We start from the raw sequence: 144,179 nt of genomic DNA, 5'->3' as shown, positions 1-144,179 counted from the left end.
GGAAAAAAGAAAGCTTTTTGCTTATGATCACTGTTATCTCTTTGGTTTTATTTATTTGTGTTTTATTTTTCAAAGTTAAGTGTGGTTGTGATAACTTGAGTGAGTTTTTTGGTATTTTTAGTTAACAGTGACTACAAAATCTCTGTGACTCTTTAGTCATTTATTTTCAAGTTGACAGGGAGCAAGAGACTTAAAGTGTACGCTGGTGAGATTGGAGGATAATGCAGCTTTGAAGTGCTATATGTTTGTTTCACAGTGATCAATCAGTCAATAAGCATTTATTATGTACTTACTATGTGTCAGGCATAATAGTGAGGATACAAAGAAAAGTAAAAGAAATCTCTCCTCTCAAGGAAAGCAGATAATGGAGAATTAATGGGGTAGATAACATGCAAACAACTATGAACAAGCTATCTCTATTTATCTATATACATGTGACCTATAGAAATAATCAAATTAGGAAAGGCACTAGCATTAAGGAGGACCAGGAAAAGCTTCTTATAGAAGGTGGAATTTTTTTCTGAGACTTCAAGGAAGACAGGAGGCAGAGATAATAGAGACTATTTCAGACATAAGAAATAGTCAATGAAAATTCATAGATTGGGAGATGGAGTATCTTACATAAAAAAGAGTATGGGGGCCAGTGTCATTAGATTAAAGAGCACATGGAGGGGAAACTGTAATAAGTATAGAAAAAGTGTTTGGAAGACAGGGTGTGAAGGGCTTGAAATGTCAGAGGAATTTACATTTGATCCTGGAGGTAATAAGGAGTCAATAGAGTTTATTGAGTGGGACTGTGTATGTGGGGGGGTGAGGGGAGGAGGAGGGGAGAGAGGAAAGGGAGGACCTGGTCCATCTGTGCTTTAGGAAGATTAATTTGACAATTGAGTGGGGAGAGATGAGGTAGAAAGATTAACCAGCAGACCACTGCTGAGATGAGGTGAAAAGGGCATGAATTAGGGAAGTAGCAGTGTCAAAGGAGAAAAGGGTACATGAGAGATTTTGCAAAGATAAAATTGAAAGGACTTGACAACATTGTATTGGGATGAGAGAGTGTGAAGTTGAGGATGATAGGGAAATGGTGAGACAATGACTGGGAGTATGGTAGTATTTTTGACAGTAACAGAAGTATGAAAGATTTTTTGAAAGGGTTGGGAGAAAGATAATAAATTTAGTTTTGGACATGTTGAGTTTAACATGTCTATGGGGTATCTAGTTTGGCATGTCTGATTGGTTTAAGTAGATGTCTGGCAAATTAGGGTTAGATGTGCCACTCTAACATTAGCCTTATTATTGACAATTCACTGTACAATTTGTACATATAATGTACTTTTTTACTTGGCTAAATTGTTTATTGCTAAAGATTAAGAAATCTTGAGCAAGAAATAAAAATCAGTAGTTACAAAGGTATTTTTATCATTGCTACTGACCAAAGTTGAAGGATTCATAAAAGAAACAGATTTGAAAAATAAATATCCAGATACAAAAATGATTTCTAAGCAATGGATTTGTAATTTTGAACTGCAGAAGAAAGTAAAAGAATTATGGGTTGTCAGCCAGTAATTGCATATATCCAACTAGGACCTAGAAAATCTATGCAAGAATTCTTTAATCCACAAAGAAGGTGGGGGGAGAAGCATATCAGTTACATATACTTAGCAAGTTACATTCTATAGAATGGTGTTATAGTGTAGGAAAAAGAACAGTGATATATATTCATAGGAGGCAATTTTGTAGGGAAGGAGACAGTAATAAAACCCAAAGTTTGAAATGTCTATCCCCAGATGAAAGAAGAATGGCTAGCAAGTAAGTTGAACTAGAAATCCTAATGTAGGATAAAGCCAAGATGGCAGAGAAAGCAGATTTACCTGAGTTTCCCCAAATTCCCCTCCAAAACTCTTTAAAAGAATATCTCAGTAATATTACCCATGCATGTAACTTGTAAATAAAAAGCTATTAAAAAGTACCTCAAAATTATGGATTCAGGACGTAGACAAAACCTACAAAAAAATGAGATGAAACAATTTTCCATCCCAAGAGAACTTAGAAAGTCAGCAGGAAAGGGCTATTTCATTGGGTTGAAAACAGTTCAAAGTAGCACAGGCAGCATCTGAACAAACCAGCAGGAGGCCTAGGTAGTAACTGATCTAGTGGCAGCAGCGTCTGGAATTCTCAGCACACAGATAGTAAGGAGGCCAGACAAATGACTAGAAGGAGATTACAGAAATCCCTTTGTTAACACCAGGTGTAGGATTCACACATAGATCCAGGTTGCAATTTTGGATCTCAGTTGTAGGGTGAGGAGGAAAATTAGCACATCAGAGTTTGTGGCTGCAGAAGAACATAGGCCCCTGGTCACAATTCCAAGGCAGAAAAGAGTGCTTTGTGGTCACTAACAAAGGAGAAGAGAAAGGTAAACACACTTCTCTTAAAATCACACACCTTGGGAAAACTGAAAACTTATGAATCCCCAGAACTACCTTTGAAAATAGCTTCATAAAAAACAAACAAAAAAACCCTGTACCTCAGGAGAAGGTCCCCTTCACCATGAGAGCCAAGCCCAACTTTAAACATAAAAGCCAAGAAAATTGAGTAAACAACCAGTAAGAGAATCTTACCATAAAGTTACTATAGTTGGACTTAACATTGTATACCAAGATAAGATCAAAATGGGGTTCATGATTTAGGCATAAAGAACGAGATTATAAATAAATTAAAGAACATAGGATAGTTTACCTCTCAGACTTGTGGAGGAGGAAGGAATTTGTGACCAAAGATGAACTAGAGATTATTATTGATCACAAAATAGAAAATTTTGATTATATCAAATTAAAAAGATTTTGTACAAATAAAACTAATGCAAACAAGATTAGAAGCAATGACCTGGGAAAACATTTTTACAGTTAAAAGTTCTGATAAAGGCCTCATTTCCAAAATATATAGAGAATTGATTCTAATTTATAAGAGATCAAGCCATTCTCCAATTGATAAATGGTGAAAGGATATGAACATACAATTTTCAGGTGATGAAATTGAAACTCTTTCTACTCATATGAAAGGGTGTTCCAAATCACTATTGATCAGAGAAATGCAAATTAAGACAACTCTGAGATACCACTACACACCTGTCAGATTGGCTAAGATGACAGGAAAAAATAATGATGAATGTTGGAGGGGATGCGGGAAAACTGGGACACGATACATTGTTGGTGGAGTTGTGAATGGATCCAACCATTCTGGAGAGCAGTTTGGAACTATGCTCAAAAAGTTATCAAACTGTGCATACCCTTTGATTCAGTTATGTTACTACTGGGCTTATACCCCAAAGAGATACTAAAGAAGGGAAAGGGACCTGTATGTGCCAAAATGTTTGTGGCAGCCCTATTTGTAATGGCCAGAAACTGGAAAATGAATGGATGCCCATCGATTGGAGAATGGCTGTGCAAATTGTGGTAAATGAATGTTATGGAATATTATTGTTCTATAAAAAATGACCAGCAGGATGAATACAGAGAGGCTTGGAGAGACTTACATGAACTGATGCTAAGTGAAATGAGCAGAACCAGGAGATCATTATATATGTCAACAATACTGTATGAGGATGTATTCTGATGGAAGTGGATATCTTCGACAAAGAGAAGATCCAATTCAGTTCCATTTGATCAATGATGGGCAGAATCAGCTACACTCAGAGAAGGAACACTGGGAAATGAGTGTAATCTGTTTGCATTTTTTGTTTTTCTTCCCATGTTATTTTTACCTTTTGAATCCAATTTTTCTTGTGCAACTTTCTGAATCCAATTTTTCTTGTGCAACAAGAGAACTGTATGGATTTGCATACATATATTGTATCTAAGATATACTTTAACAAGTTTAACATGTATGAGACTGACTGCCTCTAGGGGAGGGGATGGAGGGAGGAAAGGGAGAAGTTGGAACAGAAGTGAGTGCAAGGGACAATGTTGCAAAAATTACCTATGTATATGTTCTATCAATAAAAAGCTATAATTAAAAAAAAAAAGAAAAGTATACAATAAAGTGCTACCTGAGGGGGGGAAAAAGAAAGTTATTATAGTGACAGGGAAGACCAAAACAAACTTAAAAGAAAAAAAAAGCCAAAACACCTAAACTTAAAGTCTCAAAGAAAAATCTGTGAATCTCAGGCCCAAAAATAATTCCTGGAAGAGTTCAAAAAGGATTTTTTAAAAATCAAGAGAGACAAAAGAAAAAGTGGGGAAAAAAATGCAGTGATGGAAGAAAATCATGAAAAAAAAGTTAATGCCTTAAAAAACAGAATAGGGCATCTAGGTGGTACAGTGAATAACACACTGACCCTGAAATCAAGAGGACCTGAATTCAAATCTGGCTTTGGACACTTAACACTTCCTAGCTGTGTGACTGGGCAAGTCATTTAACCCTGGTTGCCTTGCAAAAACAAAAATTCAAAATAGGTTAAATGATTTAAAAAAAAAAAAAAGGGCACAAAAATCCACTAACGAGAACTTTTTTAAAAAAATCAGAATAGGCTAAATAGAAAAAGATGTACAAAAATTCACTAAAGAGAACAATTCTTTAAAAAGTACAAAAGTACAGTTGGATAGATACATGGAGAAGTTGGTATAAAACCTCACTGAAGAAAAGTGTTTAAAAATTAGAATTGGGCAAGTAGAAACTAATGAGTCCATGAGACTTCAAAAAACAATAAAGCAAAATCAAAAGAAAAAACAATAAAATGTAAAAGATCTCACTGTAAAAAAAAAAAACACCCCAAAACAACAACCAAAAAAAACTGACCTGAAAAACACTGAAAAGAGATAATTTTAAAATTATTGTACTACTTGAAAGCCATGTTAAAAAAAAATTTAGACATCATAGTATTAATGAAATTGCCTCGATAGTCTAGAAACAGGTAGTAAAAAAATAGAAATGGAAAAAATCTATCTTACCTCCAGAAAGAAATCCCACAATAAAAGTTCTCAAGTATATTATAACCAAATTCTAGATTTCTAAAATGAAGGAGAAAATATTGCAAGCTACCAGAAAGAAATATTTAATATATTGTGAAGCTACATTCAAGATGTATAGCTTCTATATTAAAGTGCTGGAGAGTTTGGAATATGATATTGCGGAGGGCAAAGGAGTTAGGATTACAATTAAGAATCACCTACCCAGCAAAACTAAGTATAATCTTTCAGAAGAAAAAAATAGATGGATAATGAATCCTGACTATAGCTCCACAGTATTTAAATTGTTTCTTTTTAGTTGCTTATAATATATTCTCCTTAACCTGGGTGTTTGGTATTAACTATAATGTTCCTGTGAGTTTTCATCTTGGAATCTCAAAAGGTGATTGGTAGATTTTTTTTCAATTTCTTTTTTACCCTCTAGTTCTAAAATTTTGAGGCAATTTTCTTTAATCATTTTTAATTTTTTTTTTTTTTTTTTTGCAAGGCAGTTGGGATTAAGTGGCTTGCTCAGGTTCACACATCTAGGAATTGTTAAGTGTCTGAGGCTAGATTTGAACTCAGGTCCTCCTAATTCCAGGGCCAGTGTTCCATCCATGGTTCTATCTAGGTACTCTCCTTAATCATTTCTTGAACAGTGTATAGACTTTTTTTTTTTTAAATCACAACTTTCAGGTAGTCAAACAAGTCTTATATTACCTATTCTTGTTTTTCAGGTTAGTTATTTTTCTAATGAGATGTTTCACATTATCTTCTATTTTTTTCATTCTTTTGATTTTGTTTTATTATTTCTTGGTGTCTCATGAAGTTATTTCTTTTGCCCAGTTCTAATTTTCTTCCATCAGCTTTTGGATACTTTCCCAATTGGTTGAGTTTCTTTTCATAATTTTCTTAATTTCTTTTGCATTGCTCTTTTTTTTCCTAATTTTTCTTCAATCTCTTATTTAATTATAAAAACCTTTAAAAACTTTTTCAAGAATCTTTTGAGGTTTGTAAACATTTTCCTAAGAAATAGAAGTAGCTTTTTTGACTTCACTATTTTCTTCTGAGTTTGAACCCAGTTCTTCTCTATCATCTTAGTAGCTTGTTTAAAACAAAACAAAACAAGAACCAGATTATTTCTTAGCTGTTAACTTTTCTGTTAGAGTTGGGCTCCAGTCCAGAGAATGGGGGATAATGTCTCAAGCTACAAGTTTCCCATGCTATTATTTTCTGAACTCTATCTGGGGGCTTGATCTCAAGTACTCTTCTCTGCCTAGAAGCCTCAACCAGGATCTCCAGGAATGCTCTCACTGCAAATGCTCTTGATCCTTGCTGTCCTTCCCCTAACTGCAGGTTTCGGCTTGGTCCTCTGTTCTATAACCAAAACCAGGGACTCCCACTCTCTTGCGCATGACCACCAGCAGGTATTATGGCCTTTTGCCCCCAAACTCACCAGTGTACTTGCTCTTCCTCACTTATAGCAACAGTCTGAGACTGAATCTGGTCAGTTCACTTGGGGCCCCAGTTCCAGTAACAGAAGAGGGCCTGTACATGGGGTGAAGGTTCCTGCAGCTGAGATTGCTACTATGATTGTTGTTTATTAATTAAACAGTAATATCTGCACTCTTAATCTTTTCAGGCCAGACAGCCACCCCCAGAGGTCAGATCTGTGCTAAGGTTTTCCCAAGTTGCCTTCAGCTGGACCAATGCTTAATTCTGACTTCTAATTACTTCTGTTGTGCTAATGTTAATTTTGAGTAATTATTTTAAATTGTTTTTTGGGGGGGATTTTGGAAAGCCAGATGATTTTCTGCCTTATTCTGTTATCTTCCCAGAATTCTCTCATTTACAAAAAAAAAAACCTTTAACCATAATTTGGAAGTTTAAAGTAAAGATAGTACATTTCAGTTACAGTTTTTGTCTCTGGTTTATAATGCCATAAATTTCAACAAATCAGAAAAAAAGATTTCAATAGGTAGAGATGAAATAAGGGAATGTTCTAGGCATGAGGAGTGACCTGTGTGTAATAGAGTCATTATTGGAGTTTCGCCTCTACTAACCATATAGACTGGGCTAATTTCTTCCCTGAAAGGTGACAAAGTTGTCACCAGGGCTGTGTTAGTTAAAGTTTAAACTGGGGCAACCTTGACTGTAACATGTTATTTTTGTCATTGATTGTTACTCATGTATGCATATATGAGTTCCACATGATATATATGAATTCTTGAAGAAAATTTTTATTCATATACATATATGGGTATATATACAAATATATATATATGCAACTGCATATATACATATGTGTAGCTGTATCTAAAATACCTAAAAATATCTATCTAAAGTATCTTAAAATAAATCTTGCTCTGGATTTTTTGACAGCAGAAAGACGTATAAAGAGAAAATAAGCTGGATATAGATGTATGTGTGTGTATGTGTAACGTTTTTTATTCAGTTGTCTTTATAGTCATTGGCATACTTAACAAATTGGACCAAAAGAATTTTTCTCCTAAAATGCTATATTGGACTTAATTTCCAGTCTCTTTTGTATGCCCATTTTTTGTTTCCAAGAAAACTAATTACAAAATAAATAATGTAAAAATTAGATAAGGACCTTGGAAATGCATAAATTATAAACAAATACAATTTTGATTACTGCTCATGTCAAATTTTAACTTTGCATTTTTTAAAATATGAAGTCTCAGGAAGAATTATTAATAGACCAAATTCTACAATCAATATAAATATTCAGTATTTCATTATTTCCTGTATTCACTCACAGTTCATAGCACTGGGGATATTCTAGTCAAGAAGTTTGGCGTTAAAATTCACCTCAGACAATAGTTGTAGAATCCAGAATAAGTCACAATCTCTAGCTGCCTCAGTTTCATTATCTATAAAATAAAAATAATAATAGCATCTATCTCTTATCGTTGTTATGAAGATCAGATGAGATACTATATGTAAAACAATTTACAGACCTTAAAGGGCTATATTAATGGCAATTTTATTATCAGTGGCATCAATGAATTGATAGATTGCTAACTTTTGCCAAATTGCTTTCTAGAATAGCTGGACCAATTCAACAAACTAAGGGACAAACCAGTCCAGCTTAGAAAAATGGAGCACATTAAAGTTTCAAATTAATTCTTAATTGAGTGAGCGTTGTTCCTACATCCTGGGTAAGATAGAAATACTGAATCACCAAAAAGAGACAGAGACAGAGATAGGAGAGGGGGAGAAAGAGAGAGACAGAGACAGAGAGAAGAGAAGAAAAAGAAAAGAAAAAGACAAAAAATAAAGTGTATGTAGAAGCACTTTGCAGACCATAAAGTGCTCTGTAAATGTGAGAGGTATCTTATTTTCATTTTTTCCGTCATCATAATTATAGTTATAGCCATTTTACCAGAATTAGATTTTCTTATTAAAACTTTTTATTTTTCAAAACATAATGTGTGGACAACATTAGCCCTTGCAAAACCTTGTGTTTCAATGCCCCCTCCCTTCCTCCACACCCTCCCCTAGATGGCAAGTAGTCCAATATAGATTAAACATGGTAGAAATATACTTTAAATCCAATATATGCATACATATTTATACAATTATCATGCTGTACAAGAAAAATCAAGTCAAACTAGTAAAAAAAAAAAAAAGAAAAAGAAGCAAAATAAAATGCAAGCAAACAACAACAAAAAGAGTGAGAATGTTATGTTGTGAATCACACTCAGTTCCCCTGTCCTCTCTCATTTTTTTCATTAATCCCCTTGAAATTCTTGACCTTTTGTTCTTTCACATGAATTTTGTTATTTTTTCTAGGTTGGTAAAATAGTTTCTTGAGAGTTTGATTGGTATAGCACCAAATAAATAGATTAGTTTAGGAAGTATTGTCGTCTTTTTATTATATTCACTCTGACTTTGTGTGGAAAGTGTTTTGTAGTTTTGCAGAGCTAGACTTTCATACTGATAGGGCTAAAAGTGAAGTCTTGGTGAGATAGTAACCACTTAGACTTTTTCCAAAGTTCACTAAAAAATTACTTTTCCATGAAGTTTTTGAGACCAGCTTAATTTATTTGTTATGGCTGTTTAAAAAAAAATGATCTTAGAAATATATAATGCAGCTGGCATGGTATAACTTACAATTAACTTTTTGATAATTTTTGTCCTTTGGGGGCAGAATAAATAGAAAGCTGAGATTATTGCCAAGAAGACTTGGGTTCATTGATAGGTCCCAAAGAGATCATAAAAAAAGGGAAAAGGACCCACATGTACAAAAATATTTATAGCAGCTCTTTCTGTAGTAGGAAAAAATTGGAAATTGAAGGGATGTCCATCACTTGGGAAAAGGCCCCAAACAAACTGTGGTATATGAATGGAATCGTATACTATTGTGCTATAAGAAATGATGGGCATGATGAAAAAGGGTGATACTATGTGCAAATTAGGAGAATAAAGGATAGTTTACCTCCCAGATCTGTTGCGAAGGAAAGAATTTATGGCCAAAGAAGAACTAGAGAACATTATAAAATGTAAAATGGAGACTTTAGATTATATTAAATTAAAAATATTTTGCACAAACAAAACCAATGCAGTCAACATTAGAAGGGAAGTATAAAGTTGGGGAAAAAAATTTACTGAATTTACAGAAAAAAAATTTACATCCAGTGTTTCTAATAAAGGCCTCATTTCTAAAATATACAGAATTGATTGAAGTTTATAAGAATACAAGTTATTTCCCAATTGATAGGTGGTCAAAGAATATGAACAGATAATCTTCAGATCAAGAAATTAAAGTTATTTCTAGTCATATTAAAAAATGCTCTAAATCACTATTGATTAGAGAAATGCAAGTTAAGACAATTCTGAGGTGCCATTTCACACCTCTCAAATTGACTAATGTAACAGGAAATGATAATGATAAATGTTGGAGGGGATATGGGAAAACTGGAACACTAATAAAGTTGGTGGAGTTGTGAATTGATCCAACCATTCTGCATAGCAATTTGGAACTATATTTAAAGGGCTGCTGTGGTATGGCCTGTGAACTCAGTGATTAATAGATGAGGGGGGTATAATAAGCAGAGCCAGTTTATTGTTAGATATACAGACTTTTATAACCCTAAACCACATAATTAGCATATGAGAAAAATAGACTTGGTTAATGTCCTGACATCCTCATGCTTATGGCAAGTTTTGTGTTCTCATGAAATAAAACTCTGTAGTCAGACATTTGTGCAATAAATTTCAGGAACTTATGAAGGGTCATTGAAAAGCTATATTCCAGGAAATACTTGAACTCAGCAAAATTCTTTTGAGAGCTCTCAACAAAGGGCTATGAAACTGTGCATATCCTTTGATCCAGCAATGTCTACTGGGTTTGTATCCCAAATAGATCATTAAAAAAGGGGAAATGACCCACATGTGTAAAAATGGTTGGACCAGCCCTTTCTGTAAAGGCAAGAAACGGGAAATTGAGTGGATGTCCTTCAGTTAGGGAATGAATGAATAAGTTATAGTATATTAATGGAATGGAATATTATTGTTCTATGAGAAATGACAAACAGGCTGATTTCAGAAAAAGCCTGGAAATACTTGCATGAACTGATGTTAACTGAAGTGAGCAGAACACAGAGAACATTGTACACAGCAACAAGAAGATTATGGGATAATCAGCTGTGATGTATTTGGCTGTTTTTCAACATTGAGGTGATTCAAGGTAATTTCAATAGTTTTGTGATAGAAAGAGCCATCCACATCCAGAAAAAGAGCTATGGAGACCGAATATGCATCAAAGCATAGTATTTTCATTTAGTGGTGGTTGTTTGTTTGCTTGTGTTTTTTTTCTCTTGTTTATTTTTTCTTTCACCTTTTGATCTGATTTTTTTCTTATGCAGTAAATGTGAAAATATGTTTAGAAGAATTGCACATGTTTAATCTGTATTGGATTGCTTGCTGTCTGTAAGAGAGGGTAGCGAGGAAGGAAAAAAAATTTGGAACGTTAGATTTTATAAAGACATTTGTTGAAAACTATCTTTGTAGATATTTGATAAAACAAAAAGCTATTAAAAAAAGAAATTGTCAGGCAGATTTCAAAAAACCTTGAAATGATTAATTGTTTTATTAATAAAACATTATTTGCTGTTGAGTGAAGTGAAAATCAGGATGTACCCAGTAGCAGTAACATCATGTGATAATCAATTATGATAGACTTAGCTTTTCTCAGCAATACAATGATAAAAAATAATTTCAAGAGACTTATTATAACAAATGCTATCCACATCTATTCAAAAAACTATGGAGACTGAAAGTAGTTTTTTTTTCCTTTCTCATGGTTTTTCCCTTTTGTTCTGATTTTTCTTTCACAACACGACTAATGTGGAAATATGTTTAACTTAACTATACATGTATAACTATACATGATATACATGTATATCAGATTGCTTGCTATCTTGGAGAGGGGATAAGTAAGGGGGAAGAGAGAGAGAGACAGAAAGACAGAGAGAGACACAGAGAGAGAGAGAGAGAGAGAGAGAGAGAGAGAGAGAGAGAGAGAGAGAGAGAGAGAGAGAGAGAAAGAGAGAGAGAGAGAGAAAGAGAGAGAAAGAGAGAAAGAAAGAGAAAGAGAGAGAAAGAGAAAGAGAGAGAAATTTGGAATTCAAAATCTTATAAAAATGAATGTTGAAAACTATCTTTACATGTAATTGGAAAAAATAAAATACTATTACTTAGGGGAAATTTGAAGAAAAAAGTTAAAGTCCAATTTCTAATAATTATTAGCTATGTGATTCTGAGCAAGATATTGAACTTTTAAGTGACTCAGGAAACTTCCTAAGATTTATCTAAATCATAAACTGCTTGAAATCTGTTTTGGTAGAAGAAATTCCCAGAATAGAAGTTCATGACAGGGACAGAATCATAGATCCTTTATATATTCAAATATTCTCAGTGGCAGTTGTGCCTCCACTAGTATAATAGAATATATATGACCAGATTTTGCAAGATTTTAACTTGTAAATACCAGCATTAGCTATTCTAGCATTCACATATACATATATATACATACCAAACTGCACCAGGTCTGTGGAGGCTAGAGCCCAATAGAGTAGCCAAGACTAGTTGGTTAATGAGCAACAGCAAGCAGGGGAAGGATATTTAAGCATGAAAACTAAAAACTGAGAAATCACAGATGTTCTTGGAATTATTCAATCTTGTGGTTTTTCAGTGAAGCTCGGAACCAGTTAGCATGGCCAGGACTTTCCATTCTTGCACAACATTGCAGCACCTGATTTAGATCACTTTTTTAGTGATTATTGTTATTATTATTAGAAGGGAGGGGAATTTTAGTATGTTAAACAGATGAAGGACCCTAATTTATTACTTCAGTTTCAGCCTCAGCTTCCAAGTTAAGGTCTCCTGAAAAATAAGGAAGCTCCAATAAATCTGAATGATTAGTATAGTCATTATAATAAAATGAATGAAACAAGGTGAATGACTGTCTTATAGGACAAAGACAAAAAATTCAAGTCAGAAATAAATGAAATCTGGATTCAATTAAATAACCAAAACCAGTGAATGAGTCCCTACCATGAGCTAGACCTTTGTAGAAGAAACATAAATAAATAAGAAAAAGCTGAGGCTTTGAGGAACTTAAAATCATAAAGAAAAATAATACATATAAACAAAAAACTAATACAAATATAATACAAATTTTTCTGACTAGGAGAGCTCATGCAAAATGTGATTATGTGTGTAGCTGTGATTGAAAAGACCAACTACACTGAAGAGCAGTTGTTATCGGACCACACATATGGAATGATTGTTCTTTGATTTGTAGAAACACATCAACTATTTTCATTTCTACTTTTTTTACACACAATATTGCTTCTCTTCTACTGAATATTAAAGATGCTGAATATTAAAGATAATTCTTTTGGGTACTGATAGTTCACAGCAGTGATATCACTGAATTTGGGATTCAGGCAAAAAACATTTCTTCTAGTTAATCACATTTACAAGTAAATATCAAAACAATGTTGTCAAAAATTAGATTTTGGCATTCTACTAGTAAAACTGGGCTTCTGGATAACACTGGCTGAACTGGATGTATAAGGGAAATATTTGACAGTGTTACACCCAAGCAGTTATATGATGGACTGAATTTGAACTGAAAAAAATACTTAAAACAAAATGCCACAATAAAGTTATGAAATCACTTTGAAGTCATAATACTCTAATTTATTTTCTTCTGGCTGTGAATTTCCTTGTGTCCTCTCATACACACTTCAAAATCTGTTTTTTCACCCATTCTTTTCTCCTCTGTAATCCTAAAGGGTGAGGTGGTTCTTTCCCAAGGTAATCTCTCCTAATTTTTCTAGGACCTTACTCCCTTAATCTCTTTCATCTTTAATATCTCCTTATCAACTCTTCATCTCTGATTACAAACATGTTCAACTTTCTCTCATCTCTGCCAAACTGCTCTTACCAACGTCACCAATGATCTCTTACAAAACAAATTAAAAGCTTTTTCTCAATCTTATTTTCCTTGACCTTTCTGCAGCAATTGTTACTATTGATCCTGCTCTATTCTTTTTGATAATACTCTCTTTTCCATTGGTTTCTATGACATTGCTTCTTCTTTCAACTCATATATATCTTACTTCTCAATTTAACTTTTAAATACAGAGGGGTTTGCTTCTCTCTCCACATTTTAGCCTCTCTGGGACTTTATCCAGTTCTATAGCTTCAATGATCATGTCTGTGCAGATGATTTCCTCATCTATGACTTTCCCCATGTTTCCAATTGTCCCCTATACAGTAAAGATGTTTCCAAAACTATGTCTTTCCTCTTAGAAGCCTCATCATCCAATATATCCTGCCCCTTGTCCCATATTCCTTATTTCCATTGTTATTATCACCTCCTTTTCAGTCACTTAAGCTCAAAATTCAAGTTCTCTCTCCCTTAACCTTCCACATCCAAGCAATTGCCACATCATTATTTCTATCTCCATAGTTATCTTTTATATCTACTTACATTGCCACAACCCCACTTACATTGTTGTCACCCTGCTTCCATAGCTCATCAAAAGGACAACTGAAATAGCCTTCTTTTAAGTTGTGATAAATATAATGAAATATTATTATGCTATAAGAAATCATGAGCAGGACAATTTTGGAAAAACTGATACATGAACTGATACAAAGTGAAATGAGCAGAACTAAAAGGACATTGTATGAGTAAGGACAATATTGTATGATGACTGATTTAATAATATATTGATCTAAGACAATCCCAAAGGACTTATGATGCAAAAATACATTCTGTCTTCAGAGAAAGAACTGATGTCTGAATACATACCAAAAACATATTTTTCACCTTTTCTTTTTTAAAAATTCATTTTCGTGCACAAAAATGACTAATATGTAAATATTTTATATGATTGCATATAACCTACATATGATTGCTTAACATTTCAGGGAGAGAGGAAATGAGGGAAGAAGGGACAAAATTTGGAAATCTAAACTTAAAAAAAAAAGAATGTTAAAAATATTTTTACTTGGAATTAGGTACCATAAAATATTTTTTTTTAAAGTCCTCTTTTTAACTGTTTTCGTTGTTTTCATTCTTCCCTTGATAAATCCATTCTTCTTATAGTTATTATTCCCTTGCTTGAAAACTTTTGATGATTTTCCATTGCCTATCACATAAAATACTAACTCCTTATATTCCTTAGGAGGCATTTAAGGCTCTCAATGATTTCACTCCAAACTACTATTCCAGTTTTTTTTTTCCTACTTTATACTCACTATATATTTCAATTTGTTCTGGATAAAGAAAACTACTAATCATTCTCCAATCTTGCTTTCTTCTACCCCTGTATTTATATGGATTTTGCCTCATTCTTGGAATGCATATAGATAGCATTTAACAAATGCTTGTTACCTGATTCTATTCTCTTCTAAAGCCTCTTTATTCTGGTTTCCAATATCATAATTCAACCAAAACTGCTAAATTACCACGGAACTATTAATTGCCACATCTAATGGCCTTTTTTTGGTCCTCATCCTTTTTGATTTCTTTGAAAAATTTGACATTGCTCATTACCTTCTTCCCCTGGATAGTTTTTCTTTTAAGTTTTCTACACACTGCTCTCTCCTTTCAGCCTATTTCTTAGTCTCCTTTGCTGAATCTTCTCTAGATCATGCCCACTAATTTTGAGTGTCTCACAAGGTTATATCCTCTTTTTCCTTAACACTAATTTGGTGATTTCATCTGCTTTCATAGATTCAGTTATTTCCATGTAGATGATATATATTCAGCCTTAACCTCTCCTAAGCTTCACAATTTCTTCTTCTCAAACTGGATAATCCATAGGCATCTCAAAATCAACATTTCCAAAACGGAACTCATTATCTTTCTGCTAAAACCTTCTCTTCTTCAGAACTGCTTTTACTGTTGAGGGTACCATCATCCTTCTGGAATTCCAGACTTATAATACTGGTATCATACTCAATTCCTCACTTTTATCCACTCCACATATTCAATCCGTTTCCAGGTCTTAACATTTGTTTCTTCACAACATATAGTTGTGAAGTAGCATAACTCTTTTTGGCTCCAGTCACATGGTTGCCACCCTAGTACAAGCCCTTATAATATTCTATGATTGTACTTTATATTCTTCTGATCTCCTCTCTTCCAGGCTTTACTCACTCCAGTCTATTTTCCACTCAACCAAGTTATCTTCCTAAAACTCAGGTCTCACTGGGCCATACCCTTCCCTTACTCAATAAATTCTAATGGCTTCCTTTTCTAGATCCCTTTTTACGCTTTACTCCCCCTTCTTATGCAATACAATAAAGTAATACTGGCCTTTTTGCTGTTTCTTCAAATATGACACCCACAAGTTCCAGAATGCCTTTTCACTATTTCTTATCCTTGGAACACTCCCCTTTCTCCTTGTCATCTGGTTTCTTTTGCCTCTTCAATAGAGACTCAACTGAAATAACATGTTGAGGAAGATGAATTTTCCTTCTCCCTTCTTCCTTCTCCCTCTTTACAATGCCTTCCCTGAGATTATCTTCCATTCATCCAGAATATTCTTGTGGGTAAATATAATTTTTCCATATTGTCTTTCCTATTAGAATAGGAACTCAAAGATAGAGATAGAAATTTTACCTTTCTTTTTATTCCCAGCACTTAGTGTCTGGCACTATTTGTAGACCAATGGCCTGAAGCCTTTTTTGGTTCTGACTACCTTCCTCTATGCCTTCTCCCTCTACTACTCCCCCCAAATCAACATGATCTGCTGTTCTTGATTTTTAAAAAAATTATTTGCATCTTTCCTTTGTTTTCATTTTATTTTACTTTTTATGATACTTAATTTCTGTTTTTATCTACTTTATTAATTTGTAAGCTACTGGAAAGCAGTAACTGTGATATTTTACATCTTTTTACACCTAGTGCCTGTTAGCATGTGGATGACTTTTAATAAATATTTCCTGAATTAAATTATATAATATTTTCAGTCATTCCATTATGCTTCCATTAAAAAAACCTGCCATCTACATATGCCACCATAAATAACATAAAATAGTCTTTTGACAAGATTTTTTCACATTCTTTTTTATTAACTTTCCTTTGCTTTTTTTTTTAACAAATAACATTTACAACACATTGAAGAGGTTTAATACCATATATTTTCTTAGCAATTTTCTTTAGTCACTATCATTTTCCAAAAATGCTAAAATTTAGTTATAGCAAAACATCTTTTATTACAGTATATCTGCAATTAAAAACTGAATCTGTGGAAAATAAATTTAATAGTGTTGATTCAAAGTCCTTATATAATCAAACATTAACTCAGTGTCTATGCATGTAAGACACTATCCTAGGCACTATTTAAGAGAAGACATGGATTCTCCTTATAATCTAACAGAGATCAAACAAACAAGAATAGCAATATTTTTAAAAATTATTCTGTATTCGAGTTCTTTTTCTTTACTTTCATATGAATAATTTATTCTTTTCTTTTCTGTTCATTATCAGTATGATTGTCATAGCTGAATCCATCATGTTGATCTGTAGAAATTATTAAGCTTGTTGAAATAAAAATGATTCGGTTTATTCTTTTAGGCTCAGAGGTGTGGTTTGTTGTTATTTTAGGGTCCAATGGACAATTGTAGCTCATTTCAACTTGCTAAATGAAAGTTTCTTAGTTGAACTAAATTTTGAGGACATTTTTGAAGGAAAGGATACAGCTTGCATATGTGAAGTCATTGGACTTACATTTGGTATTGTATTTCATTATTTTAAAATAGTAGGGCCTAACTCTATAGTGGTAAAATACTTTTCCTTCTCCCCTTCCCCCAAAGTTTCATATATCCTCCGTATGACTAAACAACTAAAGGCACAGTTCTTTATTAATAAAAAGCCAGGATATGTACTGGTGTATGACTATTACAAGCCTATAATATCTTAGTTCACACACTCAGAGTATCAGCTCAATACAGTGCATACTTAGAAATAAATGGGAAGTTGAATGTGTTTCAAAAGCACTAGAATAAAAAACAAACTAAAACAAAAAACCCAAACCGCTTGTTAAAATGTTACTGTTATAAATTCAAACCTTTGATTTAATAATTATTCAAAGGTTTGTTAGGTGAAATTTTTGTTTTAAGAAACTAAATAGAAAAGAAATGGAAAAGAACCAAATAGAAAAGTACTTACTTCCTGCCTCCTAAAATGAAGTCCATTCAGGGCACACTTGAGATAAAGGGTTTTTTGAACCCATACAATAAAGGGGAAATTTTGAAGTGTTAAGATTTTTTTTTAGATGTTTAAGAAAAATTTTTTTTGCTAAGTATGCATATAGATTTTTTAAGGACTATATTTACAAATCTATATAGTAATGTGTAACCATTTTGGCTCAAGTATTCCATTTAATGAATTGTTACATCATTAAATGCTACCTTAGTGGTCTGAATTAATACACCCCTCCCCCCCATATAAGCAGGTATCTCTCAAGGAGTGTATTATTACTACAGAGGTAATACCAGGATATCTATCTTTTTCTTTTTTCCTTCGGTTTCTTTCCTTCCTGGTTGATCTATAACATTTAATAATCAGGACATCATCATTTAAAAAAAATTTTTTTTTTTTAACTAAATGGCTGATTGACTTCCAGGAAACCATTGGCCTGAATAGAACCAGAAAGATTTATTGGCATGACCCTACTGACCACATCCATACTAATGCTATTTAAGAAAAGAGAATTTTCCACACAACTAAGTTTATCTCATATAGAAGTGAATTGAAATGGAATTCTCAGTACTTTAGATTTTATTGCATATGTATTCCCCTATTTTATCATCACATAATTTAACCCCATTCTAACCTGTTTCTCATTGCATAGTTGCAAGTTATATCATGTGCCAAGTCCAACTCCCACGAGAAGCAGTATGATAGAGTCAAAAATGTACTTTTGACTCCTGAATTTTTGTCCAGGCTTTGCTACTAACAACCATGTGTGAACTTGGACAAGGCACTTGTTTTGTCAAGGCTTCAGTTTCTTTATTTGTTGGATTAGATGATCTCAAAGATTGGAGCTTGGAATTCTGTTCTAAATGTAATCCTACATCATCACCATTAATCCAGTTCTAAGTCAACATTATATATATTTTCTACTATATAACAAAAGCACTTTGGAATTTTGGCTGCTCATCTAAGGAGATTTATACCTCTGTGGTATACATTGAGATGACATCATTAATTTAAAATGTTGATAGAGATTCAATATATGAACTCATACCAAATAAATTACTTGGATATATAATTAAAATCACATAATATTCAAAAATAGATTGAACTATATTTACTTCCCATTTTTCTGGTCTGGTATTTTTCATAAATGGTCAATTTTATTTGAAATGTATCTTCAATCATAATTAATTTATGGGTCAGTGGAATATAGACAGACATTTTCAAAACATTTTGTTCTATGTTAATTCATGTTCATTTCTCTCTATAAGCTCTTATAAAAAGAGTACTTAAATAGGCCTAGAAAATGTACAAATACATAAATACAAATCTTGAAGGAAAAAACAAAACTTTCAACTTCTAAAGAAAAATGAATTAGTATTAATACATTTCTATACTACATCTGTACTAGCAAAGAAGAATAGATAATTGAGGCAATTATCCAGATAATTTGACCTACTATAAGTTATCTTTTGCTTGATAATTCAGCATGATAAAGGGTCTGCCAATGTGTGTCTGGCCTTCTTAATTGATATACTGATAAGATGGAAATTAGTTGGGGAAATCCCCAGTGGAGTTGTTCAGAAACAGATCTTATCAGAAAAAACCCTGTTGTAGTCTTAAGAAAACTTTTAAAGATGAAGACTCCCAATAATTTAGCCAAGGGTTTCAATGATTTAAATACCCTGTCCCAGCCATGGCTTCTTATTAACTTGAAATTTTCTGCCAATCATTTCTATTACTAAGTAGTTTTTCAGTATGGAAAAAGTGAGTAAGAGGGGAAGCCTCAGCAAAAAGGAATTCCCTAATTATTTGAAACCCAATAAGGGTTGCCAATAAGGAATTTCTAGAGGAAAGGGAAAGCAGAGGACAAAGGGACTGGAGAAAACATGATTCTCCACCTTTTTTGATGATACATTCATAAGTACTTATTACACAAAATAATTAGTGATTTAACAATAATGTAATTAGGATTGATAGAAGAAATCATTTTTATTTGTCACTGCTTTCTACTTAATTATAGAAATGGTGTAAAAATGCAGTAAAGTAAAAACATTTCTAAGATTAAAATGTACTTCTTGGAAATGAGCTACAAAAAGACAACTAAATTACTGTGGTGTGTGTGTGTGTGTGTGTGTGTGTGTGTGTGTGTGTGTGTGTGTGTTCCCTCATAAAAATTCCTCTTTCATTAATGATATTGGAAAGTTTAAATGTTTTAAACACCTTCCTTTTCTATAAACTAGTTTGCAATGTTGATATAATACAATTTTATTAGAATTCCCCCTTCTACATCCTCATTGAAGAAATGAGGCTTCCTGGATCTAATAATAAAAATTTTTCAAGCTTAAAAATACACTCAACTAGAACTGCTGACCAAAATATTTTATATTTTATTTCTTTTTGTTTTTAATTGTACTTCACCAGCACAAGTAATTACCTCCTGGTAAAGAACTTCCTCTCTCAATGCGGATTGGTACATTCTCTATTAGGTTTGGAAACTAAACTTTTTGGTTATTTAGTACACTAAGAAATGACTTGCTCAGGATCACACAGCCAATATATGTCAGAGGCAAGACTTGATTCATAAGTGCCACTCAGTCCCAGGCTAACTCTCGAACCATTCTGCCACATACTGTCTCTCACATTTGCGTACACCTAAAGTCAGGCCACAAACTGGATCTGGATTAACTGAATTTCCCCTCTTTGAAATTATCAGGTAGATCTATGATTTTATGAGTGTAAGGAATTTTAAAATATATTATTATAATTATATCAAATGTATGTTTATGAACAATTCTTTAATTTCCTTTAAAGTTATTGGGAATATAATATTTTGACTTATCTCAGCTGTCTCTATAAAACATAAAAACTATATTTCAGAAGCAGTGAGCCATTAAAGGAAAATAATATTAATATAATATATAATTTCTTCACATTCAATACTTATTAAAACATAGGAATGCATGAAAAATCTGGTCCCTTGAAAATGGACTTTTGTTTTAATCCTAGGCAAAATCTTTGATATGTTAACTTGCTAAGTAAATATTGCACTTTTGTTTATAAATATTGAAATCTTCAAAATGATATTTTTGCCTTAACTATTAATATATTAATTACTGTCTTAATATTTTAAATTAAATATCTTATAAATGAACGCAAAAACAATGCTTAGTTACCCGGGTAAATCAATGATTTTTATGCTTCCATAACTATCAATTTGCTCTTAATGTTGGTTTTTGTTTTAAAAAAAAAACCTGATCTACTCATACCCATTTTGGAGCTGCTTATGAATTCAGCAAAAACATTGTTTCATAGGCTTTACTGCTTCTTCTGAAGAATGCACAATATTTGGAACAAAGCCACTTTTAACCCCTTCCCAACCATCTTGAATGCAAATTTCTCCTTTTTTAATAAGTTCATATATATCTCTTGTCAGGATTGTGAAAGATTCTTCAACATTTGTAGCATCTTTTGCTGAGGTTTCTATATACTTCATGCCACAGGCTGCTGACATTTTTTCAGCTTCTTCCCTTGAAACTTGACGCTGTGACACAAGATCACATTTATGTCCCACTAATAGAAATACAATCCGAAATGGCTGCACGTACATTTTGGCTTCTTCTAACCAATCTCGCACATGTTCAAAAGATCTCCGGTTTGTGATGTCAAATACTAGAAATCCACCAACTGAGTTGCGGTAATAAGATCGAGTTATTGATCTGAAAAATGAATAGAAACTTGTAAATAAAACTTTTTTTTCCTTTGCATTCTCCAAAAGGATAATGTGTTTGTGTGAAGAAACATAGCATTGATATCAAAGCTGGAAAAAGGTACAATCAGGGTGGGTGGGACTTTAGTCATCAAAGATGTATCAATTCAAATAAAGAACATTCTATGAAGTAAAGAAACAGGTGAGTTAGTTGCAAACAGTGACAGATTTTTGAATGATTAATAACTGGCAAGACAAATTCTTATTAATAAGTACTTGCATAGTAATTTCACTTCAGATTACCTCTTAACCATTTTTCTTAACCTGAATTAAAAAGATCAAAATGAATAATCCAAATTCACTTGTCCTTTGACGGAGTGCCACCACTCTAGTGCAGGTCCTTATTCCTCACTTCTGAAGTAATGATAGCCTGCAAATGGCTCTCTCTGCCTCAAATCTTTCCTGACTTCATTCTATTCACTCAGCTGTCAAAGAGATCTTAAAACTCAGGTCTGAACATGTTTTCCTAATTTCAATAAACTCCAGTGGCTCCTATAACTTCCAGAATCAAATATAAAGTTTTCTGTTTGACATTCAAAGCTCTTCATATGCTGCACTCTCCCCCTTATCTTTCTAGTCTTCTTCCATTTTTCACCCTCCTATTACCCTGCAATTCAGTAACACTGACCTTTGCTGCTACTCAAACAAGATATTCCATCTCTGAGCTTTAGATAATTTATTTTGCTATCTCCAATGACTGGAATGCTCTCTCCCCTCATCACCATCTTTTGGCTTCCCTGACTCCTTCAAGTCTCAGGTGAAAATCCCACCATCTCTGGGAATGTGTGTGTGTGTGTGTGTGTGTGTGTGTGTGTGTGTGTGTGTTGTTTTCATGTTCTCTCTCTCTCTCTCTCTCTCTCTCTCTCTTTTAAGATTCTTAGATTGTGAGCTCCTTGAATCAGGGACTATCTTTTAGCTACCTTTGCATCTACTGCATTTAGCACAATGCCTGGCATATAATAGGCATTTAATAAATGTTAACTAACTGAATGATGGCCTTCAAAATCACCAAGTCTTTTTTTTTTTTCTTTTTAATTCCCTGAACACTTCTCCATTAGTGTAAAATTAAACACAGGTATCAGAGGCTGACATATAGAGAAACTAGAACACAATTTGATTCCAATCCCTTATATATTCCTTCAATCAGAACAAGACAATAACAGGAAATGACCAAGAAGGGTTCTATTTTCTTAGGAAGGGATGAGTCAAAATGAATAAAGGGACTCTAGGCTAGTGGTCTCAGTTTCTCATTACCCTCAATTGCTGAGATAAAAGTTAAAATTAATTTGTCACTACAATGATAGAGGTTGATTGCATCCTCAAACTGCCAAAATCTTGATATTAGGCATGTAGAACTCTTTGAAAAAAAAAAAAACAAATTTTAATGTATTCCCTGAGATTTCTTTGTCAAAGATCTTGGATCCTTTTTTCTGCAATGTAGGGAAGAAAATATTCTAGCTTCTCACCATTACTCCTGCTTCCTTCTAATCCACATTTGTATTTCAAAATGTCTGTAGAAAGGCAAAACCAAAGTTAAAGGGTTAGCTTTTTTTAGGGGGAGGGAGAGATCAAGAATTGCTAAACCATTTTACCCATTCACAATTAAAATCTTTTCATCCTTTTGAACAGACAGTGAATAAGGCAGTGGTGTTTTAATTTTGTATTAAAATATAATGATATTTTGAATTGTAACATATTTCTATATAAACCTAGGCAGATTTGTAGTTTTCTAGAAAAACCAGTTACTGATTCAGAAATACCACTACCAGGTCTGTATTCCAAACAGAATATAAAAAGGGTGCAAAAATATTTTTAGCAGTGCTTTTGTGAGAGAATGCCCATCAATTATGGAATGGTTAAACATATTGTGGTATATGAATGTAATGGAATACTATTATGCTATAAGAAATGATGAGCTTGTGGATTTCATAAAAACTATGAAAGACTTATATGAACTGATACTGAGTGAAGTCAGCAGAACTAGAAGAACATTATACATGATAACAGCAACATTATGAAATGATCAACTATGATAGACTTAGCTCTTCTCAATAAATCAATGATCCAAAACATCCATACAAAGAACTATGGAGTTGAATGAAGATCAAAACATCACTTTTTTGTGTATATGGCTTTTCTATTTCTGTTTTTTCTTTTACAACATGAATAATGTGGAAATATGTTTACATGATTGCACATATATAACCTATATTAGATTGCTTGCCATCTTGGGGAGAGGAAATGGGAAGGAGGGAGAAAAAGTTTGAAATTCAAAATCTTATAAAAAAATGAATATTGAAATTTAGAATATACATGTAAATGTAATTAGATTTACATGTAACTGGAAAAAAATATCATTTACCAAAAAACAATTTTCCTACTCTGGATGCTAACTCCACGTATTGGGACTGGGATAGGATATAGCAACAGCAGAGAAGCAGAAACAGGGTGAGAAGGAACCCTCTGAGCCCCTAAACAATATGTCTTTACATTGTTGGAAACTTTTAACGTTAATTGAGTAATCAATTCTGTGTGTAATGGAGTTGGAGGTGGGGGAAGTCATTGTGGCTAAATGCCTAGATGCTATAATCAGGACACTGGGTTCTCTCCTTGGTTTCTATTTGTTAGGATAGCTTCAGAAACAAAATGGAATGATAATTCTTAGCATAATAATACAAACAATTCAGAAAAAAAAAAACATAGATAAAGCACCCAATCAAAGTGGAGCTGATATCTACATAAATATTCTGATGGATTTGGGGAATAGAAATATTCAATTCATAGCACAGGCCATATATTTCACTTTCATCTGTATTACTTAAGTAGCCCAAATTTACTAGATAATTAAGCAACTTCTTCTGTGTTTAGCTCAGAGCTGTCATCTGCCAATCCTGTTTGAATAAAAAGTATATATATATATAAGCAACATTATCATAGGGACTGTTGGAAACCTCTTCCCAATCTTATATAACATTCTCCTTTTCTCTCAACAGACATTCTAATTTTCAATTTAGCTCAGAAAATACAGGCACTCTTGCTGTAAGCAATGCCTCTCTTCCATACCTTAAAAACCCTCTACCTCTTCATCCACCTCTTTCTCTTTGTTAAAGTCCTTTTACTTTTTTCCTTTATTTCAAACTCCTTCCATCTTTTCCTGGAGTTTACCTCTTAAACTATTCCCTCATCTTTAATTTCTCTGTTCTCTTTAGGTAAGGTCTTTATGTGCTCCCTATGAACATGTCCTGTTTTTACCTGTTTAAAAAAAAAACAAAAAGTTTCACTGAACTGTCATCCTTATCAGGCATCACCCTATATTTCTTTTCTCTTTCCCTGAAAAATTACTCAAAAGATTGGTCTATGTTTTGCTGCCTCTACTTCCTCATTTCTTGCTAATTTTTTACAATCTAACTTATCTGAAATTGTTTTCTCCGAGATATTTATGGAGGTATTTGGTTACCCTGCCACTTACTTTATGTAATCACAGAAAGAAAGAGAAAGATGACAAAAACAAAGTCTTGTTAATATGTTAATCTAAGTGAAAAGATCAGTCTATAGACCCTGTTATCTTTTGTGAAGTAAACTTCAAATTTAGAGGATGGTTGTGGTGGTGGAATATTCTATTTTTCTATGCCATTTTAATAAACGCCTTTGTTTCGAGCTAATTGTACCCATTTAGTAGTTTATTAATGGTGGGAACTCTTGAATTGCAGTTTTGGGAATATGTACCCATAAGATATTCTTTCAATTCCAAATAAACAGTAGTTGTCCCTTGGGGAACCAACCTGTAAACAAGTGAGTGATAAGTTAGGGAAACAGCCCAGAAAGGGTATTATTGAATCTCCACTCCTATAGTAACTTAACCCACTACATGACTAATCTTCATGACCCCAATTTGGGAGTGGTTTTCCAGTTTATTTTACAGATGAAGAAACTGAGGCAAACAGTTAAGTGACTTGCTCAGGATTACAGCTAGTAAGTGTATGAAGCTGGATTTGAACTCAGATCCTCTCTGATTCCAGGCCTGGAGCACTATCTACAATGCCATCTAACTACCGCTAGCCTAGTTAATCAATTGATTGTTTCTCAGTTTACCTTAATTTTCAAAGGCAACATACTCATTCTCTATAAAGCTGCCAAAATAATTTCCCTAAGGTCCAGGCTTGATTTATTACCCCATTAATCAAAAATCTTTAATGGCTCCCTATTACTTCCAGGATAAAATATAAACTCCTCAGATTGGCCTTTAAAATTTCCCACAACCTGGCTCCCATTTACCTTTCTAGACCTATTTTGTTTTACTCCCCTTCGTGCCTTCTACAATCCAGCAAAGCTGTTTTACTTGACATTTCCTGAATACTGACATTTCATCTCCAAATTTGATATTTTTGCTCATGCTGTCCTTGATGGAAGGAATGCACTCACTTCTTTCTCATCATTGTTGGAATCAAAGTGCAGTGTATTTGACTGTGGCTGATCAGACCAAATATGAGCTCTACCACAGATCAGGCACAAATAATCCACATGAACATTTGGGGTGGAGATGTTTCTAAAATTGAGCACCTCATGTTTCTATTAAACTACTGCAATTCTATTTTACTCATAGAACACAGAGCCTTCTTTGAGTGGGCTGTCCTGTGCCAGTGTCTACCATGTTTACCCTTGTTATTCAGAAAAATCTTGAGAGTATCCTTATATTACTTCCTCTGACCTCCCAGGGAACATTTGGTTTGGTTGAGATCTTGGTAAAATGATCTTTTATGTAAATATACATTTGACCTTCAAACAAACCGATCAGAACTTAACTCCCTGCAGTAGACTTTAAATGTTTGGCAGTTCAACTTGAAAAAGAACCTTGTTGTCTGGTGCCAGATCTTGCCAGGTGATCTTCAGAATATTCTGAAGTCAATTTAAATGGTAATGATTCAGTTTCCTGGCATGGTACTGATAGACTGTCCAGGTTTCACAGGTATATAGCAATGAGATCAGCACAACAGCTCTGTAGAATAATTTTTGCTACACTGCCTAAAACTTTACCTCTCTTACACTTTCCTCCATAGTCTCCCAAACACTAAGCTAGATTTGGCAATTTTTGCATCAATCTCATCATCTTTGTCTACATCTCCAGAAAGTACACTTCCAAAGTAACTTAAAACATTGAACTTAAATCCATTTATTATAAATGATGGTTCCATGTATGGGTGGTGTGGTGTTGGGCTGGTGAAGAATCTGTTTATTTGGTATTAATTGTCAGGCCAAAATTAGCACAAGCAGCAGAGAATCAACCTATATTTTTTTGCATCTCATCCTCAGAGGCTGCAGTGAATGCACAATTATCTATAAACAAAAAGTCACACACCACCTCTCTTTCCACTTTAGTGGTCGCTTGTTGCCCTTTCAAGTTAAGTAATTTATCATCAGTGTGGGTAGCTGAGCTTGATACTGTTTTTATCTTCTTTGAAGACATCCTACATCACTGAAAACATTATAACTATGGGAGCAAGCATAGAGCCCTGCTTCACTCCATTGTTGACTGGGAAAGTGTAATGGGCTGAAGCTGAGCAGATGCACTAAGTTCGAGCATTTAAGGCTAATTAGCAATTGGACAATACTCTATTAATATATGCTTGGAGAAAGAATGGCCCTGCCCACTCTCTGTGCAAGTTTGATGTGTTGTATAGGAGATTGCCTAGAAGATTTGGTGGGTGGAGTGTGACAGCCAGAGGCACTGCTGGCCAGATTCATGTCGCGATTGCTCTCTCTTCGTATGGCCATTCCCCTTCACCTCCGCAAAGAATAAAGATCAAGGATTTTCCCTTATCCTGACTCCAGCTAATTTTAAAATACTCTGGGTGCTAAACGTGGTCATCACAGGAAAGCACAAAAACATTGCCCATTATCCAGAACCTGTGCAAACATTCCTTCATGAAAATGACATACAGCCATAGGGGCAATCATATTTTGCCATGATCTTCCAATATTGCCATGATCCTGCATATAGTAAATGTATACCAAAATAATGATAAATAATTTCATAATTAGAGCCCAATCAAAAACTATTAGAATACCTTATAAAATTCATTTTTTGACTTTTTCCCTCTTTAGCAAGTGATCTTTGGGTTAGCTAGATGGTACAATTGATAGAGCATCCTGAAATCAAGAGGACCTGAGTTCAAATCCAGCCTCTACGCAAGTCACTTAACCTCAATTGCCTCTCAAAAAAAAAAAAAAAAAAAGCCAAAAGATCCTGGTACTCTGAATTCCAGAAGCAGAACAGCCTTTCAATTCCCTAAATCTTAAAAGTCAAACAAACTAATTTAGCCTTATATTTAAGTGGACTGCCAAGTTCTGAGGGAATTTGACCACCAGCAGATACTAGACCAGCATCATAAAGACCATACCAGTATCAATTCAGTTATTATCAACAGTCATATTTCCATTGTCAAAAAAGTCTTTGATCAAATTTTAAAAATCATCTTCATCTAAAAGGATAAAGTTGCTATTATCTTCTTTGCTAGTTAGATTTATTTGCTAGTTAGATTTATTATTGTACCTAAAAAAGTGAGTAAGGCAATCTTATACTATGCTTAGGGAAACAAACTACAAAACTACAAAATTTAATATGCTTAAATATATTTTTCCCCAAGCAGTTTTGTCTGTGTGGCTTATAATGAAATGGAGTGAGAGAACAAACACATGGTTTATGTGGACTTGTCTTATTTCTCAAAAGAATCACTAAGAAAGAGGGAAGTTTTTAGTCAGAAGCTTTAATGTTCTGAATTTCAAAGAGAAAGACTTTTGAGATGGAAGATGAAATAGAATGATGTCAGAATAGATAGGTCTCGGATTGAGAGATATGATTTAGCAAAGGAACTATTACAAATCTAGCATATCTGATGATTTGGGTATTTTAGATTTAATACTGACTCAAAATACCTTTTCCTGAATTCTTGCTTTCTTCTCTCAGAATTAGCACAGAATAAAAGCTAGCTGAAGAGTTAAATATGTCTTATAACCAAAGTCAGGATTTGGTTGTAACTAATTAAATACAGTACTTCTTTCCAGTTACCTCTCTCTGGCCTTTTTTCTGTTCTTTTCTGTGTATTTCAAAAGCATATTTCAATGACCCTGCTTTTGGGGGTATAACTCAAACCTAACCTATTCCTCCTCACTATCCACTATTCTTCATGCATTCTCAATATGGAAAAAAAAGAAGAGAAAAAAAAATCTCTGTAAAAATATTCATAGCCAAGAAAAACATGTTTCCTTATCAGTCATGTCCAAAAATGGGGTATCACATTCTACAACTCAAGCCATTTCCTTTTTGATTTGAAATAAATTTCATTATCAGTCTTTTAATATCATGACTGGTAATTCTATTGGCTGATATTCTTTCTTTTGGACTGTTATTGGGAGAATATTAAAATTGGATATAAAGAAAAAATCCTCTTTTCTCCCATCTGAGGACTAATTTTTGTTATTTTACTTCCCAGCCTCTTCCCCTCATCAAAAAACAAAATAAAATAAAGCTCCTGATGCTTGCCCAGAGAAAGAATAGTTTATTTATGGGAAGGAGAGAAATAATTAAATGGACTCTGAATTGAGCTGTCATCTGAATCTGAGGCTGTTAATAACAAAAATTAGTCCTCAGATGGGAGAAAAGAGGACTTTTTTCTTTATATCCAATTTGAATATTCTCCCAATAACAGTCCAAAAGAAAGAATATCAGCCAATAAAATTACCAGTCATGATATTAAAAGACTGATAATGAAATTTATTTCAAATCAAATTTTGTTATTAACAGCTTCAGATTCAGATGACAGCTCAATTTAGAGCCCATTTAATTATTTCTCTCCTTCCCATAAATAAATATTCTTTCTCTGGGCAAGACTGTTTGTTATTTTTCAGCCTATGTGATAAGAAGTCTTATAAGTTAAAATAGTTATTGGACTAGGTAGATAAGGGGATGCCATATATGCAGAGTATGCCTAAATTTCAAAGTGATACTTAAATATAGCATTCAAACTGTTCTTATGGATTAAATAGAAAGATTAGTTAATAGTATAGACAGGGAAATTTGGAATTAGTTGCTGGAGCCAAATAGTAATCATTGATGATTTGACGTCAGTTTTTAAGGAGTAGCTAGTGGAGTAGCTCAAGTATCTGTGCTCGGTCTTGTACTTTAATAGATTTGGACAAAGGTCTAGATGACAAACTTCTCAAATTTGCAGATTATACAATGCCAGGAAGTATAACTAACAAACCTGACAAGAAAATCAGGATCCAAAAGTAACTTGATAGAATACTGGCTTGAATTGAGTAAGAGAACATTACATAGGGATAAATATAGAATCTTATATTTGGGTTAAAAAAATCCAGATGGGAAGAGATGAAACTCATAAACCCTTTGAAGTTAAAATTATAAGAGGGTTGCACAAATGAGCTACTTAGTAAATATTGATTAGACTGAGTTATTATTATAACTAGTAGTAATATAATAAAATTATTTTAGATCAAGGAATAGAACATTGCTTCTAATTACATTAGCCTTAAAACACTTCCAAATCTAGGCTATATTTTTGTATTTAATCTGGTACTTGGAAAACTTGAGTGTAGCCTATAATAAAGCTTTTAGAATTGAAGATACAACTTAATCCTTTTTGGTTTCCCAGCAGCAGTGGAAACCATAGCAACTACTTCCTCAGCAGCAGCTCCCATTAGCTTGGGAAGCCTGTGTCAAATACTCTGGGTGCTCATGCTGAAAGGTAAGGGACATCTATCTCTTTTGTCTTTATTTGATTTGGGGGAACTAATGGAATCTCTACCCTTGGTAGTTCAGAAACAAAGATCTTGTGAACTCTTCCAGGTTGGAATGGAAGATAGGAAGTGATCCTTGGGACACTTCTCCAAAGTGAAAATAGAATCATTTCTCCAAAGAATTTGCAATTTTAATCTCTGATTTGGGATCTCAATTTCTTGTAAAATGCTGATGTGGTGGACAAATAGGCAGGGAAATGAAAAAGAACAGATAGATAGACAAAGTTTTGCAAATGAGCAAAATGCTATCTATCCTAAGAGAAGAGAAAGAGGGGGAAACTGTAAGAGAAAAAAAACAAGCTACTGGTATTAGTTTTCTCCTAAGTGACAACATTCTCTTGGAGTTCTGAGTATCGTATATGTAAACTAGGATATTGTAACAAAATTTTTTCAATATATATATAATCTATCTTCTATTAGAACAATGACTCATTAAGAATTTTCAAAAGCTGCACAAGAAGTGCAAGTTCTAGAAAGTTCTAGTTAGTTAGAAGGGCTTTCACTATAATAGAATATAAATTCTTAATTGGAGGATAAGCCTAAATTTGGAGGTTCTTCATCAAAGAGTTGGGAGTGGCATGAAAATTTTTATAAGCACAGCTTATTAAAAAAAAAAAGAGCAGAAACAGTTAAAATCTACATGGGCTAATCTACACCAATGAAATCACATATTGTAGATTTAGACTGGGAAGAAACTTTAGAGGCCATCTAGTTCATCTTAGTTTTTTTTAAGTTTGTTTTTTTACATATGAGAAACTAGGGCCCTAAAAAGCTGAATGACTTGTTTAAGGTCACTACAGTAGAAAGTAGCAGATCCTTGTACAGATTGAATATATACATTTATTTTTCCCTTTTAAAAAGAGCTCATTTCATTAAAAAAGATTCATTGAGTGATATGGCTTATAATCAGAAACACTTTATATCTGAACTATACTTGAATATCTGTATTTGCACAATGCACAAAGTAGATACTTAATAAATCATCAAATAGAGATAAATTAATAAATTAATAAGCATTTATTAAGTATCTACTATGGGCCAGGCTTTGTGGTAATCAACGGGGGTACAAATACAAAAGTTTGACAGTGCTTGTCCTTAAGGAGCTTATATTCCATTCTCTGGTGGGTAAAATACAACAAATGAGGCAGATAGAGGTATATTTTATATAGAATATGAAAGAATTGAAGAAACCGGTAGACGAGATAGATTAAAATAATGGGAATAAAAAAATGAAGAATAGAAAGTGAAAAGAAGATAGGAGACATAACAAGAAAAACACTGGCCAGGACACGAGACACAATGAGAAAAACGGTAGCAAAGACACAGAAGGAGAGAGATCCATAAAGAGATAAAGAAAAAAAAAACAGAGGGAAAGAAAAAGGAGAAAAGTGATTGCAGGGAGAAAAAAAAATCAGGTTTTAAGATGAGTATTTCAGGTCATATTTTGTTCAATTAGGTTAAGACATCAGTCTGTTATCATTTATTACTTATTACTCTTTAGAAAGTTGATTAACCAGAATTTATACATCTTTAACTGCTCTAATGTTTAGTAATTTGGAGGTCTACTCAGAAGTTAACCAAAGTAGTTTAGTAAGATAAATTTATTCTTTGTAGTGCCTGGTATAGTTCTGTGCAAATTCTCCCTTTGACATTGTGTGATCATAATCAAGCCATTTAATTTCTTTAAATTTCAAACAACTTTCTAATAGTATGCACTAAGACCATTGAAATCTCTAGTCTTTGAGGCATAGGTATTCTTCATTCATAGGGTTAAAGGAGGAACTAGCAGACTAGAGCATTATCATCTCAGGGCTCCACATGGCTCCCAAATTCTTCAATCAAGTTCTAGTCCCTGGTAACAATTTTTTTTTTTGGTCTCACTTTATCTTTAGTATTTTCTTAATATTTACATTTTCCACTAGCCTTATATATGAAAAATCTAAGTACTATATTATTACCTTTGATAATCATACTTTGGGGCCTTACTACATGACTGCTTACACTATATTATTCGATATTAATTGGTTTCTTTCCTTGTTTTTTTTTTTTTTTAGCTTTTTTCACATTTGAATTTTTTCTTATGAAAATTTTGTTTTCAATAATATTAATTTAAACTTAAATTAGGTAACTACAAAGTTTATTTTAATTAAAAATCATCAAAATAATTATTTGGTTTATTTATTCATCCTTCTGTGAAAGATACAGTATAGTGTAGTGGGAAAAGATCTGAGTCTGAAGTACTGTCACTCTGGGGATGAATACTAGCTCTAACTCTTCTTAGCTGTATGACCTTGAATATGTCATAATTTCTTGTACTAGAGGCAAGACAGTATGTGTCTTAGAGAAAGCTAAGTAGTGTAGTAGATAGAATGCTGGACCTGTAGTTGGAAAAACTTAAGAAATTTCACCTAAGATACTTACTAGCTGTGAAGGCAAGTTCCTTAATCTCTACTGCTTCAGTTTCCTCATCTGTAAAATGCACCTATTTTCTAGGGTTATAAGGATGAAATGAGATACTATTTGCAAAGTGCACAACATAGTATCTGGCACGAAGTGGGCACTTAATAAATTTTTGTTCCCTGATCCCTCCACTCCAGGTGAGTAACTGTTGTCAACCTCAGGTTCTGATGTGTAGATGATATAAGTATAAAAACATACCCCTATTAGGAGGTTTCAACTAAAGAGAGAAATATTTTTAATAATGACCAGATATGCATAAATATATACATTGTGTAGAGACAATTTTACTTGCTTCTTTTTTTCAATGAATTTTGTAAGATGGTCTCACTATACAACCATGTCTTCTTTTTCCTTTCTCCTTGTACCCATTCCAGGCTACATGTATATATATAATAATGCCATATGCAAGGCCATGCAAGTGATTCTTCAACATATGTACTGATTGTTAATCATATGCTACATTATCTCTCATCAATTAAGACTTTCAATTCAAAAATCTAAAAGTGACATAGAGGCAAACGAGGATGCTTTGTCTTCTCATCAATTAAAATGTTGGAAAGTTCTAAGTAGAGATTAAGAAGCAGAGAAAGTACCCTTGAAATAGTATCCCTGAGGTATAAAAACACAAAGATTAAACCACTGTGTGCAACCTTTCCCTATGGAAGACTCATATTTTATGTTGGCCCAGGACACAGAAGACCTTGCTGAGAGAATCGTAAAATCATGTATGAGGAGCCAAAGACATCAGTAACTCATTCTAATTAAGGATCAACCAGCTGAGGAACATTATATGTTTTTTAATTAGAATAAACCAAGGATACATAAATGAGTTCATTGTTTTATTTCCATGGTGTAAGGTGGATAGAATTTTTCACCGCATCTAAACTCTGGAAGTGTGAAGGCCTGATGACCCTGTTCCCAGGGGTGAACATTAAACTTAATATCTACTTGGTCCAGTGAAATTAAATAATCTCTTGCCACCCTAAAACTCTTTTCTGAGCCTTGGGCAAAATGTGAATAATAAAAGACTTCAATCACTACTTTATAGGGTTGTTTTAAATGCTTTTTAGCCTATATAAAAGTAAGTTATTTTCACATCATGAACTTTCTTTTCTTTTTCAAAGGCCTTTCATGTTAGATTGACTTTAAAATTGATTGCAACTGCTAATAAACCTTCAAACCTCCAAGAGTCTATTTATGGATAATGGCAGGAATCCATTTCTCATGAACACCTTCCCTTAGAATAAAATTTACACACCTATCTATAATTTAAGAACAAATGCCTCTCATTTGACAAAACAGAAAATGCTTTCACAGTAATTGTTTTCATTTTGATTTTAATTCCTTCATAGTATTAAAACAACTAAAGCATTCTAGTTGATGAAATATTTGAAAGTAGTTCTTCAAATAGGTATGCATTACATTTCTAAGAAGACACAGAATATCTATAATAAATATCAAAATAATAAAATATGTTAATAAACTCATCTTCTCAACCAGTTATCCTCTTAGGAAAAGGTAGCCATGGTCACTGAGAAATCAAAGAAATCAAATCAAAGCATTTAACAACTCTTTTGTCTTCATGTCAAGCAGCTGACATGAAGTGAGCTTTTAAAAATTTTAGTCTTCCTCACACAGCTGCACACAATGCAAAAAGTGTAGAAGAAAAATTTTTTTTAATTACCATGTTAACTACTGAGAAGTTGATGCAAGAACAGCTAAATAAATACATAGTCATCTTCCAATATCTTGATTTAAATTTGGTTTAGAATACAAATGAAGAAATCTAGTAAACAAGATAAGAAGCATAGAATTTTAGAATCAGACTACCTAAACTAATTCTAAAATGAAGATCCTCAGAGTCAGAGAAGTTAGTTTAATCAAATTTGAGTTCCTGAAAAGAATGATGCATTTCTTCCAATGAATGATGAGGGCTGCATAAGTAACTTATGACAAATCACAGCATGTTAGAAGTAGAAGAAAGATTAAATATTCTATATTGAGGCACAGAATGCTAAAGCCACTTACTTGCTTCAGATCTAGAACTAGACTTTAGCTCTTCTGCTACCTAGATTAGTATTCTTTACTTACTGTATATCAAAGGCTTGGCATTCATAAAGGGGAAAGGCTGTTATTCAGTGGATAGAGAAGTGGACATGGAGTCAGAGACTCATCTTTCTGAGTTCAAATCCAGCCTCAGATATTTACCAACTGTGTGAGCTTGGGTAAGTCATTTAACCCTGTTTAGCTTAGTTTCTTACCTGTCAGATGAGCTGGAGAAGAAAATGATAAACTACTCTAGTATCTTTGCCAAAAAAACCCCAAATGGGAATACAAAAAGTTGGACAGGACTGAAATGAGTGAACAACAGACAATGAGACTTAAGCAGCTCACATACATTCATTTCAGTTCAACAGCACTTCGCAAGTACAAGACATTGTGGATATAAAAATAAAAACATTCTCTTCCTTTAAGGAGTTTGCAATGGACTGATGGATTCAACATGTGAAATATAAAATATAAGAAGTGTGAAAAAGGGGAGTAGGGTTAGGAGGCTGGGAATCAGGAAAGGCATCCTGTAGGTTACCTGAGTTAAACTTTGAAGAAACTAAGTATTCAAAGAGACAACAATGAGGAGAAAGTGCATCCTAGGCATGTGACAGCCTATGCAAAGGCATGGAGGTGAGAGATGAAATGCAAACTTTGGGAAACAGCAAATAGCCAATTTGGCTACTGTATGGAGTATGAAAAGGGAGAAATGTATATATTCTACATTTCAGCCTCAAAAGTAAGAATATAAACTAAGAACCTTGAACCATTGCCTCACGTGCTTATGTGGAAGCTGATCTCATCCATAGAGGATGATGGTCTAGAGAGAAGTTTAAAAAAAAAAAGACATCATTTAAAACTCCATAGAGGATGATGGTCTAGTGGGAGATTAAAAAAAAGACATCATTGGAAAATTCCACTCCAACAACTCTATCATGTTGTCGAATATGTGATATACATGACAAAGCATCTACTTGTATGAATTCAATCACTGATGCTCTCCCAAACTTTCCAGTCATTTCTCCTAATTTACTTCTCTCCCAAAATATATCTTACCCTAATCATGTTAAAAATGTTGGTCCATTTACTTAAAATGGTAGAATGGAATAATGCAAGGAAGGAGCAATGGGTTAGGACTCAATAAGCAGGGTTAGAAGAAAGCCGTAGGCAGGTTTTAAAAATCACATTTTTAGTTTGTTGATTTCTGCCAGAGGCTTTGAATCTTCAATGTAATAAAGAATATCTGAGATGCAAGCAACTTTATAAATTATTTAGTCCAAACCCTGCATTATATAGATGAGGAAACTAAGACCACATAGGCTGAAATAACTTGCCTAAGGTCATACAGGTATTAAAAAGCAGAACTAGGATTCAAATCCAGGATGTCTTAACTCCATATATACTCTTTTCACTATGCCATGCTGCACTTCTGCCACAATGAATGGAATTTCTGACATTAAAAAAGTAAATTTAATGGCAAAGTGGATAGAGCACTAGGCCTGAAGTCAGGAGGACCTTAGTTAAATACTACCCCTCAGAGACTTAACTCATACTAGGTGGCAAGTCACTTAACTCCAATTGTCTCAAAAAAAACCAAACAAGAAAGTAAATTTATAAAGAGCCACTTTAAGGTATCTCTCCCTAATAAGAATCCCCCACGCCCTGTTGTCTTTCAGTGAATCCTAGAGCTAGTGGCTTGTTTAGGTATCTGAAGAGACTTGGTTTATAATTCTGCCAAACTAGTTGTTATTCAGCATCATTTGACTCTTTGTGACCCATTTGAGATTTTCTTCACAAAGATACTGGAGAGAGCAGTTTGACATTTACTTCTCCAACTCATTTTGTAGATGAGTTGACTAAAGCAGATAGGGTTAAGTGTGTTACCCAGAATTACACAGCTAATAAGTATCTGAGGGCAGAGTTGAAGTCAGGTTTTCCTGACTCCCGGATCCTTCCTAGTTGCAATCCTGGACAATATACTTAATCTTTTTGAACAATGTGCATCAATTCTAAAGTCTCTTCTAGTTCTAAAATTTTATTATTTAAAAAAGCAAAAAATCTTTTATTTAAAAAAGAAATAACATTTTATTTCTTCCTATAATTTTAGTTGTATGGCTCTGGACAAATTACACAATCTTTATTTGCCTCAGTTTCCTTATCTGTAAAATGAGAATAATAATAATAGCACCTATCTCTTAGGGTTGTTGTGAAGTTCAAATGAGATAATTGTAAAGTACTTAGCACAGTGTCTAGCACTTAATAGGTGCTATATGTAAGCTATTTTAAAAAAAAATTCATTTTAAGTTTGAAAAATCATTTTTCTTCCCCTTCATCCTTTCTTTTATATATTAAATGAGGATAAACTGCCATTTACCCCCAAAATTTAAATATACAACATTCAATAAAGGTAAAACAAAACTCCTGAGACATCTCTGGATGTCTCCTTTTCCTAAAAAGCAAACACCTCATCTCAGTGCTTGAAAACTTTTGAAGGGAATTTGCTCCTTTAAAAAAAAACAAAAAACAAAAAACTCTCAGCTATGCTGCTCGGTCTCTCATGTTTTGTCCAATTTTGTGGAAGAAGGCACACAATTCTATACCTGTTCTTCCAACAGAATTAGAGATCCAGAGCTGGTAGAGACCTCAAGAGGTCATTTGATTCAAAACCCTCCTCTCAGAGATGACAAAACTAAGACCCAAGGAAGTTAAGTGAATTGGCCAAATCACATTGTGATTTTTAAGTGACCTGTATGTATCCCGTAGAAAGATTTGAATCCACTTTTGTCCTCTGACATCATAGCACGCTGCCTTGTGAAGTACTGAGTGGCTCTAGTAAGCACCATCCCATTCATCTCCCTCCTGACGGTGCTCAATGATCTCATACAATCAAATTGGGCTGGAACAGCTTTTGCTGTAAATCCAACAAACGATAATTAAGAGTCTGCCATACTCAAGAGACTGGGCTCCACGAAACCTAACCATGATGTCTATGAAGGGAACAGGCAAATGACTCAGGGGGTACGGCAATATGGGAGAAAGAAAAAAGGGGACAGGGGATGAAGGGTCACAAAGGTCAAGTGAGAGCCGGGGTTCGTGGGTAGGAGTGCTTCGGGATGAAGGAAGAGACGAAAGAGATAGAAAGGTGAGCAAAGTAAAAAAGTAAGCTTGGGGGTAGGTGGGAGAGTGGAGGGAAGGTTGTGTCTGGGAGAAAGAAGTGAATCTGGGGGCGGGACGTATTTGCAAAGACAAGGACACGGGGGAGGGAAGTGAGAACGGGGCAAAGGGGAAGAAGCCTTCGGATGGCCGGGCCACGGCCACGGCAGGGGCAGGGCCGGGCAGCTAGGCAGGGGGAAGATTGGGGAAACGAAAGAGGGGCAAGAGGGGCCAGGGGCAGCCCGGGAGGTTGGCATAGGCAACCGTACCTGAACCTCTCCTGCCCGGCAGTGTCCCAGAGTTGCAGCTTGATCCTTTTGCCGGGTTCGATCTCCAGCAGGCGGGAGAAGAAGTCCACGCCAACCGTGGGGTCGCAGTCTGGGGACAGCATCCCCGGGAAGCGGCCCTGCGTGAAACGGTGAAGGAGACAGGACTTGCCCACCGTGGAGTCGCCGATCACGATCAGCCGGAACTGGTAGATCCAGATGGCCTCCATGGCTCACATCCCGCTCGCGCCCGCTAGTCTCTTGAGCTCGGGGTTGTAGGTTGCTGCCTAGTGGCTTGTGCACCTGGGTAGGGGGCGGAAGGTTCGCGGAGGGAACTGTCCCTTCAGCACCGCCTCACTGCTCCGCGGTCGCCTCCTTCCAGCACATTCCTCCCGCCTGGCTGCCTGGGTCTCCACCCTGGAGACTAGGGATCGGGGCCCTGGGCGAGGCGAGGGTGGGGCGAGGGCGGGGCGAGGGCGGGGCGGGCACCCGGGGCTTGAGCTACCTCGGTCAGAGGCTCGAGGACACCCTCTCGGGGCGGGGCGCAACGCGGAGAGGGTGAGCTAGAACGGGAAATGCCTCAGGCGAGACAGACTGCTCACCTCGCGCCATCCAAGAGACCTGGCATTCCCTTTCGGGAAGAGAGAAGCGGGAGGAGCCCGAGGCGGGGAATTGGATAGCGGGAGGAGATTGACAGCAGAGATAACCAAAGAAGAAAAAGGCAACGGAGGCCGCTCCAGGAAGATCCCAGCCAATGGAAAGTAAGGCTTCTGGGAGTCCTTGGCTATGGGTAGCTGCTCAACCCAGTTGAATTTGACTAAGGTTTGTTCCGGGACCTCATTTGCTGAGCCTGAGGAGGGGAAGTTTACTAAGTTTCGTACCCACAAAACGCAGTAGCTAGAACCCTTGACATGAAGACCTCAATTCGAATTCTACCACAGATACTAACTAGGCACTAGGCTCCTGTGCCAGTCATTTGTCCTCCCTCAGCCTGGATTTCCTCAGTACACACTTTGCCCTCATGGATCTTTGGGGAATTTGGACCAAGGTACATCAAACATAGCACAAAGATGCTGCATAAATCACTCAGCAAGCATATCCAACAAATGTTTTAACTCGGATTTCATTTCGTTCCCCTTTTTTTCATATTTTCTTGACCCAATTTCCTTCCTTTTTTCTCACTTGAGATCTTTCTCACCAGAGGTTCACTGAGGTTTCTGGTAAAAGAGAGAAAGAGGTGGGGTCAAAAAGAATAAATCTACATTCTCTTCCAGAAAGAGGTTTTGCGATCAAATATCGAGTCCTCTTTAAACTATGTTTACTCCAGATCTTTCAACTGATCCTAATATGGAAAGGTTTCTGATCTCCTGACTACCCTATTCACTGTTCTCTGAGTGTGCTCCAGGTATTAGAGATTCTTTGTAAAATGCAGTGCCCAGAATTCGATAGAGCTAGCTAGAAAAGGAGAGTACAATGGAGTAGTTACTTCCCTTATTCTGTACATGATAATTCTACTAAATGCTTCCTATTATTTCATTAGCTTTTTTTATCTGCTACATAGCTGTGCTTACTTATATTGAGTTTGCTAAACAATTAAGATCCTTGGTCTTTTTTCATATGAGCTGATTTCTAGCCATGCCGTCCTTAAGTCAACTAATCAACCAAATTGAAAAGCATTTATTCAATATCTTCTATGTGCCAGGCATCGTGTTAGGTATTGGGTATATAAATACAAAATTAAAGTGCTTGTTCTCAAGAAACTCCATATTCTGTTGAGGGAGAAAACATGTACAGAGAGAGACATATACATATGTACATATGTATGTATATTGTGCACAGACATATGCACACATATACAAAGACATAGATATAGGTATGGGATTGTTGTGTACAGGACTGAACTGATGTAGAACCAGAATTATAATCAGCCCATCTGGCCTCTATTATCAGTAAGCCTAATCCATCTGATGTGGTCCTGGGCAACTGGATTGCTTTTAGCAGAGAAAGACTGAAGCTCTGATAAGATTATAATACTATCTTATAATTATATACTTTATGTATAAGTATATATAATACATATTCAAATATTATATTTAAATATAAAATTATACATAATTTATAAAAATATATAATAATTATAATACTCTCTGAAGCAAGCAGGGAAAGACATGGATGGGGCTCAGCTTTACAGTCCTACCCTGGTAAAGATCTTTGGAAATCCCACCTTACTGTATCCAATCAGAAAGCCAAGTTATGATGTCAACTCTCCCTCCCCATTAAATTTCCCCTCTAAATGTGCCCATGGACTACTCCTCTTTGTTAAAATCCCTTTTAGCCCACTATGCATCCTGCCTCATTGTGTTTTTCTTCTAACCCTCACCCACTTTGCTTCATGGTGTTTTTCTCTTTATTATAGCTACCTATTTTAGGGTGCTAAATCTCTTTTAGGATTAACCCAAGTTAGTCTGCTAAACTATATGGATTTTGCCTACCAGCTAACAGCATATTCCCTTTCTCCTGCTTAATTGTGAGTTATATTCCCTTTCTCCTGCTTAATTGTGAGTTCCATTAGAGAACTTGTTTTTTTCCATTATAAATTGTTAAAAATCCCTTTCCTTGCAAACTATGATATTCGTTCTAATGCTTTCCCAGAATATTTATGATTCCTGGTGTCTCTTTTACTTCTTCATTTTGTCTGTAACTTCTTGTAAATATATTGGCAGAGGGAATACCATTGTGAATTGTAGACAGCCACAGATAGTGGGGGAACTCTGGGTGAGATATAAGATTCTTTAGTCCTGAGAGAACCTGCTAACAATGTATGGTTCAGCTCCCTGTTTCCCCTAAGGGGTCTGGGCCTTCCTGAGAAGTCAGGGGGTGATGATAACCTGTGTTGTGATTGAAGCTGAATGAGACCAGGTGGCAAAGAATGATACCAAGTGGCAATCTACATACAATAGCAAGTTGTTTATGTGGTTCCAGGTGTACAATATATATTTAGCCCATTCACAGTGTTGCTTTGATTATATAAGGGTATGAGGGTATATAATGGTGAAAGAACTGGGAACAAATGGACTCCATATTTCCACCATCCTCAGGAGTCTGGCCTCACCACTCCTCCACTAAGACAGTATATTTTTAACCACCGTGGCATGGGGCTCCAGAAAGCATAGTACATTTTGTTGCCCCAATTTGTGTTGCTACAGAGCAGGACACAACAGCGAATTCTTCACATGTACCTTATGCCTTGTACTTCATATTTCAAACTACGAATTGCCATCCCAAACTCCATAACGTCCTGTCTCCATTGTTACATAGAGATGAGCCTAATTTTAAGACTGTCTTGATTAGCATATCTTAAGACAAGTATGAGACCTGGTCAGTCAGGTAGACTCTACCTGACTCCTCCTTGTTCCCTCCCTGGCCTCTTCCTATCTCCTCCCCGGGTCCTTCCTCATTTTTCTTCTTACTCCATGGACCCTGCCCTTGCTCCTCCTCCTCCCACATAATATTAATAGTAAATAGCTAAAGCAGAATATGTCTTCTGATTACATATCCAGGGCTTATTGCATTATGCTTTTCTACATGTGAGTTCTTTAGGATAACATCTTCCTTTTCTAAATTTTCACAAATTGTCCTTTAATAACATCTTAAAATTATACCAAGGCAATAGCCTGTTGTGTACTACCTTCTTTCTTTTAGAAACTCATCCTACTCTCTTGACACCTCTTCTATTTTTTATGATTCTTTTTTGTTGGCGATGATGCCTTTTGTTTTTATGCAATAATTTTTTTATATACACCTACCACTAGGCTGAACTCTGTTTTGTAAAGAAAACAAAAATAAGTAAGTAAAGCCATCTCAAAATATGAACGTGGCTGAGAAATATATTTCATTATACAAATGATCATTACAAAAATTAATCAGAATTTGATTTTCTTTTTTTAATCAATAAATAACCAATTAAGTTCCTACTTTGTTCATTGTGTACTGTTGTAAATTACACATCGCCTAAGTAAGCTTGTGCATGGGTTCCAGGCTGCTTTTTCCACTTTGTATTTCCTTTTCTGAGTAGATGATCAAACATTGGCAGCCTTATGAATTTGAGAGGTCTGGTGGTTCTAGGTACAAAGAGTGAACAGGATTATGAATAAAAGAAGTTTCTGCATCAGAGAAGACAATTATAGGCCAAAGAAGGAGCCCAAACCCCTGGCTTGGCTTGTCAGAAGTCTCAAACATTGAAAGAGAAAGAAAAGAAAATGTAAAAAAACAGGCAATCTTGAATTCAATTTTAAATCATTCTGTCCACATGGCCTAAGATTTTGCCTTCTACTATTTGGTATATGGGAAGCAATCAATATTTGATTAGACAGAGAACTGTATGGATTATCAAAAGATCATGGAACCACAATAAGATGTTTGTGAATGACTTAAAAAGAGAAATAAGCATTTTGAAAGCAGTATTTATAATTTGCACAGCTAAAATAATTGGCAAAATAGAAAAACTTGAATCCACTGTGGTAAGTTGCATCAAAGAAACAAAAGAGAAGACAATTGATTGGGAATGCAAATGCATGGAAGTGAAGGATAATCTGAAAGAAGAAAAGCAAAAAAGCAAGATTTCTATAGAAACAAAACACTAAGGATTACAGGTCTCTCCAAAGATTGCCAAAAACAAAAAACAAAAAACCTTGAACACCACAATGCAAGATATAATATAAGAAAACTTCCCAGGACATTTTAACACTGAAAAAAAAGTACCACCTGAAAGAATCCATAGGTCTATTCTAGTGAAAAAAACAAAAAACAAAACAAAACTTGAGCCTGAAAACTCCAAGACATATAATAGTTAAATTTAATAAATTCCATTGACAAGAAACAAATTTTACCATGTATCAAGAGAAAGACTTTCAGATATAAAGGAGATGTTTACATGCTTTGCTATCTATATTCATCATATACAATTTCTTATAGTATAAGATTCCTATTATAATCTATTATATGAATGTATCACATTTTGTTTGGCTATATCCCAATCAATAGGTATCTACTTTGTTTCTATTTCTTTGCTCTCACAAAAAAGTGCTGGTGTTGTGTGTGTTGTTAAATGGCTTCCTTAGAAAATAAGCTCAGTAATAGAGTTTAAAATATGTAGTCATTTTAGTCACTTTTTTTTTGTTTTCTCAAATGGTTATATCATTTTATAGCTCCATCAACAATATAATGCAGTTGTGGTTTCCTTATTTCTTTTTAGTTTCTGAATATTTGTTTTTGCCTTGTTTTAGTTTCATGTATCTATCTTATTTCTTATAATTACTTCTGTTTATTTTTTAATTAGGACATTTCAATGTCCCTTTCTTTGTTTTGGATGAGCCTAACTTATAAATAAAAGAGAAAATATAGAAGTGAAAAAATTGCTGGAGAAACTAGAAGTATAAGACTTATGCTGTCTTCTAAATGGGACTGTGAAAAAAATACATATATTTTAGGATTACATGGAATTAAACAAACATTGACTTTTAGGGCCCAAAGATATTGGGAAGAAATGTGGTGTTTTTCTTCTTTAAAATATAATATAAGATGATGGTTCTCTCTGGGAGAAGGTAGGTTTCTTGGGGGAGGTTTTCTGGAGGCAGCTTTAGTTTCAGTTCAGATCAATAATTACCCCAAATGCAGCCAGCTGGTAAAAATACAAATGTTTATTTCTCCTTCCAAGTCTTGTCTCTTTCCTTGGGCCCGGATAGCTAGATTCTTAGAGGCCTATCTCTCTGCTTGGTTCCAAGAGCTCTTGCAGATTGTCCTTTGCTTCTGCCTCTGCTTTCTTCAGCCTCCAATCCAGCTCCACTCTTCATGTAATTCCACTGAAATCTCGATCTGTAGCTTCTTCCTCTGAAAACTCCTCTGAATGGCCCCTTTGAAGCTCTATTTATTCTAGAGAGAGAGAGGAATTGTGGGATGCGAGAGAGAGGAATTATGGGTTTCTCCCATAGTGCTCTCTGGCCCTAAGAGCTTCAAGGGAGGTGTGAATTCACAAAGTTATACAGTTAACTTTGTGAATCTCCCATACTTGTGAATTCCAATGAGTAAAGGTGTAAACACAAGCATTGTATTAATTAGTTCTACTTAGTACCTTGTTTCAGGTTCGGGCCCAAAACACCTTGTAAGATCAGATCAATTATCTATCAACTCTAATGAGTTAGCAGTTTGTAAAGATTCCAAGAAAGAAATGTAAAAAGGCAAAAAATAGTAAATGCATACTTATCATAACACAATAAAATTATTAATTAGTACAAAGTCCAAAAATAGAGATTACCAAATGGAGACATAATACTGGAATCCTAAATAATTAATGGGTCAAAGAACAAATTATAGAAACAATTGATAATTTCCTGAAAGTAAATGATATTGATGAAACAACCAAAATTTCTGTGATACAGCTAAAGCAGCCCTCAGGAAGGAAATGGTCTCTATGATTATACATTAACAAAAGGAAAAAAGGGACAATACACAAACTGAATATGCACTTAAAAGAACTAGAGAATAAATGAACAAACCTAAAATAAATGCAATAAGTTTTAAAAAGCATTTAATAAATATCTGCTATAAGAGACTGATTTCAGAAAAGCCTGGAAACACTTACATGAACTGATGCTAAGTGAAGTGAGCAGAACTAAAAGAAAACTGTACACAGAAACAAGATTATGTGATGATCAACCATAATGGACTTGGCTCTTCTCAACAATGTGTGATTCAAAGCAATTCCAAAAGACTTGTGATGGAAAGGGCCATGTGAATTCTGAGAAAGAACTATGGAGACAATGTGGATCAAAATATAGTATTTTCATCTTTTTTGTTGTTGTTTGCTTGGTTTTTTTCTTTCTCACATTTTTTTCCCCTTTTGATATGATTTTTCTTGTGCAGCATGACAAATATGGAAATATGTTTAGAAGAATTGCACAGGTTTAACCTATAATGATTGAGGTTGTGAGGCAGTCAGAGGTTATGACCAGCTACGTAAGTTAGTAAATGTTTGAGGACAAATTTAAACACAAATCTTCTTGACTTTAGATCTAAAACTCTATTCACTATACCTCCTAGCAACTCTTTGTGAGGAGATAGAGAAGAAATTGATAAACTGGAGGAAAAAACCCTATAGAAATGAAAAGTAAAATTAAAAACTAGTGCTTTGAAAACACTAGTAAAATTGATAAAACTTTATAAAACAGTTTGATAGAATTATAGCTAGTTCTATTTTTTTATAAAAAACTTTTTATAAAACAATTTTTTAAATTTAATTTTTATAAAACAATTATATCCATACTATACAAATTTTTCTTAAAAATTGAGAAACAAAGCACTCTTCCAAATCCTCTTATAAGAAAATTATAGTCCTCATATCTAAACCAAGGAAGGATAAAAGATGAAAGGAAAACTGTCAACCAATATTATTAATGAATATCAACTCAAAAAATGTTAAATTAAAAAAAATCCTGTCAGTACATAGCAATTTATCCAATAAATCATTCATTATGAGCAGGTAAGATTTATTTGAGATATGCAAGAAAGATTTAGCATTAGAAAAATAATCAACATCATTAAACTTATTCAAAACAAAAACATCCCAAAACACATGATTATCTTAGTAGATGAAGAAAAAGCCTTTGACAGTACGACTCTCATTTGTACTAAAAGTCTTTACAATGAATAGGCATAGAGAGATGTTTTTGATATCATAAGAAAAATATATGTGCTCCAATGGTCATAATATCATAAACAATTATCACATGCAATGGGGATACAATAGAACCTTTTCCAATAATATAGGAGTAAAGCAATGATAGACATTCTCTTTACAGTTATTAGTTCTGAAAATACTAGTGAAGGAAATAATATAAGAAAAAATTATGGGCATAAAGAATAGATTAAAAACAAGATAAAGCCATCCCCATTTGCTTTTGGTTTACTTTGAAAATTCAAGGAAATCAACAAAGTTATTAATTGAGATAATTAATAGTTTCAGCAAAGTTTCAGGCTACAAAATGAACCCTCAAAAATAGACTGCATTTCTATATAATAATATCAAAAGGTATTACCAAGAGATAATAATAGAAAGAAATATCCTATTCCAAACAAGTGAAAAATGCATGAAGTATTTGGGACTCAATTGGTATGTGTCACATAGTAAATATTATGTAAATGTTAGCTTTTATTATTATTATTATCACCATCTATCTATGAAAAAAATATAGATTCAATTACCAAAAGCTTTATTTCTTTGAGAAATAAAGAATAGCATAAATAACAAGGAATATTAAGACATTGTTGGCTGGGCTCTGCCAATATAACAAAAAAATTACAATATTTCTGTGTAAAAGTTCTATCTTTTTCTGGTCTCACTAAATACACCTTTCTCCCTCTAGTCAGAGTAATAACTTTTAAAAAAAATAAAAGTAAGAATAAACTTACAATAAGTTACAATAACAAAGTAAAACTGCAAAGGGGAACTTAGGAGTCATTTCTAAGCTATTCAAAATAATGAGGGAACATAATTATAAACTGTATCATATATTACCCAAAAATCACATCCTGAGACTATTACCTAAATCAGGGCCTTTTGTTCCTATGATATATAAATCTCAAATAAGCTTCAGACATCTGAAATAAGACTAAAAGAAACACCAAATGTAATTGATAATTTTGAGATGATGTAAATATATTAATGAACTGACCTCAAGGTGACATGGATGAGAATTAATGTATACCCCACCAAAATCCTATGAAACCCCCAAATCCTGACCCCCATCTTGAACCCTCTTCCATCTCCGTCTGATTTCATGGTGCTCAGTGCTTCATGCCTTCAATTCTTTAAAAATTCCATGACATCCGTTTGCTATTGTTGAAGGCTTACAAGGTGACTTGATCCATTTCTACAATATATACTGTTCATCCTTGCATGTCCTTGTACAATAAAGAAGAGTCTAATCATCCTTTTAGGAGCCAAGGAGTCTGTTATCCCTAGTCTATAATCAAAAGTCTCAGAATATATATGGATCCCCTAAATTAAGCAATCATTCCCCTGAGACAGAGAAGGATGGTTGCTAGTTCCATGTGTTAGCTTATTCTTCTTAATACCACCAATCATGTTGTCCTCACCCTCATGATACTGCTAACCTTATAACGAATTTTATTTTTTTCCTCTCTTACTCAGTTCTGTTCCTTGTTCAATGTTTATAAAAAGGAGCTGATCTTTCTAGGTTGGTTATTAACATAACTGAGATACACATTTGATCCTACTAATAAACTGATAAAGTTCAGAATGTTTCAGTTTAACTTTATTAAATTCTATCAAGACAAAACATTACCTCCAGCTGTTATTATGATCTTTCTTAGTGAATACCCAAAGAACTGGTTGTACCTGCTCAAATTTCACAGTTCCATAAATTAATTAGAAATTCAACTGCCAAAATTAATTTATACTTTTAATCTATGTCTATGTTTTTTTTTTAAAGCCTATTTTGAAGAACTTGTTAAAAATAGTAACAAAATTCACCTGCAAAAGCAAAAGATATAGAATAACAAGGGAAACAATGAATAAAATTATGGAAGAAGGGGGAATAGCACTTCTAGATGTTAAATTATAACATAAAGCAGAAGTTATTAGAACCAGCTGGCTTGATTTGGGTTAAAAATAGAAAAGAAAATAGATGGAATAGATTAGACATGAGTGAAGTAAAAACAACGAAAGCTAATAATTCAGTTCTCAGTTCTCCATAAAGGAAAATATAAATTACTCAGGAAAGATCTCCATATGTGATTAAAAAAAACTTCTGCAAAAACTGGAAAGTAGTTGGCAGAAATTAGGCTTCAACCAACACCTTACACCATATTCTATAATTCAATCTAAATTAACATGTGATTTCAATTTGAAATATCATTATTATAAAAATTAAAAAAAACAAGTTTTCTCTCAGGGTCCCTATTACTGGAGTGAGTTTCTGTACTAAACATAGTTAATTTGTCTCCATTCGTCCAGTTAGAAGCCATTTGTCATGATCTTCAAGAAAGAAAATGTTAACATCACAGATTCAAGCTGTCATGGTTATGCTGTTACCTTGCTGTTCGCCTTGCTTTTCTTTTGAGTTGCTTCAAAGTTATAATTAATAGAAAACTTGTTATTCTTCATATATCCAACTTCTGGAAAATTCCAGGATATCTGTTTATCTATCTTTGAAGACCTACACAAACTGACCTGGTATATTTCCACGAAATATAGTTTCTGTCTCTTCTTATCCTTATAAAATTAGGGGAATTTTTATCTTTTCCAAGAATATAGCAAGTCTGATGATTTTGATCCTATAGCAAAGATTACAAGATGCATATAGGTCCCCTGTAACAATGTACAGTCCTTTACTGTCAAAGACTAGCCCCATGTGGGTGCTAGCCAGATTTCTTTGATGTAACTAATCATATTATCCTCATCTCCATAATAATTTAAATCAATATAACCAAAGAAATCTTAATAACTAAACATATTATCTTTCCCACTTACCCAAATTTTTACTTCCCAAAAGTTTATGAAGGCTAGTGAGTCCTGTCTTGGGGTTATTGGTTAGTTTGAGGCTGTAAACCCAATTTATTGGTTACTACTACTGTGTTTCCCCGATAATAAGACCTATCCCGAAAATAAGCCCTCCCCTTACTGTGTAAGATTCCTCTAAAATAAGCCCTCCCCCGAAAATAAGCCCTATTGAGATTGCTACTGTAGTGAAGGTGATCCCCTGCGCTACACGCTACATTATGGTACCCTCTGTATGCACCGTTCCCCTCCCCCCCTCCTGGTGAAACGCACGCTGCACTCTGAGCTGCATCCAATCAGAGCTGCAGCATTGAGCACCTCACCCTGTTCTTCCTCAGTGATTTGCTTGCTGGCACCATTGAGAGCATTAAAATAAGCCCTCCCCTGAAAATAAGCCCTCTGATGGTTTTTTCTGTCCAAAAAAATAATAAGACAGTGTCTTATTATCGGGGAAACACGGTAGCCTAACTAATAAATCAATCATTCTCAGACCAATGTCTCTCGGTTTATTTTGATTTTCAAACATAACAATTATGTGGAGAAAGATTGATCAAAGTAGTTTGGAAAGGGTGAGAGAATGAGTGAGGAGAAGATTCAGTGAGTATATATGGAGGAGAAGGAGTAATATGGAGAAGAAGAGCACATCAGGAGCTAGTACAACTCATCTGTGTCTGAATTGAGTAAGGAAGGGCTCTGGGCATTAGTGTGGGTCCTAGTTTCCTTATACTTAGTGCAGTTATCATCAGGGAAGAGCAGTTCAATGAGTTTCTCCAAAATTAATTAGTTTGGCCCTTATATAACAAGTATATTAAGTCTTTCACTCTCTCATACCTGAAACTTTTCCATTTTGGACCTATGGGGATTTATATCAAGTATATATTTTTAAATTGTATCAAGTATATTCAATTCAATATTTTAAAATAATTTGATATTTCAATATTAGTTCATGTTTTAAAAACCACAATCAGACAAAACATTGCAAGGAATTAGCAAATAAGGGCTTAGTCCTTTGGGCATGTACAGCCTTCCCTTTCTGATGTCAAACCAAATAGATTTTTGGTGAACCTATTTCTGGAAGTACATGATGACAATGATGTATAATATAAAAACTCAGTCTCAAGTCAGAACATATATAGGTATCCTGTGACCATTTCCTATCTGCTTACTCTTGTGAATAAAAGTCTTTTAACTGGTTGAATGTGTCTGCAAAAGGCACAAAGTGACCCAATCATTGTCTTCCCAGTGGATATGCAAGACAGGAACTTTAAATTTCCAGGAGAGAGATAGTATCTACTTTCTTCTGGGCCTACATGAGGCAATAAATATAGGGTACCTCTATTTCTTTGTCTTTTTTCAACTTCATTCTAGATAAATATCAGAAATAGAATAGACTAAACTGTGACCTTATTTGTAGCAACTACTTTAACACTGAGCCTACTCAGAGAGACTGAAATGATAAAAAGGAGACTGTCTAGAAATGTTTGTACTGATGTTCTTGTTATATCTTTTCAATAAATATTCCTTTGTAAAATAAATATTATGTTATATTTATATATAAAATATATATAATATATTAATTGGTGAGGTGACGTATTTGTGCTAGTTATTGGAGATTGACATTAGGTGGAACACACACTGAAACAGGACCTCATGCCAATAACAGTAGATAAAACTCCATGACTCTTTAGGATTACTCCTAGAACAATTAAGGGATGGTGTAGCTAGTTGTACTCTGGGGGCCCAATCTGCTAGTGTATTCTTGAGTTGAGAGAGTAAGTTCAGAGTCTTGCTACATGTTTACAGGAATTTTTTTTAATGGCTAGATCTAACTATAGAATGCACTTCCTTTGCTATATTATCTTGGGCCTCAATATTCTCATGTATAAAAATAAGGCTGGCCAATGTCTCTTTCAGTTCTAGATCTATGATCCTATAAGAACATGTTTGGTACTTTTGATCAAATCTCATATGAATTTATGATTAAAACACTAAAAGGTGTTACACGTGTTAATCTTAATCATTCCCAATATATTATAAATATTCTGGAGGCAGGAATCATGTCAGTTATCTCCATGCGCCCCATGATACTTAATATATAGTCTTGTATATATGTGTTCCATAAATATATATTAATTAAATGAAATACTTATCAACTTCCTCTTGGATTTAGTTTGACATTTCCAATTATATGATGAAGATTTTCACTTAGAATACCTACTTTTACTTTAAAAACCACATGCCCAAAACTAACTAGTATAAAATTGACTTTTTCTCTTGAAGGTACTTTTGTCAATCATGCTCCAAGTTACTCTGACTCAAACATTTTTTTTAAATAATAGCTTTTTATTTTTTCAAAATACATGCAAAGATAATTTTCAGCTTTAACCTTTTCAAAACCTTGTGTTCATATTTTTCTCCCTTTCTTCCCACTTCCCTTAGATAGCAAGTAATCCAATACAGTTAAATACATGCAATTCTTCTAAATGTATTTCCACATTTATCATGCTGCACAATAAAAATCAGATCAAAAAATGAGAGAAAAATAAAACAAGCACACAAATAACAACAACAAAAACAATAATAGCAACAAAAAGTGAAAATATTATGTCGTGGTCCATATTCAGGCCCCATAGTCCTCTCTCTGGAAGCCGATGGCTCTTTCCATCACAAATCTATTGGAATTGGACTGACTCAAAATTTTGAAGCCACCTTTGAATCATTTTTTCTGCTTTGTCCCTCATATCTAATTAATATCTTGATTCTTCTTTAATAATGTCTTGTGGGAAATATTTTTAAAACTATATTAATAACCAGTTATTAAATTAGAATCCCGGCTTTTTCTCTTTTTATTTTTCCCTTTAGTGTCCAGCCCCTAGAGAAGATCTGTCAGTTTCTGAATAGCTGTAACCTGGGAGTACATGCCTCTTAATCTTGGACCAGACTCCAATCAACCAGTAGGTTTTATTTCTGTTTAGAGTGTAAACAGATACTAGTTTAAGCAGTTCTTACCCTGAGGAAATGGGCCCCAGTCCTTGTACCCTTCCATTGAAATTTATGGTGACCCAGCTAATGAAAGAGAAAACCAACCAGAATAGTCTAGATTTATATATTATTAACTAGCCTAATTAATAAATTAATAAATGAATTGATTATTAATTATGCAGAAACTCTGTCTTTTAGGGTTTTTCATTCATCACATTTGTTTTTATCTTTTTCTATCCATTTCCAATCCAACAACTCTTATTTAGGTCCTTATTTCCTTATACCTGGATTATACAATAGATTCCTATTTGTCCTTCCTTCTTCCAGCACTGCAACTCCTTCAGGTCATCCTGATGATGGGTCACCACTGGTAGATGATTTAGATGCTTCTAGGATTCAAATACAATCTCAGATACTTACTAGCTGTTTGACCTTGGACAGGTATATAACCCTATTTGCCTCAGTTTCCTCATCTATAAAATAAACTGGAAAAGGAAATGGCAAAGTACTCTAGTATTTTTGCCAAGAAAACTCTAGATAGAGTCATGAAGAGTTGGATACAACTGAAGCAATTAAACAACAATAAGAGAACAGGAATAACATTAGCAGCTATTTTGTAGGTTTATTGTGAAAATTAAATGAAATAATGCATCTAGTACGCTGTATAAATGTGAGCTGATATTATTGTGTTCTCAGGAAGCAGGCAGTATGGTATAGAATAATGGGTTCTAAATCTTTTATTAACATAAAAATCGAGCAATTGTAACCCATTAAGAGCCAGAAGAAAAGATGAATTGTAGTGATTGGTGACTCCATGCTAAGGAGTATTAAATACTCCCTATTTTCTGATGACTTGTGTCCAATATAGAGAATTTTCGAAGATTTGTTAAACTCGGTGACAACTGCCCAATTATGGTAATTCAAATAAAGTTGTTTCCTCCATGCCCTTCTAAATATCTTGTAAAAATTTTAAAAAATAAAACCCCCAATTGAATTTATCATCTTCCCTCCTAACATACCCCTTCCCTCTAATCTCTTTCCCTTAAAGACACAACTCTTAGAATTATCTTTGAGACACTAGAGGATTCACAGGAGCCATTCATGATTTCTGGCTCCAGATGAGGTGTTAGAAGTGGTGGGTTTGGTGAGTTTTTGTTGTTATTTTAAAAATATTTGTATGTGTGTTTGTGTATGTATACATATATGCATATATGTATATTCATGTATATGTATATAAAATTCAATATGCTTCATTTTAGGTGGAGGTGGATAGCATGTTTTGTCATTAGTCCTTTGGAACTGTGTTTAGTCATTGTATGGATCAGAATTCCTAAGTCTTTCAAAGTTGATTATATTTATAATACTGTCGTCATATAAATTGTTCTCTTAGTTCTGATCATTTCACTTCACATCAGTTCATACAAGTCTTCCCAGGTTTTTCTGAAGCCATCCCCATCATCATTTCTTATAACACACTAGTTTTCCATTTTATAAATATAGTATAATTTGTTCAGCTATTTCCCAATTTCTCTCGGTTTTTAAATCTTTGCTACTACAAAAAGAATGGCTATGAATATTTTTCTCTTGATTTGATCTCTTTGGAGTATAGATTTAGTAGCAGTATCACTGGGTCAAAGGCAAAGCTTAATAGCTTTTTTGGCATAGGTCCAGCTTATATAAATGGTGAATTTGAATGAGGCTTTTTAATATAATAAATACCATGACATAGTGCAAATATACTGACATTCTAATTTATTTAGCATTTATTAAATGTTTCTATATGCTAAGTGCTATAAGAGCAAAAATAGGTTTGACACTGACTGTTCCCAAGAAGCTGAAATTTAAAGGTAAGGCAGGACAAATATACAAATGAATGATAATTCAAGGAAAAGGGAAATGTGTGCAAGTACAAGAAATTTGAGGAAAACATCATTTTTACTTGGGAGTTTGTCCAAGAAAGCTTCATAAAAGAAGCAGCATTTTAGTAGCTTTGTAAGTGATGAGAAAAAGGAATATCATAAAGAGAACAAAAGATGAAGTTCATTCCAGACATAGGGAATGTTGTGAGCAAATATACAGAGAAGAGAGCTCAGGAAAACAACATAGGAGATGGAGAGGAGTTTAGTTTGGTTAGAACACAGCACACATGAAAGTATAGTAGTCCAGAGGGTCTAGCATAGACTGCAAAGGCCTAAGAAATTTATTTGTAACTCTTTTTCTTTTGTGACATTGAGTTATTTGTATGACCAGTCATTTTTTGTAATTTTCTATGTTTAATATTTTGTAGCTACCTCACTCAGGAGTTATAGTATCTGGTTTTCTTGTCATAGATGGTCAAATCCACAATGTAGCTCTTGGACTCCATCATAGAATTCTCTGGTGGTATGAACTGATTGCTACATTTGTAACCCTTAGTGCTAGAATAATCCACAATGGTAGGTCTGTACTAGCACAGAAGTTCAAAAAATATTTAAGTGATTGATAAAGGATCAGTTATATTTGCACAAACAGCCTCCAAACTTCATGTCTAATTTGGAACTTTTTCATAGAAGCAATTCAGTTTTTCTTTCTCTTACATGATATTACTTTAGAAACAAGTTATTTGGAACTAATGATTTGAAGGACTAACTGCTTTTTATTAGACCTGATTTAATGAGAAAACAAGTAACATAAAAATCAAAGATATTCAAGCTCAGCGAGTACTTAGCTGATTTATTTTGATGAGTGTTTCAATTATTTAGTTATTCTGAATTTATATCATTTTAATTATTTATGACAATATCATGTAGTGCATTAGTAAATGTCTTGGAGCATATTTTGTAAATGTAGAAGCATCTGAGTAATAAGATCACCATAACCATACCATTTAATTTTTGCTGACAAGTGGGATGAGATGGGAGGGATGGAGGGAAGAGGGTATTTGTGAAAATCATTAGGAACCGTTTTCATGCAATAGGCTTAAATTGATACAAGCCAGTTCTTATTTGCATTTTCAATGCTTTGTTCCACTATAGTTTTTCAATACTTTTCAAAGCTGTCAGCAGTTTAATAATATAGTTAGTTCATTATCTGGCCTAAAATATCATTTCTATGTGCACTCAATTCTGCCTACCCAAAATTCTCAAGTGCTTACCTCCTTACTTTTTGATAAGAGCACTTTTTAAAGATGCTTCTTTACTTCCTAAATGTCCAGATCTCTATCCTTTGTACTTCTGCTTGGCAAAGTTTCAAAAGCACTCCAGTGTTCCAGCATTAATGTTATCTACTTACTGTGCCTAAAAAGTAATGAGACTGATTTTCTTAGATCATACAGGAAAATTAATATCATAATTTGTTACTTTCAGTTTTCATATATTATTTAACTTGTTCTCTTCCATTTATTTCATTTTTTTCTTTGACATTAATAACAGTACACTTTATTATTCCTGTGAGGTGATGTGCTGCTACTGAAACTCTATTCTGTCCTTAGACATTTACTAAGTGGGTGACCTAGGCAAGCCATTTAACCCCTGTCTGCCTCAGCTTCCTCAATTGTAAAATGATATTACTAATAGTACTTAATCTCCATTCAGCACAGTGCCTGGCACATAGTAGATGCTTAATAAATGCTTCTTTCCTTCTTCCCTCCCTTCTTTTTCCCCCTTTTTCTCTGTTCTTTTCTTCCTTCTTTCTCTCCCTCTCTCTTTCCCTTTCTTCCTCTGAATCTTTCACTGGAGCATGGAAATGAATCTGTGTTCTCAAATGTTAGAGCAAAAAATGAAAAAGAAAAAAGAAGAAAATGTAAACTATCTGATGAGATTCAACTGATTCAACAGATTAAGGAGAAATAATTTAAGAAATATTTCCTAAACTTTCTGAAACTCATGAGAGTATGATGATACAATGCTAAAATTCTGTAAGATATTCCTGTCATGTTGTCCTGCTGATTTGTGTGTATGTATGAAGACTCTCATCTCCTTTTTCTGTTCTCTTTGCCTCTGTTCTCTTCTTCTTAAGAGATCTATAAAACTCCTGCTATTTTGGGGTGGGGGGAACTCTATCCTCCTTTTCTGATCTCCCATTATCTTCTTCTTTTGCAAAGCTGAAAAGGAATACAAATCTCCTGGTCTTTGTAGTCAATCCAAGCCTTAATATAAGAAGGTTATTATAGAAGCACAGAGAAGCAGAATAATTTTGAAAGTAATATGTAGAAGTTATTACAAACTTTTTTTTAAAAAAGCAAATGATATGAAATGATTCATTGTTTCATATACATTGGCCTGTATATGTTCTACATATGGAAATACTATATATTTTGTACTTAAATTTAGAATAAAAGAAAGAAAAGATACAAAGAAAAGACATACAAGAATTAACAATTGTTTAGCTATATTGGAGAAGTAACAGAAATTAATCAAGCATGATACTGAGGTGGTAAATTGGGGTAACTGAAAGCATGGTGTTCCCCTCAACAGTAGCAAGGAAATTCAGAAGGTGGAAAGGTTTTTAAGGGGGAAAAGTAATGAGCTATCAGATGATAACCTGATTAATATAGTTTAAAAAATGTTTCCCACAAGGCATTATTAAAGAAGAATCAAAATGTTAACTAGATATGAGGGACAAAGCAGAAAAACTGATTCAAAGGTGGCCTCAAAATTTTGAGTCAGTCCAATTCCAATAGATTGTGATGGAAAGAGCTATCTACTTCCAGAGAGAGGACTATTGGGCCTGCATGTGGATCACAACATAATATTTTCACCTTTTGTTGCTATTATTGTTTTTGTTGTTGTTAGCTGTGTGCTTGTTTTATTTTTCTCTCATTTTTTGATCTGATTTTTATTGTGCAGCATGATAAATGATGACTGTATCACCAGGACTCACCTGTGTCACTGGACAGGAGTTCAATAGAGAAATTAAATTTGATTAATAGATCTAGGAGTCAATTGCTTAGAGATGATAATTCCATTGATCTAATTGATGAGTTTTCTGAGAGAATCCAGGGAGATGAGAGAAGAATGTCAAGGACAGAGCCCTAGGAAAATTGATAGTTGGGGACAGGATATGGTTCTAGTAAAGGAAATTGAGAAGGAGCTGTCAGACATGGAGAGACCCAAGAAGAAACAGTGTGTCAGAAAAGGAGAAAGTACTCAGGAAAAGAGGGTGGTCAACAATGTCAGATTCTATAGGAAGGTCAAAAAGTATGAAAACTTGAGGAAAAGTTTTTAAATTTGGCAATTAAGTGATTATTGGTAAATTAAATGCTTAACTAATACAGATATATAACTAATATAGATATATAGGACCAAGAGCCATTCCCCAATGGATGTGTGTGTGTGTTTTTTTTTTTTTGAAATTGTAAACCATTAGCAATAATATTAAAGAGTCCTTCAAATTACTAATATGAGAAAAATATAAATCAAAACAACTTTGAGTTTACTTCACACTTCCCAAGCCATTTTCCCTGAACTAGTCACTCTCTTCTCTTCTTTCCACTTTGACCAATTCAACTTTACACTGTCCTTTTCTCTTGAATCTTTCCAGATTTCCCACCATTTGTCACCTTCATTCCTATACATATGCTGCTTAATGAAAGTGAAGAAAAACATGCAACCATGTTGACAGGGTCTATTATACATTATTATACATTTATGTTAAATTATGCTAAAAATGCTATCATATCTCCCATTTCAATTCAATCTTACTCTTTACCATAGTTCTTCCAAATCTTTTCATCCCTCTTTAAAATCTCCATGGTTTCTCCTCCTTCTACTTTCTTCCAAGGGGAATTATATATATTCTACACTCTAAAAGATACAGGATGTTGTGATCTAGTTCAGATGGATCTGAATCGGTCCCTGTTCGGGCGCCAGAATGTTGGTGAGATTTTTCTTCTCAAAACGCAGCCAGGTGATAAAAGTTCAGATCTTTTATTATCTCCAATATAGCCCGGTTAGCTTAGAGGCCTATCTCTCTGCTTGGTTCCAAGAGCTCTCTCTGAATGTCGCCAAATCCAAAGGTCTGGTCCTTCAGCCTTTGCCTCTGCTTTCTTCAGCCTCCAGCCAGCTCCACTCTTCATGTCATTCCAGTGAAATCTCGACTTGTAGCTTCTTCACTCTGAAGAACTTCTTCGACTGGCCCATTGAAGCTCTGTTTATGCTCCTTCAAGAGAGGGATTATGGGTTTTCTCCCATAGTGCTCTCTGGCCCAAAGAGCTTCAAGGAAGGTGTGAACTCATTGAATTCCAATGAGTAAAGGTGTGAACACAAGCCTTGTATTAATTAGTTCTACTTAGTACCTTGTTTCAGGTTCTGCCCAAAACATCTTCTTGTAAGATTAGATCAACTCTAATTAGTTAGCAGTTAGTAAGGATCCCAACAACAGGATACTGTCTTTTTTTGGTGTCTCCAAAAATTCACTTGACCATGGCCTCAAGCTAAATATAAAGTGCTAAAGGCAAATAGCAAGGGGTTAAAAATCTAATGAGGAGAAGTAGAGACAATGAATATAGAGTGCTTTTTCCAAGAGTTCTGTAATAAAAAAAGAAGTGAGAGATACAACAATAGCTTGAAGTCATTGTCAAATGAGGTTTTTTTTTTTTTTTTTTTTTTTAAAGAACGAGCAAGACTTGGGTATTTTTGGAATAAGCAAAAGAGAGAATATCCTGCATCCTTTAGAAAATAGAGTATATTTAATTCCTCTTGGAATTTTACATATTCACCAGTAGCCTACTTGTCCACTCATCCCATTTGGAGATTGTTTTTAAATGTGTAAACTCAGCTAAACCAAATTGTGAAATGAGTCCTTGTAGAAACACATGGCAAAGGGTGATTGATATGTATATACAGTTTCAGATAACTATTTCTGAACAATTATCCTAAACTAATATTCATAGAACATAGAATCCTAGAACTAATGTTCTATGTAAAGAAAAGTTTATTTTAATTCTTCAGGTAGTGTGAATTTAGAATCTGCCAAGAAGTAGCACTAAAAGTAATCCTAAATTTATAATTAAGGATTATCAAGAGCAAGCATTACCTATAAAAGGAATAAACTAGAAGCATATTTATCTCAGTTTCCTCATCTATAAATTGAGATGAAAAAGGAAATAGCAAACCATTCCAGTATCTTTGCCAAGAAAGCCTCAGAGAATTCACAGAGAATTGAATATATTTGAAATGATTGAGCAATAAGAAATAACAAGGTTGATCCATGAAACAGGTTAGAAATATAGTATACTGAACCAAATGAACAAAGTGACAGTGTTTGATAAGTCTGAAGAGATCTCAGCTATTGAAGCAAAAATTCATTATTTGACAAAAATGATTGGGAAAGCTGGAAAGCAATTTGACTGAAAATTGTTATAGAACAATATTTTATAGTAGTTATCAAGATAAGCTCAAAAATAGGTAAATAATTTAGACATAAAGGATCTCAAGCAAATCAGTAGAGCAGAGAAGAAATTAAGATCTATTAGATCTACGGACAGGAGAAAAGGTCTTGATCTAACAAAAAAAGGGAAGTTCATGGAAAACTAAGTGGATTAATTTGATTGCATAAAATTTTAATGTTTGTGAACTAACAACTAAAATAAAAAAAAAAAGCAGGAAACTAGGGGGAAAAATCTCTGCAGCAAGTTTCTCTGATAAATCTCCTGTCTACAATATCTAGGAAACTGATCAAATTTCCAAGAATAAGGATAATTTCCCAATTGATAAATTGATAAATTAAGAATAAGCTATTTTCAGAGGAGGAAATCAAAGCTATCAATAGCCATATGAAAAAAATGCATTGTCATTAATGATTAGAGAAGTGCAAATAAAAATAACTCTAAAGTACCACCTCATAGCCATCATATTAATTAAGATAATAGAAATTAAAAAAAAGAAAAGAAAAATGATAAATGCTAGAAAAGATGTGTGTGTGTGTGTGTGTGTGTGTGTGTGTGTGTGTGTGTGTAAGACACATTAATACAATGTTGGTGGAATTGTGCACTAATCCAATGTGTCTGAAAAGCAATTTGAATCTAAGAGCCAAAGACTACTAAACTGTGCATACCCTCTGGACCAGCAATACTGCTACTAAGTTGATGTGTATGAATGTGATGGGATGCTATTGTTTTATAAGGAGTGATAAAAGGGTTGGTTTCAGAAAAATCTGGGAAGACCTGTATGAACAGATGCAAAGTAAAGGAAGTAGAGCAATATTATAATGATAATTAACTGTGAAAGACTCAGTAACCCTTATCAAGATCACTCCCCTCTTTTTACTCCTCTATTAGGAGTTTTCCAAAGTTAAGAAACAACTAGAAAACTTTGCCCTGAGCTTGGCATAAGAACGATCCTTTGTGCTCATCCTCTGGATAATTTTAGTCATAGCAAAATCCTAGAATTGTTTCACACTAGTATCAGGTATTCTCTGAACTTGAACATTTTCTGTTCATAAAGCCTTACTATGCATCAAACTTGTCTCATTTTTGTTACTCTTCATTTTTAGAATCTTACTGCATAGCTATTAATATATGTATTGAGATTTGCCCACACTACAGTCAGTCCCCTAGTGGAGTGGGATTGGGGTGTGGCACATGTGTCTAGTTTTTTTTCCTTTTTTAGAAAGGAGACATCTACTTTCAATCATTTCTCTCATAAAAAAAATAAAATTCTGCTTGATTTTTGACTCTCCTGCCATCCATAGGTTAGAAATTGGTTCAGTTGTGACCCAGAGCAATTCTAAAGGACTCATGATAAAACATTTAGAACAAGACTAATGTGGAAATTTGTTTTGCATGACTATACATATTTGTAATAAGTTTTGTTTTTCTTCTCTTCTCATTAGGTGGTGGAGGGGACATGGGGAGAGAGGATTTGGAACTGATAAAAGAACAAAAAAGATTTTGTACTTAATAAATGAATAAATAAATCATTTTATGATTCAGACTAGTAAAGAGAGCCATTTACACCTAGAGAGAGGACTGTGGGAACTGAGTGTGGTTCATAACATGGCATTTTTACTCTTTTTGTTGTTGTTTGCTTGCGTTTTATTTTCTTTCTCATTTTTTTTCTGGTTTGATTTGATTTTTCTTGTGCAGCAAGATAATTGTATAAATATGTATGCATATATTGGATTTAACATATATTTCTACCATGTTAACATATATTGGACTACTTGCCATCTAGGGGAGGAGTTTGGGGAAAGGGGGGGAAATGGAATACAAGATTTTGCAAGGATTAATATTGAAGAATTTACCAATCCATATGTTTTGAAAAATAAAAAGATTTAATTTAAAAAATCATCTTAAAGAGAGAAAGGCAGTTTTTGAGCAGTGTGCCTTTTGGAGAATGAAGAATTCTCCAAGCAAAAATTATCTTTGCTTCTCTTTGCTATGACTTTATTTTTTCTATTCAGTTTGGATCCATATGAGCAATATTTTTTGCTATTCTTCTAATCACTTCCTCACCCACTGTTACAGTGAGTTGTTCTTTTTTAAAAATTTCATTTATTTGTAGTGAGTAATACTTTTAATAGTGCAGATTTGATGGGAAAAGGATTGCTTTCTTAATAATTCCAAGATATTCTTACCTTCATACCTTCTGGGAGAAGTCTATGTAGGACCCTGTGAGAAAAAGGGATTTCACTGGAATGCCACAGAATTGACTTTCAACCAACCTCAAATTCAATACCTTTCTAAGGAGAGCTTATGGGTTACTCTGTCTGATGTATATATCCGTTTAAACATTAAACATTAGTTGTCTGAATCTTTTCTATATTCTGTAGGGTGAAATAAAGATTCTCCTCTACGCAATATGTACTTATTACTTTGAGTACTTATTTAGGAATTGGGGATCATATTACCTAAATTTATGGAAAAAGACAAGGATATATTTAGAGATCTCTTGGAGTATATTTCTAGATGAGTACATAAAAAAAGAGAAAATGATTTTTTTAGGTCAGTCCATGAGACTGGGTCTAGTTGATAAAAGACCAGAGGTTGGGAATCCCTGGGTCATGTGTTATATATTATATACCAGAGTTTGGCTATATAGTTTCATTTTCATTAGTGATGAATTTATATCATTATAGAAATGTCATCAAACTTGTATCATTTTATTTTTATTTATTGTCTGCATTCCAGGTTCATTTAACTTTTGCAAATCTTTGCAAAAACATCCTGATTTTATCTCTAGAATTTGATTTAAATGTTTCCTTTGTAATGCAGGAGAAACTGAAGCAAGATGAGATTAGAGAGTATTTAAGAATTTATTAAATGGGAGAGATTTACTGGGACCAAATGGATCCATGGTTTAGTCCCAAGGCTGAATGAAACTATCATCTGCAAGAATCCAGCAAACAATGAGAGTTCTCAATGACCTATATACACATGGCTCAGACTCAGGGGGCAGATTGAGGCAAGGGGGGAGTCAGGGTGTTGAGAGTGGGAACGGGACTCTGACAAGGTGGGATGAGCCTCTGGAGATGAGATGATATAATAGGGGGAGGCATCCCGGACATGAAAAGAAGCATCTTGATAAGATGGTATGTGATATTCCGGTAGCTTGGGATGGGAAGAGGCATTCTGATATTCTAAAACACAAGATCTTTTATCCTTATCAAATATTCTGATAAAGAGGGAGGGGAGGTTTTGCAGGACTGAGCTTTGACCTGAAGCAGAGAAACTGAGTCAGGACTGGGTCAGGATAATTATGGAAAGTGAGTCAGGACAATAAAAGAGAACTGTGGCATAACATCTTCTAAGACCTACTACATCCTACCTTAAATCTCAGGGCTGTTATATGATCCCAGGACTTTAAGCCATCAAGAAATCAAAATCCTTCACATTTTTTCTTTAGTGTAGATTATTGATATTTTGTGCCAAAAAGGAAATGGCAAATCCATCTCATTATCTCTGCTTAGAAAATCCCCAGCAAGGTCACAAAGTATCAACCATTACTGAGAGGACTAAACAACAAACATACAGTAAAATTAAAAGTTTGATGACTTGATAGTTTAAAGTCCTGGGGTCATATAACAACCCTGAGATTTAAGGTAGGAGGTAGTATGTCTTAGAAATAAAGGGAAGCTTTGAGAGGAGTTCCACATTCTAGGTTTGCGATTAGAGGAGAGGGAGAGGCTGAGGGAATCAGGAAGGTGTTATTTTGTTCTTTGGAGTAGAGCTGTAGAAAACTATCCTTTCTGTTAGAATGTGATATATTGTGTCATTTTTATGGTAAATATCTCTAAATCTAATTGTAGCTAAGGGGAATATCATTTCTTTTTTGAATCAAATAAGAATATCTGGTCATATTTCACATGAGGCAGCTTGGTGGCTCAGTAGATGGCACACTGAGCCAGGAGTCATGAAGACCTGAGTTCAAATGTGGCCTGGGGGCAGCTAGGTGGGGGACAGTGGATAGAGTACCAGCTCCAAAGTCAGGAGGACCTGAGTTAACACTCAACACTTCTTAGCTGTATGACCCTGGGCAAGTAACTTGACCCCAATTGCCTCAGATTCCTCTCCCCGCCCCCATGTGGCGTCAGACACTCATTAACTCTGTGATCCTGGGCAAGTCTCTTAATCTCTGTTTGCTTTAATCCATTGGAGAAGAAAATTGCAAACCACTGTAGTATCTTTGCCAAGAAAACCCCATTGACAGTATGGTCCAAGAGGTCATAAAAAGACCAGACATAACCAAAAACCTGTCACCTAGAAGGACCTTTTTTTTTTTTTTTTTTTTTTTGCATGTTATTTGCAAGGGCATTTTGTAAGAGGACTAATGACATTATGTAATGGTGGAATCTTTATTCATACATGAGTTGGATTTAATTGAGGCAGAGTTGCAAAAAGTTATCAATCTCTTTTTTTCAGAGACATTGAAATCCAATAGCAGGACAAAAGATGTCTGCTTTGGTCTAAGATGCAATGAATGACCTTGGCATCTTTCATGTCTGACCAAATTCTAAGTTCTATACAAGGTATCAACTGCCTTCATGGCTGTTAGAACAAATTGCTCTCATCTGCCCATTTAGACAGAGGAAATCTTCATGCTTGGGACTGATTTCCTGCTAACTCACCAGTGAGAATAAGGTCAGCTATCCTCAATCTGGTTTAGACTGTCTGCTAAGACAATTAACTGGAATGTGGCTGCTGCAAATGCTACAGCTTTTTGGAGTAACAGGCAGTGGTTCTCAAACTTGTTCTCAGTATCTTCATATTGTTAAAAAACTATCGAGGATTTGTTCGAAGAGTTTTTGTTCACATGGGTTATGTTTATAGCTATTTACTATATTATAAATAAAAAATGATTTTGAATTTATAGACCCTCTGAAAGGGTTACAGAGACCCCAACAATTCTTTGGACTATACTTTGAGGACCACTGGTTAAAGCAAAGAGCCAGTTAGACGGCAAATATGGATGAACAAGATTTAGCAAAGTTCTCACAAATGAGGTGCTAGTTTTTCTTGAATAATGCATATATAAAAGGAACAGATATATAGACAACCCATCATTCTTCTTTGATACATCTTATAGCATTTAGTACTATACTTTTATGGCATGTATTTATGCTCAATAAATGATTAATTGATTGATTAGCTTATGTTATAACTTATCTTTACTATAGTGAGATATTTTCAAGGATCTGATTATTATTAGTGTGAGGTTTTTCCTTCAGATGGTACAGACTACAGTCTCTTCATTACCTTGTCTGATTTTCATTCACGTCCTTCCTCCATCAAAGCCATGGAAGACTTCTCTGCTATTCTGAAAGATTTGTAATATCAATCTGGTTTCTCCTTCAATGATCCAATTTATTCATGCCTTCTCAGTCTATGAAGCTTTTTCTTGCCTTTCTGTTAGTTCTTCCAGTGGGGTCAACCTAAAGTGCTAGAGGACTTTCTCCACACTTTTTTTATGTGGTATTGGTGGACCATGTTAGTTGTCTACTGATTGTCCCTGACTCTTACTATACAATCAGTCCACATTCTTTCCTGATAGTTCTTTTTAAAATGACAGTTGTTATTCCATTTCTCTTGCACAATTCTTGGCAATGATACAGCTTAGATGTATCCACCACATGCCTCCCTTTACCATTTCAGTGAACTTCAAATTTAATTCTTTAGAGATTGTGACATTCCATGACTAACAGCTATGCATCATCATCATAAAAATATTTTCTTTCCTAAGGGGAATCTTAAGGGTCCTTAAAATGTCAATAATTATTATTTGAATTTTGTCTGTTGGGTATTCCCATAACAATGAAGGTTTCATACTTATATGAACTTATATATAACTTAGTAGATGAAAACAAGTCAGTTGCCTGTAACTCAGAGAACAGTTCCAAGTCTAGCACTTAGATTATATATTTTTGTCTCTCTGTAGTCAATAAAGGGAAAGCACAGTTTTTCAAAGACAACCCAATCTATTCTCATTCTATTTAACTAAGGCACTTACATTGTGCATTTGATGCCTCTGTTGAAACATATTTATTGTTGGGCAAGCTGTTTGGTACATCCATCTAATAATATAGCATATCTTAGAAAATAGGCATTCCCCTAATAAAAGAACTAATCAAATGAATTTCTTCAAGCAAAAATGCTATGTAAGCACAGAATATTATTGATTTGTTTTTCTTCTTGGTCATTTTGTATCACTTTCCTGAAAACCTTAAATAATTGGTCTTTTAAAAAATTTTTTAAGGTTGATTAGTATCTTATGTACTTAGGGCAATTCTGATTAAAAAATACATACACACGCACACCTCCACCAAAAACCCAGGTTGATTTTGAGTAGGATTCTTCAAACACTCTTATAAGAGCTAATACTTAAAGCACAACTGTAACAAGACATTTATGAATCATGGTGAGCCTCTAGTGGTGACAGGCATATTTACCAGAATGATAGCAATAGAATTTTTTTAACATGGATTTTCAGTAGTCACTTAAAAAAAAAAAAAAAAACCAAAACCAAAGTATAGATTATACTTTAAAAGTTCAAATTCATAATGCCTATCATGATATCTATAATTTAATTAGCTTGACCATTAATCACTGGATAAAGAAGTTATGACTATTTCTAACTATATCTTCCCTTATTTCCCCTTGTCATTTTTCTTCCTCTTGCAATTTAATTTCTTTTCAATTAAAAAAGATGCAATTTAATTAATGTATTCTTATCATAGTATTAAGATATGACTTACATAGCAATCATAAACTTTCCAACTTGTCAAAATTATACATAATTAAAATTATAACTTTGACTTTCTCAATTAATGCCTTGAAAAATTGTAATATATTCTTAATGGATGCACATATCTTTTATCATTTCATGTTATATCAGAGATACAAATTCATGCTTCTTATTAATAACTTTAGCTCTGGAACTTTTTTTCTCTTCGAAATCTGTTACAAACAATAAATATTAAAGTAATTGCCACAGAATCTTTCCCAAAGGAACATAACTCACACAAAGCTTTGTTATATTAGTTGACTGATAAAACTTTTCTTTTTGTAATATTAAAGCATAAATTATTTTTGCAGCATTTTTTCTTTAGATAAAAGATCATGGATAGATGCCCAGAAACCCACTCTAAGTATTTTAATCTTGATACTAAAATAATGCAAGCCGATCAATATACATCTGTAGAGAATGATCTCATTTTGGAGTAATGCTGGGGTAGTGTTAAAGTTACTGCCAATAGTTAAGTTATTGTTAGGAAGTTTGGTGTAACAGAAGAACATGGGGCTTGCAATCAGAGGACTTGGGGTCAACATCTAGCTGTGTCACTTAATAGCTTGGTAATCTTGAAAAAGTCACAAAATCTCAGATTTGTAATTGATCAACTGAGATAATAATAATAATAATACTTTTTTAAGTTTTCTTTTTTATTATAGCTTTTTATTCACAAAACATATAAATGGGTAATTTTTTTTCAACATTGACCCTTGCAAAATCTTCTGTTCCAAATTTTCTCCTCCTTCTCCCCATCCCCTCCCCTAGATGGCAGGTAGTCCAATAAATGTTAAATATGTTAAAATATATGTTAAATCCAATATATGTATACAGATTTATATAGTTATCTTGCTGCACAAAAAAAATTGGATCTAGAAAGAAAAAAAAAACCTGAGAAGGAAAACAAAAATGCAAGCAAACAATAACTGAAAGAATGAAAATGCTATATTGTGGTCCACACTCAATTCCCATAGTACTCTTTCTAGGTGTAGATGATTCTTTTCATCACTGAACAAGTGGAAGTAGTTTGAATCATGTCATTGCTGAAGAGAGCTATGTCCATCAGAAGTGATCATCATATAGTTTTCTTGTTGCCATGTATAATGATGAAATAATAATTATTATACTAATTATCCCACAGTTGTGAATGAAAGAGTTTGGAAATATTAATGTATCACATTAATAAGTGATTGTTATTATCATTGTTTTTAAAGGACTATATTTTAAAAGAAAACACAACAATTATCAAAACAATATTGCATAGAGTTTTAAAGACTCTGCATACATTTATTGCCATTTCCGTCCTCTGTTATAGTAAATTTCACTTTTGAGAATCTCTTGTGGTAGAAAGATGCTTAAACCAGAGGTCAGAGAACCCACTTTCAAATTCTGTTACTTTGATGTGTCAAAATTGCTTCATAGTCAGAAATAAATGTAAGTTATTATATATTAAGACATAAAGTTAGCTTCTTTCAAGGTCATAGTCTTTTTGTAAAAATAGTTTTTTATTTTCAAAATACATGCAAAGGTAGTTTTCAACATTCACCCTTGCAAAATCTTGCATTCAAAATTTTTTTCCCCTCCCTTCCCCTCATCATTTCCCTAGACAGCAAATAATCCAATATATAGGTTAAAAATGTGCAATTCTTCTAAACATATTTCCACATTTTTCATGTTGCACGAGGAAAAACAGATCAAAAGGGGGAAAAATGAGAAAGAAGAAAAGCAAGCACACAACACCAAAAAAGGTGAAAATACTATTCTGTGATCCACATTTAATCCCCCTACTCCTCTTTCTGGATGCAGATAAGCCCATAGACTTTCAATCATCAACTATTGGAATCATTCCTTTTATGTCAATTTAAACATGTAATAGTTTCAGTATAATTATCTTCATGCCTCACATTAAAAAGTCATGTAAATATATTTTTTTTTTATTCCACTTGATTTTTTTTGGAAGGGATGTTAGATTGATAGTCTGTTTCTTTTGTTTTCTTTTTAAAAGCTTGATGAACAACTAACAATGTCACTTTTAATAGCTCTTCCCCATCAAAAATAATGCTCCCCTAACTCTCTCTCTCTTTCTCTCTCTCTTTTTCTCTCTCTGTATCTCTCTCTCTCTCTCTCTCTCTCTCTCTCTCTCTCTCTCTCTCTCTCTCTCTCTCTCTCTCTGTATATTTTAAAAGCAACAAACAAAAACTCCAAATTTGATACGCTGACCATGTTTGCCCATACCATACCTGTGGTCTACCACAGAAAAGCGAGGTATGTTCTATTATCAATAAGGAAAGTTTTTTTTCAAAGCTTCGTTAAAATATAATTTCTTACTGGAAGTCTCTTTGGAGTTGCCAACTCCTTTAATTCTTGGCAAAGTGCTTTGAATTCATCATAGCTTGGGTCATGCCAGGGGGCAAAGAAATAGTAAAGAAAAAAAACCAGGTCAGATCTTTATCTCTCCCAAATGATTTTCCTCTTATAGAAGCAAAGGGAGGTCATGCTTCCTTCTCAGGGTACATAATGGTTTGAAATAATATGAAAGACATAGGTTGATCTAGATGCTTCAGGCACCAGTTCCAAGAGATTTGCTACTGCTTTCAATTTCTCCTCAGCACATGGGTTCAGCTAATGGAGTGGCACAGGGACAGGGCATCCCAGAATTGGTGCCAACTAGCAGAGCTGGCAAACTTACTTTGTTTTATGCTGTCACAGCTTGCTGCAACTCTGAATAATAAAGGGCCAGCTAAACTAGGTCCAAGAAGGAAGGAAATACACCATGCCTCACACAACAGAGAAATGTTTTCGCTTTCATTTTATATTTTCAACAGTATTTTGAAAAGAAAATGACACAGGACCAGAGGCGGTTTGGGATTTTCTTTTCTTTTCTTTTTTCCCCTTAAGGAAAGTGCCTTCTGCAAATAAATCAGAAGGAAGAAGCTTAAGAGATACCGGGAGGGACAAGATTCTTTAAAAAGAATGTTTAGTTATCGTTTAGCTCTCTTTCTGTACTCTGCTGAAAGCAGCCTGGGAATAATAATTTAAAAAAAAATTCATATCCTCTCATTTATTGGCATTAAATAGGAGTCATAAAAACATGAAATGCATATAAGTTGTCAGAATTAACTGCCCACGAAAGCAATCTCCCCTTTCTCAATCTTGTGTTCTTTGCACCCCAAAGCTGCCAGTGTTATAATTTGCAAATGGATTGTCTGGCTCTCCTCTCCCGACTGTTAATGATTTGCTGCAGCAGGAGCAAGGCAGGGAGAGTCAGAAAGAGGAGAATTCCGCGGTTGGAGAGGAGTCTGATCCAGCTTCACACAAGCACCGCCTCTTCCCTTTTCGGGCCAGCAGGCATATTTTGGTGGAGATCCCACTGTGCTAGTCAAAAGCGAGGCAGACGCAGATCTTGCACATGGAGGCGCCTAGTCCACAAGCCCCATGCTCCTCGGAAGCACCGGGACTTCTCAACAATTTCATGAATCTTCTGCTCAGGATCAAAGAAAAACTCTTCACCTGGTGAGTACAAAGAGCAGAGGGTTCAGTAGCTCTGGAAGGAGACGGGGAGGGACGAAAAAAAGCGAAATACCTTGGTAGGTAAGTTGTTTAGTTACTCGAGGAACCATACACGTGTCGCCAAAGCTACAAACTCCCCAGAGCTGAATTTCTGGTAAAGGAGCAGAGGATGCAAAAGCTAGAGCTGGAAGTGACCCCAAATCTATTTTGGGAGGTCCAGCCCAAAATGGATGTTTCACGTCGTCAGGTTTCTTGAAATTGTGTGTGTGTGTGTGTGTGTGTGTGTGTGTGTGTGTGTGTGTGTGTATGGGGAGTGGAACATTTTCGGAATTTCTCTTTCCACCTAGTCCTTCTGTGTCTGTCATTCCACTGTCTTCTGTCTTTGTCTCTGTATTTCACTCGCACACCTTAAAAAGTGCATATATGTATTCTGGATGATTTGTGAAATATCCATCCTGTTGAAGCTTGTAAGGCTAGTCCCTCTGATTTCTTGTGAGGGAAAAAGAATATAAGTTTTTTGAGAGCAGGTACTAACAAATAATATCTTACTTTCATTTATGTCAATAAAGCAATTCTGACATATTAAAGTGGAAGTAACAGGTCCTGAAGTACCCAGGTCCTCTGATCTCTAGTTTAGATTTTTTTCACTACAGCAGGCAGTCTCTCAAATGTGATATTTACGTTTGTGGTTGCTTCTTACTACTTGTTGAAGGTTTGCTTCATTGGGGGCGGGGGCTGAGGGGAGAAATGGGAACTTGTGAATCGCCCAAGGAGTGCTGAAATGCTAAGGAGGTGAGCCAGGTGGGATAGATTACTGCCTGTCGCTGACGTGCTAACTAAATTCCTGTTTGCTTCCTTGATTCTCAGGTAGGGAGCCAATTGACGGGTTCAAGAGAAAAATCTGCCTTTAGCTTTCTGCTGCTCACACTCCATACTACTATTCTTTCAGAATATGCGTGGGCATAATGGGAAGGGCGGTCCCCTAAATCAACTGAGGCAAAGACAGGACTCCAGTCGTCCCTGTTTTTGTGTCTCCTCCTAGCACTGTGCCCTGATTCAGAGAATGGGGTTGACTGTCTGGGCGAGCTTTAGAAAAGTAGAAGGTGTTTGCCATGGCTTCTGTTATTTGCAGGAGGCACAGACAGATACCTCGAGCCGGGCAAGCAACCGAAGTGACAGTATGTTGTATTGATTAGTCTTAAGAAGATGCATTTAAGAGGGAGGGAATATGCACAATGGTTGTTAGATTTTATAGGTGTGAAGGTCCTGAATTATTTAGCTCCAGATTATTAGATTTTGATTCAGTCAATGAGGAGAGTTGACATTTCACAGGGAGAATTTCTAAACTACTGAACAAAAGAGGTTTTTCGAAGATAGACTGTGGTTTTGAAATGAAAAAAAAATCTAAATTTCAAAATGTCTGAATTTTAGAGGATGGGGTATTACAACCCATCACTTCTGGACAAATCACTGCTTCCTTGGCCTCAGTTTTCTTTTCTGTAAAATGACATTGAATTGGATGGTCTACTTTTCATGTTCTACTTTCCAACTAGAATGGCCTACTTGGGTTCTCTATGAAGATCATTTCATTCCTCCCCTATGCTTAGAGTGTATTTCATAGGACCAAAGAAAACTTTAAGGGCTCTTATTCTGTCTCTTCAAACCCTTAGGTTCCTGTAATGTTAGATTCATCTCTCTGCTTTTGTGCTGGCATTACTCCATACCTGGAAAGCACTCTCTGTCTACTCTGATCCGATCTCACAGAATCTTTCATTTTCTTTAAGACACAAGATACTTTCCCTGAATTTTCCAACTGCTAATGCTTTCTCTCACTTGTTCAGTAGTTTTAGCTGTGTCCAACTCCTTGTGACAACATTTAGGGTTTTCTTGGCAAAGATACTAGAGTGGTTTGCCATTTCCTTCTCCAGATCATTTGACAGATCAGGAAACTGAGGATTAAGTGGTTTAGCTAGGATCACACACCTAGTAAGTTTCTGAGACTGGATTTAACCTCAGGTCTTCTTGATGTCAGGCTCAGCACTCCATGCATTATACCACCAGTCTAAGACAATTTAGGAGGTCACCAGGAGAGGTCTGTAATACCCAGGTGGGTATAGGCCCTGAGTTCAGTAGGAGCTCCAGCAGATGACCTTTGGAGGTGTCTAGGACAGCCGCAACAGCAGCTTTGGAAACATTCAGCCCCAGAGCCAGTAAGAGATTGGGAAAACTAGTCAGAAAGGGATTACAGGGGACCCTTTGCTGGTACTGAATCGGCTTGTACTGATTGGCAACTCTATTGCCTATAAGTAGTTTTGGGTTGAAGTTCTAAGGCCAAGAGGAGCACTAGCACTTGTGGCTTCAGGGGAGCAAGAACTAAGACTGGAGTACAGGCCAAGAGAGCTGTGACCACATCTCTTCCAGGATAATACTACCTTGGAAGCACCAAAAACTTTCAGACCTCAGAACTGACTCTGAGAAACAGAAGTACAACAAAGCTTGCAGTTTGGGATAGTACCTTTGAACCATCAGGTGAGCAGAGCCCAACTTTAGCATAGAGTTCAAAGTGACACATGAACTGAGACAATGTAAAAATAACAACAAAAAGAACTTGACCATAAAAAGCTACTATCATGGCAGGAAAGACCAAGAAATAATGTGAAGACCATAATATGAAAACAACTATAAGGAAACTCTCTTCACCCAGGAAAATTCTAATTGGATCCAAACTCAACAAGAATTCCATGAAGAATTAAAGAAAAAGAATGGTTGAGGAAAAATTTGGGGGGAAAATGAGTGACACAAAAAAAAAATTATGAAAAGAAAATTACCAGCTTGGTAAAAGAGGCACAAAAAATACTGTAGAAAACATCACCATAAAAATCAGAATTGGTTTGAAGGTAAAAGATGGAGTAGATAGGTAGTAGATAGAATGCTAAGCTGGGAAAAAGGAAAACATCTTCCTGAGTTCAAATCTTGCCTCAGACACTCACTCGCTGTGTGATCCTGGGCAAGTCACTTAACCCTGTTTGACTCAGTTTCCTTGTTTGTAAAATTATCTGGAGAAGGAATTGGACAGAGTTACAAAAACTCACTGAAGAAAAGAATGCCTTTAAAAGCAGAATAGGCCAAATAGAAAAGGAGATACAAAAATTCTCCAAAGAAAAGAATTCTTTAAATAGCAGAATTGGTCAATTTGAAAAAGTTACAAAAGCTTAACTGAAGAAAAGAATTCCATAAAAATTAGAATTGGGTGAGTGGAAGCTAATGAAATTTCCATGAAATTTCAAGAAAAAATAAAACAATAAAATGAAAAAAATGGAAGAAAATGTGAAATATCTTATTAGAAAAGTAACTGATCTTGAAAATAGAGAGATATTTTAAGAGTTATTAGACTTCCTGAAAGCCACGATTAAAAAAAAGAGAGATTAGACGTTTCAAGAAACTACCAAGGAGACAGATTCCAATATCCTAGAACCACGGGGTAAAATAGAAATTGAAAGAATCCACCAATCACCTCCTAAAAGAGTTCCCAAAATGAAAGTATCCAGGAATAATGTTTCCAAATTCTAGAATTCCAAGGTGAAGAAGAAAATATTGTAACCAGCCAAAAAGACACAATTCAAATATTGTGCAGTCATAGTTAAGCTCACACAAGATTTAGCAGTTTCACGTTAAAAAAATTATATTCCTGAATATGATATTCTTGAAGGCAAAAGAGTAGGATTACAACCAAGAATAATCTATATAGTACAACTAAGTATAATTATATAGGATGACTTTAAAGCATTCCTGAGGAAAAGACCAGAACTGAATAGAAAATTTGACCTTCAAATACAAGAGTCAAGAGAAGCATAAAAAAGTAAACATAAAAGAAGGATCATAAAGGATACAATAGAGTTAAACTGCTATTCCTATATGGGAAGATGATAATATAATTATGTAATGTGAGAACTTTATCTTTATTAAACTAATTAGACTACATAGACAGAGGGCATGGGTGTAAGTTGATTATGTTGGGATGATCTCTGAAAAAAGGATGCAGTTGTAAGAAAGAAGCATACATGGAAAAATGGAATAGGAAAGGCAGAATGGGGCAGATTTTCTCACATAAAGTAGAAGTGCAAGGAAGAGCTTTTATGATTGAAAGAAAAATGGTGGGTAGTGGCAGTGCTTGAATCTCATTTTCATTGGAATTGGTTCAGAGAGGATACATACCTACACACACACACTCCCTCTCTTTTGGGCATTGAACTCTATTTTCCCTATTAGGGAGAGGGGAAGGAAAGGGGCTAAGAGCTATGAGGGGAGGATTTTAAGAGCAAGGACATTTTGGGAAAGGTAGTAGTTGGAAGTAAAACAGACTTTTGAGGAGATACAAGATAAAAAGAGAGAGAAGACAGAGGAAAATGAGTGCAATGCACAATTAATGATCATAATTGTCAATGTGAATGAGATGAGCTGATTCAAAGAAAGGAAGAAGGTAGATGAATTGGAAACCTGATTCCAACAATATGGTATATACTCTCAGAGTAGAGATGAAGGGCTGGAGCAGAATCTATTATGCTTCAGCTGAAGTGGATGGGGAAGGGGGTTGGAGGGAGAGAGAGAATCTAGAACTCAAAATTTAAAAAGAAGAAAATGATTAAAAAATAAATAAATAATGTTTAAAAAAATGAAAAAAAATTAAGGAAAAATAAAGATTTTATTGGTTTGGATTGGAATCCCTCCCCTCCTCTGCCAATTTTATATCTCCCCCATACCCAATTCAATGCTCTACAACAATAAACAAAGTATTTATTAAGAATCTCTTTTGTGAGGCAGCTAGGTAGTGCAGTGGATAGAGCACCAGCCCTAAAGTGAGGAGGACCTGGGTTCAAATGTGGCCTCAGATACTTAACACTTCCTAGCTGTGTGAACCTGGGCAAGTCACTTAACCCCAAGTGCCTCAGCAAAAAAAAAAAAAACCAAAACAAAACAAAAACAAAAAAACTCTTTTGTGTGGTGTTCTTCTTCTTTTTCTATAATATATGATGGTTCTCTGTGAGCAGGTTTCTAGGGGAGGTTTCCTGGGGGCAGCCTTAGTTTCAGTTCAGCTGATAATCATCTCAAAGGCAGCTAGCTGATTTATTTTCTCCTTCCAAGTCTTATCTCTTTCCTTGGGCCAGGTTAGCTTTCTTAGAGGCCTATCTCTCTGCTTGGTTCTAAGGGCTCTTGCAGCTCTCTTTGAATCTCCAGTTCTCAATCCCAATCTTGGTTCTGCTCCTCTGAATCCTTCGTTCTGCCCGACTGCAGTCTCTAGCTTGTCAATCTTCTGAACTGAACTCTCACTCTGTCAATCTTCTGAAGTGACTTCTGGCTCTAGCTCAACTCTGACTCATGGCTTCTTCTGAACTGATTCACTTACTGAAGCTCTATTTATGCTCGGTGTAAAAGGTTGACTCTTCCTCTGAGAGTGGTTTTATGGGAGGTGTGAATTCACAAAGTTACAAAGCTAACTTTGTGTATCTCCCGTACTTGTGTGAACTCCAATGTGTGAGCTCTAATGTGTGATCTCTAATGTGTAAACTCTTAAAGGTGCAAACCCAAGCACACAAGCATTGCTTCCATCAATTCCACTTAGTACCTTGTTTCAAGTTCTGGCCCATAATATCTGCTTGTAGGATCAGATCACTCATACTAAATTCTAAATCATGCTAAATTAGATAATTATTGTCTCTATCAGTTCTAATGACTTAACAGTTTGTAAAGATTCTAACACTTTTGTATTAGGCACTATATTAGGTAGTGAATATGAAGACAAACGCAAAAACAATCTCTGTTTTTAATAAGTTTATAATTTGATGGAGAGAAGCAGTACTTACTCTGATAAGTAAACACAAATTTTGTTTTTCCTTCATGTTCAGTTCTTCACTGACCTCATTTGATGCTTTCTTGGCAAAGATATTGGAGTCATTTAACATTCCCTTTTCTAGCTCATTTTACAGATAGGAAATTGAGGCAAATAGGATTAAATGACTTGCCCAGGGTCACACAGCTAGTCAGGTCTTCCTGACCCCAACCTAATGTTCTTAGATGCCCTAATGTAAAATATATAGAAAGTCAATATGAAGTAATGTTGGGGGAGGAGTATGGGCCAAAAGATTAGAGTAGAAGTTCCTAATCTTTTTTTTTTTTTTTTTTTTTTTTTTTTTTTTTGGTCGTAAATGCCTTTGGTATTTTGCCTTTGGTGCCTTTGGTGAACCCTATAAACCCCATCTAAGAATAATGTTTTTAAAGGCATAAAAAAGAATTACAAAGGAGATCAATTACATTGAGTACACTTACTTAGATAAAAAAATATATATATATAGACTCATTGAAATCTATTCATAGATAATTTGGAAGTCCCTCATCATCAGGATGAAACCTCTTGAATTAGAGGGTTTTTCAAAAACCTTGTGTAAGAAGTGGTACTTAAGCTGAGCTTTGGGGAAACTAGAGATTCTAAAATGCAAAGGTGAAGAAGACCTGTATTCCAGGCATGGAAGTGGGAATTAGAATATTAGATCTACACAGAACAGCAAATAGACATAAGAAATGTTTGGTAATCTTGAAAAGAGGCTGAATCTATGTTATGTGCCAAACTCAGGTGTATTTTATTCTTAAGGCAGTAGAGAGTCATAAGAGTTTCTTGAGCAGGAGGATGACATGGTGGATCCATGTTTTGGGTATATCAATTTGGCATCTGTGTGAAGGATGGTTTGGAAAAGGAAAAGACAGGATGCAGGGAGTCCTACCAGGAGGCTCTGCTAAAAGTCCTGGAGAGAGGTAATGAAGATTTGGACTAGGATGATGGCTGTGTAAGCAGAGAGAAGAGGATAAGTAGAGATACTGAAGTAATAGAACTTAATAAGATTTAGCCATTGGTTGGCTGCAGACATGAAGAGCTAAGTGTCAAGATGACTCCTTAATGATAAAAGGGATGGTTAGTGCTTTTGAAAGAAGGAAGGAAGTTAAGAATCAGGATTTAGAAGAAAAGTTGACAAATTTGGATGTGTTGAATTTGAAATGATTGTGGAACATCCACAGTTGAGGATGATCAACTGGAGAGGCTATACACAATAGGGACACTTAATAATAGAATTGAAATGAATTGAATTGGATGATTTCTTGTTTCTCACTCTTCTTTTCAATTTCTGTTAGGAAGTGAGGGACCCAGTGCTGCTATAAAGGATTGCTAATGAATAGAGTCCAGAGTGGTCCAAATCAGAGTAAAGAATCAGTGACTTGCATTTCCAAGGGGGCCAAAGGTTATGCCAAAAATTAAGGCTTCCTGGCTGTATCAGATCTGTTTTCTTTAGTGACATGCAAACTAAGGATCCTGACTTAAGTGCACTTGCTTTCTCTTTGGGGGCATTTTTCCTTGATAAGATTTGGGCACATAATAGCCATTGATGGGTCATCACTGCAGACGGTACAGTTGCAAGTTTGTTTTCATTTCCTTCCCATTATCTCCTTCTTCCTGTTCTCCCTCACATGGTCTCTGATAATCTTATTTTCCAGAATTTCAGAAATGATTATACTTAGATTCCTTACTTCCAATGTAGACTTGTTTCAGCCCAAGTCAGGAAATACCAAGTATGTTAAGATATGGAAAGGGAGTGATTGTAACCATCAGAAAGTCTTCCTGCCATTTAAAATCAGAAACATCATGTTTAGTAGGTAGGAATTGGAGACAGAGAAGGAGTTTGTTATTCACTAGATCTGTGATTGTGGGGGAGAGAGGACATATGGTAAATTAGTCACCAAGTTTCAAAAATCTTTTATTAAGCACTTGTATGTGCCATACTAAGCAATGGGAATACAAAGAAGGGCAACACTGGGACCTCTTCTCCAGGAAATCACATTCTAATGGTGAAAACAAGTAAATATATTCAACATATAAACAGAGCTAATAGAAAGTAATTTGAATGAATAGTAAGAGAAATGGGAAATGTCTCCTGTACAAGGTGAGATTTGAGTTGAATTTTGAAAGAAATCAGAGTGTCTGGGAGTCAGAAAGAAGAATATTGCAGGCAGGAGGGATGTCTAAGTCAAAAGTTAAGGGTCGGAAGATGGCAAGTGTGCTCTACTGTATGGAGGGAAGTAAAATGTAAAAAGAGAAAAAGCACTCCCATATTTTGTGCATGTATCTTCAGGTCATTTCCTTCTTTGATTTTAGAAATAAAGTTAAAGGCTTCTCTCTGTTTTCTAATCATGACTTCATTCACTTTGTCTTATCTTGACATTAAATGATCAGATGCCATATTAGGAAATGAGACTTTCAGAAGATAGTAAGTAAATAATAGCAGGTCTACTTATACTTTTTTTTAAAGGTACCTAGATATTTATTTTATTTATTAAATTTATTTTTAAAAATAAAAATTCTCAAAGTAAATCTTTATTGTAGAAGTGATCACACAAACATTACCAAGTACCATTATAATTACATGCTGCATTTAAATTACATAAATTAGAAACATCATTTATGCATCAGTGAAAGGGGGGATATCACCATTTGTAAGTTTGGGCTTTTCCTCCTCAATTAAAATTAAAATCATCAGACTGAAAAATTGTTGACATAAATAGAAATCAAGAGATCTGGATCCTAGATCCAGTTCAGCCCTTAACCAATCCTTATGCTAGTCATTTCACTCCTTTTGGCCTCAGTTTTCTCATTTGTGAAAGAAAATGGCTTAAAACAGCAGAATGGATAGAGTATAATCTTCTGTAGACACAGGGCCTTATTCACAGATCTCTTTACTTGTGTAGTTTTAGGCAGATCAGTCAGTCAATTTCATTGAGCCTGTTTGATAAAACAAAGTAGTTGGACTGGGTGGCTTCACCTTTGAAGTTCCTTTCAGCTCTAGATCTGGGATTCTATTTTAGAGTCTATGTTCAATAAATCAGCCAGGCATTTGTTATCTTGAAAATAGATATTTCAGGGCCAACTAGGTGGCCCAGTGGAGAGAGCACCAGCCCTGAAGTCAGGAGGATCTGAATTCAAATTTGTCCTCAGTTCTTCCTGGATGTATGACTCTGAGCAAGTCACTTGACTCCAATTGCCTCAGCAAAAAAAGAAAGAAAGAAAGTAGATAATGTCAGATATTTCAATGGGGCAGATTCTAAAAGAATTATAGATTACTACCGATAAAAAGCAATCACATATCAGCAGCTACCAATCCTTAGGGCTACTTTAAATTTCTAGCTAAAATTTATGAGAATGATGTTGAAGGATATTCTTTTTTGGGGGAAGGATATTCTTTATGAAAACATAATCAGGAAACAGACTTTCAAAAACAATTTTGTACAAAAGACCACATCTTGACAACTAGATAGTTATTGAGTTAATCTAATATTTCTATATTGGTGGAACAATATAAATGGACACTAACTGAACTAAGTTCAAGACTGAATTGGAAGAAAGCTGGCTGGGCAGCATTTTCAATAACTCAAATTGCCTAGGGTCATCCCCCCTTTTTTCTCTCCCTCTCCATCTCTCCCCCTCTCCCTTTCCCTTTTTCTCTCTCTCTCTTTCTTCGCCCTCTTTCTCTCTCTCTTCCCCTTCCTCCTTTTGTCTCTCCCTCTCTCCTTCCTTTTCTCCCTCTCTTCTTCCCTTCCTCCCTCCCTCCCTTCCCCTCTCTTGCTCTCATTTCCTTATCTTCATCTCCATCTATTTATCTCTATCTCTTGATCTATCCTGACATCACTGTTCTCCTGGAGGTTGCTATTGGCAGTGAAGCATAGAACACAATGATCTCAGAAGAATAAAAAATTTTGAAGACCCAGAGGATGATAGAAAAATATATAAGTGAGTGGCAGCATATCCTTGGCAATGAAGTACATGAAGAATGGCAACAAAGCCACATAAAGAATCATGTAAAACTGGAAAATGAAGCTGATCAGAGGTAGAGTGTAACCGCATATCACTGTTACAGTAGATCAAGAACCAGATCTGGAGTCAGAAAGATTTAAGTTCAAATATGACCTCAGATACTTCCTAGCTGTGTGATGCCAACTTATCTAATCTCTGATAGCCTCACAAAAAGATTCTCTGGAGAAGGATATAGCTAACAACTTCATTATCTTTGCCAAAAAACCAAACAATACTCCCATAGACTGTTGGGTCATGGGGTCACAAAAAGTTGGACACTATAATTATAATAAAAACTTGTTAAGTTAACCTGCTTGCCATGTTCTCTTGTCAATATTTTTTTCTTGGTTTAGGACTGGATCTGTACCCAAGACCTGATTTCAAATGTAGTCCCAGAACCTTATAAACTGTATGATTCTGGGCAAGCAACTCAACTCTCAGTTTCTTTATCTGTAAAATGGGGATAATAATACTGTCTCAGGCAAATCTTAAAAGTGCTCCATAAGTGCTAGTGTTGAGATATCAAGCATGGATCATGGTGTCACCTGTGAAAGAATTTAAACTCAAGACAGTCTCCAAATAGTTCATTCAAGTCTTTCTCAAATTTTCCTGAAATCCACCTGTTCGCCATTTCTGATAGCGTTAGTGTTTCATTACACTCATTAACCACAATTTGTTCAGTCATTCCCGAATTGATGGGCATTCTCTCAAATTCCAATTCTTAGCCTCCATAAAAAGGACCTTTATTATATCAATGATCAGAGGCTATCCACCGATTGTTAGTTTATTGAGAATAGGGATTATGTCTTACTTTGTATTTTGTTGACTTGGTATGATAATAATAACTAGCACTGATATAGAGATTTGAGTTTGCAAAACACTTTACATGTATTATCTTATTTTGATTCTCACAACAAGGCTGTAAATGCTATTTTTATCCTCATATCAAGAAACAGAAAAGAGGTATTGGAGTCAGAGTACAAGGATTTAAGTCTGCTCAACCAACTATCTTTGTGATCTTGAACAAGTAAGTCATTTAAGTTGGGGAGATGAGTTCAAATTCAGCCTCAGAGACTAGCTGTGTGACCCTGGGCAGATCTTCTAATCTCTGTCTTAGTTTCCCTGTCTGTAAAATAAAGGCAATGATAGCACCTATCTCCCAGAGATATTGTGAGTATCAAATGATTAGTAGTTATAATAGTAGTTGTAGGGCACTTAGCACAGTGTCTGGCACATAATAAGTACTTTATAAATGTTAACCATTATTATTATATTAATACCATTATCATTTTATCTTATTAATATAAACATGAATATAATAAAATAATACCATAGATCTTATGCTATTAATCAATAAGATCTCTTTGTGCCTTAATTTCTCATCTCTAAAATGAAGAATTTCGATTTGAAGGTTAAATCATTTTCCATTCTACATCTATGGTCCTATAATTTTATAATTCTCTCAGCCCAAAGATTGGAAACAGAAGAGAAAGAGATGAAATGAAGATGTTAGATAATCCATAGACTAGATTATAGTTTTCTGATTCTATTATGAGGATGAACAATTAAGGCTAATGAAGAATAACAATTTGAAAGTTGATTTCTGCTTTTCTGGTTTGAAAGTTTAGATCTGCTTGATGAAAAGCTGGAGGGCATGGGATAACTTATGGAGAAATGTTAATTATGTTTCTTCATCTCACTTTCATGTGCAGAATCACTTCTAGAGTTCCATGAATACTTAGAAATGTTTGTGAGTTGTTTTTCAGTTGTGTCCAACTTTTTGTGACTCCATTTTTGTTTGTTTGTTTTGGTTTGCGTTCTTTCCCCTAGATACATTTTGAGTACATTAAATGGATGCATGGCAGAAAGTCTAGTTTGGGGAATGAGAGAAGAAAGTGGGGTAAATAATTGGTGAGAATAAGAGTTTTGTTCACTTTGGTACCCCAAGAGCAGCTAGGTGGTCTAATGGATAGAACCCTGGACCAGGAATCAAGAAGATTCCTTTTTCTGACTTCAAGTCTAGCCTTAGACAATTGCTAGCTATGTGACTCTGGACAAATCACTTAACCCTGTTTATCTCAATTTCCTCATCTATAAAATGAGCTGAGGAAGTACATGGCAAAGAACTCCAGTATCTTTGCCAGAAAAAATGGAGTCTTGAAAAGTTAGACATGATTTAAAAAATGACTGAACAAAATCTAGAGATTCAAGATTCTAGAGAGATTCAAGCTTTTGTTTTGATAATCTAACAGAAATTAATGTAGTTTTTGGCAAAAAAATAATGGTTTCCCCAAATTTAAACACAAATTACTGGCTGAGCTAGATTTATCTTAATAGGATATGGCATCTTGCCTGTTCTTGAAGGATGAGAGGGGCCTGACATGTTCTCCACTCTCATGAAATGACTTTGGGAGGCCTGAACTGATGAATAATTCTTTTGGGAAGTAGCCTCTGGAAAGTTGCCTTTGTCAGGAACTTTGTTGCAATTCAGTTTCCAGTGAAGCATCTTATCATAGCAGTAGTTGTCATTGCTTCTGCTATAGGGATTTGGGAGTGGAATACACAGAGGTTAGTCAGGAAGAAGTTTCCTAAACTGAGTTTAAGGTGAAGAGAATCTGGGAGAAGGATATTGAGTATATACAGTTTGACTTATTCTCAGTTTGCCATTAAAACATCAAAAAGCTCCAAATTTGGTGAATGAACAAATGAATTTATTTGCTTATCTATTTGCTCATTTATTTATTTATTGGCCAATAAGCAAAAACTATCTTTATATATATTTGGAAAAATAAAATACTATTTTTAATAGTATTTTTTTATTTGGAAAAATAAAATTTTATTTATTTGGAAAACTAAAATATTTTTCCAAATACAATACTATTTTTAATAGTATTTTATTTTTCCAAATACATATAAAGATAGTTTTCTACATTCATTTTTGCAAGACTTTGTGTTCTAAATTTTTCTCCCTCTCTCCCTTACACTCTCCCTCCCAAAGACAGCAAGTAATCTGATAGAGGTTGATTTTGTGCAATACTTTTAAATATATTTCCATTTTTGTCGCGGTGGACAAGAAAAATACGACCAAAAGGGAAAAAAAGTCATAAGAAAAAACAAAGAAACAAACAAACAAAAAGATGACAGTACTATACTTCACTGATCTACATTTAGTCTCTTTAGTGTGATCTACTCCTGGATGTGATTGGCATTTTCTATCCCAAGTCTATTGAAATTGTCTTGAATCACCACATTGTTGAGAAGAGCCAAGTCATCCATCACAGTTGATCATCACAAAATTTTGTTGATGCACAAATGATGTGGGGAGGGGGAGAGGGACAGGGAATACCTATGTGGGAGGGGAGCATGGGATTGGCACTACCCTCAGGTGTTCAGAGTAGCAGTATCAAAGTTAATGACAAATCCCAGAAATTCAGAAAGCACCCTGACCAGATGGATGTTGAGGCCCAGAGAGTACAAAATCAGGATCCAGAGAGTGACTATGATTAACAAGACAATAGTTGATGATTTGTCATAGAGTTGGGCCCATTTCATTCATTTGTGAGCAGACCTATCTGTGAATCCTATGTTTTCTTTGGAGTTAATGACTCTTATTTGGGAAAATACTGCTTTGGACTAAATCTAACCCTTTAGAAATATATACACAAATTTACTTCATGAACATAAGTTTTTATTCCAAGCAAGCAAAAAATCAGAAAGGTAAAGTCTTTCTCTCTCATTATCTTTGTTGAGTGAGAGAACATACAAACGGCCTAAAAATGTTCCCACTTATTTTTATACAACTAATCTCATTGTGTGGAATATATTAAATATGTAAACACTCCAGTGATTCTCTTGTCTCATCTCATCCCTTCTAATGAAACAGGATGCAATTATCCATGAGTTCCCATCCTGTGCAACTCTTTTTGATATGCAGGGTTTCATTGACTTGGACAAGAGCTCAGAAGTTACCCAGTCATTTCCTTATTTTCAGGCTAAAGACATAAAGTGACTTGCCTCACTTTCCATAGGTGAAGAGTTGAGATTTGGATCTTGGTCCTCTGACAGTTTTTTTCTGCTGTACTATTCCTTTTCCCTATAGAATGTAAAAAGGAATAAGTGGGAGCAAGTAGTTTTCATTTTTCTTTCAATCAGTGTAACATACAAGATTGGCATTTCCTGCCTTGAGGTTCACTGCTCTTTTTTTCCCCCTTGATGAACAAAGTTTGATATAAAGTAGCGTTAACTCAGCTGAATTTACTATCATTTCAGACTCTGTTTTCTTAATGTAACTATGTTACTGCCAAGGTACTTTAGTGAATTCAATATAAATACTGTCTATTGCTGCATGATTGAGCCAACCATTCTTTAAAAGGAATCAATGACATTGTTAGTTCAGTAGCAAAATATAAGGGGAAAAAACTCAAAAGGAACTTATTTGAAAAACTAAGAAATCAATGAGATATTAGTAATGATGTGATGTAAATAAAAATATGAAAGCCCTAGAAATTAGCCAATTGTGGGACACTAATACATTCTTGGTGGAATTGTGAATTGATTCAACCATTCTGGAGAGCAATTTGGCATTATGCCCAAAGGGCTATCAAACTGTTCATACTCTTTGATCCAGCAGTATTTCTATTTGGCCTGTATCCTAAAGAGATCATAAAGGAGGGAAAGGGACCCACATGTGCAAATATGTTTGTGACAGTCCTTTTTGTAGTGGCAAGAAACTGGAAACTGAGTGGATGCCCATCAATTGGAGAATGGCTGAATAAGTTATGATATAAGAATGTTATAGAATATTATTGTTCTATAAGAAACAATCAGCAGGATGATTTCAGAGAGGCCTGTAGAGACTTACATGAATTGATGCTAAGTGAAATGAGCAGAACCAGGAGATCATTGTATATAGCAACAAGAAGATTATACGACAATCAATTCTGTTGGACAAGGTTCTCTTTAACAATGAGATGATTCACCAACCATTCTGGAGAGCAATCTGGAATTATGCCCAAAAAGTTATTAAACTGTGCATACCCTTTGATCCAGCAGTGTTTCTATTGGGCTTATACCCCAAAGAGATACTAAAAAAGGGAAAGGGACCTGTATGTGCCAAAATGTTTGTAGCAGCCCTGTTTGTAGTGGCTAGAAACTGGAAAATGAATGGATGCCCATCAATTGGAGAATGGCTGGGTAAATTGTGGTATATGAATGTTATGGAATATTATTGCTCTGTAAGGAATGACCAGCAGGATGAATACAGAGAGGCTTGGAGAGACCTACATGGACTGATGCTAAGTGAGATGAGCAGAACCAGGAGATCATTATACACTTCGACAACAATATTGTATGAGGATGTATTCTGATGGAAGTGGATTTCTATGACAAAGAGACCTAACTGAGTTTCAATGGATAAATGATGGACAGAAACAGCTACACCCAAAGAAGGAACACTGGGAAACGAATGTGAACTATTTGCATTTTTGATTTTCTTTCCGAGTTATTTTTACCTTCTGAATTCAATTCTCCCTGTGCAACAGGAGAACTGTTCGGTTCTGCAAATATGTATTGTATCTAGGATATACTGCAACATATTTAACATATATAGGACTGCTTGCCATCTTGGGGGGGGTGGAGGGAGGGGAAAAAATGAAACATAAGTGAGTGCAAGGGATAATGCTGTAAAAAATTACCCTGGCATGGATTCTGTCAATACAAAGTTATTATTAAATAAAATAAAATTAAAATTAAAAAACAAACAAACAAACAAACAAAAAAAACAAAACAATGAGATGATTCAGACCAATTCCAATGGTCTTGTGGTGAAGAAAGCCATCTGTACCCAGAGAGAGGACAGTGGGAACTGAATGTGGAATACAACATAGTATTTTCACTCTTTTTGTTGTTTGCTTGCATTTTGTTTTCTTTCTCATTTTTCCCTTTTTGATCTGATTTTTCTTGTACAGTGTGATATTTGTGGAAATATGTATAGAGGAATTGCACACGTTTAACATATATTGAATCACTTGCCAACTGGAGGAAGGGGCAAGGGAGGGGAAAAAATTAGAACACATTGTAGGGGTGAATGTCAAAAAATTATCCATGGATATATTTTGAAAATAAAAAGCTATAATTAAAAAAAGAAATTAACCCGTTAACTAAACAGAGAGAAAGAAAGAAAGAGAAACAGAGAGAGGCAGAGGTAGGGGCAGAGAGAGAGACAGAGTTAGAGGGAAAGGCAGAGAAACAGAGAAAGACAGAAAGAGGCAGAGAGAGAGAGGCAATGAGAAATAAATTCACAGACAACACAATAGAGACACACAGAGACGCAGAAACATATACAGAGACAGAGATAAAGAGTATTTGAATTTGAATGTAATCTCTTGGAGATCAAGGACTATATCTATTACTTCTATATTTCCTGCTCCAGTGTTTAACACAAAACATTAGCTCAATAAAAATTTGTCAATTTGATTTTTGAAGTCAAAAGAGAAGTGATATGACATGATGTATATATATGTAATAGCTAACCCATGTATGGCACCAAAAGATAAATATTTGAATTGAGGTCTAGTTCACTTCAATTTCCAACTTTGTGAATAGCAAGAAAAGGGACATTGCTGGACACTAACAGTTTCACTGCCCTACCTTCTAGAAGTATATTGGGCTAGAATTATATCTAAATATCAAATATCAAATATTGATAGTCTAGGGTGATTATACTCATTTTAGGGGTTCAGAATAATAACTCTGGGAGGAGAGTAAGAATTAGCTTATGATTGAAATTTATCTCCTTCCCAACAGTAGCTTATTACACAAAAGACAATCATGAAAAGTAGCATAATTTTCAAAGTGAATAATTAAATAAAAATTAGGGGAGTTATATAGATTAGTGTAAAAAATAGTATGCACAAGAGTATGTGACCTCTTCAACTTAATAGCAAGATAAAATCTGTTCAACCAAGGAGAAAAGGATTTCACCATAGAAGTTAGCTCCTAGCACTCCTTGGATTATAAGGACTGAAACTCAAGAGATTTTACACATGTCCATGGATTCTATTAGCTGTTCAAATATTTGAGTCTTCTCTCTCACCCTCATCTCAAACAACACTTCTCTCTCTGCTCACTCTCCATGTATATGTAATGTCACAGGTATAAATGTGTCTCAGTCAATGAGTAGCCAGGATTTCCTCTGATATATAGCTTTCAAGATCTAGGGAATAGCCTTGAAGGAACCACGCTACCTTTCTGGAGTGGGATTGGGTTGTTATAATGAGATTATATTAGCCAATACATCCCTACTGATGACCCTGAATAAATTAGTGTGTTAGAATATGACTAACACCAACCTGCATTGATAGAGTGAGTTTCAACATCTGGAGTTCCTTATGTATAATCATCAGTTTTTTGTACTATATCAATATGTATTTTTTAATCATGAAAAAGTTGACAGGCCAGGTAGGGATGGAAATTATCTTCTTTTCCAAAGCCTGGTCCACTTTTTATTTTATTTCTTTTACAAGTAAATTAGGGATAAGGAACTTTCTAGGGTCACACAACTAGTACTTTTTCATTTTTTAATAATTAGGAAGTTTTACCAGCTGTGAGGCCTGAATTTCTTTGCAATTTCCATTGTTCCTCTTAGGACCAAATAAAACAAACTAATCTCATTTCCAAAATGATGGGTCTTCAAATACTTGAACACAATTATCATCTTTAAATCTTCTCAGTTCCTTAAGCCAATCCTTGTAGAGGACAGCTTTTAAGCCTATTCATTTCAACCAGATGCTCTTCCGTTTATCAAAGTTATCGTAAATGGTAATATCCAGAACTAAACATAGTACTACAGATATGGTCTGATCAGGGCAGAATATAGTTTCCTTATCACTTTTTTATTCTTCTAAGTTGTTTCTCTCGTGTTTGGTAAAACATTTCATTTGCTTTTTTTTTTTTTTTGAGCTGTTTTTGAGCTGGAAAGTTTAGAACTTAAAAGTCATGTCCTCCAGCACTCTCTCCCCTCCCCTGTTTATTTTACATATGAGGAACTGAGACCAGAGAGGTAAGTGACTTGTCCAAAATTACATAGCTAGCAACAGAGACAGGATTTAAATTCAGTTGTCTGATTTCAAAACCAGTATCTTCTCCATTGTACAGTTATTTCATTACCCTGCTGACTTGTATTACAGTCCATCAAACCCCAGATCTTTTTCAGACAAATTACTATTCCATACATCTTCTACCTTGTACATGTGTAGTTTATTTTTGACCCCCAAATATAAGATTTTACTAAATTTCATTTTATTAGCTTTAGTTCTTTATTCTGGTCTATTGAAATATCGTTGGATTCTGACTCTGACATTCAATGTATAAGTCATCCCATCCAACTGTACCTAACACAAATTTGACCAGCATGACATTTCATCTTTATCTAAGTCACTGATAAAAAGATTAAAACATGATAGGGTCCAACACAGATTCTTGGGCCATTGCACTGGGACTTCCTTCCAATGTAATGTTGAATTATCATTCAACAATTTACCTTTTTATTTATGAGTGTAGCCATTCAAGCAGTTCGATCTAATTGAATGATTTGTCTAGGCTGCCTCTTTACATCTTTCCACATGAAATAGTATAAAATATTTTACAAAATACTTTGAAAACTGTAAGGAATATCTAAGTCTTTTGAATAAAAGCTAGACTTATATGATATGGTTAATAGTTTGCTGAAAGTATGCAGTAAGCAAAGATAGAATACTTTCGCTAAATAGTCTGGGAAGATTCTCATGTTGACAAAGCCAGAAAGCAGTTTTTAAGTAGGACATATGGCTACTCTTTCTTGCTATTGGAAAAATATAAAATGCTTGGGCTGGGCTACCTCCACAGGCAGTTTATTACACAAATTGTAAGTTCTCAAAGGCTTCATTATGAAAGTCTAGGAATGTGAAAATTTAGTGCCGTGGCAAAATTCTGTATGGGTAATTATCTTTCATTGGCTCAAATCTCTCTCCTACTTAATCATTTCTAATATTTTAAATAGTTGTCAATGACTGTGTTCTAAAATTGCTATGTTTTATAGAAGATGATATAGTTCAGTAGAATGGAAAATATTTATTAACATGCAATGTGTTAAGAGGTTTGGCACACAAGAATCAGAGCTCTGATATAAATCCAGGAAGACTTGAGTTCAACTGTAACCTGACATTTACTAATTGTGTCACTCTGGGCAAGTCACCTAATCTTTATTTACCTTAGTTTTCTCATGTGTAAAGTGAGCTGGGGAAGGAAATGGCAAACATTCCATATCTTTGACAAGAAAATCCTACATTAGATTATAAAGAGTCGGACACAACTGAAATTACCAAACCATATTTATTTGAATGAAAAATTCTGCAAATGCAAGATAATATAACAATGCATTGTCTAACAAGCCAGTTATTTATTTCTTTATTATTAAAACTTTTTATTTAAAAGATATATGCATGGGTAATTTTTCAGCATTGACAATTGCAAAACCTTTTCCAATTTTTCCCCTCCTTTCCCCTCTCTACTTCCTCCCCCAGATAGCAGGTAGACCAATATATGTTAAATATGTTAAAGTATAAGTTAAATACAATATATGTATACATGTCCATACAGTTATTTTGCTGTACAAAAAGAATCGGACTTTGAAATAGTGTACAATTAACCTGTGAAGGAAATCATAAATGCAGGCAGACAAAAATAGAGGGATTGGGAATTCTATGTAGTGGTTCATAGTCATCTCCCAGAGTTCTTTCACTGGGTGTAGCTGGTTCAATTCATTACTGCTCTATTGGAACTGATTTGGTTCATCTCATTGTTGAAGAGGGCCATGTCCATCAGAATTGATCATTATATAGTATTATTGTTGAAATATATAATGATCTTCTGGTCCTGCTCATTTCACTCAGCATCAGTTCATGTAAGTCTCTCCAGGCCTTTCTGAAATCATCCTGCTGGCCATTTCTTACAGAACAGTAATATTCCATAATATTCATATATCACAATTTATTCAGCCATTCTCCAATTGATGAGCATCCATTCAGCTTCCAACAAACCAATTATTTAAAAGAAATTAGTGTATTTAAAAATGCTCAGACAAAAAGAGAGTGTCTTGAATGCCCAGATCTGAGGATAAGTGAAGCAATTTTAAGGCTAGACCTGGCAAATTATTTTTTTCCTTTAAACTTGTCATTTTCTACTTCATCAATTACACAATGAAAAAAAAGAGAGAAAATATTTCCATATATATTAAATGAACTATATAGGCTCTGAAATCCCTATATTTATGATCTTATTTTAATAGAGAAACTAATTTGGATAGGTTTATCATCATAAATTTGATAGACATATAGATAGATAATCAGACAGGCAGACAATTTTCTTGGTATTGGATGATAATCAGTGTCCTATCAACTGAGAAATTTGTGCAAAATCTCTCATTGTTATGCAAACAATATTGAAACTTTGACCTATCAGTGGATGTTCTCAGAATAGAAAAAAGTGGAGAATACAAAAGAGAAAATGGGCAGCATCTTTAGTTTTAGTACTGCCACTATGGCTGAAGAGCTAAGAAAAGGTTTTTCTCTAATATTGCTGCAGTCATAAGACACCTTTTTAGGCTGTTGCAAGGAAGGATTCCATACAAATCTATGGTATTATCATTTTTCTCCAGCCCCAATAAAAATTTCTCTAATCATTTATCTATGCGCAACTCCTACCCATTCTTCCAGGCTCATTTCATTAAAGTTGTGTTTATTTCATGAAACCTTCATTCTAAAAAATAATGATTTCTCCTTCCTATGTTCTAGCTTTTTTATGTTCTCTTCTTGTATTTCTCTACTTCTTTTACAATTTACGCAGTAGAATAATTTCCCAAGGAGTTCTTAATAAGTACTTCTGTTACACCTATCCTTTTCCAATGTAACTTGGAACTTTTTAAGGGAAAACATATACTCAAGTTCATTAAAGTCTTTATATTATTGGTTGTTATTTTTTGTCCTTTGTTCTTGAAGAGGACCATGACAACAAGGAAGTGATATCATTGGACAGCTAAGTTGACACAGTAAATAGAAAACTGGGCTTGGAATCAGGAAGACTTATTGTCATGAGTTCAAATCCAGCTTCAAACACTTGCTAGCTGTGTGACCCTATGTAAGTCACTTAACCCTGTTTGTCTAGTTTTTCCTCAAGTGAAAATGAGATAGAGAAGGAAATAGCAAAATACTCTAATATTTTTGTCAAGAAAATCCCAAATGGGATCGTGAAAAGTCAGACATGACTGAATCAATTCAACAACAAAAATGTTATCATTTATTTGTAGCCACTTATACTTTTTATAAAAAATTCCATGATGAAAAATGTTATTGACCTTCAGAGAGGGAACTGATGAAATGAGTATAGATTGAAGTAAATTTTAAAAATTTTTCTTTGTTTTCTTGGGCTTTTTTTTTTTTTTTGCATGTATTTTCTTTTGCAACATAGCTAATATGGAAGTCATGAAATACATGACTTCACATGTATAATTGATATGTTGCTTGCCTTTTCAATGAGCAGGGGAGGAGTAGAAGGGAGGGAGAAAATTTGGAACTCAATATAAAAATGAATGTTCAATTTTTTTACACGTACTTGGAAAATATTTAGTGACATAAATAAATTTTTTTTAAAGTAGATATAATTTGAGAAAACCCGTGAATCAGAAGTGGGGAGCATGGTGGAGAGCATTTGGATGATGATTGACAAGGGCAAAAATAGAGCAACATTTTTATTAGAGTAGATTTATAGACCAATTGGATGGGGAAAAGAAATAAACAAGAAACTTGAGAAACAAATTATTAAGCCTGCACAGTGGGATAAAGTAATAGGGGACTTCAGTTATCCAGATACTTTTTGGAGAGGAGTAAGAAGAGGAGAAAGGGCGAGAAGAAGAGGAAAAAGGAGAAGAGAAAGGAGACGTAATTTTATTGTGGAAAGCAAAATTTTCATCTAGATAAAAGATATTCAGCCTGACATGTTGGTAAAATATGTAGAGAGAAAAACATTATGTTAATTCAGTGATTTCAGTTTCATAGAAAATGTGAGAAACATTCAGTGTGCCTTGAAATATATGTGAATAATTACTAGGAGAAAATGCTTCATTGGTTCAGTTATTAAATAAAATTGGGCTATCCTTTATGTATCTCAAGTAACTTTTTTATATTTTCTACTTTTTTTATAGTTATAAACTTGACAAACATTAATAAACACAATAAACAAATAAACATTTCCATATATGAACAGAAAAAATTGTATCTCAAATATTTATATTAAAATAACATTTAAAAATGTTTTTATCACAACAATCTTGTATTGTTTATTGTTCAAAGAGGGTACTCTTTATAATATAGTTGAGTAAAGTGAGATTTAAGAGATAAATCCCTATTATGTATAATTTGTTTCTTTTAAAAATGTAATAATGCATTTAACACTCCAGCTCTAACATTGCCCCAACTACTGAATACTTTAAAATGTTTTGCTGGTGTTTTTTCTTTTCTTTTTTGGAAATTCCCATCACTAGCTCTTTTTCCCACCATATCCATCTCCCTAAAAAGAACAAAAACCCTCCCTTGCCAGTGTAAGCATGGTATAATTATAGTTATGCTAATGTATATATAAGTGATTATATATTGTAATTTGTACAATTGTATAACTACAAGTTATACAATAGTATAACTTAAGCAACAGTATAAGCATAATTTTGCAAAACAAATCCATACAGTCATTCTGCAACTCTAATCAATCATCTCTTAGTCAAAAAGTGCAAATCATGATTCATTCATGGGGTCCTTTGGAGTCCTGGCTAGTCATTGTATTGATCAAAGTTTTAAAGTTTTTCATAGTTATTTTTCTTTATGGAGCTATAGGCATTGTATAAATTATTCTACTGTCTTTGCTTACTTTACCTCATATTAGTTTGTCCAAGTCTTCCTAGGATTCTACAAACATATCTCTTTTGTCATTTCTTGCAGCTCAATAATATTCCATTACAGCCATATGCCATAATTTGTTTAGTCTTCCTCAGTTGATGGGCAGTCAGTTAATAAAACATTTAGTAAGTAATTATTACGGGCCAGGGATACATATACAGATAAAAATGAAGAGTCCCTGCCCTTACACTTCAAAAGGGAAGTTGAAAAGGGATGAGGAGAAGGTACTTTAATTTGAATCATGATGGAGAATTTCAGAGACCAGAAGCAATATAGGTGGTGAGAGATGGGGAGAAAAACTGTGCTGAGCCCCTTTCCTTAAATAGAGATCCTGAAGCCAATGGCTCTGCACTCTAGTTTAAGGGTGCTATGAGGGTTAGAAAACACTGATGATATGTATCAGGTTAATTTTTTTATTTTAATTAAAATTTAACTTTTAATTTAACGAGATTTTTCAGTGTTAAATTTCCTGGGGAAGTAGAATATAATGGAGAGATCCAAAGATATACAAAATTAGTGAAGCTAGTGTGAAATGGGGAGAAGGACGCTTCCTTTTTTCCCTAGGTTTTCATCTTCATTAATCTTGATAGAAAGGCAGGTTAGGCTATAGTATTAGATCTTCTGGATTGCTCCAGCTTGGCTATATTTCTTGGCTTTATAAATTTTGACTGTCTGTGGTCAGCTAATAATAGAAACAGCTCTGAGATGGAAAACTGGCTCAGGCTACCCAAATTCCTCCTTTTCATTTACTTAATAATTATAAGAGTACTGTGACTTAAATCTCACCAGCTAAGGCCACCTGTATCTATGCATTGCCTTTTTGGCCACCCTCACATTTCTTAGGTTTGCTTGAGGATGAGGTCGTGGGTTACTAGGTGGGGTTGGCTGAGAAAGCCTGACGTACTGATAAGATTATAATACTCCCTGGGGCAAGCGGGAAGGGTACTAATCTGTCCAGTTTTACAATCCCACTCTTGTGGAAGTCTTGGGAAACCCCACAGTATCCAATCAGAAAACCACTTATGATGTCAACCCTCCCAGCCTTAAGGTATCTTTTTCCTTATCCCTTCCCCATACCTCATAGTGTTTTTCTTTTGGTTATAATTGACTAACACTTTTAAGGTGTTAAATTCCTCTATGGATTTACCCTGTCAGTCACTGATATATTCCCACCTTTTGGTATAGTTCATTTCTCTTGGTTAATTGTGAGTTCCACTGGGGAAATTTGTCTTTTTCCTTGTTAATTGTTAAAACCCCTTTCCTCATTAACTATATGCTCTCCTAAATCTATTTCATATTTACTACTCCCAGTGTTAATTTTCATTAACAAAAAGTACTTTTATTTATGACAAGAGGTTATGGACAAAATAAAGGAATATAATAGACACTAGGAGTGGCAAATATAAAATTATAATCTTATTAATACTACAGGCTTTCTTCATATGTGAATTGCTATTGAATCCCATCATTTGGTGCCAAACCCCATGGTTTGGTGCTGGACCTCAACCTCATCAATATTGTTTGAGAAGGGGCAGCTAGATGGCACAGTAGATAGAGCACCAGTCCTGAAGTCAGGAGGACCTGAGCTCAAATCTGGTCTCAGACACTTAACACTGCCTGGCTGTGTGACCCTGGGCAAGTCACTTAACCCCAATTGCCTCAGCAAAAAAAAAAAAAAAAAAAAAAAAAAGAATTGTCTGAGGAGCCATATTTGACTAACCCATACTATTGATCTGCATACTTATTCCCATTTCTACTCCTTGCCCATACCCAGGTTAACTAGTGAATCATCTTTTCCCATAGGCCCTCTGTTTTTTCACACACTCATAACTTTAATATACATGTCGCTATGTCACAAATATTCTTTATCTAGGGGTTAGTTTTCACATCATCTACTTCATAGACTATCATCCTCAAATCAAAACCTAATCTTCAGTTTTAATCTTGGGTGCCATAATTCTTTACTGTGAGTAGCATCATTCTCTACTGTGGAGATCTCCAACCTCCCTAAAAGTTGTGTAGGCTGTGACATTATGATGACTGAATTTTTATATTTTAAAAGTTTAGGGAGACAAAAATATAATAAACTGTATTATTATTCATGATCTTTCCTAATAAGAGAACTATTCTTTAATTTTATTGTTTAACATTTTCTGCAGCCCAATGTAATATGATTTAGACAAGCCAGATTAGTTTCATTTTGAGCTGCTAAATGTAGAGATTTTGATTAATTGAGTTTGGTTTCCATATTTTTTAATGGGCTGAAATGATTAATTTATTTCTAAATCATTCAATTGCCTAGTAGGTGTGGTGGATTTTTAAGATTTCTTCCCAAGAAATCACATTCTATGTAAGACCATTAACACCAACTTTGTAATTTCCCATCATTGAATTGCAGGGAAAACTTAATAGGATAGCTTTATTGCTATAATAATTAACTTTGAGTATGTGCTTTTGCTCAAAGAATATATATTTGCAGTTAATTTGAACCTGCAATTCTTAATCATATGGGAAGGATGGCCTAAATTGGGAGTTCTTAAGAATCAGGAATGCGAATTAGCAAGAGTCAAAGGCCAAAAATGAAATCTATTTCTTCATAATTGAGCTTTTTTTTTAAGTAATAATAGCTTTTTATTTTTCAAAATGCATGCAAAGATAGTTTTCAACATTTACCCTTATAAAACCTTGTGTTTCAAAATTCCCCTCCCCTAGACAACAAGTAATCCAATATAAATTAAACATGTGTAATTATTCTAAACATATTTCTACATTTATCATGCTGCTCAAGGAAAATCAGATGAAAAGGGAAAAAATCGGAAAGAAAAAAACAAGCAAACAATAAAGTTTTTTGCTTTTTGTTTTAACCTTTAGCCGAAACTGTAGTTTGAAATAAAACAAAAAAGTGATGCCAACAAACTTTTAAGGGTCTATTACTTGTTAGGCACTTTACTAAGTGCTGAGAATACAAAAGCTCAGACAAAACAAAGCTAATCCTTGATATCAAGGAATTCTTGGAGGAGACATCTGTAAACAAATTTGTCCAAACAAAATCATGTAAAATAAATAAGAAATAATCTCACAAGGCAGGTACTCAGATTAAGCACTATTGGGAAAGGCTTGTTGCTGAAGACTGAATTTTAGGTGAACCTGGAAGGAAGCCAAAAAGCAGTCAGGAAGGAATGCTGAGGAGGGAAACACTTCTATGCAGGGTAAACAGCCACTGAAAATTTTGAACAGAGTTGGGAGATTTGGTATCATGTGGGAAGAACAGCAACAAGATTTAAATTACTGGATTGCAGAGTATATGGAAGGGAGTAAGGAATAAAAAGATTGGAAAGATAGGAAGGAGTCAAGTTGTAAAGAGCTTTAAAAGTCAAAAAGAAGTTTTTGCATTTGATCATGGAGCCAATAGAGTCACTTGAATTTATTGAATGAAGATTAGACCTGCATTTTAAGAAGATAATAGAAATTTTCAGGATCCCAGGAATTGTATTTTCCAGTCCAAATAATTCCTTGGTGAGTGTGGAAGATAAGGCTAGGCAATATGCTTTCGGTTGGCTTGGAAAGAAAGGTGAAACAAAGTAACTTAAAAATTAATTTAATTTAATTATTTCTCATATAACAGATAATCATCATTCCTATGTATGTATGTATAATGCAATTAATATGGCTTCATTTCTACACCTCTACCTGAATTCTTAGATTCCTGACTTTTGATCTGTATGCAGGATGAAACTGACTTGTCTTATCAGTTTGAGACCATATCCTGCCATTGAGATTTTCCTTCAATACAAGTTCCTTTTGAAAACCATGCCAGGATATACCCCCTGGACAGTCTCATATTATTTAAGCCAGCAACCCTTTGAGAAGAAAAGGCGTTGCACCATACCAATCTTCATCTGATTGAGAGGTTAAACAAACAATATGAACTATACTAAAATGCTTTTACCTATACCCCTGGTTCAAATGCACTCCATAAAACCTATTTGCAATTCCCTAATGCCTTGGTGAGTCAGTCTTTTTTCCTTTTGTCCTCAGTTCTCTCTCAGTTCACAGCTTCTATATCTCTTTTCCATTATCGATGAGGTCATTATGATTTGAAGCCAAAAAGTATTCCTATATCCTTTCATCTAAATGCTACATTTGTGACTATCCATAATACCAGAGCTCAAGACTATTACAGTTAATGGCCATGAAACAGCTCCCTATTGTGCTTAGAAGGACAAAATTCTGTTTTTACTGCAGGAATTTTGTGAGATTTTAGTGAGAAATAAATATTCACACATTTGCCTTTCTCACTCATTTGGCACTTACAATTCAAATTCCATTACTGAAAGTGATAGAATGAATTTAATTATATTAGCAAATATTTTAGAAGTAGATTTGCTTTCTTTGGCATCAGAATCTCTGACCAGAATCTGCCATAGACATAGATTGTTGTCTATAGGAGGGTTAAGAGGAGTCAATGGAACTTTTAGTTGTAACAATGGGACAGAAATAACACTAAACTCATCTTCTTCCTACTCCCAGATATTAGGAGTAGGAGTTTAAGAGTAGTCTCCCCTGGTCTGGACCAATATATTCTTTTATAGCTATGGATTTGATGAATCTTCTCAGTGATTTTCTGGATTAGATTTACCTATTAATCTCTATGTCTGGACTCATAGCTTGGATTCATAATTTAGGCTGAGCATTTTGCTTAATCAAATAGCCTGATGTATGTTAGAGCATCTTAGATTTTCTGATTTTTTTTGAGCATGAAAGGGTTAAACTGATTTCTATGCTTGGAATGCTGAACTTTCTTAATTCCAACTCCAACTCCAACTCCAACTCCAGCTTCCAACATCCAAGGCCTGACAGGCCTTGCTCAAATGCCATCTCCTTAAATTCACTAATTCACTTAAAAAAAAAAAATTCATGAAATATTTCTCAAGTACATGTAAAGAAAATTTTAACACTCATTTTAAAAAATCTTGAATTCCAAATTCTTTCATTCTCTCTGGCCTCTTCGTTAGCTCTTGAGAAAGCTAATATGTTTAGTAAACATATTAGCCATGTTGCAATATATATATATATATATGTATATATGTACATATATACACATATATATATAATAAGTTATATAAATATATGTAATATATATTTATATTAATGAGAACATATAATGTTATAATTATATAATATATAATATGTATAAATAAATATATGTACACATAAAACAATATTACTAAAGAAAGTTTAAAATAAAGTGTACTTCAATCTGCATTCAGAGTTATCTCTCTGGAGGTCAATAGCCTTTTTTGTCAGGGATTCTTTGGAATTATCTTGGATCATTGTGTAGGTCAGAGTAGCTAAGTCTTTCACAGATGATTATTCTTATAATATTTCTATTACAATGTATAATGTTTTGATCACTTAGCTTTGCATCAATTCATATTAAGTCTATCCAGGTTTTTCTGAAACCAGGCTTCTCATCATTTCTTAACCAAATAGCATTCTATCACAATCATACACTACTTGTTCAAGAATTCCTCAAATGATAGATTTTTTGTTTCATAGACTATTAGTTTGTTTCAGATTAACATTGTTTTATTTTTTTCATTTCCAGGAACATCTTAAAAACAATTGCTCTGGGCCAGATGCTGTCCTTGTGTATCTGTGGGACAGCTATCACCAGCCAGTATTTGGCAGATAAGTACAAAGTGAACACTCCAATGCTTCAAAGCTTTATCAACTACTGCTTACTCTTTTTTATTTACACAACAATGTTGGCATTTCGACCAGGTATGTAAAACAGACCCTATCTTTTTGATACCAATGTCCTTGACTATTTTGCTGGTGCCTCTCTATCCTTGCCCTATCATATCCTTGTCATGGCTCCCCATCACCTAAAGTGTAAACTCCTTTTCCTGTGATATTGAAGGCCTTTTACAATCTAGTCCCAACTACTTTTCCAACCATAACAACTATTACTCACCTTCAAATATTAATGTATCAGTAAAACTGTATTTTTCTGTGTTTCATCAACATGTATTGATCTTTTCAGTTGTTACGAGAATAAGAAACAAAGAGTTCTTTCTGTGAGATCAGGGAAACTTCCATGGGAGATCTGGGATTGGATCTAGATATTGAATAGTGGGTAGTATTTCAAGTGATATTTAGATGAAAGGGAAGGGAATTTTGGGGAACAAAAGTCCAAAGCTTGGCTGGGTTGGAAGATGCATGAAAAAGAAAAAGGCTAGAAAGGTGACTGGGATAAATTGTGGAGGACCTTAAATGCTGTGCTGAGGAGTTTCTGTAGAAAATGGGAAACCATTAAAAGTAACATTTCATTCATGATTAATATGTATTTGTCAAATTTTTCTCTGACAAGGCAATGAGAACCTTTTGCATATCCTGAAAGGAAAATGGTGGAAGTACATCTTCTTGGGCCTAGCTGATGTGGAGGCTAATTATATGATTGTTAAAGCTTACCAGTATACTACTCTCACAAGTGTCCAGGTAAGATGAATCTCCTTTTCCATTTTAGAATTTGTAATTTTAAGTGAATCATTATATTTAGTGTCAGTGATCAGACTGGTTTGTAGCCTGTTCATTGAGGAAAAAAAAACAACTATGAAATCAAATTAACCCAATATATAGGTGAATACTGTCAGTTTTTCATGGAGCATATCATAAGTAATGTTTCCAGGAATTAGTGAAAATGTGTTCAAGTTAATCAATGACAAAACTGTTAACACTAGAGCTCATTACTGCACCTACAACTCAAACAATCATAAACATTTGATTAGTGAGGAATGCTGTGGTGATAAGGACAGCTGTTTTACTTAATGCTCAAACACAACAAATAGAAAGTGAAAAGATTCGATAGATACTCTGCTACAGGCCAGATAGAGATTTGGAAATAAAGGAAATCTATTTGAGAACAAGAATTAGAGAACCTGGATGGAAGAGAATTGTCTAAATTTCTTGTCTTCAAAGATTAATCTTCCACCATGAGAAAATAAACCTCTGTGGGCCAGTCTGGAAAGTTACCCATCATTTATAACATTGCTTCTATGGGCAAATGCATTCCATGTTTCAGACAACTAATTTAAAAATGACATCTTGGAAAAGGACCTGTTTTGGAATTTGAGTGTTTCTTGAGTTTTTGATTAAATTGTACCAAAGAGTGAAGCAGAGACAAATGAGATGGTATTTGTAAAGTGCTTAGCTGAGTGCCTGGCACATATTAGGCACTTAAATGCTTATTCCCTTCCAACTTACCCTCATTAAAAGAAAGTGAAGAGAGGTTTCAATATGAAATGAAGTGACTAGGGAAAGTCAATTAAAAAAAATCTAGACCTAGAACTGAATTCTACCATAATACTAATTATTATTAACATTTTATATGTTGTTTTAAGGTTTGTGTAATATTTTACATATATTATCTCATTTGAAAGGACATCTAAGTGGTGCAGTAGATAAAGTGCTAGACCTGGAGTCAGTAAGACTCATTTTCCTGACACCAAATCCTACCTCAAATATTTACTAACTGTGTAATCCTGGAGAAGTCACTTAACCGTTTGCCTCAGTTTTCTTATCTGTAAGATCAGCTAGAGAAGAAAATGGTAAAACACTAGTATCTTTGCCAAGGAAATGCCAAATAGGGTCACAAGGAGTCAGATCATCAATAACATCAATAAAAAATCACATTTGATCTTCATATAAATCCTGTGCAGTAGGGGATATAATTGTTTCTATTTATAGATAAGGTAATTGAGGCTGAGAGAGCTTAAGAGGCTTGTTCAGTGTTAACATAGAGTCAGAGAAAAGCTTTGAACTCAGATCTTCCTGACTGCAAGTCCAGCAATATAGAAACAGTAAGGAAAAAATTTGGAGTAGAAGATAAGCACAAACTGTTAGGATAATATTGAAGAGACTAGTCTATCTAGAATTAGAGACTCAGAGTTGGAAGGGACATCAGGCTTTATCTATTGATCTAATACTACCTAGATTGTGAATCTTTTTGGAAGACTCTTTTTAAATGGAGTATCATTATTGGGCATCTAGTTTGTTGCTGTTTGTCCTTCATTCCCAAAGAAGACCATGACATCAGGAAGGTGACTTGCAAGTGGATTGGATTGAAGTGAGGAGGGTTGTGCAAAGTCATCAGCCTCATTCTCTACTCCAGAGCCATATGGGTTCCATAACAAGATACAGATCAGCATGGTTGGAGATGACCCTGGCTGCAGTAGGAGACATTGGCCTTTTAAAATTAAGGTCTTTCCTAGGTCTCAATTTGACTGTGGGAATGTCCATTAGTGAATAAAGCCAGGTAAGAAATGTGGCAAAGAATGACTTCTTTTACCTAGTTCAAAAAAATCATCTAGAAGAGGAAGACCCTTAGATTTTCTGGCCAAAACAGAAACAATTGCTATTTACATTCACAATCCCAGCCCAAACAATGACCAAGAAAAGCTTGGATTGGGACCTTTTGTTGGTCAATCTATGAGAGCTAGAGTGATTTAGGGTTAAGGCATGATCCTTAAGAAAGAAATCTAGTTCTTAAATCCCAAGATATCTTATGAGGTTTCAATGATCAAAATATGTTCTTTTGGGCAGAACATTTGCAGATAAGGTTATGATTCTTTATGTGGACAGAGGGAGAGGTGGGAGGGAGAGAAGAGAAGGAAGGAAGAAAGGAAAGAAGGAAGGAAGGGAGGAAGTCAAAAAGGAAAGAAGGAAAGAAGGAAGGAAGGAAGGAGGGAGTTGTATTGTCCAACAGGAACTGGCCAATTGGGTCCCCAGTGAAGCAGCTCCTAATACTCATAGGTTGTTTTTTGTCCTTTGTTGATGAAGGAGACTATAATATTAGGAAGGTGATATCATAACTTACAATTGAATTTCAGTGAGGCAGTTCTGTGCAAAGTCACCAGCCTTACTCTCTCCTCCAGAGCCATCTGGGTACAGTGGCAAGATATACATCAGGATGACTAGAGATGGCTCTGGATACTGTGCATCTGGTTTAATCCATTCCTGAAAGAAATCCCCGTTAGGACATAACTAATAAATTTTCACAAAGCCTTTGCTTGAAAGCTTCCAGTGAACAGAAACCCAACACTGCCTTATCCACTGATAGGATGCCAACTATCACAGTTTTTATTGATAGAAAAATTTTTTCCTGATGGTGAGCCAAAATATGGCTTCTTTATAATTTCTATCCACTCTTCCTAGTTTTTCCCTCTAGAGCCAAACAAAACTAGTTAAATCCCCTTTTTTATGTAATAATATTTCACACTAAAATTATTTTTATTTCATCAATTATTTCCCAATTACATGTAAATATTTTTTTTTAATTTTTATTTTTAAAAATATTTTATTTTATTTTATAATAACTTTATATTGACAGAATCCATGCCAGGATAATTTTTTTACAATATTATCCCTTGCACTCGCTTCTGTTCTGATTTTTCCCCTCCCTTCCTCCACCCCCTCCCCTAGATGGCAAGCAGTCCTATATATGTTAAATATGTTGCAGTATATCCTAGATACAATATATGTTTGCAGAACCGAACAGTTCTCTTGTTGCACAGGGAGAATTGGATTCAGAAGGTAAAAATAACACGGGAAGAAAAATAAAAATGCAAATAGTTCACATTTGTTTCCCAGTGTTCTTTCTTTGGGTGTAGCTGCTTCTGTCCATCATTTATCAATTGAAACTGAGTGAGATCTCTTTGTCAAAGAAATCCACTTCCATCAGAATACATCCTCATACAATATCGTTGTCGAAGTGTATAATGATCTCCTGGTTCTGCTCATTTCACTTAGCATCAGTTCATGTAAGTCTCTCCAAGCCTCTCTGTATTCATCCTGCTGGTCATTTCTTACAGAACAATAATATTCCATAACATTCATATACCACAATTTACCCAGCCATTCTCCAATTGATGAGCATCCATTCAATTTCCAGTTTCTAGCCACTACAAACAGGGCTGCCACAAACATTTTGGCACATACAGGTCCCTTTCCCTTCTTTAATATTTCTTTGGGATATAAGCCCAATAGAAACACTGCTGGATCAAAGGTATGCACAATTTGATAACTTTTTGGGCATAATTCCAGATTGCACATGTAAACATTTTTAAAAATAATTAAAAATCATTTGAGTTCCAAATTCTCTCCCTCTCTCCTGCCTCGCCCTGCTCCTTGAAAAAGCAAGCAATGTAGTATCAATTATAAATATGAGCCTTTCACATTTTTGAGGATAGTTATTAGGTTGCCTATTAAGTTTTTTCTTCTCCATGCAAAACATCTCCAGTTCTTTTAACCATCCTCTCAAAGGCATGGTTTAGAGGCACTTTACTAGTATAGTTGTAAGTTTGGTCATTTTCCTCTGGACACTTGAGCTTATCAATATCCCTTCTAACAGGGTACTTAAAACTAAAACTAAAAAACTTAAAACAAAACTACTCCCTTCCTCCCATCCTCATCTCCAAATGTGATCTAGGAAAGGACTGGTATCTTCATCATTCTAAAACTTATGGTGATCAGGATAGTATATTCTGGTATTAAAAAGGGAATAGTGAGAACCAAAGGTGATAGATGGGGTGGCACTAGATCATGGAGACTGTGCTCCTTCTTTGCACCATTTGACACCCCTCCCCTCTCCCCCCCAACCTCTTGCCAATAGTTTTCTTGTTTCATTCTGTTTTTTTTTTTTTTCCCAATGGGGAAAGATAAGATGAATAGGTAGGACAGAATTCTTACACTATTCCCAAATAGTAGTTTTCTCAGTCACTCCTACCTTCAGTAATTTCCTGAGCTGAATGTGTCTGTAGCCTGGTGTGGCAGTTCTCAAAATGTGGGCTGAGTAATTGTGAAGATCACTAAGGCCCTTTTGAAGGATGCTTAAGATCAACACTTTTCGTATAATACTAAAGTGTTTTAATTTCTAACACAGCCAATATCTATAGCTATAACTTACATAAACAAAAGCTTTGGAGTAATTTTTAAGAGTATAAAAGGGCCTAAGACCAAAAAGTTTGAGAACTGCTGGTCTAGTGGAACTTTTCAAAGGAGTTTGAAGGACATAAGTAAGTCAAAAGAGTGTCCAGAGGAGAGCAACCAGAGTGATGAAAGGCCTTGAATCCATAATATTTGAGGATTAGTTGCAGAAACTGGGAATTTTTATCCTAGAGAAGAGAAAGCTAAGGGGAAACTTGATTGTTTTCTTCAAGTATTCAAAGGATTGTCATATGAGAAGGGAATTAGATTTGGGCTTAAATCTAGGAACAATGGGTAGGAATCAGGCTTGATGTCAGAAAAAAAAAAAGCTTCCTAAAAATTAGAGCTGCTCCAAAGTGGAATGACCACATTGTTGAGTTCTTTCTCATTGGAGATCTTCAAGTAAAGATTGGACTGGATATGTTATTACAGGGACATTCTTTCAACTGTGAAATACCCTAGAAATCCACTGAAGGCCCTTGTGATTAAAGTTCTGTGATATGTGTCAAGCATCAAAATCCTAAGGAAATAATAAAGATCACAATCACTGAGTTTCATAATCCCAAACCATTTTTGAGAAGATTGTGCTTAATAACTTTAGTACCTAAATCACAGGATTGTTATGAAGCTCAAATGAGATAATAAGTGCCATATAATCTTTAAAGCCCTTTATTAATTTTAGATACCAGAAGGATTTGTAAATGCCAGAAAACTCTGTAAAGTCAGAATTTGGGGAATGACTGACAGGAGACTTTTTTTCACCAGTAGCAGATCCCAACCTGCTAGGGTGTTTTCAGACAAAGATACTAAGCGATCTGAATTCATAGCTTCTTGATTTCAAGCCCATGATTATTATAATCTTTCCTTCATTCATTCCTTATTCCTTCTCTCTCTCTCTCTTTTTTTTTCTCTCTCTCCCCTCCCTCTACGCCTCCCCTTCTCTCTCCCTCCTCCCCCCACTCCGCCCTTTCTCTCTCCTTCCTTTCTCCCTCCCTTCCTTCCTTTCTTCTTTCCTTCCTCCCTTCCTCCCTTCCTCCCTTTCTCCCTTCCTTTCTTCCTTCCTTCCTTCCTTCCTTCCTTCCTTCCTTTCTTCCTTCCTTCCTTCCTTCCTATTCTTCTTCTCTTCCTCTTCCTCTTTCTAATTATCTGACTCATTTTGTGACCCTGAGCAGGTCATTTAATCTTTATTTTGCTTTAGGCAGTTCTCTGTATACAAATTGCTAGTGAGAGGCTACTTGACTTGCACTGGTAAAAGACATTTCCTCATCTGGGAGTATACTAATCCTAGGCCCTTTTTCTAACCCTATTACTTTTTGGAGAGATTTTTGGAAATTAGCATTTCTAGTTGGTTTATGTAGTTAGAAGTGAAATGATGAATTCAGAAGAAAAAAATCACTATTTTTAAGTAACAAAAAGAAAAAGACCAATATTTTAGATGTTTCATTTACTATGTTTCTATAGCATTGTTGTTTCCTTTGGGTAATAGTGCTAACAGTGCTATTTCACTTTTGAGATTCTTTCCTAGAGTCAGTTAGTACAGTGGATACAGCACCAGTCCTGAAGCCAGGAGGCTGGGAGTTCAAATCTGCCCTCAGATGCTTAATACTTTCTAACTGCTATCCTGGGCAAATCACTTAATTCCAATTACCTCAGAAAAAAAAAAAAGAAACTCTTTCCCACATTTTAATATCTTTCATTGGTACCAATTCAATATTGCCCTATATCAAAGATAGTATTTAATTTTGGAATACTGAGGTCTTCAATATAAAATCAAATATCACGTAAATGCAACTTGCACATTTCCTTTTGAATTATTTTTCTTTTTTCCTGAGCCAAATTCATTATATATTATCTCAAGCATTTAGGATTCAGTATACTACAATACCAAAAGTCTTTGGATATAAGGATTGTGGAAAGAAATAGGAAGGAATAGAAAACTGGTAAACGGGTATATTTTTTACAATACATATTTGGAAATACTTATGTATTATTCTATTAACTATATTGTATTATTAGTCCATTTTCTTTGGGAGCAAAAAAAAAAGGGACATGTTTGCATGTTCCAGCCAAATATAAAAATATGTCCTTAGTTACCTGTGATTAATTTCTAGTAAATTACTTGGTAACCCCTATGAATATCTTTCTGAAAGGTTTATAATTTTTAAAAATTACATATAAATCATAGGCTATGGCCAATGCAACATTGATAGCTGAACCAGTACAACTGGGGAGAAAATTTTCACAGTAAGAATAGCATGGAGTAGGGAATAGCAAAGCAAATTGTGGAACATGAATGCACAATGAATACTGAGAAGCATAAGACATGTAAGAACTGATCTCGAGAAGGAGGCAGACATAAGAAAGCATTATACACAATGACTACAAGAGTATAAGTAGAATTAACAACCACAAAATAAATCTAAAATAAATGTCACAAAATAAATCTAAAATAAATGTCACAATTATAAATAAGAAGCTTGGGCTCAAAGAAGAAATAGGAGAGACATCTTTCCTGACTCCTTTGAAGAGCTTGGGATACATTGATGTGCAAAAATACATATGATGTCTTTTTTTTTTTTAATGTACTGATTGGTTTTGCTGAATTTCTCTCTTTCTTTCTCTCTGTCTCTGTCTCTCTGTCTCTCTCCAAACAAATTCTTTGTTATACCAGATGGCTCTCTGGAAATGAGGATAGAGAGGAATACAAAGGGAAATCTAAGCAACATCAAAACAAAAACAAAATTAATTTTAGCTATCTAAGTTTATCTGGCTCACAGTTAAATAGAAATGTTCAAATGATCTCAAAACCCACCAACCCAGTATTTATTGAGCTCAAATTCGCGCTGGGGTTGCTCAGATGCAGAGAACTTGGAATTTATTGTAATACTAATTCTGTAAGGCATGGACAGTTGTATCTCGTACAAAGACTAGCATAATACTCTGTACATAGGAGGTATTGAATGAATTAATGAATATCAAAGAAATATTAAGCATAACCCTGTTCTTAAGGTTCTTAGAATTAATTGAATTTAGTATCTTTTCTTAGTACAATTGGATTTGTGGTTTGTCCTTTATTCTCAAAGAAGATCATGACAACAGGAAGGTGATGCCATGACATGTAAGTTGAGTTGAAATTAAGTGAGAGTGGGCTGTGACAAGTCATTAGTCTCATTTTCTCCTCCAGAAACATCTTGTTCCCAATGGCAAGATATCAATCTGGATGACTGGAGATGGCCCTAGGCGCTTTGGGAGATCTTAAAGATCTTGAAAAGCTTAGGTCTCTGTTTGACTAAGACAAAGCCCATTGAGTGATTAAGACTAGGACAAAAAAACAAAAATCAATCTGGGAGGAGAAGACCCTTAGGGTTTCTGGCCAAAACAGAATCAGTTGCTATTTACATTCACTTTCAGTCTTTCAGGCTCTAACAGGGAAGGGAGAGCCTTGAAATGGGATCTATTATTGGCCAACCTATGGATTGAAAGAGAAATCTGGCTTGTAACCCCAAGATATTTTGTGAGATTTCAGAGATCAAAGAAAGAAACCTGTTTTATTTTACTGACCAATTCCAGTAAGGTATGCAGCAACTCTACTTATAGATGGTTGTTGTTTAGTCTTCATTCTTGAAGAGGACCATGACATCAGAGAGATGATGCCGTACCATGCCAATAAATTGGATACAAGTGAGGATAGGCTATGCACAGTCACCAGCCTCATTTTTTCCTCTAGAGCCTAGCTAGATAATGTGGGTAGCAGGTAAAGTTACAGGGATAAGGAATAGTGAAGGGGAATATTAAATTTAGCTTTAAGTCTGTTAACTGCAGACTAATCCCATTATCAGAGAATTAATCTTATCTCTCTATTGGGAGGAGTTGAGGTGACACTTATTCTACCTCTTCAATGAATCATCTAGTCAATAAGAAGATGCACTTATGTTGTTCAATAGTTTGCTCAGTCATCTTGTTAATCACTATAAAGGATCCTATTGTTGAGGTCTAAATTTGGGGTACCTAAATGAGATTAGGGTTTAGTTAAAGTCTAGTGGCAGGTTCGGGGTACAGGGAGCCAAATGGAACTCCCCTGCAATTCCCCTGGATTTGGCGCAAGGATACAGCAATAAATGGAATCGAGTAGCGGCGCGAGTCCCCAATAAAAGCATTTATTGGCCTGAGAGCTAGATTGATAAAAGAGGTTTATTATTGGGTTTGGAAGTAAAGAGATAGGTGAAGATAGAGATAAGGAGGGCACTGGACAAAGGGTCCAGTGGACAGAGGGTCCTCACATGGCTACCATGTTTGGAATCTCTGCAAAGAGGGGTTCCCAGCATGGCCTTTTTATAATAGGAGACTTAGCTCGAGGGGCTTTTGGGTGTAGCCCCAAAGTTGGCTCAGATCAGGGTGGGGCTGGGACAGGTCCGGATCTTCTATTGGAATTCAAAGACACCAGGATTTGTGAGTCAAAGGGTAATTACATTCACTAGGAGGGAATGGGAATCTAGAAACTAATCTTTCCCACATCACTATCATCTCTGTTTATCTAGAGAAGCCACTGACCCCATTTATTGTCAATAACTAGTTTTACTAATGAATGGATTGTGCTGGGAACTTCATCTCTATTTATTACTATCTCAGCTAAACTCCTTGAAAAGGATATCTATGCTCAACACCTCCACTGTTCCTCATCTATCTTCTAAATTTTCTGTAAGTTTTCTGTAAACTGGCTTTCCACTTCATTAAACTGAATCTGCTCTTTCCAAAATTACTAATGATCCCTTAATTGACTAATCTTATGACCTTTTCTTTCAACCTCTTCTTTGGGATTTTTTTTTCCTTTTGGAATTTTTCTCTTTTCTCTCAGTTTTTGTAGCACTGATCTCTTGGTTTTCTCCTTACTTGTCTGGCCACATCATCATCCAGATCATGTCCACTAACCTTAAGCATTTCCTAAATGCTCTGTTCCAGATCCTCTTTTCTTTCCTCTCTATACTATCTCCTGGTGATATTGTCAGCCCTCATGGTTCATTTATGCTTACATAGATAATTTATAAATCTATATATCAAGCCCAAGTTTCTCTTCTGAGACATTTGTATTTTCAGTTGTCCATTGGAAATTTCTAACTGGATATTCCCATGATAACTTAAAATTAACATGTTCCAAACATAACTCATTATCTTTCCCCCTCAAACTCTGCCCTCTTTCCAACTTTCCTATTAATATAAATCATAGTACCATCCTCCCAATAATCCAGATTCACAAACTTCATGTTAATATGATTTAGGCACCATATGTTGGGATTCGGTTATGTGAAGAATTCACAATGACCATTTAAGAGGTTATAGACAAAATGAAGAGATATAATAGTGTTTTGGGCCAGAACTCTGAACTTGAAACAAAGGATTCTTAAGTCAGTGGATTTGATAGAGATAATAGTTATCTAATTTAGCATGGATCAGTAAGACTGATTTAATTCTACAAAGAGATGTTATAGGTCAGAACTTGAAACAAGGTACTAAGTGGAATTGAGGAGACAATGGTTAAATCTAGTTTAGCACTGATTTAATCCTACAACAAATAATGATTTCCTAGTGATATAATAATTGGTTTGTGCTCAGTGTGTAGCATATGAGCTAGAAGCCTCAGCCAGGGAGATTCAGAGATTCAGAGTCAAGCGGACAGAAGACTGGAGGCTGAAGGCTGGGGCACAAGCCCAAACCCTTGGACTCAGGCAGATTCATCCCATCTCACACCACCTTGGTGGCAGGTTCTCCTCCTTCCCTTCCCCACTGAAACTAAGATTCTTGAAGGCCTCCAGAAAACTAGCCAAGGCCCAAGTGAAAGAGATAGGACTTTGAAGGAGATAATAAAGGATTTGGACTTTAACATCTGGCTGCATTGTGGTGATTACTGAACTAAAATGAAGGCTGCTCCCAGAGACCCAAAAAAACCTCAACAAGAGAATATTACATTTTAGAAAGAACGTTACACAATAGATACCAGGAGTGGTAAATATGAAATAGAGTTGAGAGAGCACATAGCAAGGAAAGGGGTTTTAATAATGATGGAAAAAGACAAGTTCCCTAGTGGAACCCACCATTAGTCAGGAAAAAGAGAACACCCTATGGGATTGGAGTATGCCCTTAGCTTTAAGAAGTTAGCTAACTAATCAGTGATGAACAGAACCAGCTACACCCAGCGAAAAAACACTGGGAAATGAGTGTGGACCACAACATAGCATTTGCATTCTTTCTGTTGTTCTTTGCTTACATTTTTGTTTTTCTTCCCAGGTTATTTTTGCCTTCTTTCTAAATCCGATTTTTCTTGTACAACAAGATAACTGTATAAATATGTATAACATATATTGTATTTAACATATACTTTAACATGTTTAACATGTATGGGACTGCCTGCCATCTAGAGGTTGAGGAAAGGAGGGGAAAAGTTGGAACAGAAGTATTTGCAAGAGTAAATGTTGAAAAATTATCCATGCATATGTTTTGTCAATAAAAAGCTATAATTTAAAAAAAGAAAGAACCCTTTCAAGGAAGGAAGAGGAAAAAAAAATAAAAAAAAAAAAGAAGTTAGCTTTGGGGCAGCTAGATGGCACAGTAGATAGAGCACCAGCCCTGAAGTCAGGAAGACCCGAATTCAAATCTGGTCTCATTTGCATTCTTAACATTTCTTAGCTGTGTGACCCTGGGCAAGTCACTTAAATTCAATTGTCTCAGCAAAAAAAAAATTTAGCTCTAAGAAGAAGAAAGACACCACAGGGTATAGTGTGCCAGGATGAGAGGAGAGACACAAAGTGGCATGGGGAAGGGTGAAAGGAAAAACACCTTGAGGCAGAGTACTGTGGTGGGCTCTAACCTCAGGAGGAATTCAGCAAAGATGGTGTGAACCATGGACAGATTTATAGGAGAAATTTAACCTCGGGGGTTTGATATAACTTGGATTTCTTGACTGGACACAGCAAAGTAGGCTCATAAGGTTAAACTGATCCCCATCGATACCCTTCTGTTATGCCACAATCTCTTTGAACTGTTCTACCTCAGTTTCCCTGCACTAGTTTCCCTTATTGTCCTGACTGAATTTCCCTGAATTGTTCTATCTCAGTTTCCTTAATTGTTCTGACTCAATCCCCTTAGTTGTAAACACCCCCCTTCTCCCTCCCTCAGTCCATTAAGACTGAGGACATTTGCTTTAAGGTTATAAATTGTCAATGTGAGACTCAAGATAAGGGGGAGATCAGACTTTCTGGCTCCTAACTCCTTCTGCCCTCAAGAATTTATGACACTACCCCTCTAAAATATTCCAAAAGATAAGACTATCCCGATACCTCATTGCCATCTTTACTTTTGTTTATTCAGACATCCTGACTCTGGCTTCTAGTAAGAATTTATAGGTTCCCCCCATCCTGACAGAATCAAATGGTTCTGAAAAACTTCCCGCTCTTTTCTTTCTTTGTTTGAAAAAGATATAAAAAGACTTGGGGTTCTCACATTTGTCACTGTATACTTTGAGACAAGAGTCAAACCCTTCTGTTTCTACCTCTACAACATCTCTCATATATACATATATATATATCTCCTTATCCATAACTCACAATTTATTCTCTAGTTGCTGTCAAAATGATCTTCCTATCAAGTCCTTTATTTGACATTTAAAATTCTCCACAATCTGACTTCTTTCTATTGATGAAGTTTGGGGTTTCAAGCTAGTGTCACAAGGCATTTCAAAAGAATTTCTCAGGGTTAGATAATCTCCAAATCAATAAGCAAAGATTTTATTATGCTGATGACAGTGGACTAAGTTTTAAAAGGGAGTTTAGTGATTAACAAAGGGAAAGATTCCATAATAAGGGGGAAGGTACAATAAGGCAGGCTAAGTTCCTAATGAATTAGCAACACCATAATACAAGTAGAGCGTCTAATGAACTTGAGACAACATGGAGAAAGAAGTCATAAATCAGGCAAAGTTCCTAGAGAACTTGCTGTTATAAGATGGGCAGTTTCTAATGAAACTACCATTGTGACACTTAATAAGCAGACCCAAGTTCCTAAAAGGAGTTCTTAAAAAAGAGGGGTAATAGTATTAGAGGAAAAATAACTTGGAGGCATTGACATCTATAGCTTGGCCTTCTGATTGGATGCAGTGACTATAAGGTCTTGATAATTTTGGCAAAGATAGGAATTTTACAAGGAATTCAGCTAGGGCCCGTTGTAACAAAGACCCATTTAAGGACCAGATACTCCTGTTAAAGCCCTTCCCTGCCTGGCTCTGGGAGTAGCTTGAACTCTCAGTTGTATATACTGATTCAGTCCTTTTTCTATTCATAATGCTCCTCCATAACTACCCCTCTAGCTACTGAGGATTTGGGGTCGTTTTGCTGGAGTCTTATTTACCTCATTGTTGAGGTAAATCCAAAAGGTTGGGATCACAGACCAGTGTCTGCAAGGTGTGTCAAAAGAATTTGCAGGCTTGAACCCATATCCAAGTCTGGGGCAAAGTTTATTGTAATTGTAATTCCAATTGGAGTCGGCTAAAGTCCAAAGAATTTAGCAAAGAACTAGAAGCTGGAAGACACATTTATCTAATTCTTCATGTTATTGGTATGCTAATTTTATGGCCTAGAGGTAGAACTGAGTTGTGGTCTCAGGAATTTGGTTATCACTGACCAGCAGACTTAGAAAGCCAGAAGACTAGAATCATTGACAGACAAGATTGTCAGAACAATAGTATTCTAAGGTTAGAGAGTCTCAGAATCACTAATATAGCTTCCCTAAAGTCTAAGGGAAGAAATATTATTATATTCCTAGGCCAGAAGACTTTTATAATTATTGACAGACAGGTTGCCAGAACAATAGTACTCCAAGGTTAGAGGGGGAAAGGGGAGACCTCAAGATTACAGATTACAAAACCAGAAGACTTTAGAATCACTGAGAGATTGTTAGAAGAGAAGAACCTTAAGATCAATGACCTTAAAATTATTGCTGTCTCCTCTAGAAGCTATATTCCATTACCATCACCACTTTTCTAGTCTTCCAACATTTTACTTCTTTATTACATAGCTCCCCATCTCCCATCCCTGTGCCTTTTCACTTGCTGATTGTTCCCTATGCCTGGAATTCTTTCCATGCTCGCCTCAGCCTCTTGGTGTTCCTAGTTTCCTTTAAGACTCGGTTCAAATACGATTTCCTTCAGGAGGCCTTTCCTAGTTCCTTTGCCTTGGAGGGGGAGCACCTTCTCCCATTTTCTGTTAATGCTTTTTCTCTGGGATTGGCTTCATCCTATTCTCTCTATATCTTGTCTGTAAATATTAATTAACAAGTTGTGTTCCCCATTCTAATGTAAGCTCTTTGAATTCAGATACTGTGGCTTGTTTTTTCTTTTTTTTTTTTTTTTAATTTTTATTTCAGTTGTTTTTTAGGGGAGAGGAGAAATGAGTTGAAGAATTTTTCTATTTCTACAGTGCTTAGCACAGTGCAGTTTACATTTATTACTTAATAGATCACTTTTGGATCTATTAATAAATGGATAGCCAAATAAATGAAGAGCTTAATTAAGATTGTCTTTAAAAAAGCTAACTGCCTCTATTCCTAAAATTAGGAAGCAGTTAGAATTAATATATATCTAAATTGAATAAAGAGACTATTTTATCAAACGAAATATATTAATAAAAAATAAATAGGAATTTTTCCATGCAAAAAACATTTTACAAATTATCGATATATTCAAAGAACTTAATTCCCAGTGCTTATGTAATACAAAGATAAGTTGAAAAATATGACTGTGCCCTCAAGCAGTTTACCAATTAATAGAAGGGAGAAGAGTTATAGACAAATGGTATGGTGAGGTCCTTTGATTTATAGATAAATTAGATTTAAGTAAGCCTGAATTGTACAAAGTTCTCAGCCTCACTCTCTCTTCTGAAGCTACCACTGTCCAGTAGCAGGACAGAGTCAAGATGCCTGGTGATGACTCGGAATTCATTGGATGAGGTGTCTCTGATGTCTCACCAAGCTCTAAGTCCTCCACAACACCTGTTTTACCTGCCTTCGTGGGTGTTGGAACAAAGTGTTCTCATCCACCCATTACACCAGGGGAAATCTTTATATGTTTGGGGTAGATACCCTCCTAACTCACCATAGGTTTGATACCGTTTGGTTATTTTCAACCTTGTTTAGCCTGTCTGTGAAACAGTTTACTGGGGTGTGGACATTGTGGATGCTACAGCGTCTTGGAGGCACAGGTGAGAGCTAAATGGATCAGGTGGACACCAAAGGTGGAAAGAAAGCATCCTTCACACCAGAAGTATTAGTCTTCCTTAGATATAGACTACACTCCAATACAGATAAAATATCAGACAAATACAAATAGTTATGATAAGGAAGGATGTGATATGTCCAAAAAAAATGCAGTGAATAAATTTGAGAAAAGAGAGACCACTTCAAGAGAAAGTTTCATAGAGTAGGTAGCATATATATTGAACTTTGAATGAAGAAGTTTCAAATGGCGATAGGGATGAAGGCAGGAAAGACAATAGAAAGGCAGAGTACCATGATTAAAAAAGATGACAGAACTAAAACAAGAACTTAATAAGAAGAAATAAAAAGGACAAGGGATTCAAGTATGGAAAAGTATTTTGCTGAAGTAGTGAATTGTAGATTCAGACTATGGAAGAAAGAAAGGGAAATGAAAAGAGCAAGAATAGGGAGAATTAAGGAATAAAAGTCAAAGAATAGACAGGGTGAAAAACAGGTATAGGAGGAACACAACAGCAGGTAAAGTGGAAATATTCAGAAAACTAGTCAGGGAATTTTAGTGTTCACAAATTTGAAAGTATAAAAGTTTTGAGTAATAGTAAAGTCTAAGATATGACCAAGATGAAAGAGAAAGAAACGTCATAGAAAAAGTGAGATGGCTGAGAAAGAAAGAGGTCTCAGTATTTGTTGTATCATCAGTATAAATACTAAAGTGAGGTTTATATAGCAAGGAATAGGTGAGAAATGGAAAAGTATAAAGCAAAAATGCCAAAGTCATTAAAAAATGAATATTTGAAGTTTGATGAATATGGCTGATAAAGAAATCTAAAAAGTATAATCAGTATAAAAAGTATATGTCTTGAGCATATGAAAAAATGATGAAAATTATAATATACTACACAAATACAAATAATACTATTTGGAGCAACATATTTTTTCCCTTTTTTTTTCAACTTGTAAAGATATTTGTTCTCAGCCTTGACTAAAACTAAAGTGATTTCTTTTAACTTTTTTCAAATGATAATGGAAGTTTTTTGCAAACTTCAGCTAAAATGAACCTTAATTCCTCCACTTCATATATTTACTTATAGCCTTTTCCTAATTATCTCTGCCTTTGAAGGAAAGATTCAGATTGGACATCAGAATTAGTCTGGCTAAATCAGAATCATCATGAAAGAGCTACCTTATAGCACATTCAGGTTCTCTCTTGTTTGTGATACATTCCACTTCATTATTTTTTGATATCCTTCTAAGGTCATGTCAAGTTCTATTTCCCCCATCCCTGCCTACTCCTGTCTCCTTTTCTCCCTCCACAAACTTTTCTAGAATACCTTGCTTGGGTTTCTATTTAACTCCCATCACATTCTCCCTCATATAAGAGTGGTTTATTCATTTATATATCATATTTCCTTCCAATAGAATGTAAGCTTCTTGAAGGGGATATTTTGCCATTTTTCAACTTTGTATTTCCAGTACTTGGCAAAGAACCTGCCACTTAATAAACATTTTTTTGGTTAAATAGAATCATCAGATTTTGGAGCTAGAAGGTGCTCAGAAATCATTTAATTCAGACCCTTTATTTAAAGATACACAAGTTACAGATGCCACTTGGAGAGAAATAGTGAGTAAGCCAGTGGGATCATTACAAACAAGTATGCCCAGAAAGGCAAAAATATTTGCTCAAGATCACATTGCTATTGAGTGCCATTCAAGATTAGAACCCAGATTTTCTAACTCCCAGTTTGGTGGGGGGACTTCCACACCACCATCACCACAAAAAAACCATTCTATATTGTCCCTCCGCAATTATATATATACACATATATACCTGCTATCCACAAATATTGACACCTTTCCAACTTCAATAAGAACATGAAGAAAGGCAACCATCAGTTGGTTTGAAGATAGAAAGGAAATTGCTGATGCTTGGAAAATTCTGACTTCGTTAACAATTTTTTTTAGTACCATTATTAGCATGCCAGAATCTCAGTATTTATAGACAGAGGAATATAAGCATAGACTGATATGCAACTAGATATAAAAATAAATCATAAATAAGTGCATATCTAGGGCCTAAGAATGACATAAAAAAATGTGCCTTTTGTAAGTCAATACTAGGCTACATTGCACATGTTATCATTGCTGAGCTACATTGACCTTTCTACTGGGTTGGTTCAAAAGTGCTTAATTGGGGGCAGTGAAAGAGATAACTCCTTCCAATATCAGCCACGGATTATTATGCCTGAACTATTTAATTATTATTGGGGGATGGGACAGGGGGAAATTCTTTATGAGTGAGTGCTCCACATCACTAGTAATTAGAGAAATTCAAGTTAAAATAAATACTTCACATCTGCCAGATTGATAAATGTTACAAAATATGACAATGATATATTGTTGGAGGAACTGTGGGAAAACAGGCACACTAACAAATTATTGGTCCAGCAAGTTTATGATGGTGACTTGGTCTAGCTATTCTGGAAGCAGCTTGAAACTGTGATACCACTACTAGGCCTATACTCTTAAAGAGATCAAAGAAAGTACAAAAGGACCTATGTACAACCATATTCATAGCAGCTTTCTTTGTTACAGCAAAGAACTGGAAACAAAAGGGTGCCTATCAATTAAAGAGTGACTGAACAAATTGTGGTATATTAATATGATGGAATATTTTCGCAGTATAAAAGATGATAAAAGGAATGATTTCAGAGTAACCTAGAAAGATATATATATATATATATATATATATATATATATATATATATATATAAACCAGTACAGTACAGAATAAGTTGATTTATTTTTTTGACTATACATATTTGTTACAAAGGTTTTAGTTTTTTTTTTCTCAATAAGATGGTGGAGACTGGGGAAGGATACTAGGAATAGAGTTACTACCTCTTCAAAGAAATAAAAGTGTCATTCATACATGTTTTTTAAAAGGCAAAGGCTGAAGGGAAACCAAAAAGAATCACAAACAAGACAGTTTTGGAAGTAGCATATTAAAATTATATTAAGAAAAGCAAGCTGCTTATAATAGAAATTTGCAATTCTATATACAATGCCTTCTTTAAAAGTTCTCATTTTTATATAGAAGTACTCATTTTAGTTGATTTTTAAGTTCAGAATAGAATTATTATTTGTTAAAGTTTATCCCACCAAAAAAACGAGGGAGTTGGAAGGAGATCATTGGCTCTAGAGTCAAAGGACTTGGCTTTAAATCCCATCTCTGGCACTTTTTACCTCTGTGACTTTGGACAAATTATTTGGGGGTTGTTATAAAGTACCTGACAAACCTTAAAGAATAAATTATAAGAATTGATGAATATGAGGAAATCAGAGAAGTGTGGGAATACTTGTATGTACTGATGCAGAGTAGAGTAAGCAGAACCAAGAAATCAACATACACAAGAATTACTGAATTTGTAAAGGAAAAGAACACAAAAATGAAATCAATGTTGTTCAACAGTAATGACCAATCTTGGCATTGGAGGAGAGACTGGAAAAAATGCACCTCCCTCTTTTCCTTGGAAAATCAACAGTTTTGATGATATTTTGACTTATTCATGTATACTATGTCACTTGGCATTGCTTAACTGTGGTTGCTAAGACTTGCTAAGAGATAAAGAGGAAGGGAATAAGCATTTGTGGGGTACCAATGCTTTTACAATTATTTTCTCATTTAATTCTTATAACAACCCTATGTGATAGGTAGGTGCTGTTCTTATCCTCATTTTACAGTTAAGAAAACTGAGGCAGAGATTAAGTGAATTGATCCAGATCATATAGACAATTAATAGCAGGTGAGATGCTTTATATTTTCTAATTTGATCTTCACAATAGTCCTGGGAAGTGGGTCTTATTCCTTTTATGATCCAGAAACTGAGTAAAAAAGTTAAATGACTTGTCTGGAGTTCCTGAAGCTGGGTTTGAATTGAAGTCTTCCTGACTCCAGCCCAGAGATCTATAGAGTGTACCACCTAGTTGCCTCTCAGCAGCTCTGTATAGGTAGCATATCTGGAAATAATTATGCTTTAAAAACAATATCAACAAAATCTCAAAAAGAAAACCCAAAAAGGTTAGGGAAATCTGAGTTGTTCTGATCATCGACCTACCAGTGTCAGTATAGAATGGGAGAGTCAATGGGACCATTTGCTGTTGTGGACCCTGTTGGGAGGTATAATCATGGATTGGTGTTGGCCATCCTTGCATCAGATCTGTTTCATCACTCCCCTAGCACTAATCCAGGCTAGTTTAACTGCAGATTGTTCCTTTCCATATAAACAGCTTTTGGACTGCTTTGGGATTCCAGTTTTGATGGCCCTTTCATGGTTTGTTCTTCATGCAAGATATAGAGTGATCCATTTTATTGCTGTGGCCATCTGTCTTTTGGGAGTAGGAACAATGGTTGGTGCTGACATACTAGCTGGAAGAGATAACAATTCAGGTAAGATTTTCTTTCTCAGTCCAAGGCATAGCTTTCTAAAAACTTTTGGAGATATTTTAGCTTAATAATCCTTAAAGCACACTAAGACATAGATAGACTTCTAGGGTAACCTTAAAGTTGAATTTTTGAGTTGATTTTCTCCTAGTTTGTATTACAAACCTGTTTTTAGAAGATATTGAGAGACGTACATAGTTTTCTTAATTTAAAAACAAAGGAATATGGTTAATAGGGTGTTGGTATGGAAAAATCAAGAGATCTGAATGCCTATGTCATTAGCCATCTGAGATCTTGAAGAGGTCTCCTATTGCTCCTAGATCTATACAAATTATAAATGCTTAGGTATCTATAGACATCCCTCTAGCTCTTTTTGTGACATCACTTTTTTTTTTTTTTAAATTACAAGTATTTTCTCCTTTGGGAAAGAACAACCAATATTCATTATTTCCCTTCATTTGTCTGGATTAGTTCTCTTCTTCTTGAAGTTCGCAAATTTGAATTAATGTCTTGAATGGTGGCAAAATCTGAGTTTGACATGAACATTTTTTTATTTTAAAAGTTAATATAAAAAATTTACATGATAATTTTATTATATATTTAAAAGGAATAACAAATTATACATAATAGTTTTGCAATTTCATTTGCACCTTTTAAAAATCATATTACGTTATGAAAATACTTATTTTAGTCCATAAATTAAAAATAAAATAAAATTTAAAAAATATGTATTGGGGATGATCTTACTTTAGATCCTATTGCAGATAAAAAGTTGCCTGTTTTCTCAAAATTTCAGGTGAAAAATGAAGCTGTCAAGAGTATGCATTACATATGCAGAACTCCCTATAATATTCCCTCGGAGTTATAATTGAGAAAAGTATTGAGAAAATATTTTCCTTTTCTGAGATTTTTGAAACTGATGTAATCTATTTATGTTTGGTGATGCCTTTATTATTTGAAAACCTGGCCTTCCTGGGCATTCTAAGTTGAGCCTCATCTTCTTGGTGACTAAAGAAAGTCTGAGATAGAAAAAAATATGAAAACTATCATAACCAGATCTCTATAAATAGCATGATCTTTTTAAGATGTGGCCTTACATAGACTTTTAGCCTTTAAAAACTGGAGACATATCTTCCAAAGTGTTTAATTTAAATTCATAACAGTAGTGGATAAGCAGCATGATATAGGGGAAAAAATCTGTGTTCAACACCTACCTCTGATATTTAATCATTATATGACCTTGTATAAGTAATTTAACCTCTTAGTGGCCCAGAAGCTCTAAGATTCTGAGGTGCTGACCTTAATTGGCATAAGGAATTCCCATCTAGGAGATATGTCAATAAAATCACTAGTCCATTTCTTATCCCTAGTCATGACCATGAACAGCAAGTAACTAGCTCATCCTCATTCTCTTTCCTACACCATTCTCCCATTCTGCCCCAAGATTTATCCAAGGGATGTACAAATATTAATAATGGGGTCCTTTTATTGTAGATTAATTATTTTTTCCTTCTCATGCAGGAAGTAATGTGTTGATTGGTGATGTCTTAGTACTTCTTGGAGCTTCTCTCTATGCAATTTCTAATGTGTGTGAAGAATACATTGTGAAAAAGCTTAGTCGAGTGGAGTTCCTAGGAATGGTGGGCTTGTTTGGGACATTTATCAGCGGCCTCCAGCTGTAAGATTCTATTGTTTTCCTTTATACAATGATAAGGAAAAAACATTCTCCTCTTATTGTTATTTATTAATTTGAAACTATTAAGAACATTAATTAATTTGACTCAATCAATTTTGTATTAGAAAATTACTTCATTTTTGGTCTCAAAAACTTTCAAAATTGAATTTAGGAGATTAATGGATTAATTATTAGTAAATACTCAAAATTATAGGAAACACCAATTAATAATTGAATTAAACATAGGACAAATCTCAAGCCAAAATTCTAATTTTAAGCCATTTACAACTTAAAGAGGAACCTTTGGTAGTATAATGGATAGAATCAGAATGGACTTTAGAGTCAGGAAGACCTGAGTTTGAATCTTATCTCAGACATAATCTAGTTGTGTAATCCTGAGTATGTCCTTTAACTTTTCTTAGCCACATTTCCTCATTTGTAAAATGGGTATAATAATAGTGCCTACATCATAGGGCTTTTTGGGAAATAAATTAGATGCTGTACTTTGATCGAATATCAATATAGCAAATATATAATCTGATAATAAAGTACTTTGTGAACCTGAAAATACTACATAAATATTTTTGTTGTTGGTCAGTCATTTCAATTGTGACTAACTCTGGGATCCCATTTGGGGTTGTTTTGGCAAAGACACTGGAGTGGTTTGCCATTTACTTCTGCAGCTCATTTTGCAGATCAGGAAACTGAAGCAAACAGGATTAAGTGACTTGTCCAAGGACCCATAATTAATATCTGAAACCTTATTTGATCTCAGAAAGATGAGTCTTCCTGATTTTAGGCCAGGTACTTTATCCACTATGCTACCTAGTTGTCATCTACATAAATATATGCTATCATGATTAATACTAATAATAATTGATGAGAAATTATCAATATTATACTGCACATCTTAACATATTGAGATCATACAAGCCAACAAAGATGATAACTTGCTCTTTGTTCTCTTTTGAATCTATCTGAAGTTCTATTTACTTTGGTTTTTTCTTTTTTGTCTAGTTATATAGCTCATGTTTATGTTGTTTGGATTCTGCTGAGCTCAGATAGCATCACCACCTATGTTTTTCTCTTAGGGAAACATTGAGGTCTTTAGGGCTCCTGCCTCTTAATTCTATAATGGTGCATATAATAGAGCTTTGCTTCGGTTAATCATTTCTATAAGATCAACATTTCATTAACATTAACATTCCACTAACAGACTTTGAGAGTGTGATTTTTTTGCTCCTTTTGAATTAAATCTTCTATTATAAAATGTAGGAGAGTAAAAGTTCTTTAGGAATCTATTTTAATTTCCTCTGCTATCTTTGTTATATCTAATTATTGTATAGTCTTAAGAAATTCCTCATATACATACTTCCATATAAGATACTAATCCCTTACCTAAAGTATATATAAAGTAAGTATTAAGATTAATCTATGAGATTTACATTCTAACTTTTTATTTTTTAATTTTTATTTAGCGTACTTGTAGAATATCATGATATTGTTGCCATTCATTGGAACTGGAAAATCGGTATGTTAATGAATAATGGTCCCTTTCAATTATGATTCTTTTACCTATCTCATTAGAGTCTGTATTTTCAACTCTAGTTTCTGCCCTGGACTAGAGGTCAGAATTACTAGTTGCATAATGGATTTTCCAATGAAATGTTTTGTAGAAATACTCCAATCCCACCCCTCTTCAGAATTTCCCTATTGCTTTCTAGTTTACTATCATTCTGCCAGTCATGCAGACATCTAAGACTTCTCATTCTTAGTCCACATATCCAAATCAGTCAATCAAAAACAGTATATATTATACAATTACTATGTATCAAGCACTGTGTTAAGTGTTAGGGATATAAAGAAAGGCAAAAACATTGTCCCTGTCCTCAAAGTATACGTATGAGGAGAGACAATATGCAAATAACCATGTACATAGATGGTATATATAGCTATATCTATTTCAATATCATAAATGGAAGATAATCTCAGAGTGAAGGGACTACTATTGGGATGAAGGAACCTGGGGGAGAACCCAACTCCAAAAGATGGGATTTGAGCTAAGTTTTGAAGGAAGGCAGGAAATCTAGAACTTGGAGGTGAGGAAGGAGAGCACTTCAGGCAAAAGGAATAGCTAGTGCAAATGTATAGTCAGGGCATAATCATGTGTAAGAAATAGCTAGCCAGGAGGCCAATGTGGCTAGTCATAAGAGATATGGAGGGAAGTAAAGTATAAGAAGATTGTAAACGTAGGCAATGGTCAGGTTAAATTGTGAAGGGCTTTAAATGCCAGGGAGATAATTTTTATATCTGATCCTGAGATCATAAGGAGTTATTAAATATGTATGGATTGGGATGGAAGGCAGTGAATGGAAGTCTAACACAGTGCTCAGCACATAGTAGGTATTCAATAAATGCTTGTTGATCAACTAAATGCATTCAGGGAAAAAAGCTGCATTGGAAGACTTTTACAAAATCATGAGATATTTAATAAACAATGTCATGGTAGTTAATCCAACATTTCCTTGAACCATTACTCTTCCTTCCCTCCTTCCTTCCCTCCTTCCTCCTTTTCTTCCTTCTTTTCTTCCTTCCTCCTTTCCTCCCTTCCTTCCTCCCTTCCTTCCTTCCTCCCTTCCTTCCTTCCTTCCTCCCTTCCTTCCTTCCTCCCTTCCTTCTCTCCTTTCCTCCCTGGTTAAAACAAATGGAATTTGATTCTATAAGTATTGATTATCAGTGGTTCAAGGAAACCTTAGGATTGATTACCATGGTGAACATCTCATGATTTTGTAAAGATGAATGAAAAGTTTTCAAATACTTCTCCTTCTTTAATCTTAACTCTTACTTCTTCTTTCTAAATTGTAGTATATATTCTTTATATGCTGAATTCCTGAATGTAAGTTCCTTGAAGGCAAAAATTCTTTTTTGGTTTTGTCTTTGTATCCATGGTCCCTAGTACAAAGTGTTGTGCATGGTAGGTACTGAATAAATACTTGTTAGATTGGATTGAATTCAATGAATTTTCTTGTGATAATATGAACACTTATATTTACATACCACTTTCAAGTTTGCATAAATAATACTCTCATTTGATCCTCATAATCATCTTATAGAGAGGTACTATAGTATTATTATTCCCAATTTTCAGATAAAGAAATGAAGAATCAAAAAGATGAAGTGAATTGTCTGTAGTCATACAAGTAGTGTCAGAGGCAGTATTTGGACTCAGATCTTGTTGGATTCTGCCCTGTTTTCTTTCCACTACTACATCATGCAACCTTGCTTATTAGTAAGATGGAACATCCCTTGTGAAGAACTGATTTTGTAGAGAAAGTCTCTAGCTATAACTCACATTGAGACCTGTTTTAAGATACATGATGTGGGTCAGATAATTTCTAGCAACCTAAATTCCTACAGAAATTATCTGTAATAATGAATTTCAAAGCAATGCACCTACAGAATCTATATAATTCAGTTAAAAAAAAGAATTTTTGATTAAGTGATCTAGTCTGGATCACTGCCCTTTCATTATCTCTTGTTCTATAACAAGGTACTGGCCTCATGTACTTCATTAGCAGCAGACAGTAGAGATAAGGGACTTTGGATTTATCCAACCCCTTTAACATTCTAGAAATTTTTGATTCAGAGCCAGAGCCAATCAGGAACTAAAAAAATAGGTTGCTACAGTTTATAATAATCACAACAGTGCATAACATAATTTATAGAGAACTATTTTCAAAGTCAGGAAGATGTGAGTTTAGATCCTGCTATTGGATACATATTGGCTGAGTGATCCTGAATAAGTCACCTGCCCTTTCAATGCCTCAGGCAATTCTAGAAAACAGTTATTAAAAACCAGCTATGTCAAGTATTAACTAGGTGGCCTAGTGGATAGAGTCATGCTGGCCTAGATTCAAGAATACTCATCATAAGGAGTTCAAATCTGGTCTCAGACACTTACCAGCTGGATGACTGGTCAGCAAGTCATTGTTTACCTCAGTTTCCTCATCTATCAAATGAATCGGAGAAGAAAGTAGCAAAACACTCCATTATCTTTGCCAAGAAAACTTAAAACGGGGTCACAGAGAGTCAAATGGGATTGAACAATGATAACATCAGGCATTGGGAATGCAAAAACAGAAATGAAACAGTTCTGGCCTCAAGTAGCTAACGTTTAATTGAAGGGTGGGAACAGGACATGCAAAAAAAAAAAAAATAATATCAAATCCCATTCAGTCATAGAATTTTAGAGTCTTTGACCGAAAAAAGTCCTCTCTGGCATATAATTGAATCCCTTTTCTAGAATCTCTAAAGCTTTACTAGCAAATAGTATTTGTAGATAGGCAAAATCTCAGGTGTGGAGACCCATTTGGGAATATTCATCAGCACCTCTGAAAAAGGGTGACTGCTGCAGACTAGGCCCAATTTTCTGGTAATGATTAAGTGACCTCTGACTTCCGAGCAAATTAATGAGCTAAATAATTAGAAAGCTTTGCTCTGCTGATTTGGAAAGGCAGAGAAAGGCAGCAGATTTCTTTTGATTTGAGTTGAGGAGAATAAACAACCCCCTTCCCAAGTCTGTTAACCATCCTAGAAGTGAATTTTAAAGCTCAAGGGCACTTTTAAGATCATCTATTCCAATCTTCTCATTTGGCTTCCTCCCAGAGATTTCTTGCCCCTAAACTAGAAATATGTTTATCTTCTCCTGCTCTCTCTCCTCTTTCCTTACCTTCCTCCCACTCCCCAACCTTAGAAACCTTGGTTTCTCCACTTTACTGACTGGATATTACTAGGAAAGAATATTACTATATGCTACCAACATATGTGTACCTTTAACATGACTTTTCCAGAGACTAGACTCTCCTGTTCCACATAACCCTGCTCTCACTTCTATTATGCACTAATTTTATATTACTTTTTAATCCAATTTTTGAATATGCACCATATTCCTTACCAGAGTATCCACTGTAGCTTATCTAAACTTTATTTTTTAAATCTCCCTCATCATTCAAGCTATTACTCTCTATATAATCCACATCTAACAAATATTTGCTAAATGTGCTAAATGGAATATTTCTCCACCTATGATGTCATGTGTTATTTTTATTTTTTTTATTTTTTGCAGCATTACTATTTGTGGCCTTTGCCCTGTGTATGTTTTGTCTGTATAGCTTCATGCCAGTAGTTATCAAAGTCACGAGTGCTACCTCGGTCAACCTGGGCATCCTAACTGCTGATCTCTACAGCCTTTTTTTTGGACTCTTTCTTTTTGGATATAAGGTAAGCAGCTAGGTAATGCAGTAGATAGAATGTTGAGCCTCATCTTCCTGAGTTAAAATCTGACCTCAGACAGTTGTGTGGCCCATGTTAAGTCACTTAATCCTATTTGCCTTAGTTTCCTCATCTGTAAACTGAGTTGGAGAAGGAAATGGCAAGCTAGTATCTTTGCCAAGAAAATCTCAAATAGGATCACAAAGAGCTGATATGACTAAAAATGACTGAACAACAACAGAAAGCAAGTAGATGTTTGGATATATACTTGGCATGCTTCCCAAAAAGTTTCTTGTTACAAATGTGAAGTAAGTGTATTTTTTTTCTTTTTGAAAAATTCAGACTTAAAAAAAAATCTCATCACCTCCTAGGAATGAGCTTTGGGTTATGGCCCTTAGTAGGTCAGGAGTTACTCCTTTTTGCTCCCCTTATTGCTATTTTCTAATTAGAGAACTGCAGAGAATTTGAGAGTGCTCCAGTAGAGCACTTTCAAATTAATGAAGCATAGCCAATTTGCTTGGCAGAGGAGGCCATATCTACAGGGCAATGACTTTTGGAGAGACTAAATTTGTATAAGCAGGAGTGGAGCCAAGATACTAAGAGCTGTGCATGAGAAAATAGCTAGGTCTGTGTGAGTCTTAGATCCTATTATTTTCTCCCCTTCCAATTAACCTTCCATGCCCTCTGTTCACAAACCAGAACATGAAAAGTATAAGGTGAGGAAAGTAGGAAGACAGACATATTTCTGTTTTTTACACTGACAGCAGTTAGAATAACTCCATTTCTGATGTTAATTCTTCTATTAACATAGTTATAGAATTTTTGAGCAGTGAGGAATTTTAGATATTGTCTTTCACTTTCTTTAGTTTTGAAGGAAAGAGAGGTAAAAGTGACCTGCCTAATATCACACATTTGAATTGGGACCAGAACTCAAATATTTTCTCTCCAAGTTCTATTATTTTTCTGGTATGTCAGATTATAAAGATAAAATTTCACACTGGTCATGTTAAAATATCACATTTAAGAAGAAAAAAAACAAGATATGACTTTCTTGCCTTTGCCATATCGGTCAATTAGTTTGCAAACTCCTGAGGAACCATCTTCTTTTTCTTTTGTATCGTATCCCCTTATGGTGCTGAGTGAGAGGCAGAATTTGCAATGGATAAAGGCAGTTTTAAGTTCAAGTCTTTCCTCTGACACATAATCACTTAACCTCTCAGTGTCCCATGGCAATTCTTTAATACTAGACAGTGATGGTTGCAATATATATCAGAGGAAAGAATGTCACACTGGGAATTTTCCATATTAAAATATCAACAAACATTTCTTTTAGCACTTATTATATCTATCTATCTATCTATCTATCTATCTATCTATCTATCTATATTTACTAGTAACTAAGGATGCAAAGACAAAAATGAAGAAATCATAGTTATTCCCCCTGCCCCATGCTGCTTTGCATAGTATGCTACACACACACAATTAATAAAGAAAATTCATTGGCTGACAAATTTTACAATCATAATCATTTGAGTTTGTTGCTGAAATGGTGGCTTTTACTTGACAACTAGCCTTTGGTAGCAGTTTTGTTGCTTTGTCCTTTTCAAGTCACCCTCACATTTCAAGAATTTGTGATTTTGTGGTAGAATCAGGGTGAATCCTCTCTCTCTAACTGCAAATTGCTACTTTCCCCCACCTCCCTCCAATCACTTTCTTGTAATTTTAGCCACATAGTCTATTGTTGAGCTCTCTGGGCCTGCCAAGATGAATGCTCTTGTGGCTTGACTTTTAAGAATCTAGGGCTACCTTCATTCAATGATGGAGAATCAGAGCAGGGTTTCAGGGGACACTGATCTATATATGTATACAAGTAAGGTTATTTTATAGTGAGTGCTCTTTTTTGGAGCTCTACATGTTCCTAGTTGAAGGGATTGATCATTGAGATGAGTAAATTGTTAGAAGACACTATTCAAGAGACTTAAAGCTTTTCTTCTTAGCAAGGCCTATATTTGATTATAACTGGCTGTTATGTCATAATTGATTAAGGTTCTAAAGCTGAAAGCATGTTTATTGCTACTCTATAGCATAATAATCTATTATTAAATTATAGTTTCTTATGTTCACAAGAAATTTCATGTAACATTGAATTAGATCATTGATTCACACAGTTCAGTTTTGGATCTCTGATATGGTACTTTAAGACTTCCATTGCCAAAATTGGATAATGATAATGCAAAGTGAATCCTGTAGGAGTGTTTTTAACTCTCTTAGGGAGTTATGTCTGCATTTGGGTAGTTGAAATTTACTTACTGAAAAAAGTGAAGTTCTATTTTTTATTAATGCAGTTATATAAAAGATCATTTAATTCAGGATAACCCATGTTCAGTAGAAAAGGCTGAAAGTTTTTTCTGAAGTTTTTATATTCCAGTATCTAATGAACAATTCTCTTCATTTTATATTGTCATGATTTACTTGATTCTGATCAGATTTTCCTTTAGCTTTAATTTCTTCCTGTTCATTTCATCTTATTCAGTTTGACTCAGTATTCTAGTCTGACTTTCAGAATTCTGACTTCCTTCGTCATTGTATCAATTATTTCTCCCACCTTTGTGATTCAGAAATGTAATTTGTTCAATCAATGCTCTTACCTAACTCATTGATACAAATTTTAAATCACACAAGACCAAAGATTTCTGTGGTACTGCACTAGAAACTTCTTCCAAGTTGATATTAAGCCAGTAATGATGAATCCTTAAGTCTAGTCATTTAACTAGTACTGAATCCATTTAATTATCTTATAGTCTAGTCCATATCTCTTCATATTTTCCATAAGAATAAAGATTTTGCTTAATGAGATGCTAAAGCATAAGCCATAATGATAGAATTACACTGATATACTTGTCGTGTAAATCTGTTTTTTAAAAAATATGCCCAACACACAGGCATTTAATAAATGTTTATTGTTTGATGAATAAAGCTAGGTAGGATCTTTGTAATTAATGTTTTCTTTCTACACATTCACTGGCCATCATTTCAGTTATGTATTATAATAATGTTTTGCTAGGGGTTAAAGTAAAGCTCACTGTTCTATGTTTGGAGGATTAATTCTCTTATCTTTTAAAAAAAATAAGAAAATTTCTTCAATCCTGTTATACTCTTCATATTTCTCATTCTCCATAATCTTTTGAAGGTCCAGAAGGGGCTCAGTCAGCAATCACATGAGTTATTTCTTTTAGGACCTGAAATATTAGCTCTTCAATACTTTGAATTTCTTCAGAAGATATAGGCACTTGCTTATTTCCTTTCTTACCTTGGGCATCAACTCCCTGTTAACCATTTTTTTTCTGTTATTTTTCGAGTAATACTTATTCTCCTCGGCAGGAAAAAAGGAAGCAAAATAAGAAGAAAGATTTTCTTCCTTCTTTTTTGTCATTATCAATTCCTTTTATCCCAAACAATATTTCTATTTTGGGGGGCCATCTTCTTTTCCTTACTACAAATTAAAAACAAAACAAAAGAACACAACCTTTTCTTTAGCTTTTCTAACTATCCTTAGCTTACCTACTAATCTTAGAGGATGTCATAACCAGTTTTGAAACTAGGAAGATCTGAGTCCAAGTCCCATCTTTGACACTTACTGGTATGACCCTCGACAAGTCATTTAACTTATTAGTCCTTTAGGCAAATCTTCAATGAATAAGACCTTATTGGACCTTGCAGAGAAAATGGAAATTTCCAATTATAATGGAAGATTTCTTATCTATAAGTTTCTTAAAGCAATCAATCACAGATTCTATGCTTCTCTCTATTCCCTATCCTTGCTTCCATTTTTCTGAACATTCTTTAAAAAATCTAAGTTGAGACTCCTGTACATTCATGTTGGTCTTTTTGGAATACTACTATTCTTCATTGTAATTGTTTCTCTTTTCATCTTCATAATTTCTTAAGATCTTCTTTCCTGTCTCTCCTTAGCTACCTTTCTCTTTAGTATTTAAAAAAAATAACTTGTTTTAAACCTAAATACAAAATAGGAAAAGAAAAAAAAATTTCAGGTGCACAGCAGAATATAAGTGAGGATTCAAAATATAAAGTGATAAATTTCCATTTCAAGAAAGCCTTAATAATAAATTCTATATATTATGTTCAGAGCCATCCATCCTTTCTTTGCTTCCTTGTAGGTTTTCTTTTGTTCTCTTCTGAGTACTTTTTATTTTATTCTTTTTCCCTCTTCCTCTCTCCTCTCCCCCAAGAAGACAATTAAGTGCAGAGACATACATACATGCACACAGACATATACATATATATATACATAATTGTACATAATTATCTATCTATCTATCTGTGTAAGACCTATATTTGTTTGTCCTCTGTTTCTCTGAAAGTGGATAACATCGTCCTTCATATGTTCAACTCTTTCCATATTTTTCTAAATCTAACAATTCATTTTTTCCTACACCCCAGAAATGTTCCAACCTTATACTGTCTAGTTATTTAAAATAATTTAAAATGATATATTAATATGACTGAAGTATAGTGTAGTTTTCTCATTATTTTCTTTTGATTAAATCTATTTTAGCTTTAACTTTAAATAAGATCATGATTTTTTGCCTTTTTTTTCTTAATAAATTCTACTCCTCATTTTAATTTTATGTTTGTATATGCCTCTTATTTCTTCTCTCTCCTGACTCTTCTGCTTTACCTCTACCCACTGTCTCTGGCCTGGAATGAAACCAAGAACTCTGCCCTTCTGTAAGTGCCTGATGCCAGTAACACCTCTGCCCCACTGATTCTGCACTCTCCTGTTGTGTCCTGGTTCCCTTCTCCGTCAGGGTCATGTCCCTTAGTAGAGTTTCCCTCAATCCTTTCTTCCCCCACACACATTTAGATGCCTGACTTCTACATTGTCCCCAATGTGATGATTCCTTTGGCTTGGGTGGTGGCTACCTCCTTATCCAACTAGTTCTAATGCTTATTACTTGCAGTTTCTGTGGAGTTAGCCTGGAGGAGTTTCTGCTTTGCACAGGCAAAATCATCCTGGTATCTTTTTTTCAGATCTTCTCAGACTGTCCCAGGAGGACTACTGTTCTGCCCCAACTCTTGTTTATTTTTTACCACTCCACATTCTCCCTGAGGCACTATTTTGTCTTGTTTATGGAGAGGATCTGGAAAGTTTAGGATTTTCTAATTTACTCTGCCATTTTCCCAGAATTCTATTCTGTAGCATTTTAATCCATGGAATCCTACCTCTTCTTCCTGAAACATTTTGGAATTCCCTTCCCCAAGATCTAGGTTTGTTTCCAAACCTGTTTCCAGTTTTTCTTTCCTTGTACCACAAATTCTAGGCTGGAATGATCACTTCCCCACAAAGTTCTCACTATTTCCAACTCAGCAAACAGTGTTTATCAGATGGTAAAAATCAGATGCAGATTAAAAATTTTCCTTATTGAAATTATCATTAAAGAAAATCTTGTGTGTCTTAGCAGCTCTAATTTTATCAGAGAGAATTCTGGTGGGTGGCCAGATAATTGAAACCCTTTCCCACAGCTACATCATGCTTCCATGCTAGGCTTGGGATAAGTTTTCTGAGTTACTCAAAATGCATTTCCATATGAGTGAAAAGATACTCTCTCTTTTCTTTCTAAACAGAGATGAAATAGAGCAAAATTTTGTCTTTATCACACTGTCATTTTAAAACAGATTATTGGAAAACAACTGCCTATTTTTGAATAGCTTATGAGCTAAGAGGGCAGCTAGGTGACACAGAGAGTAGAATGTCAGGCCTGTAGTCAGGAAGACATCTTCCCGAGTTTAAATCTGGATTCAGGTACTGGTTGTGTGACTATGGTCAAGTCACTTAACCCCGCTTACCTCAGTTTCCTCATTTGTAAAATGAATTGGGGAAGAAAATGGCAAATTACTCTAGTATCTATGCCAGAAAATTCCAAAAAGGGTCACAAAGAGTCAGATAAGACTGAAGCAAATGAACAACAGCAACATAAGTAAGGTAAAAGGACTTTTAAAGTTTTAAATAAAGTTTTATCACGTTTAAAAATGTAAAATACATTCTCAGATCACCAATTCAACAAAAATATTTATTGCCCCAAGAGTATTATTTTGCCAACCTCTGTTTTAAAACATTTTTGAGAGAAACATAGGCTTTCAGATTTGAACAGCAATCTAAAAATTATTCTCCAATACTACAGTATATTTGTAATCTTATTTATATGGATATTCCTATCAATGATCAAGAAGGTAAACTATCTAGATCTATAAAAACTATTCCACCCTTTATAGGTTTCTTTTTCTGTGTCAATTTTGATCAATTTTTTTTTTTTTTTTACATCACCTATATTTCTCAGTGTATCTTCTCTTTCCTGATTCCTCAGTCATCCCTTATAACAAAGACAACAACAAAATTCAATTCGATAAACTTAGCCAATACACTAAAGAGGTCTGTATGTGCAGTATTCCATAACCATTGTCTTCTACTTCTGAAAAAAGAATGAGGAAAGCTGTCTTCTCATAACCACCTTTTTGTTTTAATGAAAGAGAAGAAATAGTTTGGAAAAAAGCTGGGAATTTCTATACTTATTCAAAAAAGAAAAGACACTTCAATGTTCATAAAATCAAAAAAGAAGATGGTTGCTTTAATATCATGGGAAGGTCTTTAGTTTTTCTGATTCTCATTCTGATTTGGAAATCCATTGCAAGAGAACTATCATAAAGACTATCACTAGGTGGAGTAAACTGTAACATTTGGTGAGTCTATAGATCCTCGATGCTACTTAGACAAATGAACCAAGGAAAGTGAAAAAATAGGAAGAAAAAGAACTTTGGAAAGAAATGCCTAAATGGACTTATACAAACACAGATTTAAAATAATTAGCTCCCATATGCATTGAAAACATGGTAGAGAAAGATACAGAAAAATGTACACACACACACACACACACACACACACACACACACCACACACACATACATTTAAACAGAGATAGGTAAAAGACTATTTAGGGCAAGTAGGTAGCAAAATGGATGGAGTGCTGGCCTAATGTCAGGAAGATCTGAGTTGAAATTTGGCTTCGCATACTTCTTAGCTATATATCTCTGGGCAAGTCACTAAACTCTGATTATGTCACTTTCCTCATCTGTAAAATGAGCTGGAGAAGGAAATGGCAAACCACTGAGAATAATTGGACATGACTGAAATGACTGAACAATAGTGTTCAATAATTATTAATTGTTGGTATTGATAATTTTCCTCATTGTGCACTTTTGTACATGTGCTTCACTTTTTTTTTGTGTGTACTTTTGTTTTGTTTTTTATTTAAGGGAGAGAATAGTGAAAACACAAACAAATCTTGGATCATTTAAAGAGAACAAATAAGATTAAAAATCTACCATCTCATAAAATATCAAAAGACATTATGTCCCATCTACCTCAATCATGGACAGAGTTGAATTGGGCTGAATTTCTTGGTTTCTATTCTGATACTGCATTTTTTCTGTTTTAAAGATGGTTGTTTCTGGATTAGGGTGAACTGTTTCCAAGCGTGGAGCATTTCTACTTCTAGTTAGGATCTACATAGGCAGTGGGGTACAGAAGAAAGAATGCTGGATTCTAAAGTCAGAGGACCTTAGTTCAAATTCTTTCTTTGACACTTAGGTTACATATGACCTTCAGCAACTCAATTAACTTTTCTAGGTCTCAGTTTTCATGCTTGAAAATCTGAGCCCTTCCAAATCTAAAGCTCTGATGTATACAAATGCACAGGAAAATTGCCATATAGTGTCTCTATAGCTTATAGATTCATCAGTGAACACTGGGATGGTATATATCATGCTAAGCAGATCAATACAGCTTTGGAAATAAGAGAGATCCTGGTTAAAATCCTATCTCTGCTATTTATGAATTGTGTGACCATGGACCTGTCACTTCATCTGTCTGTACCTCAGTTTCCTAATCTGTAAAGTAGGAATAATGATACCTGTATCACCCACCTCATGGAGTATGAGATCCTAAAGCTCATATGACATCCTAAAACGAAAGGGCTCTGCAAATTTGAAAGTGCTAAAAGAAAAGTTTGGGTGAAATGGTATTTTAACAAAAGGCCATATAGGAATGTGTTTAATAATAATGTCACAATTCTACATCAATTTAAGTTTTACAAAGCATTTTTCATGTCATCTTATTTTCATCTTCACAACCACTCCTTAGGATGGTGTTCTTATTAACTTCATTGTTCAGATTTGAAATCTGAGACCAAAATAAGTCTTAACTTGTCTAGTATCACCTAGCCAATAAGTGTTTGAGGTAGAAGTTGAACCTGGATTTTTTGCCTCTATGCCCAATGCTTTATCCTCAGTGTCACAGTGTCCCCCATGATTGTTGATAATGAGTACTGTCAGAAGCCTAATGCCAATTTTTTCCTCTCAGTTTTCAGGGCTGTATATTCTTTCCTTCAGTGTCATCATGGTGGGCTTCATCTTATATTGTTCTACCCCTACTCGAAATGCAGAGCCCCCTGAAAGCAACGTGCCACAACTGACCAGCTTTGGGTTTGATAATCTAGGACTAAAGATTGATGAGAACATCCAGGAAATGAACTCTGCATCCATGTAGCCAAAGAAACCATGGTGCTAATGGACTCTGGATAACTGGGATGTTATCCAGATTGGATAACCATTGGATAAATTGGGTGTCATCATCCCATATAAACTGAAATTCACTCACTATGGAAGCAACATTCTGAAATTTTGATGAACTTGTCAAAATGTTCATGAACATTGTGTCGTCATCTGATGTATATGTGATATAAAATTGTATAAAAAGTAGAAAGTGTTTTCTAAAAAAAATAGACTTAATATATAGCAGAATTGAGTGTTCAGAATCTGAAAGAACACATATAATGATCAAAATCCATCAGTGTCAAGATTGTAGATGGCGAGGAGTTGGATCTGAGAGAGGTAATATGGGGCTAAAAATGAAGAATAAAGGATATTTATTAGGAGCAATTCTGGAACAAGTTCTAAACTAGAGATCAAGATTAGAGTTGAGATTAGAGCAAGTTAGGCAGTCCAGACTAGTTCAGTTTTTCCTTGATCAAGCAACTTCTGATACATTTCTTACAGAGAATATCTACTCCTAGTATAGGGTGATTTATCACCTGTAAGTAAGAATGGGTAAATGAATGCACTTGGTTGGAAAGGATAGTAAATGGGGTATAATTGACAGATTCTGACCATACCATTTACTGAACTAGATAATTCATTGAATTCAGCAAATCCTGGCTTTCTTTTTATTGTTGTAAAAACAAAGGTTAAGACTTATTACCAAATATTTATAATGTACCATAAGTTTTTTTAATTTATGAAAGTTGTGTAAATCCTGTAGTTATCATAAAATTAATTATTAATGTGTGTTCTATTTTAAGCAAACCCAATATACCAAAAATTCTAATGAGTAAGATAAACAAATTAAGGGGAAAGTATTTACATTATAGGAGGCAGTGAGGTGGTTTGGTGGACAGAATGTTAGACATGAAGTCAAGAAGGCTTGACTTCAAAACTGGCCCCAAACACTTATTAGCTATGTGATCCTGGGCAAATCACTTACTCTCTATTTGTCTTAATCCTATGGAGAAGGAAATGACAAATCATTTTAGTTTCTTTGCCAAGAAAATCCTATGGTCCATATGTCACAAAGAGTCGGACTTGACTTAACAACAAATTACACTGTAAATTAATTCTTCATTCCACAAAATGATTCGTTGTTGAATTCTTTTAGGGAAATATTGTCCTTTATTACATTTAAATTGTGATACTCTAAAATTTTATTTTTGCACTACCTTCTTCCTCTGCCCTCCCAAGAATACATCTACTTTATTAAAGTAAGGTATATTTAAATAGAAGTACCATTCATGTAACAAGAGAAATCAGAATTGGTTTGAAGATTATTTGGGAAAAATGAAAAGATTTTTAATATTTTGACTTATGGAAATTGTTTTTTCATTTAATTTTTAAAAAATGTAATGGTGTCTCAGTTGTAATATTTCATTAAAAGTTCTTGGTAACCAATGTAGATTGTCATTTTAATTTACCATAATGTGGTTTACACGATTTCACCTAAAGATGTGATCATTAATTTTCGGGTTTTCTACTTTTCCATTTTGATGGATTTTTTTTATGTGAATATATTCTTTCTTGATACAGAATGAATTTTGTCCATTTCTTATTATCCCATTCTATTCTTATCTATGTTTTTATCTGATATGCTAGAGAACTTTTTTTGTTTGCTTTGAATACTATGTAAATAACAATCCAATACTCAAGCTACTCCATCTTTTATTCTGAACTTTCCTTATTCTCCTAGCTCACCTTTCTGGGTTATAATAAAATTTTTTAAATATAATATTATGTGATAAATGTGATACAGAACACTGTACTCTTTGGATCAACTGCAGTTTTGGTTGATCTGACATTTTAGAATTCCTTGAGCTATATAATATAGAATCATTGTAGGATAATTCTTGATTGGGAAAAACTATATGTGAAAATAGTCAATTTGTAGAAAGGCAGCAATTATGAAAAAAAAAAGTTGTTAAGTTAGCAAGCATTTATTAAGTACCTCCTGTATCCTAGGAACTCTCTTAAGTATTAGAAATATAAAGAAAGACAAATCACAGACACACACACACACACACACACACACACACACCCATCCCAATTTAAGAAAACATGACATCTAAATGATCCGTATAGCAATAGACAGCCTTTTAGTCTGAGTCTCAAGATTTGGGAGGGACAGCAGGAAATCCCTCCAAGGAGGTAATCTTTCTTTATTTCTCAATTCAGAATACTTGGGGAATGTGTGATCTATAAAAGTGACTTATCTTTTGCAAATTTAAATGCTTGTTTGAATGCCTTCTGATGACAACTGACAGTATTCATGTTATTGACACCCAGGAATTCCTCCCTGGTCTCTTCCTTTCCTTCCCCAACACTTCATTTGGGATACCCATCACAGGGGAGGGAAAATGTATTTCTGTCAGTTTAAGTCAGAATTTAGAAAGCATTTTTCAATAGCAAAAAAAAAAAAAAAATAGAAATGGTATACCTGTAATAATACTTTTAGTATTAGTCTCCAGCTACAACACTTGATTTCTAGCTAAATCAAATGAAAAAGCATTTATTAAATATTTACTATGTGTTGAGTACTGTGCAAAGCTCTGAGGATTCAAAGGTAAAAAACCAGGCCCTATTCTCAAAGAACCCATAGTTGAAGGGCAAGAAAACAAGCAAACAACTATGTACAAATAAGATATGAACAGAATATGTTTGGAGATAATCTCAGAAGGAAGACACTTAAATTAAGACTGGGAAAGGCTTCTTTCAGAAGGGGGGATTTTAGATGAAACTTGAAGAAAGCCAGAGAAACCAGAGACAAGAGTGTGGGGAGGGATGAGGTATAGTTTTTGAGCTGATTTGGAAATCTGCTCCATTGTTAGCATTGTTTCTACAGGAAACTGGACTCTGACTTCAGAGACTTTTCCAGTAATTGTTGAGAGTTAGTTTATAAATAAAGCAGTACCTATATTTTCATTTTAACTGAATCTGAGCAAAATATCATATTAATGTGCAATGCTAGTTTCATTTAAAAGGTATTTTTATGCCTTGAAAACCTACCTTCAACATCTTTTGAGTTTCTGGACCCTCAATGTTCCTTTAACAATACAGTTAAAACTACTAGAAAAGGACAATAATATCGGGAAAATGGTTCTGTTTAGAAAAGGCAATGTTCATTTCATTTCTATATTTGCACTTTATTTTTTTTTGTTTTCTTTTTATTTTTTAATTAAAGCTTTTTATTTTCAAAACATATGCACGGATGATTTTTCAACATTGACCCCTGCAAAGCCTTTTTTCCAAATTTTTCCTCCCTTTCCCCCACTCCCTCTCCTAGATGGCAAGCAATCCAATACAATGTTAAACATGCTAAAAATAGATGTTAAATATTTTACATGTATTGGTCAACCTGCCATCTGGGGGAGGGAAGGAGGGAAAAATTGGAACAAATGGTTTTGCAATTATCAATGCTGAAAAATTGAATATGGAATTACCATGAATATCTCTTGTAAATAAAAAGCTATAATAAAAAAATAAAAAAATAAAAATATGTTAAACCCAATATATATATATACGTATTTATACAATTATCATGCTGGACAAGAAAGATAAGATCAAAAAGGAAAAAAAATGAGAAAGAAATTAAACAAACAATAACAAAAAGAATTAAAATGCTATGTTGTGATCCACACTGTATATCTGCATTTTAAAACTAGACTTGGTCATGTGAGCACTCACTAAATAGTTTAGATTTCTTTTGCCATGTGTTAGATACTTAATTTGGTTGATATTTTATCAATGGAGTGGCATTCCTGAAGTACAACTGGAAACAGATTACAAAAGATATAGAGACATGCAAAACAGACAATGAATGGGCTGCTATAAAATGTTAGACACTTATGTAGTGCCAACATGGATTATTTTATTTGATCCTGCTATATATTCCTGTACTCAGAGCACATTCCTCCTAGAAAATCTGTGAGTTTTATGGAGGTTCTATAATAGCTATAAGCAGCAGCTATGTTGGGTTTGCAGTAAGGAAGATCTAAGTGTGAATCCTGTCTCAGATATTAGTTATGGAACCCTGAGCAACTAAACTTTTCAGCCTTGTTCCCCGTCTGTAAAATGAGAAGAGTAATATTATATCTGACGTGATGATCAGCTGAAGCAAGATGTATAAAGTGCTTCACAAAATGAAGTGCTATCTAAATGCTAGATATTAATATTATTGTTATCCAAATGAGGAATTTTATGGTCAGAGAAGGCAGAATAGCAACCCTAAGATCCCTGAGTATGTAGTCAGTGACTATATTAAAGTCTCTAGCACTGGGTCTCTAGGTTTCTAGTTTAATGGGTTGTTTCAAAAAAACCAACACTAGATGGTGCTGCCAAGCTTGAGATGGCACCTTGATGATTGATGAACAAGAGAATATAATCTTAAAATTGTATTTTAAAATGCATATTTTAAATTAAAATTAAAATCTAAATTTTAAAAATGTACATTTTAAGAATACATATAGAGTATGCCTTTAGGAAAGTTACACCTTTAAGACACCTTATTGTGTTCTCAAGAATCTTCTAATTGGAGGGATCTCAGAAATCATCTAATTCAATTCACACCAGAGCTAGAATCCCCTCTGTTGCATCCCTTATGAGTGGCCACCTGGCCTTTGCTTGTAGACTTCCAAAGAGGAGGAAGTCTCTAAAGAGGGGAGGAAGCTTCTCAGACGGCATTTTTGGATATTTCTTCTGTAAGCCTCTCAGATATTTTGATGCATTCCCAGTGACTGCTCTTTTCTGTCATCATTATGTTAATTTGTGCTATCTGCATCAGTATTAAAACCATTTATTCATTTGGTTTCTGGCTCAGGAAGCAAAAGATATCAATAAATCAGGGACATTCTGAGGATAGCCACTTAGCTGATTAAAAGGCTGAGGGATTTATGAGGAGATTGTGTAAATGCTGAAACATGCATTTTTCTAATTTTACATTTAAAGTTTTCTCAGAGGGCGGGGAGGAAAAATATAAATAGCATAGCATGGGGGTGGCAAATCTTCAGGGGTGAAAAAATTTTACCTGTTCACGTAAGATTGCTCAAGCAGAATAGGTTATTTCCTCCCTTCTATGATTTGAGGATCACTGGGAAGGTCATTTATCTCCAAATTTCTTTTACCATTAGCAAATTAATTCTTTTGCCCTCTCTTTATTACAAATTTGTAGTTTGAAACTACATATTAAACCCCTAACATTGTTTTCACCTCCATTAAAAAATCTTTATGGGTCATTTATTACCTGCATGACAAAACCATGTTACTTTTTTTAGATTTATAAGTTTTCATATTTAGAGATGAAAAGGATTATAGAGGTCATCTAAGGCTAAATTTCTCATTTTATAGAGGTGGAAATTGAGAGTAAGGGAGGTTAGTTGAGTTGTCCAAAATCACGGAGATGTTAAATAGTGAAGCTGGGATTTGACCAATGGTTCAATGAATGTAGATTCTATGCCCTTTTCTCTGTGATTTTTTGTCTTTTGAGATTTTTCTGCAACCTATCTAGCTATATCTTTCATTACTATGTATGTTCATAAATTCTAGAGTAAGGAACATGAGAGATCAACTATATCCCTCATTTATATCCCTCACCTTACTTAGTGAGGTGAAGTAATTGGATTATAGCATTAAAGTAAGTAGCAGGACCTTTTAATTTGCTGGAGAGTAGCCAGAGGAAGACAACTGGGATGGTGAAGGGCCTCCAAGGGCTCAATATATCATATGAGCATCAGATAAAGGAACTAAGCATGTTTAGACCAGAGAAGAAGACTCCAGAATGGTCCAGAGAGACAAACTTGGGTTTGGTGCCAGGAAAAACCTGACAATTTGACCTTCCCCCCCAAATAAAATAGACTGGGTTCCTAAAGATATAGAAGTTCCCCCTTTTTGGAAGTCTTCAAGTAGAGTCTAGATTGCAGCTTGTGAGGGAGTTACTGATGAGTTTTCCTTTCATATATGGATTAAAATAGATGACCGCTGAATTGTAATAGTGCTATCTGTTCCTGAACAAGAAGTCTCTGTACCTGTAAAGATCTGTCAGATGGTCAACTGACTTTTGATTGAAGACCTTCAATAAGCAGTAATCTACTCACTTTTGAGGAGGCTGATTTCTCTTTTGCACAGCTCTAAATGTTATGAAGTTTTTCCTGAAATCCAGCCTAATTTTGCTTTTTTGCAATTTCTAATCTTTCTTCCTAGTTTTGCCCTTTGATGCCCAGTAGAACAAACCTAAGCTCTTTTTCTACATGGTAGCCCTACATAATGGAATGGAAATAATGGAATTCAGTTAGTTATATCCTCCTAAATCTTCTATTCTCCAGCCTAGACCTGGTATAGTTCCAATTCAGGTTTTTTTTGACTCCAAATTCAATGTTTCCTCCTGACCTGTTGGGTTGGCCAGCTTATATTTTCCAGTTTCTTCTACTTCATTGCATTCTACCTTGTATATTTCTTGTCTTTCCTAGATATTGTTAAATTCCCTGAGGTCAGTGACTATGCTCCTTCTGTCATATCCAGGATAGTGTCATATACATCGCAGGTGTTTAATAAATTTTTAATTTGAATTGAATTGAATGGGAGGACATAACTCCTTGAAGTAGGCTTAAAATAAACAAAGAATACCCTTAAAGGTAGGACCTATTTTACTTTTGTCTTTCTCATTTGCTTTTATCTTGCAGGGCCCATCATAAGCAGAAGTATAGGATGGTGCCTAGCACACAGTAAATGCTAAAAAATATATTTTTTTCTTTTTAAAAATAAATTTATTCATATGGACTAATGGAATTAGGGAAAGTTTCCTGGAAGGGAATTTAAGTTACTTATGTTGTGCCACAGTTCTCTTTTAATGTCCTGACACAGTTTCCCTAATTGTCCTGTTCAGTTACTCTGCCTCGGGTTATAACCATTCCCTCTCAATGTTTGATAGGATAAAGGTCTTATATCTTAGACCTTAGGCTATACTTGTTTCCTCTTAATGTTTAATGGGAAGGTCTTTATCCATTTTAGACATCATTACCATATCAAGAGCCTCTCCAGTACCTGCCTCCATTCTGTCATCCTCATCCTAGGTTCCTCCCCCCATTAGTTCATCCCCATCCAGGTACCCCTCCCCCCCCATTATGTCATCGGTCTTGTTACCCTATAAAAGAATCTTATATCTGACATTCAGTTCTGGATTCTTGGAGACAATAGTCTCATTCAGTCCTGGGACCAAACATGGATCCATTTGGTCCCAGTAAATCTCTCCATTTAATAAATTATTAAATACTCTCTAATCTCTATCTTGCTCAGTTTCTCCGGCATTACACTTATAGAAGGATAGGTAATTAGTTAGTAGGTGAATAGGTTAGTTTAGGAGAGCCTAAACCAAAGCAAGGGGGTTTGCAGGAATATGCTCAGGGAGCAGAGAATAGTCCAATTTTCCTGGAGAATAACATGTACAGAAGGGAAAAAAGTAATATGGGAAATCTGGCAAGACAAAGTAGTACCAGTAAATGCAAGGCACTTTCAGAGGTAGGGGAACATTTCCAGCATCCCTAAATGTGGCATCCTTTGTGTAAACAGATGGTTGGATGAACATATCATTAGAAGGACATGAGATGCTTTGAGATATTTATCCAGTTGGCATGATAGAAGCGAGTGATGGTACACTGAAAAGAGCAAAGGAGTCACAAGACCTAAATTCAAATCCTAGGTCAGATGATTATTCCCATTATTTATTCTCCATGTGATCAAGTCAAGTCCCTTAACCTCATTGTCCTTAATGAGGGGGAGTGGCTGGACTAAATGTCCTTTGATCCTTTCTATTTCTAGATCTATAATCCTCTATTTTGTGCCCCTTCAGCACAAGCCTTTGTTCTAGTTTGTTTTGTTACCAATAATATTTGTTTATATGACAACTGGCCAAGGTTAGATGTAGGTTAGGCTGGGTAAGACTGTATTTTATTATAATAAAACTAAATAGCTCAGGAAGGATTAAACTAGTATTAAAAGAGAACCAACTGAATTAAACTGTGATATCATATATATAGATAATGATTGTTCTGTCCACATATCCCAGAGTTAGGCCAGCTAAATTTCCTAGGATTCTAAGGATACCCTTGGGGATTAGAAATAGCTTATTCTAATTCTATTAAACCCTCACTCTGGTATGGTTTCCTCTCCCTTCTCCCTTCTTTACTAGTTCCCTAGATATATTCTACTAATGAACAGGAATTAGCTTTTACATAAGGATGTTACTTTATAAATATACCAACAACAAAAATCCAAACATTTCCTCCAAATGCCTCATGGGCACACTTTATATAGCTAGGTCTCTAGCTATATAGAGAGACCTAGACTTAATGAAAAAGAGACTTAGACTTAAATTTTTACAAGATATTGGTCCTATCTATCAAATACAAAGGCAGCATTCATACTACATATGTGAGCCCTTATCTCAGCTTCTACTGGGCCAGATCCCATGAGTCCTCCTTGTACCTCAGGACATCAAGGCTAGATTGACCACAGAAACTGGCATAGACTCTACTCCCAATCTTCTTGGTGGTTTTTTCTCTTAATCCCTTAAAACTACCAAAGTCATAGTCTCTAATTAGCTGCATCTAAAATAAAAGAACAAATTCTGAGGGAAAGAATTAAAGCCTGTATTCACAGGGCATATGGCAGGCAGCCTCAGGGTCCAAAGTTCTTCCCCTCATCTTTTTCTCTCTCACCGGAACATTATGTGATAGGAAGAATGGCAAATCAACAGAAGAATAAGGTTTCCCAGTTTCTGTTATACAGCCAACCTAAAGGTTCCTATTTCCTGCATATTTAGCAACCTAGAACCAGTTATAGACTGTCTATTTCTGCTCTAACATCTATGTGGGGATGAAATCAGTTGAACATTTTGTTCATGTTTATAAGGTCTGGATTCCTTAGCTAGCATCCTATTATTTATAATTTACTTAATCTAGTAAATTCATGTTCCAATAGACTAAAATATCATCTATGCATTTTGGAAAGAATGCTTCACAAAAACACCTTCTGATTTGTATTTCAACATGAACAACAATATGAGAAATAAAAAGAAGCATAAGGTAGCTGAAGTAGAAAATTTCAGCACCATGAACTGTGCTGTAGTGGAAGAGCTATTTCATCAAATAAACTTTTATTAAGCATCTACTATGTATAAGGCATTGAACTAAATATGGGGGATACAAAAGGAGGCAAAAGGCTCTCAAGGAGCTTACAATTTAATGGGGGAGACAGCATGTTAACAAAAACGAGCTATATACAGGATAAATGGGATATAATTAACAAAGGGAAGATAGTAGAGGCAAGAGGAGTTGGAGAAAGCTTCCTGGAAAAGTTGAAATTTTAGTTGGGATTTAAAGAAAGCCAGAGAGGTCAGTAGTCAGAGTAGAGGAGGGAGAACATTCCAAGCATAAAAGACAGCCAGAATACATGACTGGAGCTGAGTGATTTTTTGTTTTGTTTTCTTTTTAGAATAACCAGGAAGAAAGGGTCATCGTATTAAAGAATACACAATGGCAAACAAGATGTAAGAAAACTGGAAAGGTAGGAGGGGGCTAGATTATGAAGGAATTTGAATGTCAAACAGAACATTTTGTATTTATTTCTGTGATAATGTGAACCACTGGAATTCATTGAGTAAGGGGACAATTTGATTGGATCTGTGCTTTTGGATAATCACTTTAGTGGTTGAATGAAGCAAACTGAGGCAGGTCAACTCACCAATAGGCTATTGCAATAATCCAAGCAGAAGATGATAAGGATCTGCACCAGAGTGATGGCAATATTAGAAGAAAGAAGGAAATTTACTGGTGAGATGTTGTAAAAATGAAATTTACAGACATTGGAAAAAACTTGGATATAGGGGAAAAGGGGGCAGAGAGATAGTGAGGAATCCAGTTTGGCTTCTAGATTGTGAACTTAAGAGACTGGGAGGATGGAGTTGACCTCTATAATAAGAGGAAAGAGCATAATAGGCTTGGGTAGGAGTCTGCATGAACCTAAAAAAAAGTTAATTTTATGTTAAAGTCAGGAGATTTTCTCCACCACTAATAAGTTAACTGATTTTTTGACAGCCATCCTTCAAATTGCTACTTCTTTAAAATGGGAATATTATCTATTCTAACTATCTCAAATCCTGGTCACAAGAAGAAAATAGGGGGGAAAAAAAGAAAAATATTCTATTGAAAGTTTGCTTTTTAAAAAAAAAATCCTTTGTCATCCTTAAAATTCACATACTTCAGAGAAAACTATCAGCATTAGCACCCTGGATACTTTAGAATCAGCCAGAATCAGGATCAGTAAAAGTCCTTAATCTTTATTCTTTGTCAAAGCAAGAGGAGAGAGAGTGGACACACAAATCTCCTCTTCCTTCTCCCCCGGAAGTCATACTTACTTGTTCTACTCTACCCTTTTTCCCTCCTCCCAATCTCCCTATTCACCAAGTGATTGAGCCAGCACAGAATGTGGGGCGGGCCATTTTCCAAGCAAATGCTAATAGAGTATTGTCCA

The 144,179-nt window shown here is 34.7% G+C and overlaps 2 protein-coding genes across 2 annotated transcripts; one reads left to right on the top strand and one right to left on the bottom strand.

Moving 5' to 3' along the window:
- Positions 1-19,849: 19,849 nt before the first annotated feature.
- RAB39A (RAB39A, member RAS oncogene family) lies at positions 19,850-39,450 on the bottom strand. The gene is made up of 2 exons (XM_051986930.1): positions 38,209-39,450; positions 19,850-21,413 (listed from the first exon to the last, which is right to left on the bottom strand). The coding sequence occupies exons 1-2, from the start codon at positions 38,433-38,435 to the stop codon at positions 20,987-20,989; spliced, it is 654 nt and encodes a 217-aa protein (XP_051842890.1). The 5' UTR covers positions 38,436-39,450; the 3' UTR covers positions 19,850-20,986.
- Positions 39,451-69,042: 29,592 nt separating this feature from the next.
- Positions 69,043-135,197, top strand: SLC35F2 (solute carrier family 35 member F2). Its single transcript, XM_051986928.1, has 8 exons — positions 69,043-69,477; positions 97,958-98,133; positions 98,723-98,850; positions 117,880-118,039; positions 119,555-119,711; positions 121,187-121,239; positions 124,834-124,988; positions 133,417-135,197. The coding sequence occupies exons 1-8, from the start codon at positions 69,374-69,376 to the stop codon at positions 133,600-133,602; spliced, it is 1,119 nt and encodes a 372-aa protein (XP_051842888.1). The 5' UTR covers positions 69,043-69,373; the 3' UTR covers positions 133,603-135,197.
- Positions 135,198-144,179: the final 8,982 nt, after the last annotated feature.

The sequence above is a fragment of the Antechinus flavipes genome, chromosome 3 (genome assembly GCF_016432865.1).
Source record: "Antechinus flavipes isolate AdamAnt ecotype Samford, QLD, Australia chromosome 3, AdamAnt_v2, whole genome shotgun sequence".
NCBI lineage: Eukaryota > Metazoa > Chordata > Mammalia > Dasyuromorphia > Dasyuridae > Antechinus > Antechinus flavipes.
This window is presented reverse-complemented; position numbering and strand designations above follow the sequence as displayed.

Excerpts from the sequence above, each read along its gene's own strand:
- RAB39A (XM_051986930.1), bottom strand. The coding sequence starts at position 38,435 with ATGGAGGCCATCTGGATCTACCAGTTCCGGCTGATCGTGATCGGCGAC. Across the intron at positions 21,414-38,208 it reads GCCGGGCAGGAGAGGTTCAG|ATCAATAACTCGATCTTATT; the intron begins GTACGGTTGCCT and ends TTCATTTTTCAG.
- SLC35F2 (XM_051986928.1), top strand. The coding sequence starts at position 69,374 with ATGGAGGCGCCTAGTCCACAAGCCCCATGCTCCTCGGAAGCACCGGGA. Across the intron at positions 98,851-117,879 it reads CTACTCTCACAAGTGTCCAG|CTTTTGGACTGCTTTGGGAT; the intron begins GTAAGATGAATC and ends CCATATAAACAG. Across the intron at positions 121,240-124,833 it reads TCATTGGAACTGGAAAATCG|CATTACTATTTGTGGCCTTT; the intron begins GTATGTTAATGA and ends TATTTTTTGCAG.